Source organism: Petromyzon marinus, chromosome 9 (assembly GCF_048934315.1).
Source record: "Petromyzon marinus isolate PM22_M1 ecotype Great Lakes invasive population chromosome 9, UKy_Petmar_22M1.pri1.0, whole genome shotgun sequence".
NCBI lineage: Eukaryota > Metazoa > Chordata > Hyperoartia > Petromyzontiformes > Petromyzontidae > Petromyzon > Petromyzon marinus.
This window is the reverse complement of record NC_133675.1, coordinates 6807520-6951698: the sequence shown is the minus strand read 5'-3', so window position 1 is coordinate 6951698 and position 144179 is coordinate 6807520. Positions and strand designations below refer to the sequence as shown.

General features: G+C 44.2%; 1 protein-coding gene across 8 annotated transcripts; it reads right to left on the bottom strand.

The window, feature by feature from the left end:
* Positions 1 to 33757: 33757 nt before the first annotated feature.
* Positions 33758 to 132597, bottom strand: LOC116940626 (transcription factor COE3-like). 8 transcript variants are annotated; one of them, XM_032950698.2, is made up of 15 exons: positions 131586 to 132595; positions 127869 to 128025; positions 126507 to 126570; positions 125996 to 126051; positions 121851 to 121924; positions 115584 to 115652; positions 68987 to 69068; positions 63372 to 63519; positions 58997 to 59130; positions 58332 to 58458; positions 50764 to 50852; positions 39418 to 39598; positions 38701 to 38886; positions 37010 to 37099; positions 33758 to 35259 (listed from the first exon to the last, which is right to left on the bottom strand). In XM_032950698.2, the coding sequence occupies exons 1-15, from the start codon at positions 131714 to 131716 to the stop codon at positions 35228 to 35230; spliced, it is 1620 nt and encodes a 539-aa protein (XP_032806589.1). In that variant the 5' UTR covers positions 131717 to 132595; the 3' UTR covers positions 33758 to 35227. The 8 variants fall into 8 exon arrangements, with proteins under 8 accessions (XP_032806589.1, XP_032806591.1, XP_032806588.1 ...); XM_032950700.2 differs by having other exon boundaries at positions 63402 to 63519; positions 131586 to 132594; XM_032950697.2 differs by having other exon boundaries at positions 38671 to 38886; positions 131586 to 132593.
* Positions 132598 to 144179: the final 11582 nt, after the last annotated feature.

Genomic DNA, 144179 nt, shown 5'->3' with positions numbered 1-144179 from the left:
TTGACTTTGTTAACTGCTCTTCTCAAACAACGATTTAACTTTTTATGCTTTAACTCTATAACTTCGCCCTCGTACTTCGCTTAGGCTGAAAAGCATTACACGCTGTCACTAGTCATGAGCTGAACAAATAAATATTGTGTTAAGTTGTGCTAACAGCCCCCTATAGAACTGAAGATGGGGATATTGCTCATGCGAACCAATCAGCACCTCAAATAAGGTGATTTTTCAAAGCAGCGGAGGAAAGAAGGTGCTTATAACAAGGGAGATTTGGCCGCCGGTTGAACAAAAGGAATCTCGCGGTTGGATGGAAACAAAGAGAGCGCACTGAGCGGGTACGCGACCGGGAAAGTGACATGATTAATGTAAGGGCAGGTGAACCACCATGCAACCTCATTTTATCACCGCGTGATAAACGAGCGCTATCCAACGTCGAGCAGCACGGCCTTTTTCCCTCCTTACACGTTTTCAAAAAAAAAAAACCTGGCGCAAATTAAGTTGTATTTCATATGGCATAATAAAAAACGCAGAAAATGATATGCTGTGTAAAAGGAAGTTGCGTTTATTGTTTCTCCATTAATCACATTTGTGATGGAACTTTATTTACGGTTGTTCTGTTTAAAAAGTCGGCACACTGCCGCTGCTGCTGCTGCTGCTGCCGCTCCTGTCAGCTATTTAATGTTTACCTTGAATATTTTGTGCTCAGTCATGTCTTCTATTAAAAAAAGACTGCTTCTATGACTGCCACACACACTGATGTAAATCCTAATAAACTTGTGATTATATGTTTTATATTCATAGATTCCAACAACAATTAAAAATCACGTGTTATCTTGCAATATAAATTGGATAATGGTTGTATATCAAGTACCAAACAAGTATAATCATATTCATGAAACAACAACTTTGACACGAAACCAAATGTGTCGTTCTGGATATATGTCATGACGTGTGTTATTTATACTGGGCATGGAAAGCTTGGACATCACTTTGTGGATCTTCATTTTGACTGACAAGCACGGTGGAAAATGTCTTTTTGCATTTAGAAATTACATGTTCAACTTAGAATTCTTACTTGGTTTCCAAGTGTGATAATAAGAATAATGGTGAAATTTATTTATAATTACAATACCAGGAAAATATATATAGCATTATTGCACTAAAATGTTTATAATATTTTCACGACAGAATGAATACACCTCCAATGGCATGTTGGTCAGTCATAATGGCTATTTGACCATTTTTCACTTCACTGGTGAGCGCAAGTTGGTGGACATGGGGAAGACTCAAGAAATGTTCAGATATCCCTCACTGCTCATGTTAGCCACGGCTGGGAATTAAACTTAGGTCGGCGGCAGTGCATAGGCAGTGCCCTAACCACCATATCACCCCTGCATGATTATTACTTTATGGATATACATTCTACTTTGTCACTTTTTTACTGAGCATCTAGGAGATATAATTGGCGTGATATTTATATTTTCTTAACGATTCACAACCCCCCTATTTCACCTCTTAACATATAACCCTCAGGCCTAAACCTATATGAAATGTTCAACCCTTAACCTTACCCCCACAGTAATGCCAAAAATTAACTCATAACCCTTAATGATAATTGCAACAATCATTTAGCAGTGGGAGATTTTTTTCATATTATGTATAATGGGACATGCATAATTACATTAGGTGCAGCCTTGGTGCAGAAGCTTGCATGCTGGATTAACAATGCAGAGGTAATGAGTGGCCTGTGTGTCTACTCAGCAATAAACATCCTTACACTGCATCAACGCAGCTGTTGAGTGGCTTTTAATGGGCTAAAAAAGTGTGCATCCAATCACCAGTTTCAACACATATGAGCAGCGTAGCAGGGTGGAGCAAATGTCCTTCGTGATGATGGAGGCATTCTATCGGCAGTAGCATGAGTAATGCCTTAGAACATTTACAATAAATTTAATAAACATCATCGTCGCGCAGTAATTACATTGCAGTGCCATTTTTATATAATGTGGATTGGGGTTGGGTGTTCGTGGGGGAGGTGGGGGGGGGGAGTGATGACGCTGCTGTGGCGAGAGCAATGCACTCCAAACCCAGTAACCTAAGTTTTCTTTCCTGGCCATGGCTTACCATCCATGTAAGTGATATCGTTAGCAGGATTGGACCCCATCCTTTTCACTAACCCATGCTCACCAGTGTGGTGGTGTATAACAACGAATCCTCCACAACGCATACAGCGCAGGGAGGCTTCATCCAGCATTGGATTGACAACGGCATGTAAGGAAAACAAGCTGTGAACATTATGGTTGAGACTTGTCACTATTCGTGAATCTACTGCAGTACTTCATTTGGTCATAACCAAAACATGGGATGGAGCTGTGGTGCGGTGGTTCTAGCACCGCGCTACGAATGCGGCGATCTGAGTTTGAATCTTTGACATTGCTAACATCGGTGGTAAGTAATATTTGAACTGGTCCTGGGGATCCTCTTTACCAACCCACATTGGCCAGCATGGCCAAGTATGGTCAAACAATTCCTATGATCAACAAGGCACGGGAAGGCCTTCATTCAACACTGGATTGACCAAGGGCTGATTTTTATTATCCGAGTATTAATAACACAAATGTTCAGGTTGTTTGAGATCATTCGTGTAATGATGAGATAACGAGTGTAATAATGATTAATTTGTTAGCAATTTGTATGAATTCCACTCTCGTACCAAGTATGGTAAGTAGAGTGTTAGTGAGCTACAGTTACCATGTCTGTTACTTCAGAATTTGATCATGCTCCTCAATTAGCGCCTTGTTCTGTAATTTATTTGATCACTTTTGACGACTTTTGGGTATTTACTGAGTAACTAAATAGAGCTGTTTTCAAAATATATGTAGAAATGTCATTCATTTACAGCTTTTAATGCTTACATTAATTCATATAGCTCTGGATGTGGTATTTTTTCTGAGGTCAGATTAGCAATTGGCAGTGCATATAAAATTTGGTTCTTCAATGTCAACACTTAACATACGAGAGACTATTGACTTTATTCATGTTATTATTAATAATCCTCCATTTAAGGAGACAGCTGACTTCGTAAAATAATCATTTCATTATGCTTTGATTTAAGGTGTGTTATACTAAGTAGATATAAAATATGTCTGGTGATATAGATGGTCATATGATTACCATTACAGTACATTATTATTCCTTACACCTATTAATGCCAGTGTCAGTGTTTTATGCTTTGGCAGTAATTTTTTTCTTCCGAAGATAAAGTTTTCAGGCTTTAAATCCAATGGATCCCATAGGTGTTATTCAACACTTCCAAAACCTTACATTGCAACATTGATAACTGTATCTCCTGCTGCATATAGATTTCTCGGATTCAGCAAATGGGTCGTAATGTTTTATTTATAAATCGCAAGAATTAGTGGGTTGCTAAGCGACGTGTGTCAAAGGTCGAACAGAGCCAGAGGCGTCTTGTGTGTGTGTTTTCCCTACTAACTATTGCAGGCTCTCCCTAAAGGAAGTCAGAAATAGGTTTATCTTATTCGCTTTTTAAAGTACATTTTGAAACATATAAAACGTTGTAATGACCATTTAACTGTTGTTAAATTATTAGGGTTTTTTTTTCAATTATTAAACACTTATGAATATGTATCCCGTGTTCTACATTTTTTTACCCCACATTGAGGTATTATACAAAGTAGCAACCGTACATTTTCTAACGTGGCAGGATTTGAAGATGAGATTATGAAATTAAAAGAAACAGATCCGTGAAGATTCGCAATGAAAACACGTAAATAATAGGATTTTTACAGAAGCCTCAGAAATCACGTTTTTCTCTCCAGCTATGCCCATGGCCCTCTGAAATGCGCGTGGTACGAACCGCACAGCCAAAGGCATAGAGCAGGGGCGCCTAGCTGGCATCTGAAGTGACCAGAATGCTTGTCCCTGCCACGCATGTTTTGGGCCGTCAAGCCGAGGCAGGCAAACACTTCATTTATGACGCTAAATTAGGCTAATCATATTCCATCCCTCCCATTGGCGCACCGTGCGAGGCATGGCTGGGGCTGAGCCAGTCATCCATTTGGCAGTGACAGGCGGGCCCGGCCGCCCCCTGACTAGGCCGCCCCGATGCTATCGGCCTGGGCCATGGCGGCGGCTGGTGCGGCGAGATGGAGTGAGTCGCGGGGGCTCGACCATTCATCACGGGCGCGATGAGTAATGAGCGTGCACGCATGCGGGGGAATGGCCCCCACTAGTCAGCACATAAATAGCCGGAGACTTATGACTGTGCCCTAGCCATGGCAATAAATCAGTGGGCCTCGGCTGATTAAAGGCTTTCTTTTTTTCTACTGCAAGATTCTCAACACCCCCAGCTTTTCCCTGATCCTCCCTTACTATTGTAGCTGGTTTTGGCTTGGAGGGTGTTTCCATAATTCTTTTAGATCAAGTTGTCAACTCCAGCAGTTGACTCACTAGGTCGATCATAGAGGCATCAGTTACTGTGAGGGGCGAAAAAACACCAACTTTGGGGCAGTACAGTGCCTTGGTAAGATAACGGCTCCTTTACATAAAATCAATCCGTGTTTTAAAGATTAATAATGAAACATTGGCATGCTGACAGGATTGAAAAGCCTTCCAGGAATTGTTATAAGTTTAAATAAACTTTATCAGAAAACTATTTAGATTTTTTTAAATACCATCGAAACATCTGCTTTTACTAACAGTGTTTATTTTTTAGAAAGCAACTAATTTTGTACATTTGAATATACAGCTTTATAATATCCTTCCGTAGATGTGAAGTTTTGCAGATACGCATGAAATAACATTAATAGAAAAGTAAAAATGTTCACTTCCAATAAAAAAACTAAATTAAGTCCTGGGAAAAGGATACAGAGATTCGGCCAAATTATTCTCAAAATTGCACCTGTCAGTTGATGGCTACTGGCAACGAGACATCAACCTAAACACTTGCTACATGTTTTAAGTGCCATCATTACGATCCCCAGCGTTGGCAAAGTTCCCTGTTTGCGCTGGTAGTGTTGGAGAGTAACTCAGCCAAAGGAAACTGGGGAGCACCTGCTGCTGTTGTTACGCTAAAAAAAACTTGGAAGGAAATTGGAAACTGTTGCGTTATGGCCAGATGGCGAAAACAACAATAGGCACCAGAGCTACGGAGCGTGTGCGCGTGAGTGTGCGTGCGAGCGCGTGCGCGTGAGTGTGCGTGCGTGCGCGCGCGTGCGTGCGCGCGAGTGCGTGGGTGCGCGCGCGTGTGTGTGTGTGCGAGTGCGCGCGCGTGTGTGTGCGTGCGCGCGCCCTTTGCATGTGTTCGGTTGCGCGGGGCCCGCCCAGCCCATAAGCAAAGGAGGGCAATGCATCATTGCGCCGCACGCAGTGGCAAATAAATGAGGCGAGGGGGCAGGCGCGTGCAGGGGCGAAAATTACCAGTGTAAATGTGAAACCTACGGGGACGCTAAACCTTTGACTTGAGTGCAGCAATTAAGGGGACAAGAGAGAGTCCCGCGAGTCTACAAAATAAATTGTGGGCATTTTCTGCTTCATGTTTGCACACCCTAGTTATTTGCTGTGGCTGCAAAAAAAAAACGATATTGCTATCATGCGCTGCTTAATAAAAGAGGCGATGCGTCAGAGTTGTTCTCCAAAACAGTTTCGGTAACCTGCCACTATATTACCGCTGCGCCCCCGTTATGAAGCAGTGTCCACCTTATTGAATGTGAGCCGGCAGATAATATCAGCGCTGTAAGCCTCATAGCACTCCTGATTTGTCACGCATCTCGACATGGCTTTCACCAGAGTTGTTCCGACTTAATTATGCTGACGAATGGTTGACTGTCGTAGAGACAATGGCATTGTTAACCCAACATGCTCTTGGTGTAAATATGTACTTTCTTTACGTTCTAATGTTGTGGTTTTAATCACCTCATTACTCTATAATTTCTGACTGTGCAAAAGGTTTTGCTAGGAATGCATCTTAATTAATGATGCTCCAATAATATCTAATTTTAACTTATTAATCCTTATACAGGAGGCATACTAAACATTTTGTGCTAATTCCGCTTAACTTTAAAAAAATAGTTTTTCCAATTTTATTCAAACATGATTACATTTTTTAAACCCATATAGTGCTTATTTTTGGAGTTCCTTAATCCTGTATGTGCTGCAACTCATACAACTTGAGAATGATTTTTTTTCTTACAGAATGGACCAGACTGGCAAATGTTGTTTTTAAGACAACTCTGCTGTCATGAAAAAAAACTGTACACGCAGTTTTTGTCCACTGCTAGATGAGGACCTCCTCACACCTTTTACATCAGGGCTCTAAGACATATTCGACCACTCTTGAGTCGTGACATAGCCAATACGGTGGCATGTAGCATAGTATCAACAAGGCTCTATTATAGCAACTCACTACTCTACAGGACGTCTGGAAAAAAACATTATCCAGCTGCAGCGTATACAAAATTGTCTGGCACGTGGCGTGAAGGGTATTGCAAGATGCGACCATGTGCGTTCAGTGCTTGTTGAGCTACATTGGCTTTTAGTTGCCGAACGAATACATTCTAAGGTCGCACTCATTACGCACAAAGCGCTTGCCACAAATTAACCACAAGACCTTGCTGATCTCGTAAAGGAGCATAAACCATCACGCAAACTCTGGTTATCCTCGCAGCGGATTTTGGATAAAATCGAACAAAGATGGTTACTGCATCGCGCGCTTTAAGATGCGCTTCTGCGGCCGTCTGGAATGCTGTTCCTTTAGAACAGCGTTTTGTGTTGAGTTTGTTTGACCATACTTCACCGTGCTGATTAGTGAAGAGAGTAGAAGTGTGCAGAACAAGGCAACAGTGCAATAATGCATTTTGCTGCACTGCACTCTACTACCCGTCTTTTGTACACGACGGTGACCCATCCAAGCGCTCTCCAGGCTCAATTCCGCTTAGCTTCTAAGATATGAGCAGATCGGGCGCATTCTGGGTGAACTCTTCACACGTGACTAATCAGTGGAAACCCAAGCATCTGCTCATTTATATGTATGTATAACTTCTTCCGCACCGTGCGTAGCCAACCATGCTAATCGGATGTGGTTTTGAGGTGAAACGTTGACTAATTGTTCGTGATTAGTTGTGGTGCAGGACAACGTCGTCGCCAGAAGGGATAATGGCCACTCGTGGAGACTACCGATGGAGTGGCAGCCAAGGGAGGGAATGTGGCAGATAAAACATTCAAAGCAGAAATTAAAACAATATACGGTATATCAGCTCACGTGCAGGTCAATTATTACATCGCAGAACCCTGAGAGTTGGCTGATGATGGTAATAAATGAACACGTTGATGTTTCTTCCCGATGGATGTATGTAGAATGGCGAAATTTAAAGTACCATATTTCTAAAATGTGTGGCCAGTACCAAGGAAATACGTGTGGAGTAAATTTCCTCAGCATGCATATCCTTTAATATTTAATGCACATTAACATTGTACTGTAAATAACATTGCTAGTCTGCACCGTATCATGCTGTCACATAATTCAAAGCGTTGTGTACAAGTAGAACATTTGAGTGAAATACAAATGTAATGCTTCCCATTTTTCCTGATGACATAATCATCAGTTGACATGCAACGATTCACCACACCAACCCCCCAGCGTTTCAATAAGTTACCACAATACTGGGTCACGATTTGACTGAAGAGTATATATTTTAAATCTTGACTTAAAGCTTTCGTGACTGCAGGAATTAATATTCCTTGGGTATTTCAGTAAAGCCACGTAGATAGATCAAATAATAAAGAATAATTAAAATAATAACAATATCACGACGTTTCGATCGCAACACAAGCAATCGTCATCAAGTGATCTATCTACGTGGCTTTACCGGAAGACCCAAGAATAGTACGTATTTTTCTATTTTTTCCTTTGCGTTTATCATTATTCTTGTTTTTTTTCTTCCTCTCATGTACAGAATTATCCAATCCATTAGCCTAATTGTAACAGTACACATGCAATTTTTCGTAAAAATGTTGCATAAATTGTAAATATATTGTCATGTGCACAGCTTGATTTGTGTATCTAGAGCATAATAATTGATCTTCGTCGAGGAATTTATGCGTGGCCACTTTCCCAATATTTCATCCATAGGCATTCATTCATTTAGGCATATGTCTGTAATTATAATTTTATAGAATTATAATACATATGAAGATTTGTTGAGCTGAAAATGCGATACGTTGAAATATTGAAAACAGAAGCATAGTGTAATGTATGGACCGTATTATACAAAATCAGTGTATTGGATTAATACTGTTGAAAAAATTGCTCTAGCATAGAGCAGTTAACAGGGGTTAAAGATGAATATCAAAATTGCCCTCCCCTTAACTATTTGCCACTGGTGAGCTCAGACAAAAGGTCAGCAATGGAAAGGTTGGGAGGACTGGCCAATCATTTGCCTATACCTTAAAGGCTTTGGCCTTTGCCTTGTAGAGGATGAACATGCCACAGGATGATGATGGGTCCATTGTTTTGGCAGCACAGAAATGACATGGGGAATTGTGTGAATTTAAATATGTTCAGCTAATATTTCTTAACATATATCGTCTGTAATCTTTTCGTATATTTTTTTGATTATACATGAATTCGTTTAAATTAGTCAAACATGTATTGTTATTATCACCACATGCTGATTATGTTACATGGAACCCCACTTTAAGGGTCATATGTAGCATGTAAATGATATTTGTCGATATTGCACCACACACAAATAAAATGTAAAAGAGTCAAAGTTGAAATTAGTTTACCAAGGGACGGGACCATTAGAAGTGTTGTCGATAGAAGTCCGGCTCGCTTCGTTCTTGATGTACACCGGTTAGGTATATATTGTAATCATCGCTATTGTCTAATCATCATTACCAGCGGGCTTTTTTTTTCTTCTTTGTTTCAGCTAAGTATATCTCAAATTTAAACTTTGAAGGTTGTGACCTCTAAGAGACACCGACCGTTTCTTTCTTTGCACCCTTTCATGGCCCAAGTTGAAAGCTGAGCAAGTGTAGATAGGCAACAAGTGCAGGCGACGTTGCTTCCCCCGTAATAAGCTCTGTGACTGTGCGCTGCCATCCAATCTCGGTGCAAAATATGCAGCACTTTGGTGTGCATTATATTTGCATATCATTGCGCCGTCTTGAAATGGAAAACAGGAATAGAAAAAGGCATACATATCCAAACTCCATTTGCATTTGACATTTCCGTGCACTTTGCGATCTCCCATTTGATATTGCCATTTCAAAGTTGGCAAATTAGGTTAAGAACAACAAACGACCGAAAAAATGTGGAGGTTTTAGGTTGTGGCTGAGTTTATGTGTTTTTTTGTTTTGTTTTTTTACGACTGCCAAAATAACATTTTCGTTTTACCGTCACTGATAAATACTGTTATTTTGTATATATATAAAAAAAATTGGTCTGGCACATTATTGAACGTGTGCTTATTTGAAAAAATAATAGACATTTTACATTGTTGGCATTGTAAAAGTACGAAAAATCTCTTTTAAAAACATATTTTTTTTCCTTCATTCCAGCAATTTTGTTCATTATCTGAACATAAACAATGCCAAAAAAGAGCAAGGTATGAGAGTAGTCTGTCCAAGAGTCGTATAATCCTTTTACTTTGGGATGATGAAATGATCACCTGTGTGCTTGCTGGAGGGATTGTTACATAGAAAGATGCGAAAGATGGCGGCAGTGTATAGATCATGGATGATGATGATGATGATACTACTCTACAACAGACGAAACCTAGGTGACTGAAATTGACAATGGTATATAAATACACTGCCCACCACCTTTGTCATAAACATGTCTCATAACGATAGTCTAACACTTTGGGCATTGACTCCTGTTCTGAATATATACATATATTTTGAGCTTACCTATGTATTTGTTTATATATAAACAGAATATATAATTCATTTGTAATGAACTTTACGCGGTATGATGTGTGAATAATTCCATTGCTTTCCAAATAATACCGAGTGTAAATTAGCACGGCGTAGCCCTGGGTAAAAGGCATCAACACAGAAGTAAGTAAGCAGGCACAAGAAAGCGATAAGCCTAAACATGTTTGCTACTGTCAGGCAGATTAGCAGTTTAAACAGCAGGATCAACCAGTCCTTTTTCTCCTTGGAGTCTCGGCTTGCATTTCTTTTTTTGTTCAGAGCCCTGCGTTTATAACATAACAGTGCCGAGCTCCTGGGAAGTGTGAGAACTACTCAAACCGTCTGCGTGATTAAAGCGGCGCTGATTTTTGAATTGGCGCGCTCGCAGGTCCTAGTGAGTTGCGGGGGAGTCATGAAAATGCATTTTGTTCGCGATTCATCATCATTGCCAGAGTGGCGGCAGCTCATCCCGGAGAGTATCTCACATTTCCATGGGCCGTCCCTGCAGACCCGGCCAGCACTGCCGAGATAATTTTCACAAGATGATAATCAGGCGGGCACTTTCTGGGGTGGAGGAGGAGGAGGGGGGGGTGAATAATAGGAGGTGGGGGGCTTGCTGTGAGGTATCGAGGATTGTGATAGGTGTATACACCGGAGAGTGAGCCCGGAGGGGAAAGGAGAAGAGAAGGAGGGTGGGGGTAGAAGGGAACATCTACTCGGTTTGACGGCCCAACACAAAACACATCAAGTCCAATTATCATCGGAACAAGCGGCAAGAATCCCAAACGGCACGTCTCACGTTCGCAGAATTCCAATCATGCACTGGTGCAAATCTTCAGGGTCTCAATTAAACTTAAAAAAATCAGGCTCTGTGTTTTAAAGCCCTCGTCATTAGGGCTAAGCCTAGGGAGGGTGGAATATTGTTTTATTCAGCTCATTTTTGTCCATGCAAGCTTTTGGAAAAGGCACGGAACATGCAAATTTCACCATCCCCCCTCCCATGTGTTAAAGGTCACATTGCATCCATATGGAGCAGAATTCTTTTATAATTATTCAGGTCATCATCTCTATGACTGGCTTCTTGGGTTGAGGGATGGGTGGAGGGTTTGGTGAATCTGATTTATATGTAGAAATAAAATCACCATATTTCCTTTTTTCATATATACATTATATGAAGCCTACCTATGTAGGATGGTGTGAAAAAGGTAAATTTGTTACATATTGTGTTGGACATTTAAGGTGTCATTATTTATATTCAGGAATCTTTGTCTTGAGCAAAGCATGGGAAGATTAGTTTTTGCATTATTGCTAGAAATATATTCACATTACGCTTTTTTAACTTTCCATCATACAAATCTACAGCATTCATTGAAGCGTGCATGTGTTTATTGGTTCATAAAGGATGCGTGTATATTATTTTATTAGAGAGGCCGCTGGATAAAAGCACACACCATTGAGCAAGGCCAGGTGTGCATATCGAGCGTGCTCGTATTAGAAGTTTTCCTTGATTTTCCCTCTTCCAGTGGCATGTGTTGCTTATATTATAACTGTGCTTATATCAGTTGCGTTTATAACCAACTGCTTCGATAGTATCATTATCGCCTCTTCTCCCGTCGCACACTATTTAAAAGCTTACATGAACAAAAGTGCACAGATGTGATGCACATTTCAATAAAACGATGTAAATGTTGATGGTGACTCTGGGGCTTGCAGGCCACGTAGCTAAGCCGTCTTCCCATGATGCAGTTCTGTGGTCTCGAGCTCACTCACATTAATTTAGATACGGTAGCTTATTCGTCTTTGACTGGGTGCGTTTGTTAAGCAACATTTGTGAATGGGAAAAAGTATTCATATATCAATTCAAGCTATTAATTTATCAACGTCAAAACACATAAATGCACCATAGTGTAAAGTGTTATATACAACAGTGAAATCTTGTTCTAATTTCTATCACATGGACATACTTTTTGCATTAATGCATTTAGGTAATTTGTTACAAAATAAATCATGTAACACGTTAAAATGTACTTTGTAATGGTGATGTTCTGGTAAGTCTTTTAAATAACCCCGACAACGTGTATCCTACCTTCGTACCAGCATGACTATTCAGCCAAAGGAACGATTAGCTATGACAACACTGTGCAAACTGCATCAGCAAAGCCAGAATGCATGTCGCTCTGTAATATCTTAGCTAGATAGGCTGTTATGAAAATTAAGTGACCTTTACAGGACATGTCACGATGTATGTATGTTGGACTTCTATAAAGCATGACGGTCAGAAGTTGAGACTAACAACGGAGTAACATATTCTTTGGGTCTTTCGGTAAAGTCACGGAGATAGGTTCAAAGAAAATAACAAAAAACTACGACGTTTCGATAGCAACCCAAGTGTTCTCTTCCTGATGACGAACGCTTGTGTTGCGATCGAAACCTCGTAGTTTTTTGTTATTTTTGTTATTTTCTTTGAACCTATCTACGTGACTTTACCGAAAGACCCAAAGAATATGAATTTCTGCAGTCACGAAAGCTTTAACTCAAGATTTAACAGAGTAACAGTCACATGAGGCAACACACCTGGCAGAACACGTGAATAGAAGGAAGATTGATGATGGTAAAGATTCACAATGGAGTGGCAGCCAAGGAATGGAATGCATTCAAGAGGACATCCAGCATGGAGGTGGAGCGATGAAATCGGCTCGTGTACAGGTGCTGTATGGATTATGCCTTTACTCTGAGAGATGACGACGACTTGATGAGGCCTTAACACAGCAGTGGATGAATCATGGCTGAAGATAATCGTAATGACAATGCGGGCAATTTACATTACGAATGTGATGAGATATTTTTTTGTTTGTGCATGGCCTGTGCCTGGAATTATGGGTGCCCTTGAAAAGCCCTGTATTCTTACGAGATATTGAGTAAGTGTGTGTGCAGCACATGGAGATCTGCTGGCAACACTCAACAAAATGGAGACACTGCCAGTAGTAGTTGATGGATTTGGAGAAGAGCAATATCTAAACTGCATGACAGTCGAATAGGATTTCCAGTTATTTAGTGTGCAATAAAAGCACCTGTGCTAGTATTGTGACGATTCCCTCATCAGACATGATCTAGTCACTGCTGGATGAAGTCTTCCCTCAAATTGTCGCTATCCATTACAGTCCGGCGATTGGAAACGCCACCGAGCTCCTGCCAATGAGATGATTTCTTTAATCCACCTCTCGTGGACGTCTCCTCAGGTGCCTTCCCTCCTTGGCTACCACTCTTGTTTGTCTCGACCACTGACCGTCATCACTTCTGGCGATGTATGCTGCCCAAACCCACATGCGTATCTTCCATCAATCTAATGCGTACAGCCTCTCCAACGTGCAAGTGTTCATTGATCTACGTCTTCGTCTTCGTCTGTTAGTGTCTTGGTGTAAGACCAAGCATGCACCATTCAATGCTTCTTTGTGGGATTTTGAGTTTTTGTTCCATTTTGTGTCAAATGCCCATAATTTTTATCCGTATGTGATAGCTTTGTGATATTTTAGGCAGCATACCTCAAGTGTACTTGTAACCACCCTAAAATAAACGTGGAACAAAACATTCCGTGATTATATTCACGGCTTCATTTCAGATGTGTCTGGGTCGATGACCCAGGAAATGTATCAGCGCACGGCACATCACATTGAGTATACCTATAGCTATGGCTGTGGCTACTTCGGTCTACCAGTACGATGTTCATCACTTCCACACACACACTTAAAATAAAATATGAATGAATAACTCACAGCACTTTGTTAATCCACGCCTGGATAAAAGCCTCCCATGCCATACTTTGTCGTGAGGTGGTTGTTTGACCATACTCTGATTCAGATATCACTTGCATGTAGATTTTTTAAATAACACTTTTTATCTTGATCATCAGTTGGTATTGTGTTGTTTACGTCTTAGAAATATTTTCTTTATTGGAATTTGAGTATACTGGCTTTAAAAAATATATGTATCAATATACTGTGCCTATGTAACTATCGGTACCCGTCTTCAATTTAAAAGCCATTTTTCTTCAGCTGCCCAGTAAAGTGCTACAGAAACCTGATATATGACAGGCAGGCAGATGGTTTTCGTACCACTGGGATGTGGACAATAGAAGTCCCACCGCAAGACCTTAGGCCAAGACGCAGGGCATTGGCCCAACACAAGCCCGTTAATTCCCCAGACGCAGTGCCCCAATTTTCTCATTTATTAACCCCTTCCTTGGTGATGAATGGAGCAATCGACAGTTAAACGGCATTTGCCGCACCCGATTTTGCTCCCCAATCGGCTGCTGAACCCAGCATGGCAAATTGCGCCGTAAATTAATCGGAGTTTTATTGCTCCTGATTGATTTTTTTCCTTCCCGGCGCCACGCTCATTATTTGGGTCTGTGGCCTGAGGGGGGGGGGGGGACGGGTGTTAAGAGGGGTGTCAGGGTTTACGATGAGAGTTTTTTATGCTTCTCATCAGAGTCGGAGCCAAATATCAGAAGCCCACACACTCCACCTGTCTGGCCCATTTCTTTATTTTTTTGTTTATATTCTTGGCACGTCATTTTTTGATGCACCTGTCAATATATGTGCAAATAATTACGGAGTACAGTACTTCCATATGTAAGGGATATCGCATGTGTATGTTATCATATGTAACCTTTGTGGCATTTTTTTTACCGTTGTGTGAGGCCACACTTCTACAGATATAGTTTTCATCGTCGTGTTGTGCTTTTTGGAATTTTATGCGACAGATTTCGCCGCCCATTGACAAAGTAAACGCTTAAGGATATCATTCATTTTGTGTACCTTCAGTCAAGGATATTATGAAATGTTTGCATTGAAATGCGTGTGGCACCTTTATTGATGGCCTATTTAAAAGTTTGCATTCGAACTCGCAGATTAAATGCACATTTGAAAAAAAAATATTGTTGGAATCACACGAGGAGGAACGTGACGCAGGAGTCCTGCAAACACTGGCAAGTACCGTTGTAATGTCTCTGTAGAATATTGATATACACATTATCTAATATAGCAAGGGACTAGATCATGGCACTTTATCTCCAATGTGATTAATAGTGACAAATCATTTTACTGTGCCTTGGGGGCATGTTTTCAAACAAAGGCCAGTAATGCTTAGGCCCGGGCAGGCCTAAATCACTCGTGGGCCCATTTTGGGTCCTGCCAAACTATCCCCTGAAGTGGGCCACAAATTACCACGCTGTGATTGGACGGCCGGGAGAGTCAATAAGGGCAGGTTGGTGCTCCCCCTCCAGCCAGGGCCCTGGGGCCTCCCTGCGTGTGGTCAAGAAGTGAGAGCGGCGCGCGCGCGCTCGCGCTCGCTCGTTCGCTCACCTACGCTGCCTGCTTATTGCCTTGAAGGGCTCAACGCGGGCTTCCTATGCCATTTCTATTTCAGTCTTAACAACGTTCTGAAGAGTGTCCCAAATAAGCAGTCTCTCGTGTTCAATACTTGAAAAAAATATATTTACTGTACATTGCCTCGACAGCTCTCATTAAGAGCGTGAGCCTTCCACTGCGGTAATTTGTTGTTTGTTATTGCGTTATGGAATTTCTCAATATTTTCAATGTTAATGTGCGTCTGAGGTCCAGCTCGCAATATAGCGCTGCAACGGTGTGTTGTTTCGCTTGAATTTCCATGTAACTTTTCAGTGCAATAACTTTTTTCATCCCCATGCCAATAGTGAAATACTGTATTTCATCCTAACAGCAACCATATTGTGTAAGTTGCATAAATTCTGAACTAAAAAGAGGTTTCCTGAAAGCACTGGTCAAATAATCAATAAGTGGATAAATCCGTCACCTTAAGTGTTACTCATTGATTTGTACATCGCCACTTTACTGCTTTGCATATAGCAGTGCATTCGAAATGTCGGATTAAACTTCAACAAAATGTTCTTTACAGTATTACAGTATTTCCATGATAATTAAAAAACTCTAATAATGTACATCCCTTTGTCAATCTACTGCTAGATGAAGACCATACTTCACCACACTCGTCAGTGTCGTTACGTGGAAGGGGGTGTTGGGGATCGGTGGATCCATATATTCAGATAATTCTTGAAAGATGAGTACGTGAATGTTTTTACCACGTTACGATTACACTGTGATGATTAATTCATTAGACGTAAATATCATTTTGATGCAGATTAATCAGCTTAAACACATCCCCATTGTCACGTAACAGGGTTCATGCGGCGCTGAAGGACCTAATTGTTGTAAGAGAGGTATATGTATTACAATTGTTATGATGATAATGATGGTGCTTTGGATTATAATTTACCTGGATATTTTATGAATTTCTGGATATTAACCTATTCTGTGGGTGGGTTGACACCTGCTATTAATGACATTTAATTAAATGGTAATAGTTCACAGATCATTGTCAAGCCATTGCTGCATGAAAGGCTTCTCTACACTGTGTCCACCAGAGGGATTATTTGATCAGATTTTTACCACGCTGGTTAATGTGGAACAGTGAAGCGGGGTGTAGAACCGGTTCAGGTATCACTTTGCCACTGATGTTCGCCGTGGCTGGGAATCAATGAAAGTGCACGAATATCATACTTTGGTGCTCTATGCACTTTCACCACCACTCCCCTCCCCTACCCGTCTAAAACTAATTGGATTCGTTTCTTGTTCTTATTTACCATTTTAAATAAATACTTCTTCCCTCTATATTATGCACCTCTCCTTATCTTGGGTGGTTTCTTTTTTTCCCAAGTCCCCATATGCAATTGCGTTTAGTCAATTAGCGTTCGCTCGATTCAAATCCAACCCTCTCTGTTAATAATGATGAGAAGAACTATCAAAACAGGATAGATGCCTAAAGGGACGGCCACAACCTCAACTTCTTTGAATTGATCGTCGAGACAATAATACGGCCACACTTTCAAATAGTGTTTTAGTTAATCGCCTAGACAAGGCAAAGTGGTGGTCACATGACATGCATGCAAGGCATGATGGGAGTCGTGCCTATCTGATGACTTTCAATAGCACACCATTGCCTGTGGTTGTTTTTCTATGAGCCTTCACTTTGTAATGCATTAATCACTGCATGTGTTTGTATGGAATCCAAGAAGAAAAGACTGGCTCACCACAGATGTTTTCTCTTAATATTGCTTCTTCATTGTAGGACTTAATAGCAAACATACTCTTTACCACCTTTGCCAACATTCATTTAACTTATTCACGGAATTAATAAGTCCCTTAAATGCTTAATCTATTATCCAATTATGTTCACCTTTTCCTTATCTACGGAATTGTACTCCGGTGTCCCATCGGAATGGTTATCGTGGAGCAGTGAATGAGTGTCGCTCCTGTTCATTGTGCTGTGGTCGCGTGTATGCACGTGCGCATATACGCGATATTTAATTTTCCCACCAACCATACAGCAATTGTATTTTAATAAAACGAGGGCTTGGCCCGAACATCACTAGGTCAGGCACTACCAGACACAAGATTGTACCATACCTGGTTGATTTCCGTCTTCCGCAAGCTTTGCCATTTGTCCTGCCACATCCCTGCACGCGAATCATCACTCCAGCACATCGATTGCCTTAAGTGACCGGCTGCCACACGTCACTAATCCGGACCGTGATGTGCTTCCCTCAAACTTGTGAATATTCTCCGAGTGTCCCAGCTTTACTAAACGCATGCGAGCATATACAAGCAATTTGGCCAGTGATCCCAACCAATGGTACTTTTTGAAAACAAGTATTGAGACTCAGTGTGAGGCTTTCCTGGGTAAATAAACTGTTATTATTAGTCAGGAGCCTCGGGGGAGGGAAGAGAGCTTCCTCAGACTTATAATTTGGTTGTTTTGGGTATCTTCAAACTGCTGTAGTATGCCACATAGGAACCGAATGGGGAAATAAACATGGTATGCTATCTCGAATATAATGACTGGGCAGAGCTGTAGTTGTATTCCCACAGCATAACTGTGGGATGAACTTCAAAGACATCAAGTCAGACACCATGGGGCACCTGCATCAAACGAGCTTGAATTGGCGCACCGCCTGAAATTGGAGTGTCCTAATTTGTCTCCTGAGGTTTCATTGAAAAACTTGGCTTTCCAACAAGCAGAGGGTAATAGCAGTTATCAAGACAATGAAATATGCTTGATTATGACGATTCTTGCAAAAAAATTTTTTAGCATTATTTACAAAGCAGGAGTATAATGGGTGCATGATTTCAATTGCCTCTCATTGATCCAGGCTAGTAGCTACTCTGATATCACAAGAACTCCAATTGACTTTTAGTCCTGTGAAATGGCTCAACATTGAGTGAAGCCTAGGCAAAGGGAGAGAGGCTCGAGTAGAGGTCCTTTTAAGGAGCCAGGCTTTACATTGCTTACAGTTGTAACTCAGTTTCTTCAGGTTTAATATCACTGCGTAGGCTTTCGTGGTTGTACTGTTTAACACTCTGATGTGTTTTAGGGTTGTACCTTGTGTTGTTTGGCATGATATCGGACGTTTCACAAGGAATTTTATTTGTAGTCGACCCCGCAAGCACATTGGGAAGAGCATTTAAATAATATTAGAATTTGCCTTGAACTTTCACCAGCTTAGTCCTATAATTTTCAAACCATATGATGTCACACCCTTGAAGGAATAGCATATTCTTTAGGGTAACGGCTCTTGAGTATGATATGAATGCTGCCAAACTGGTGAGAGTAATAAATTCAAGCTTTGAGATATTCAGTTAGAAATTAAGACGAGTAATGGTTACTTGAACATTAAGTTGATAAATTGTTATTGTATTTTTAATTTTTATTATTCTTAATCTGTTTGTAAACCTTATCGCCCCTGAATTAAAAAAAAAATTAGATTTCGCACCAACAGAGGGCAGTGCCACCCAAGGCATTCTTGGGTCACTTGATAAAAAAAATATTCCAGTCCTTTGGAGCCTCGAAGTGATTCATCTCTACAAAAAAAACACATTGTATTTGTTCTTCGTAACACATTTTTGATATCATAAACCTGTAAGTAGATGAAAAAAATCAAGCCTGTAAAATGAGGCTGCTACACCAACCAGAGTGTTTTACAGTTTTTAATAAATGTTAGAATCAGCATGTGTGTGTATATATGTCTAAAAACCCATATGTTTAATAATTTAGAGATATGTATGCAAGCTTTTGAGATATACAGTTTATATATTTAAAAAATCATGTCCAGCCCTTTATCAATCCACTGCTGGATAAAGACCTCCCAATTCCTGGCCGTTCATGGGGGTGGTTTTACCACACAGGCACCTATGTTTATTTGACCCATTGGATAGCGCAGCGCACTAACCACTGCGCCACCGCTCCACCCTTACACACTTTATGAAACGGCGTTAAACTCGTGGAACTTAAATGCACATTGGTACACAGCAACAACCGACATGGCTTAGAACGCAAATGCGCAGGCAATGCGTCCGACCATATGTGCTGCAGTACTTTCACACTTCATTGTGGAGGCGCTTAAGAGGCCCATGCTGAATGAGAAATGGTGCGTGTCCTTGTAAAGTCAATATATAACGAAAGAAGAAACACCCGTTTTGTGCAGCATCAGTGATTTTATGCACTAATAACATGTAGCTAAGTGTCATTGAAGGCTCCGTTGTTATTGCCGTGCATACATCTGGTCGCCCTGTCATTACGTTTGCTCCTGCCATTTCTGCAGCTTGAAAGTAATGTTAACCCATGATGACTACGTGCCATTAAATATGAATGTTGCCATTATTGCTTTATGTGACTATTACGTCGGTGCAGGGTTCAATCTTGCCCTGCCTTTATTGCCGAAACAACGGAAAGGGCACAATGTTTTGGGGTTCACGTGTCGTGATAACATTGCCCCTTCAGCCGGTCAATGTGAACACCAAGTTTTTTTCAATGACAAAAATTGAACAGTCAAACTGATTGACAGCTCACACCATGCTTCGACACCATATGGTGTGCCGTGTATTTTTCGCAATAGCTCGAGGAATAATATAACCGACGACGTTTTAACACATTTTAGGAACATAAAATAATTGGCTAAACTAATCTCACATGTCCTTGTCATAACGTGCAATTGATAGGTTTTTTTGCGGTATTAAAAAACTAAACTTAGAAAGACAAAACCTCTTACTGATATGTGTATTTCTTTAAAATGGCTGTTAGGTGTGCTGTCTAACATTCCTATAACAGAAAGGAAATGACCGTTGAATGTACAGGCTATGGAGAAAAACTGAAAAACGGCAATTAAGTGAAATTACCTCCGTTATTATTTTCTGTGAATTAATCACGTCGTGACTCTTGATTGGAAAATTGGTTTCCTTCCATCGACCACCTTTGCCCCTCTCTGCCTTGCCTTCCGAGAAGCAACTCATTTTTTTCTGTGCGTTCTTATAGCCTGTAATGTTTATTGGTTATGTACATCTAATCAGGGGTTAAATTGAGGGGGGAACCAAGGGAAACAGTGTTTCCATACGTCTTCCACAGACACCGCAGTGTTCTCTCACTCAGGTGGCGTTGGTACCTACTCGCAGGCAAATGCACTCTAGCCTGGGTTGCCACCTTTGAGATACAAATAAAGTGGGACATATCATGGGAAGAAGACGAATATCTGGCACGGCCGGAAGAGGGGATAACTACATGTAACTACGTTGTCTTCAGGGGTGTGTTATTATACAACTGACAAAAAAAAACTTGACTTTTGGGGCCTGTATTCTTAGTCACAACTCGGCTCAGGCTTGGCTTTGGTGCGAGTCGGCTGTCCCAAAGACAAGCTCAACTTGAGCCAGCTCAGAGGATGGTCCCAGCCATGCTCAGGATTTCAATGAGCCGAGTAGGAGCCAAGCCATTGCTGAGCTGCTAATTCCTGCATCTTTTAAAGCAACCGAGCGACTCAAGCGTGAGCTGAGCCGTGTTAGATGCCACACCAGAACTGAGCCACGACTAAGAATATGGCCATTGATGTCCCATGAATACTTAAATATCTCCCAGGACAGGTACCTCAATAGGAGGATGATCCTGAGAAAATCAGGACAGGTGGCAATCCCCCAAAGTGTAGCCCAATGGAGAAAGTCAGGAGTCACACAATAATTCTCACTTAGGGGGTCACGCATGCACACCTTTTCCAACAGATGTTCATACCTGCCCACACAGATCTTCCTTATAGACGTTATAGACTGTTGGGGGCACGTGCTATTAACAAGCAGCTAGTAAGGCCGAGACAACACCTAAGGGGATGGTGTCGTAAGCACTACAGCTGGCCACCTTGGAATCTATAGGGCCGTTTATTCAATGAATCAACTGCTCATTTAAGGCTGAGGCAACCTGGGGAATGTCCAGGACAAGACAATCTGTCAACACACACACATGGAGCACATATGCAAGCATGCATTTCCTCATTGAATGAAAAAAACACAGGTACGCACCCACGCGCACACACACACACATGGCTGGTTGTCCTTAGAATACATCCATCTGTGATAGAGCTTCCACGCTTTCATTTGAGACAATTTCATTTGGTCATCCATAATTTGTCCTTCCCCTGCATCGATGACCCTGTAATTGACTGTTATACGTTTGCTCATTCTAAGTGTGGCAATCGCTCATTTTGGGTGCATCAGAATTGAGCTATAATGTAAAGGGGTGGGCACAGGGATAACGTAGAGACGTGGCTTTCTAATTCCAAAAAAACTTATCTGCTATTGTATTTGCACAAGGTGACTTATCCTTTAGCGAGTTGGGAACTGGCCTTGTATACTTAGGCCAGGCAACGTGGTATTTTATGGATTTGATGGAGCAAGAGAGGGAGGGGACGCTGCTCCCATACCATACTGTATGTATCGTTTTGTGGTTGTGCTGTATGTCGCTCCGAGGTGTATTTAGATTTACCGAATGTTCGTTCGGCATGATGTCCGATATTTTGCTTCACGTGCTGGGAGCTGAGAAGCTCCCAGGATGTGCTGAACGACACGAGGAACAACCCAAAGACACATCGGAGAGCAAGGCATCACGTCACCCACGCTCACATGACCACCTCCCCATATTATTTATTTATTGTCGTTTACATTTTGACTTAATTGCGTTTGTTAACCCAGGAGGCCTCGCCGAGTGCGAAGTTTTTGCAGTAGGGGGCGATGTTGTTGCTGTGTGTAATCCCAATTGAGTAATTTTCAAGTATGTTTTGCGTTGTTATGTTTTGGCCATTATAATTTACATTCTACGCTTTTTTTTACCTCTGGGATTGAACCGGACAACCCAGATGAACCCCATAACAGAACAGTCGGAGAAGATACACACTCCAGGTATAAAGATACAAACTCCACGTTAACCGAGTCGGGAATCACGCCCAGGCACTACCTTTAACACTGTGCCACCCAGCTGCCATATACACCACTGTATGTATGAGTTTGATTCCGGGCATCAGGTAACGTAAGTAGCTCGTTATATCTTAATAAACCCCAACACCTGCCTTTCCCGCCCACTCTTTCGCCAATCTGCAATGGACAGCTTGGCGATGTATGTTCAACAACTCCCGTGATCGATACGACGTGGAGAACCATTCATCCAGCAGTGAACTGAGAAAGGGCAGTAAATTCTCAATTATTATTATGCACGCTTGTGCATGCCCACACGGGTGGATGTGCTGCGTTTAGATTATGTGGCTGCTATACATTTCCACATGATAAGCCACTTCGTTGAGCTATCATTTGTGGCCAGGTCGCTTCTGAAAAAGAGCTATATAGCTCAGTGGGTCTTACCTGGTAAAATAAAAAGTTCAGTTTAGTTTAAATACCCAACTTTATTTTGCCAGCACTGGCCCCTGAGATTTACTTTCCTCTGTAAGGGAGTCGCAGTAATATGGCAGCAATACATCAGATCTCTGCAACAATCACAAGTAAATGATCAAACATACCAAACTGTTTCATTTAAAAAATTGTGATGGAGACGAAATCAACTTAAGTTGTGCACGCTATTACATTATAAGGTAAGCTTAGCAGGTTTGTGTTAGGGTCACTTGAGCGTGGTGACGAATACACGCTTGGCTGGACATTGTATATTTATATTCAATATAAGTCATAGCCGACTAATGCATGTGTTGTTTTTGCAATTTAACCATAGCGTGCAACGGTTGAAACCAGCTCGAGATAGACATGCCATGGATTTTTGTGTAAATAATCATTACGCTTAATTTTTTTTTACATCTGTTCTACAGAACACTATCGCATGCGTGCCCTTTCAATGATGTTTGCGGTACGAGGCCTCTTCCTGGACAAATCCATCAGGGTTTTAGACAACATTACCGCGTGCGTTGGGACCGTGGCACGTGAGACCAGGCATATCGTCTGAGCGTTTAGAATGTTGTGAAATGAGCCCCATTAAGTTTCCGGTGGCACCATATTGTGGCACACGGTCGTTTAAAACTGAGTAAAGAGTTTGATTTGCTCAGCTGTCAGTGTGCGCTGTCACATCTGCCACGTGCACCTAATGAGTGCTTTATCAGATCATTTACCATTAACGGGAATGACAAACGTCACCGCCACAACTGCCTTCCGCACGCCCAAAGCAAACAGTGCTGCCAGTCGCCCGCTCCGTCATTCTGTAATACCTCTTTAATATTAATGAGCCGTGCCAGGTTTGTAGTAATAAACTTGTTACCACGGGCGACGTATTTTAAATTGAATTAACTGCCACGGCATGTCCACGGCTCATGCAAGAACAAGGTAATGCATTTTTTTCAAGCGGTGGAAATTGTTTGATCCTATTTATTTACTTTACCAGTTGATAAGAATAATGTACAATTCAACAGAGTAAATACAGAACGGCGGATATGCAACATATGTTATGCAGCGTCTGCTGCCCTGTACTCTTCCTGTTTTTTTGCAGGGGAATGTAGTTTGGCAACCCTCGTGTCATCTATTGCATTTTTCAGCCGCAGAATAAAAATATCCTCGTGTTTAATTCTGCTTGCAGGATGGAGGCACGTGCTGCTGCCAAGCTGAGTGACGGGATGCAAGTCGGGAATTCTTCCAAGCCTCTGACACATATCTTATTTATTCTTTCGAGAGAGACTCTTTAAGGTTCTTTATCTCATGCACATCTGCTGACCACTGCTGTGCATTGTATAAACTCGTGCACAAATGAAAATTCCAAGGACACACACGATGTGATGATGCTTGTTTCGTTAATGGGACTTTATCAAGTGACGGAACACATTTGTTTAGAGAAATTGACATTTCCTATTGTTTCACTGTGACTTTGCTTCGTAACCTTGCACCCCTTTGAATCATTGTAAACATGTTTTCACCTGTGCGTTGCATCGTTCTCTCCATTATATATTTTGAAAAAATAACAGAGCCGTACTTATAGTTTATTATAAAAAAAATATTGTTTCAAAAAAGTGATACACATGTATCCGGACAATAAAAAAACATGACGCTTTTAGATCGCTATTGCTTATATAATTCTATATTGTATAAATCAATTAAATCATCTTTAAATATAGCCCAGATAATTACGAAAATTTGTGCTTGTGAAATCTAATATATGAAGAGTGTCTTAAAAAGAAATAGTCATACGTTAAATTATGTTGTTTGTGGATAGAACTAGTCCAAAATTGTCAGCATTATTTTTTAGAAAAACTGAAAATAACACATGCTGCAAGTGGAAACGTTTGGGAATAACTTTTGCATGTTATGAATTTAGTAAAAAAAAAAAATAGAACACACTTATATACTACCACCAAGTTTTTTGTAAAAAACATTATGAAAATGTTCATATTTGTATTTACAAATGTAAATATACCATTTAAACAAAATATACAAATATGGATACCCCTATTCTCTTATCTCCTAGCCGTAACCTATACTGGTAACTCTATTGTTCAATCCAACTTATACTAATAATAATTTCAATTTATATGGCATATAAATACCCCCGGTATCTTAAGAGGCTGTACAGGGCAAGCATCAAAACGTAAACCGGGACATTCAGAAAAAAAAGATACGTAATAATAAATAATAAAACTAAAATCTAAACACAAGCAGGATCTGGACAGATTGAGCAGCGGAGCTGCACACCATGCGCATGTCGTCTCAACCACCGTTACCCCACACAGGTGGTGGAATTGTACTGTGATGTGCAATGATTGAGGCAGCAAAATCTATAATTTATGTAATCAGGGGAAGAATGGGAGGGGTGACGATTTGGATGGAAGGCCGAAGGGGCGGGGAAAAAGAGGGAGAGCGTTATTAGTCAACGGGAGGGAGAGAGAGAGAGAAGGTCTGAAGTGTTGACTTAAAAAGGGATAGCGAACGAGCAGCGTGCAGAACTTTAAAAGGTCAAAGAAGGTTAAAGCGCAGAGCTGAAATTTCGTGCTTATGCCACTGCTGGAGCTCTGGAGCCCCTAATCTTCAATGCTGAGCAGACATCTCCGAAGAGGTGTAGTACCCACACTACACCTCACTTGATTTACTTACCGGTGGTGTACACATTAAGAGAAAATTTCCCATTGTTTCAACTGCTGCGCCGGGAGGACCAACCAGGGATCTCAGGATTTCAAGTCATTTATTCTGACCATTACACCAAGGTGGAATCAGTGGACAATGATGGACGGGGGGGGTAATTCCCAACAGCAGAGGCAGCAGAGTAGAGGGAGACATGTCCTACAGTTTTCAGGTTGATTTTGTGTCTCACCAACAGGCCAAGGCTGCAAGTGTGATCCTAGTTACAACCTCTAACCCTAACTTCTAACCCTGACTCGAGGCTAAACTCTACTTCCTAACCCAAACCCATAACCTCAATCAAAGTTGCTATTCCATAAAATCATAGCCCTAACACTACAAACTGTAATCTGTAATACGTTGACATTTTTATTTTGAGCCATTTTTATGATGCTAAATCTAATCAACATTACATAACTCATATTGGGATAAATTTCGAAAAAATATATACTTATACCAAAAATTCATTCATATTGACAAAAAACATCTCTTTTGAGGCTCAAATGTAAAACGAATCTAGCCTCTATTGGCCAAAACCTGCAAGAAAAAATAATATTTCCATTAAAAACTTGGACGAAGAAATGCTAAAAGTAATTACGATTGATTATTTTTTTTATTCCACTATTTTATTTTTAAATAAGGGAAGAAAATGGAAAACTGGATATTGTACATTTTTTATTTGGCCATATATCCCCAGCATGTGCTTGGAGACACACGTGATTTTGGCATGTGTCACGGTGCCACCAATGTAATTTACAATGTGTTGCAACACCTTCCAACTATTAAGATGCTTTCCGCTGTGCGCAGGCAATAACAGAATCTCTTTACCACCTATGTAATTGAATATAACTGCATTAAAATACTGTAGGCTTGGACACTGCCAACACACCTTAAAATGTTAGCACATTTCTTTTTAGCTTTAATGAATCGTAACTCATATATTATTTAGCAATGCCCTACTGTAAACATTTTGTTGCAAACCTTGAAAATCAAATTATATGTTGTGGAGGGGAAATGTATTTAGGCAAAGGTAATTTATTTTAAAGTCGATACGGTGAATGATACATATTAATGGGCTTAAGGGGCCGCATAAAGCATATGTGTAGGTATATCTTACGTGAAATTCATACTGGAATATGGCGAGAGGACCTTTTAAAGTATATGGGCTGAGCAGTTACTGTAATGAGCCCCCTGGTCATGTAATACTGCTGTCACCAATCAGAAGTATTGGATTATTGAATTATTGAAGGCTTGCCGGAAAGAGGGGCATTAAGCCATATTGACAGGCCATGGCCATTAAGAATTGCGTTTTTAAATTGAAGTGCATTTATATACATTAAACATTAAACCACCACCTCAAAAAATTGACGGAACGCAACATTCAAATGCTGGGAGAACATCACAAGATTGAACAAGTTTTGATCCAGGAATACTTTACTGTCGATGCATTACCTTTTTTTCACAAAAGATATTTTAAAGTGCTGAAATTAGGTTTTTTTCTCATATTGATTATATCATTTTTAAAGCGATGTTTTTGTGTGGTTTTTACAGCGAAACATATTCCCCATAATATTTGCTAAAATATATTGTCAGCTTTCCCCTGGTCACGGCAGAATTATGTGGATCAATTGACATTATGTAAGTCCCATTGCTCCCTGGGAGTATTTAATGTGATTTTCCAGAAGTTAACTTGCAGAAAAATTATTCCATTTACACAATGTTTGAAAAGTTGTATGTTATCGACAGTACCTTTTAACACGAAGGGGAATGTTTTCGTCAGTCCTAAAACAAATGCCTCAGTCTCCATTTCAGGCAAGTTAAACATTGTAGATCAATTTGTTCGCATTCATTAATTTCCCCAGGATGTATTATGAGGATTAGTTAAATAAAAGTTGGTTAGCCGACTCTTAGATATGTTTTGTTATGTCAGGTACTGTTTAAAGTCATGTGAACGGGCATTCACAAATTGGCGGTTTACCACGAGCGTTATTAAAACGTATGGCTAATTACGAATTGTACCTCGTAAAATAACTGTGTCCAAACTGTCACAGCGTGCAATGCCGTGCAGCGTTAATTGTGAGGTAAATTGCTGGCACTGGATAATAATATAACGCACACTGTTGTATTTCATGTGCATTAATGTAAGCGTGTGGTAATGAGAATTTACATAGGGACTCAGTGAGGCAATTTGCAATAGCTAGCTGTAGCCAGACCCTTGCCCTTTATTGCACCTTCTTTTTTCTCAGAGAGTGATTGCTTGATCACTTGACCTCAACTTCATTAAGAATTAAGGGGTTATGTGATGTAGGCTCATTACCTTCAGATGTGCGCCCATCGACACCGCATATATACAGGGCATTTCTTGAGAGAAGATTTACATTTAACGTTGTTTGGCATTTCAATGCTAACCCTCGTGAACCCAGTGTCCAGATTTCAAAATCAAGTGACCCAAACTATTGGGAGAGTCAGAATAGGCCCGATCAGGTGACCTACGCTCCATTAACAAGGATTACATGCCTAAATGCCAACATGCTGCTTGTGTTAGTTCTGAGTTATGCTTCACTCAAACTGCCAACAATACGCAGAGATTGATACCATATGGCTGACTGGCAACAGATGAGGCTTGCTCTTTAGCGAGAATCAAACCAACTGTGAAAGCCTTGTCTGTGTTGTGAGTGCTTTGTTCTGAAATGGGAACTTTGTATGAAAGTGTGTAGGACCAGTGGGTGCAGGATATGGGCAATGACATCTAGAGCCTGGCAGCTGGTCCCTGGTACTGCCAAAATGCCTGTAGCATGGGCTTTGACTCTTGCGTGCGTGTGTGTGTGTGAAATGTTAGCGATTCTGTTCATGACTTACAGACCCATGAGGAGGATCTTTAGGAAAATCGTTTCTAAACTAAAGGAGGGAGGTTATTTGAAAAGAGGTTGTGAGACCAGTGCCGTGGCAAGGACAGGGTGGGTGGGTGGGGCGGCACCGCCCGTTTGTGTCGCCGAATCGTTAGATACGAAGCAAGCAGTGGTGGTTGGTAGCGCCAATATTTGGGGGGCTTCGCCAGTGCCACGGTAGCAGGAGGGGTGGAAGAGTGTGAGGATGGCACCTTGCCCCGGGCGCCAAAATTACTAGCTTGAGCTCTGGGTGGGATATGGCTTGGTGTCAAGGCTTGTCGTGTCGACAGGAAGTCAGCGAGTCCTTGCGGCCACGGCACGAGTCCAGAAGGTACGGGTGGCAGGCCGGAAGGAAGGTCCAGGCAGAGTTCCAGGATCTCTGGGCTGGAGTCCGAGACGCGGGGGCAGGAGTGCGGGTGGCCTGAGCTGGAATCTGGGAATCGTGGGTGGCAATCAATTCCAAAACAGACACTTGGAAGTGAAACATGAAACTTATAACTTGATATAATTTTTTTTATAGAATTGTAAAATTAAATGGCGTAGAAATGGTAAAAAAAAATTGGTAGAGGGAGGCGAGTAGGAGGGGGGGGTCAAGCGTTTTGTTAACAAAATAACAGTTCTGAAATTACGAGATTTAAAAATACCCACTTAAGGTTTTTGTTCCATATGTAATGCATTCTGAATTGTTGAATTACACCAACATGGTAAATACACAGCAAGCATGAATAGTAAACACATTAAATACGTGGGTTTCCTCTTTAATGGCTCTATGCACATCCTATACCTGTATATACGTGTTAAAGTAAGCATGCACCCGTATGTAATGTGCTCACAATTACCGATTGATTTATTGGAAGCGGAGCTGCAAGGAACAGGGGTTTATTGAGTTAACGTATCATCTAGGCTGATCAATTATCATGCCTTGTAGTTGCTGAAATGTCCTCTTGTTCATGCTCGCTGTGCTGCACCACACAGAACACTGGTTCTCGGCTCCTGTTGAGTTCCAGTTGCTTAGAACAGTTGCACAATCCAAGTATTGCTTATGGCCTTTTCATTCTGCACAACAGATTGTCACGTTAATGCCTCTGCAATAATCTCCTATGAACGACCAGCTTGCAAATCGGTGTAAGCCGCAGAGGTTAGTAAGGCCCAACGCTGAAGATCGTCGCAATGCCCGATCAGTTGTGAGTTTGAGCCCAGGGGGGAAAGCTGCACCATGACGTGTACACGCAGAGACTCGCTGAGAGAGGGCAGCAGAGAGTGCGCGACACCACCGTGAACAAAAATCTCGGGAGAGGAGGACAGAAGGCTGGAGACCTGTCCATGGTGTCAAAGCAGTCTGAGAACGTGTTACCGCAGTGAATGTCAAAACTGCCGTATATGCCGGATATTCCAAAGAGTATTTAAGGTCATGTTTTGGACAGCAGTGGATTGATCATGGCTGATGACGATTAATGTTTTGGGATGATATTTATAACTATGCTGGGTTTTAAAATGTAAAACAATATATGGTATATCTTATATTTGAGTTCAATGGTAATATTTGTTAATTACAGTGATGGAAAAGCATTTAGAGTGTTATAGAATTTATTTCCATGTAAAAAAAAGATTCCCCACAATATACAAACATTAAAACGGGGACCTATGTGCATTTTACATGGGCGTGGAAACGGATTATGACTTGCCGCCCGCCGCAGCATCTGGTGAGCCAAGCCAGAGCGACGGAGAACATGGCATGATGCCATACATAAATATCTACTCCATCTGTACTGTCTGTGTCAAACTAAACACGACTTTCCATTTAAAACACTGTTCACGTTTCTAGTCCTGCAAGTTATCCTCCTTGGCACTGTCATTGCCATTTAAATCGAGGGTGGTCGCACTAAAAATGCCCCTCATACTTTCGCGTCTGTAGGCGAGACCGGTGGCAAAATGTTTCAGTTTATCCAACTTCGGCTGCGGTTTTATACCGCGATGGGTTGTGCTGCGTTTAGTGGCGTTGTGTAAAGATTTTGAAATAAAAATATTTATAATTAAGAAGAAAAAGAAATTCCCGACGTAACATTTTGCCGTGTTTATTTTTACAGCAGCCCTTACACACTGTACGTTTTAAAAATGTTTGAGTAATTACTGTTTGAAACAAGTGCAAGGGAATTAAAATTGCATTGAAATAAGACACAAATGTTCTACATGCATGCTTATTGGTCTTCATCAGCACCCATTAGTTATGATCAAAGCCATTCACCAGAAACTTCAAGAGACGTTTATTTTATTTCAATCCCTAGGTTATTTTAATATATATGACTGTTAACACCGCAAGCACCCATAAACGTGCACTTAATGCCATTTCAGTCAAAAACTAGACGTATGAAAATATATCTAGGAATTGCAAACAAAAATACGTTATGGAGATTCAGTCCTGGTGTACGTGTAGTATTGTCCCTTCTACATTAAAAAAAATACCTTACAGAATAATTATGATTACAAAAAGCCTAACCCCCATAAACACGTCCAGTGCGTATAAACAGCACATTGTGTGATTCATACAGATATACGCAAAACCTCATTGGCGAAAGTAAGTTAATCGCGATAAGAAACAACACTGCAAATATGATACCCATTGATTGTGTGGGTTTGCCAGCCAATGTGTGTGTGATATATTCAGTTTGGATAATTTTGTGGTTGCACAGGGCTTATGCGAGGCATTGGACCTTCTGGTTCGTCTTGGCATGGAACTTGTGTAGTCGCATGGGTTCAGTGAGTTCAGTGCTGTGGCATGATGTTGGGTGCTGAGAGTGGATACCGTTTGAGTAAATACTTTTAATTTCCTTCTGGAAGGCTGAATCAGCCTCGGAAGTCTTTTATGAAATGCAATACAGGCTCATCGCCAAATAAGTGGAACGACGTAACATTTTATAAACGTGAAATACTTGTTCATGTTGAAGTGTACGCATGAAGATGTGCGATATGCAGAGTTATTGCAACTAAATATTGTGCTTTGCCATATTGTAATTTATTGCGTCATATTTTAGACAAACTGCCGTGGTATTACAGTTAGCGCACCGGACTTGCAATCCAGAGGTCACCGGTTCAATCCCTTAGAAATTGAAACAATGGGCAAGTCTCTTAAACTCTCCCCCCGTCCACCTCCTGTCAACCCAGCAGCATCAATGGATAAACCGCACGTGGTGGCGTAAAGTGTGGCTACTCCCGCCACTTACAAGATGTTTGGTCAGCATAGAATAGTAGGCCAAAATACTCTCTTGAGAGCCTCTCTAAAGGTCTTCCGCCAGCAGTGGCACGAACAAGAAATTGTAGGGCTGCACCTTTACCCTTTGATTTTATATGTTACTCTTAACTGGAGATGGTTGGGAGAGATTAAGAGCTCTTGCCACAACACCACTCTTAATAACTTGAGCATCCTTCATTATTTAGCAACAGCGGGAAAATAGTAGCAGACAAATATTTAAATTGCACCTCAAATGGCATTAGATACATTAAAGTGGCTATCAACCCACATTTATATCTATTCGCGTGGGAATGTACATTATTAAAGGTATGTAAATTGTGTTCTTTGAGTAACCTGATGTGGGGTAATAATCAGGCAAAATAGAAATGGCGTTATAGTTTATATCTGGGATTTCCCACTTCATGGCAACCAATAAATACTTGCAGTCACGAAAGCTTTAAATCAATAAATACTTATTTACGAGTTCTAAGCAAATGCTTTTTTTTAATTAGAATTTCTTCAAAAACATTTGCAGTGCCTTGTCAATCCAATACCATGTCTATCATGCGTCGATGTTAGACAATACTTCACTGCACTGGTCAGTGCAGGTTTATAAAGGGGGTTCTGGTATATTTCGCCACATATTTTTGGCAAGGGAGGGAAACCAACTCAGGTCACTCGGTTCAGGGCACAGAATTTGTTCAGATAACACTCACTACTGATGTTGACTGTGACTGGGAATCAAACTCGGGTCGCTGGGTTTATAATGGAGTGTGCTAAGCGCTTTGCCACTGCTATTCACCCTAAAAATTCCTTAAAATTTGTATTATCCACAATTAAAATATCTAGCCGCTTGCACCGTGTTAAAAGGCTTTGTAGGGGTTTGATTTTGAGATTACAGTGGTGGAAAGTGCTTCCATCGTTTAAGTCATGGGGGAGAAAATCTACACTTTGTAAAGTCAGTCCTTCAAACTCACCAACGGCCCATCTCTGGAAAAGGTCACTGTTTCATCAATATCCAACTATCTTTCACAGATGTCAATATGTGGCAAAAAAAATCCATCAAAACCCACTTGGCCTCCACACGACCTTTAGGATTACCAACTTGTGTACATGCTGGGTTAGCTCCTCTGCAGTGAAACATGATCACGACATGATGAAGAACGTAATGGAGGCAGTGTTTCATGGAACATTACCGTTAATAGAGCTCCTCCGTCATAACGCCATGGTCCCTCATACAGCTTCATCAGAGAAGCAGGACTTGTTGCGAAGCATTTATTCTTGCTCTCTACAGAGTACTATAGCCAGGCATACTGCTCGAGGCTTTTATAGGAGCCCAACTGACACGACATGTTAAATGTAGCATTAGGATATTCTTTTGTATTGCTGTGCTCTTACAGATATTAGGGGTAAAGATTAACATCTCCCTCAATGTTGCAGGTAACGTCATGTTATAGATATATAGATATAAAAGCATGAATGCCTATAATCGCTCTAAATTATGTGGACATCACACAGCTCTTATTTTTACATTATTAATGAAAATGACGAAACAAAAAAACATCTGCCGGTACTTGCTAATTTACAGATGGGCTATCAGCCCTACACTCAGCCCTCGGAAGACCTTGATAACCTCTCTGAATAATCATTAAAAAGCTAATCAAGCGGCACAATGGAGACGCTGGGAAAGCTATCGATGCCCACACTGTCCCTATCCCTATCGAATCGGGGCCATTGCAGGCTATTGACCCAGTGAGAAAATTGACTTTTTAAAATGAGGTCCCCACTTAGCCAGCCGACCCCGCTTTGGGATGCGATGTATGATCGCGCCATTGCACCGTCATCATTTCATTATCGTGCCCAGCTTGATGCAGTATGGATCGCCCGAGTGATGTCGTAAAGATATAGGTCCTCAAATAAAAACAAAACCTGTGATTTGTTGCGCATCGATCGAGTTCATTCAGAACCAAGGGCTCGGGGATGGAAGATCTTTGATGTCTTTGATGCAATTGCTGCACTGATCTTAATCTAAGGACATTGGATTGAATCTGTGGCCAAAGTGACACCATCACGTCGTTTTCACAAAATAAATATATATTCACCACGCATTTTGTATATCCTTTTTTTGTCTAAACTCTAAAAAGTGAATCGTCCTTCCACAGAAGGGCTCAAACCATATTAAGTGAACACAGGCAAAGGACTAATATATATTTTTTAATTCAACCATTTAATTGAACATTTCTAAAACACGTTTAAATCTGTTTCATTAAAGAGAAATGTATGAAAGTAGTAGGTGCATCTCATCGGAATTACAGGCAGTTTTGTTTAATAAGCAGATATGTCTCATGAACAACGTCATCAACACAGGTGATGCCTGGCTTCAAACATTTGAAATGGCTATGACGGAAATGAAGCAACTTTACCTGCAAAGTACCATAGCTTCAAACAGAAGAAAACACGCAAAAATGCGCTCGTACAAAACCAAACAAAAAAAATTAAAAGGCTTTTTTGGCAGATAACTTATACAAAAATATATAAAAAATAAACACTGGTTTGGTTAAGCAACAAATTGAAGCATTAAAAAAAGTGAAATAATATAATAATAATTAATAAAAACACATTTAAAGGTTTGCAGTGCTCACATTGTAGCACTTAATATAAAAAACAAAGTTCCTGCATAAAGCCGTGCCATTTACAAGACACAAATAAACCAATGGCAAAAATAATTACAATATATATAAATGCATTTACAAGCAATAAAAAAATGGTCCATGAAAGTTTTTTCAACATTGAACACTTCATTTTTTTTCTTTTAAAAGTGACTTACCAGTTATTATTTCTAAAAAAATCTGTGTCAAGACATCAACCTTTAATATAAATAGTGTTGGTGAAACCACAATAGAGTCTACACTAATCATGACTACGTATAAACACACTACGGAATGTTTTCCAAAGCTCTAAGGACAGCATACATGTGGGATTTTTTTAAGCGATACGTCACAAAGTTACAGGTATCATATACTTACATAATACAGTACCAATTCTGTACAGCACTACAAACTTCGTATTCCATTCTTTGTTTTGTTTCACAGGAAGCTCTGTTTTATTCACTTTTTATTTCATTTTTTTTAATATGGAAGTTTTTTTGTAAACGAAACTTTATATATCGTGTCTCTTCACCAAAGTTAACTTACATCCCCCCCCCTGCCCCCCCCACCCCTCACCCAACAGCCCTAGCCCTGATCACAAACTAAAGATTTACACATTCGTGGTTCGTACACAACTCTGGCTGAAAAAGGTCAATCTCAACCCAAAAACACCGTGATAAACAATAATCTAAGAATTCACATTCAACTCTAGCTCCAAAGTACCACTTTTTTTTGTTTTCGTACAAAGTCTTTTGAATATCGGTTTCCCAAAACAGATTTCATGTTCATTAGGCCACCGTTGAAGCAATCATCAGGTGAAGTAAACAGTCCTCAGCTCTGATGCTTTTTTGCCAGTAATGCCAAAATTGTAAAATTTGATTTTTAGCATGGTTGTATTTTCAGTATTTTGTTTCCTTTCTTGCATTCAGCCTGAATTGAAGTGTGGTGACTTGACTCTAGTCCTTCGTGTAAGGCCAGCCATCTACAGTGTCATGGCTTGGCGCTGATTGGTTGATATTCAGATCACATGGGAGGGACCACCAGTCCAGACATGACTGTAAAAAATGTGAAAGAGATAAATCAGGCTTGTGTACAATATTTTAATAGAACTATAACATTTACGAGGGTACTTAATCAATTAAGATCTACTAAAACATTTGCGTAATATTTACACATTTAAATCACCACATTTCAATAACACAAAATATACAGGTGACTCGTTTATATAGAATCACACCCAGAGAATCACACGGTTGCATTTTCTTTTACATGTAAATGACTGACTTTACGCAACTCTAGAATACATCGGAAAACAGACGACAAACTTCTGTTTGGGAAATTTCACATTTTTCTTTCCAAATGCAGAAAACACATCACATCGAAAATTTGACAGATAAAATCCTACCAATGTTTGAAAAGTGCACTTACAGAATATAAATTTATCAAGGCAACAAAAAAATATATAAGATGCTTGTTTGCATACGAAATAAAACTTATTGTTGCTACATATATTATAGATAGAGTGTAGCGGGTTTCATTTCTGGGCCATCTTGACAGCAGTAGATGCACTTGTATTTTCGGCCTCCCAGGAGAGCAAGCACAGTTACTCCATTAGACAAAACACGACTGAGCCCGTTAGGTCTTGCGTCGACTGAGACAAAACATCGCCATCTGACAAGGCGAGATTGCCTAGCTTTTAACGAACAGGCACCTCTCAAATTCCTCCCAATAAGCCCTAATGGCAACGTATTAGGCCGACGTGCTTAAAACTGTTTCTTGTTCTGTTACTCATGGGAAAGCATTGCTAGCGCAAATGAAAAATGATGTATCCAACGCAGAGTAAAATATTTTAGCAAAAAAAAAGAGTTTAACATTTAACAAGTAAAAAATACCCCAACATATTTACAACTTTGCTACTCTGAAGCTGGTATTTGAAAAAGAGGCCGGATTCGTTTGCTAATTAATCTACACTTGACGAGTTGCGTCGAGGAGGACATCTAGAGTTTCAGACATTGCAATTTACACTTACGTGGTGCACCGACAAAAAGAAATATACTTCAGTTTAAATTATTTTCATTCACTTAATGAGTCATGTTTATGTATATAATTATTTTAAAATTCTACTAATGTGACGCTTGTTCCAAAACAAATTTTCAGAAATTTATTTCAGGTTGATGAAATGAAAATAAATAAATATAATTAAAAAAATAACAACATGTAAATGGTCATACCTTCACATGTAAAATAATTCCCAACCAATCAGCATGATTGAAACGTTTGGCTACACGTCCATGCTGGTAATCCAACCACTATTTTTCTTTTAAATATTTCGCGAAATATTGTACACATTTTACATCAAGTAACGTTTTTTAATGCAGAAAAAAATGGCAAGTGATCCTCTCGAAGTTAGAAAACGGAGACCGTACGGGCATCAGAAGAAACATAAAATGTCATTATCTTGTAATTCATCATAATTATGATGTATGCCAAAGAGTGCTCGATTTTGATGAAATGCAGTTGTGCAGAAGAGCAAGGAGAGACCCGTCCAGTGTGCACGGTACACAGGGCAGTCGTACGCTAAGTGTTCGGTAAGTTGCCTGTGCGTATTTTTTTGTTATTCCCCCCCCCCCCCCGACAGCGAAATTCTCTCAGTCTTTTGGGGTGGGTCACAATTTTTTGCGCACGAGAATTTGTTTTTTGTTACACTGCGGTTGCCATGGAGGCATTGTCAATTCGTCGAGTGGTTAAAGACAGCGGCAGAGCAGTTGTAATCGCTCTTCAGCTTGTTCTGATAGTACAGCACACCTTGCAGACCGTTGGCGTTGGCACTGGTGCAGGTCGGGGGAGGGGAGGTCTGCGGCCGGACCACTGGGGCGAATGCACTCTTCTGTTTCACTGTTTGTAAGCACAAGGAAGCACATGCGCAGGTGGTCAGTCAGCCCAGCTATGCTTTGCTTAGACCCTGCAGCAGCACTTATGGCGGCCGAGTACCGGAGTCTCGCTATCGGTGCTATTCGGCGCTTATTTGGTGCTGCTCAATGCAAAACAAAGGCAAACTGGGGGGGTAGGAAGAATTGTGGTGTGTGCTTTATTTGGGCAATGGATATGAATGTTTTTTTTTACTGGAGATCGTAACTGATAGTGCATGGGCAGTACAATGTCGCATATCCTACTCGCTGGGGACTGAGGTATTAAGGCGGACGTGTAAAAATATCGGATATGTGAACGTCGATAGAAAATGACTGCTACACCATGCACACGTTGTATTCTGGTTAAATATAGTGCAAACTGGTTTACACATCGAACAAATTATTTGGTGATGCTGCTGCGTTGGCAGCTGGGCACAAGCACAATTGACGAAAAAAACTCAACACATTTGTCAATAACAACACTGTGTCCTTAAAATAAAAATATATAATAGGTGACTTTTTGGGCAATTGACCTTCTTCAATGGCCCCAATGTGCTATGACCATTGCCCAAACCATTGCCGAGTATTATTAATGAATGTTTCGACATGACAAATGCTTCACCGCAAGAGCAAATATAAGCAAAATTAAGAATAAATTCCTCTGTAAAGGGTCATATTTATGTACATCTACACAATATGACAGTCATGGCAAGCACACATTCTGCACTGGGCGTGGATGGTTAATTGGAAATAGCGGGTGATGGTCAGATATGCAATGTTGTGCTGTATTTAATTTCCAGGTGCACGCACGTTGTTTTAAAGAAATGTTAACTAAGATTAAGTATGAGAAGGGATATATATTCTGCTGCAATTCTAAAGTGTGGATGTAGTGACTAACAATGACAATGTAGCTGATTACATTTATAAATACAGCATTATATATTTTGCAGACACGAGACCCCTGCACGGATCACCAGGGAGACCGGATTTAACTGTTATAAACTGCTCAGAAAGGAGATAATTTAGTGGTCATGCCATTAAACATGGTCAAGGCATCCAGCTTGAGTACAAGTTGCGAAAAAGGATACTACTGATCAGTTGCTTGCACATAAATCGAGGCTTTCACCATTATTTAACAAGAACCAATTGGTGAGATGCAGAGTATTCAATTGGTTCTTGGATAATGTTTAAAAAAAAATGTTATTGCTGCACTCATTTGTTACGTATTTAAATAATCTTCACAAATTTGGCTTGGCTCCAAAAGATTTCTATCATATCACTGAGGCAAGTTACATTTAAAATCTCGATAATGTTATGACGTTCAAACTGGCATTCACAAATTCAATCAACAGTAATTGTTTCGAGGGATATTTCTATTTGGAAAATGGACACGCCCGAGGAATTATCATCTCGATTTAAAAAAAAAAAACCTCGCCATCAGTTGTGGTCAAACCCTCTGCGCTGGTCAATGTTCCAGGTGTATCTAGGAATCACTGCACGCATCTACATTTTTGCCCATGTCATGCGCGTGAGGTGCGAATAAAGCGGAAAACAGACCCGATGAAAAGAGGGGCGCAGGACACGTACTGCCGTAGGGAGAGCCGCCGGAGCTGGTCAGGTAGCCGGGCGACGCCCCCATGCCCAGGCCTCCCATGCCCCCGCTCACCCCGTAGCCGTTCATGCTGCTGCTCACCGACGAGTAATGCGACTGCTGCGGGGTGCTGCTCGGCACGTAGCCGTGCGGCGAGACGCTGCTGCTGTTGCGCGTGTACCCTGCAACGGGCACACAGATGGAGCGATGATTATCACGTAATGTACCGTGCATTCATTGTTCTAAATCGCCCACTCGCCTCCCTGAAAATCTTCCACAGATTCGCTGCTGACTACCTCTCTCCCCCCTCTCATCTCACTCTACTCCCTTCAATTCACACTCTTGACTTCCCATCTCATTCTACTCCCCTCTGCACACTCTCCTACCTCTCCCCTCTGATCTCACTCTAATACTTTCCACATGCTCTTCTACCTCTCCCCTGTCATCTCACTGTCCTCCCCTTCATACACTCTCCTCCGGTAACCATGGCCTTCCAATGAAGCCCCCAGTCAATCTTCGTCCATCAGGATTGAGTTCTTAAAAAGCTCCCAGCATGTGGAGTGAAACGTCAGCTGTCATGCTTTACAAAATGCGGCACAACCCAAAAACACATCAGAGAGCTGTACAGCACAACCGATAAAACCAACGTCGTGAGTCACACGGATGCCTAAACTGTGGTGATTCTGGCTGGAGGCGGACGGACAGTGGCTTACCCTGGTCAGCGGCCTGGGAGGCCTCGGACACGCTGATGGCGAGCTGCCCTCCAAAGGAGTTCATGCCCATCATGCCTGGGAGGCCGGGAGGGGAGTTGTTGATGGCCGGCAGCTGGTTGTGGTTGCGTGGAACACTGTACAGAGCCTCGGCGATGTCGGCTGCTCGCTTCAGGATAATTTCCTGGGAAATGAAAAGGACAATCAAAGTTAAAGGAGGTAGCTGAGCTTGTGCGGAAAGATGTTCAATAATAATGCAATAAAATAAATTTAAAGTTCAGATATAAATTCTTAAACGTGGAATGGTGGCGCAATGGTAAGCGCATTAGGTTATAAACCGATTAACTCAGTTTGATTCCTGGCCACAGCTAGCATGAGTGGTGAATGATACGTGAACTGGTTCTGGCTGCATCGTACCCCTCACTTCAGCATCGCACACTGACCAGCGTGGTGAAGTATGATCAAACAACCGTAATGGCAGACACAACATGGGGGGAGCCCCCTTCATCCAGAGGCAAATTGAAAAGGGCTCTGAATTACTTTAATATAGATGACACTAATATCCCATGACTTAATGGTCTCTACGAGCCAGTGCTCAACGAGGGACTATTACAGTCACTCTTACACAGGAAGGGTTAGTGTGGCAAACAGAGTACCTGGTCACCATGGCCTCCTCAATGCTTAGTGTAGTTATATAGCTGAACAGTACACTTAATTACGGCTGAGTTGACCTAAGGGTAGTCCAGACCATATTCGGAAACTAATTGTAACTGGTATTGGCAAAATAACATCAAAATGTAGCCTTGTTATCCTCTCACATGCATATATATAAACACAGACTTATTGATGTATTTATTCTAATCACACATTTTACCACTTTCTATGAAACCACGTAATACTTAAGTGTAAAAGTTGGTTAAAATTATTATTTTTTGGAAATTGCTCGTGGACTGATGACAGCAATCAACAACGAAAATTGCAGTAATTTGACAACTCAATTGCAAGCAGCAAATACATTCACCGTCCAAATGTTTTGTATTCAAGTGGACGCTGTGGTTGGCTTGATGTGCCACTTTGCCACCCACACAGAAATAAGCGAACTGGTCCATTCCTTCTCTTGCCGGTCAAGTGGTTCCCATTAGAGAAAACTGCCGTTGTGCACCTAAAGTTACCTAAATTGAATTCGGTTAGTGTTTTATCTCACTCCCCCCCCCACGCCCCCAAAAGACATTTCATTGAACAGTGAGGTCAGAATACCTATCACTCTGCTTTCCATCAAGTGTCTCACACTTTAATATTGGCTGGGTGTGTTCAGCGCTCCCAAATTATATGCACCTGCAAAAAAACCTTCACCTCATCAAGGGGCTTACAAATGGCACTTTGTTCGAGAAGAACACTGAAATACATTTTATTCTGTGCTTCAGTGTTTTTACATATATATAAACTAGTATTTCAAAAGCTTTGGGAGGAAATAATTATCAGAATACTCTACAGTTGGTTGCACTGAATGGATGTTTTGTAAGAACATCTTTAAATATAATGAACATCCCAATTCAAATAAATAAATGTTAACATTTTATTAGTAAACAAATTTTAGCAATCCATCATGAATTAACAATGTACTCAAATGAACATTTACATGAATAAAAACTTAGCTTAAAATTACTTTTCATGTATTTGCAATGAGCCGTTTCAACAACTTTTTTTTCCAATGTCAACAAATTATATATTTTTTAACGAGCCCGCAGCATTCTACATATTCATCGTGGGAAAGCCGCAAACGTTGCACTCACAAATACGCATTGGGTGTGCAGGCATGCGAGCGAGCCATCTCTGTGCACACGTGTTATTGTTTACGTGAGTGAAAGCCACATGAGCCGTCGGTGGACACTGTTTGGGGTGGCCTGTGAAGAATTAAGAAGGAAAAGCAACACATCGTGCTGCTGAAAAAGAAACTGTGGAGAGAAAAAAGAGGGTTTTTTTTTTAAAACCCGGTCAGTTTAATGAGCTGTTCAAATGAATAAATTGCCCGGCTGTTTGTGCCAATTAATTGAAAACATCAGTCAATTGATTAGTCACTAATATTTATATGCACTAAATGAGAGCTGCATCCATTGCATAGTAAAAATGGCCAGAGGCTGTAATATAAACTGCCTTATCAAAACACAGTTAAAATAGTATTAAAGTATTCTTGGTTCTTTCGGTAAAGGCACGTATAAGGGAAACAATAAAATAATAAAAATATAAAACAATACAATTCTCACGACGTTTCGACTGCAACACAAGCAATCATCATCAGGTGTGAAAACCACAGCAAGAAAATTTGAAAAAAAGAAACGACGTGAGAATTGTATTGCTTTAAATGTTTTATTATTTTATTGTTTCCCTTATACGTGACTTTACCGAAAGAACCAAGAATATGAATCCCTGCAGTCACGAAAGCTTTAAATCAAAATTTAGTATTAAAGTGTTGCTTTTTATAATATAAGCCAATTTTGCTATTGTAATTTAGGTAGGGAGGAGGAGACCGTTTCTGCAACTCCTGACAACAGCAGAAGATTGGGGCACGACCCAGAAGACATCACAGGTCTTTTGTCCCATGTCCTTCAAGCATTTATGTTACCACAGATGTAGACTGCTCAACGGCTGCACAGCTGAGTGAGCAATTTATTTGAGTCTTATTGCCAAGCAAGCCATTCGAGCTGGAAGAGGTTAGATTAAGTAAAAAGAAAAGGTCTGAATTATGTTTTTTCTTGTTTGTACAATCATCGTCTGTGGCCCGATCATCGAGGTATACTGGAGAACATTTTAATCTCAGCTGGGTGCCTGGATTCAGACCTCGGACTTTAGTGATTTTAGCTCAATGCTCTTAAAACATCATCACAAGCCAGAAAGCCCCCGACAGTATTTCTGTTTTTGTCAGTGATATTTTTCAACATCAAATGGATTTGTAAAAAAAATGTACGCACATGAATTTGCTTAATTCGTTTTACAAATAAACTAAGTTCTTAAAGAATATCGGTCTTGCATTATCACTGCTCACACTCAATGGTATAAACAAAACAAGTAGAGCCTGTAAAGAGATAACTCAGGTCGGATGCATTCGTCTTTGGAAAAGATGTAAAGTAAAATAAACTGTGCAAACCCACGAATGACGAAACTGTCCACGGAGTTATCGCCTCAAAAATCTTACGAAGGGGCAACTTTAGTTCAACATGCAGCTGGACTCGCAGGCAGCAATGTAAAATCCACTCGAATTTTCCATTCCAAACAGCACTTGTGCATTTAACGTATTCATTAGATATGATTTAAAATGATATTCTAGTAAATTACAGTATGTGCCAGCAATTGGCTGCATAAAAATTCTGTACCATTAGGCAAGAGGCCCTTCATGAAGGCCATATCCAGATGTTTGTAGTCTGCCATCAATGCTTTAAAAAAATGTATACTCTTGCAATTTATGTGTTTGGGCGTCGATAATTTTTGTAGTACGTCCTGCACTTGGAGTAAACGTAAAACGCTTCGTTGGTACGCCGTACGTAGAACGCGCTTGAAAAAAAAATGAATGCATCACAAAGCGCAACGATCAACCTACACGCAGCCTAACAACGCTGAACTATTAACTTTTCTCTCTCAATACGCGGAGGATTAATTTGTCTCCAAAATAGAGCTTTATAAATTCGAAAGCATTTGTTTACCGCAACCTTTGCCTCACAAGAGGCGATGACATCAGCATTTGCCTCATTCTGCCAAAGTTTTTAAGCCGTTATTTGGATTAATTATCCCGAGGAGGTTATCAGCCCCCTACTAACTCTACGCTAATTTGGCACCCACGGATTGCCCATCTGCTCTGGGTTTTTCTTTTTTTCCTACCCCCCCCCTATTTTTTTTTACCGTGGCGGCCCCCATGAGCGAGAGCCCGGTACCCACAGACTTAATCCGGTAATTACTCCGTCAATTACCGGCACAACGCTGCGCGGCTCACTTTCCGGCTAATTACGCCACCAAATTGAGGCACCAGTACAGATTTTTACGTCAGCCACAATCGGCGTGTGACAAAGCAGGTTAAGAGGAGACAGACACGCGCGTCTGACACGCTTATGTATTTTTACCTTTTTCCTTAACCTTGGCGAGTCCGTCTTAAGTGATTCATATAGTTCATAATGTGTGTGTGAATCACTGCACTCATTTGACCAATGTCAAACAATTATGTCTGAAAAAAAAAGCAATTTCCTTAAGGATTCACACAATAACAAAACGATCGTGTGTGATTTAATGGCAACGTATTTGTCTCGTTTTAGAATCGGAGTAGGTATTGTTAAGCTCGGGGTGGGTTATTAATCAAGTCATCGTATATGTGTAACATATGCATATGTATATACACCACGTGTATGTACATACATACCTGTATATTTCCATGTTCATATTTGTGCTGGCATCTATATATATAATATATATACTTTTCAGCCCTTTGTAATTCACTGCTGGATTAAGGTTTTAGGCCAGGCCAAGATTTTCTTTTTACCATACTTTACCACACCAGTCAGTGGGATTGGTGAAAATGGACCAACCAGGATCAGTTCAGATATCGGCCACCAATGTTATCGATGGCTGGAAACTTGCAAGATTCATAGGTGCGCTAACTGCTGCACCACCACTCTATCCAATCTGCATGTATTCGCAACAATATAAACATAAGTAATTGAATGCAGTACGTGGATTATTATTCCTCTTACTCTAAAAAAGTAATTCGCCGAATTTATGAACACAACATTTAGCAGGTGCATGATACGTTATATTAATACGTACTATCAATACGTGCCTAGACAATAAGGTGCATGTTGTGTTTGGCTGAGAGAGTTTATACACAGAGCAGAAGCACTCAGGGGTGTCATTGCCAGGCACAGCAGGAAAAAGGTGGTCTGGCTTTATTTTTAGTATTGTTATTTTTATCTTCTTCAGGTCCAAACAGCAGGACAAATTTGCTTTTAATCCCAAAAACTAACACGGAGCTCAGCATCGTAAAAGATTTGCATGGTACGATGAAAACGATTCCAGTTCACTACTAGCCTTGCATTAATACATCCAATTGGGCAAAATTGTGCGAGGCTGTCATGTATTGTACGAGCCACAACGTTGCGTTACGAAAACATATTTTGCAATATGATAAATAATAATAATAAAAACTCTGGCGAGCGAATAAAATGCGGTATGAGTGCATGCAATACAGTAAATATATTTTACATGACCATCATCCTTTATTGTCATAATCAGCCATGATCAATCCACTGCTGGTTGAAGGCCTCCCAAAAATAGTTTATTTATTTTGCTCACTGTACTAATGAAAACTCCCTCACTTAAGAGACTGTATAGTTGGCGCAGCAACTGCAGTACAATACTGATGCTTCTGTAACCCATTTCCCCTATTAAATAAATAAACAGTCCTGCCGATAATATCTGGCAATGTAAAGCAACATTCTTAACAGGTCAAACTCTGCTAATGAAACCCAGGAGGTCAACACCAGTCAGGAATTTGCCTGCTTTAACAAATGGTGTTGTTAAACATTCATCTGGGAAGCCAGTAGGCTGATGGGTAGATGCATGACTTAAAGAATACAACAACGTTTTATATTTAGTGATTTATCTGTTAACCGCTGTTGCTTTGGGTCACTTCAGAAAAAAACACCCTTGCCAAACAACTAATACGCAATACCCTCACATTACAGTGGGTATCATAATATGCAATACATCTTTAAAAACTGGATGAATTAATATAATATGTAATACCAAACATCTTAGGGGGGGCGGGGATAAAAATTAATTTAAATTAATTCAAAGACACTACTGTGGACGTATATTCCACGAAATAGCAAAACGCTTGTACAGTGTATCACCATCTCCAAACGTGCGTGAACGACCCTTTCCTGTCGGAGTGTCAAACTTGAAGGCCCAACGCGCAGCATAATTGCCCAAAGAAACATTATACTAATTGGCAATTAGGACAACAATTTTTGTTAGTAGATTCCCTTATCAAAACATTAACTGGCGGTCAGCTCAATGGGCAGCAGTGTCCTCTGGCAGTCAAGCAGGTGGTCAGTGCTGTCTGCGGACAGCGCGTAATGTTGGCAGGGGCAGCAAAATCCAGTCGCAGGTGACTCTCGCGAGCCTAGCTGCACACTTCTCTCTGCACACTTCTCTCGTCCCCAGTTGACCCCGTCAATTTCTCTACAAATGCTTAAAACAAGCCTTCATTAGGGAGGCTTATAGGCTGCAGTCACAGTTTACTGAAATACGTACACATAAATTCTGGTACAACAAGCTTTCATGAGATACATTAGAGTGAGAGAGAGAGAGCAGGAGCACGAATATTGTAATTTATTGGAGGGGAAAATCCTTTTGCATTTGAATTTCTGTTATCATAAATGTCTTCATCGTCATCTTCACCATCATCATCGTTGTGCATTGTATTAATGAAACAAATCTGCAAGTCATTATTATTTATTTATAAACTACGTATTACCCTTCAAGACTGCTTGTCAGCAACAAACATCATTTTTTAAATGTGTGCTAAGTTCATTTCAAAACTCATTATGTGTGATATACAGGTCTTAATGATGTTTTAGCCAAACACAGGCCTGTATTTTAATGAGGTCATTAAAATTAATGATGTCATCAAGCTTTATCCAATAACATGACTACATTTAAATGACAGTAGGGTATCAGCAACATTTTTTTCCTTCTCAATTTGAAATGTTCTTCTACTACGGTAGCATAAAATATATATGCATAGCAACTAGCAAATGCACCTGTAATTTCATGGCATAATTTGAGAAAAATTCTGCCTCTGGCCACATTCAGCTGGGCCTTGTGGCTCAGCTGGTAGCAAAAAAAAGGCAGTGCCCTTTAAATGCTTCCAAGCGCAGCAACAAATTACTGACAGCAGCTATTTGCCAATTAGGCATATTGAGCATGGATGCACAGCGCTAGCCATAATCTTGCACTGAAAAAAAAAGCCAAAGCCCAAGCTTAACTTTTCCCCTGCTCCTAAAACCTGCCTGTTTAGGCCACCTGCACCAATCAGCGCGCCCGGGCGTTCCGAGCGCGGAAAGGCGTTTATCGACTTTCTGTCACGACGGCCCGCCCGTCAAAGCTCATGCATTATTGATGAGTGGCAAAAATCAATATTATGATAATATTATCAACTGCGACGGGCCGGGCCAGTGACTGGAAGGGTCCATCGCTCCGAGCTGCCATCAGTGGCCTGGCCTGTTGACAGAGCAGGCCACGGGATGGCTGGGGTAAGCCAGCATGCTGCGCTGGTCGTAACCCGTCACCCTTTCTGCTGCCGCCCCATTTTTCCGACGCGCTGACCCTGTTTGTGCTGCGTTGCCCTTTTCCTCATTGCCTGTCTCTGCCTTTCTTCAAACCCCCTACATCCCATAACCCATGCAAGCCATTCTCAAATGTAACAAATGCACCCTCATTTCCCCCCCTTTACCATTTATTAAATCAAAATCCACCTTCTCTATTGTGGGTGATTTTTTTTCTCTGCTTGTCCTATGGCCTTTTCAGTAGGTTTTTATGTTATGAATTGAGCCAAACCCTAAAAGAGATGTATACTTTCACTGGTATGGAAGTGAGTCGTGGAAAATAAGATTATCATGATCTAATTTCTCTCCATGTGAGATGTACCAAAACAGAACTAATGACAGCAACAATATAATACGGGATCCATTCTTTTTGCGTGTTGATAAGACGCTGTTGAAACCGTATTTTAGTTAAGATGTTCATCCACAGCAGCAGAGGTTAAATTTGCAGGCCACTTTCACATGTCGCTCAACACATCTATGATGCAGAACTTAAATTTCACCAATGGATGAAAACCACAACTTTACATTAATGCTATCTCTTGCCTGTCTTACTAAGCCTCACGAACAGCCGCTGAATTTAACAAACACTTATAAACCGATGTGCACTGTACATTATTTACCAACATACATAGCTAAATAGCCACGATCTCCAACCCGCAATTGCAACACACGACCTAACTATTCATACAAATCAATCAATATCAAGCACAACTGAATAATTCATTTAAATCAATTAACTCGCTTATTAATGCACTTACTTTCTCAGCAAATAAAACCTTGCGCATTTTAAGAGAATAAGACGGAGAAAAGTAAATCGTAAAAAAAATAATAATCTATCTTAGCCCTGCTTGCGATACACATTATAAATAATAAAGAAGCACGCACAACCATATCCTATCTACCTCACTGTTGCGCATAGCGTATGCAGCATTATCTGTCGTTATGGCCTCGTGGGCTGCATGCATAGAACCTCCAAGCCCACGGATGTCCCGTGATCTCACACAATGGCACACAATGGGCCAAGCACACCTCTGCCTCTAGATCTCTCGCGTCAGCCCGGTCACCCCCCCCCCCCACCTTTTGAATGTAGATATTACCTCTCAATGTAGGCTTGCCTAGGCATGCAAACACACTCCCCAAATAGGAAGGGAGTTCAGTGAATTAAGTGGGGAGTTGTGATCAGCCGGTCCTCGACAGCCGCTCTAACAATGACGGATTGCGGGGCTCCACCTAACAGTGATAAATCACTACGAGCCACATTTCCATGTTCCAAATACGTCGGGTACAACACCGCAGCACTCGCGAATATCCCCAGCTGCATTACCGCCCACAATTGTGTTTCTATAAGCTCGCCCAATTCGCTTCCAAATATGCAGCTCAGATTGTAGTGGCTGCGAGGCTTGCCTTCATCTAGACATCTACGCGCCATGCACTGCATCTTAATATAGCGGGGAAGACGGTGGGATATTCTAAAGTTGCCAAGGCCGTGTAGTGTTCTGAAAATGCAACTTCATATAAATTCGCTTCGTTTAACAGCATTCGGGCTTTTATCGGTAACAAACGGGAGCCCCCTGCCTGTCTGTGTAATGCTATCTGGTGGTACAAAATCTTAAGAATTAAATGTTATAAAATAGAAATGTTAAAACATTTTACGAAATGTAGCTTCAAAGAAATACGTACAATGTAATATTCGTGTAATCTCTGATATTTTAAGCACTTCCACAAATATAAACCAGCCACAAATATAGCCTCGGCCCCACTTGTATGATACTGACATCACTACAATTAAGTGGCGGTCTAAATGTTGCAGATTTCACGCAGTTTTTGAACGCAAAACAACCTAGCCGTTAAGAATTCCTGTATCCACGCAGGCTTCTCACCGGGTGCTTTAATTATCGTGAATGTTTATGATACGTCCCGGAGATCCCCTTTAAAACAAATAAAAGCCCCCAGGCAGCATCGATTTAAAAATCGATGAGGCGTCACGTGAACCTATCAATCTCCGGAGCACTAATGCAGCCAAACTGACACAAGGGCAAGGAGGCAGCGCACCTTACGACGTGCGAACGCGGCCCGCGGAATCAAGTTTGATCCGACCGTTTGCTCCCGCCAGCCTGCCCCGGCGTGCCTCGTGCGTGCGTTCCGGCGCACAGGGGTCATTCGGCGTCTGTTGTCGCCGCTGTTATTTGCGTTTGCGTTCCGCTGCCGGCTCAATACCCTCACGCCAGGGCCCCGAGCCATTTCAATAATCACAACACGTGCTTATCGATTCTCAAAAGATGCCGCACTGCCTTTGTAGTCCCAACCGTTTTGCGAGTCAGCATGAGGCAGATTAGCAAACTAATAATGAATGCGGTATGGTGCAGCTCTCTTACATGGCTCCGACAGTAGAGTGAGCTATCTACGTGCTTCCCCCGATGTGTGATGAGACGTTAACTTTTTAAAATGTAAATTAGGATATTACGATAAATTTAGAAGCTGCCACCGCCACTTGCTTTCATCCTCTGTGCTGATGTAAAGTACTGGACTTCATCTCCCATAATCTCAAGTCTTAAAAAGTGATGCTGCGATTTATTGGCCAAGGCACATTATACTGCAGCAGTTCTTTCTCAAAAATGAAGATAGTTATCGCAGTATGTTGCTTATATTCAAGTGTAAAAGCGCTTTGCAGAATATATGTCCAATGAAATGTTTTTTTTTAATAATCGATTTCAACAATAAAATGTATAGAAATGTATGTGCAAAGTATACTTTTTGAAATTGAATCGATTAAACCTTCTTCCGAGCAGAGTTGTACAGAGACCTCCAACATATCCTTACAATCTCAAAAGCCACCTCAAGTGCCTCTCTTATGAAGCCGCCTTGAGATGCTAACATTATATACATAGGTATAGTCCATGACATACTCTTTCACGCTGTGGAAGAAGGCAGAGAGCCGTCTGACCGCATGGCGCATAGCATCACGCGTTTCCATATACGATGCGCTCAGATTAGTGTGAGATTCTTGGCTTTAAGCAGCGGCACTTTAACATGGCTGAGGATTATTAAATATTTAATGAAGGGAATAAATGTCAGGCAGGGGCGAGTCCTGTGGGGAGGGATCAAAGGGGAAATAGCGGAGATTCCTCTTGCTCCGTCCCTGGCTCTCCGCTTATCCCAGGCTTTTTGAGCGATATGGGATCTTTTGCTTCACTGCTTTCTTCCCCGTGTTCCATGCCGGTTTCAACGAGACGTGCGCATTCAATGTGGAGAGATTAATTTAAATAAAAATGTTTTCTCCGGCATCTAATTATTACGAGAATCATGCTGGAACAAGACATCGGTGCAATGTGTATTCAGCTGCACATTATCATTGACACGCTTGTTTTTAAATTGTAGGGAAAGAATAAAGGACCTCTATTATATCATTTAACAATGAGGATTTTTCCCGCATAGTCTAACTTACCAATATTTGTCATAAACCTTGTGCTCGTTCAAGTAATTTGGATTATGCATTGCGTAAGTTGCCACTAAATTAATGCGAGTGCTTTATTATTCCTTGGAGTAGTGAACATTGCTCAGTAACACCGTGAAAGTCTTATTTAAAATAACTGCGTATCTCTACCCACATCAGTCACATGGGTGGAGTGGTGGCGCAACGGTTTTCACACTTCGCTACAAACCCAGTGACCTGAGTTTGATTCCGGGCTGTGGCAAACATCAGTGGCAAGCGATATCTGAACCAATCGCTGGGAACCCCCAGTACCCACCCCTCTCCACCCCTTCACCAACCCGCACTGACCAGCGTGGTGAAGTATGGTCACACAACCTCCATGACCAATCTGAGAGGTTGGGAAGTCTTCAGCCAACATTGGTTTGATGACCGACTCTACATTTACATTGCTTATTTATCAAAAACAAGTATGTAGAATTGCATGTGTGTGTGTGTGTGTGCTTGTGCGCATGTGGGAGGTGTATACAAATACACAAATGGGCTAACCTTGGGAAGCCTCTCTGGGTCCCCCGGATGTCGAGGGATGAGCTTTTGAAGCCGCTGAAACCCGTAGTCAATTGTTGGCTCATTCAGAGCTGAGGGGAAGACAGAGCAGAAACAGGGGGGAGGTTAGGATAACAAAGACACAACCAAAACCTTCAAGTTTACATATTTCGAAAAAACGCACGTAAATAAAAATGAGTATTTTAAAGCGTGACCGTCCGTACGCATATTCATCATTTAAATAAAGAGGGGGGGGGGGGATGCTTTGCCATCAGTGGCGAATTGTAGGTTATAAGGGTATACATTAAGATGGCAGTTTTATTACAGCTATAAAAACACTCATAAACATTGTGAACCAATTTATACATTAATATCATAATGGGTTTAGAAATGAATTAAAGAAGCGTATATTATTTCTGGAAATGTTTTTTTTTTTATGTACCCGTCTGGCCATTGTATTAATGTGGCATTTTGTTGGGTGGGTTACAAATGTTGTGCACAAATTACTAATGCAGATGTCCTGAGATATCCCCACTGACGTCCAATTGTCATTCAGAGCCAAGGTCATGTGACCAGAGATGTGACCAATGAGGTGGACTGCCCAGTTCCTCCTCTGTCTCGCTTGCTCCGTTAATATGATGTTTGGATCAATATCCTTTTCCTGGGCTAAACCAGAGCGGTTATAACACAGAGTGGAGCCTTAACGTCTTCAATTTATCACGAGCCCTGGGATGGATTTGTGTGGTTGTGGTGTCTGCCTTTTTGTGTCCATATCTGGCTGTGTTTGTCAGTGTTTTCTCTTTATCTGCATGCATCTTGGTTTTATTATATACACACACAATACAGGAGCACTCTCTGAATGTCCAACATGTGCATTGTGCAGGCAAATATTCATCAACATACAATGCTTGAATTTGGTATGAATGTGGAAAAGCTATACACTGCAGCACATCAATACAGATACTACTACCAGTGCGCAGTACAAGCAAAATGCATGCTAATGCGTGTAAGGATGTCATGATATTCCCAAGTCGCACCCCTTTAGCCCGTGCAAGTCTAATTACTTCAATAATGTCACACGTTCAAACAGCACTCCATAACACGGGGGGAGCGAGCTTAAAGGCAGAGAATGGGTGGAGGTCAGTGTGTTTGTTCAAAGTGTGACATTACATGTGTTCTGTAATAGCCCCTTACACTAATGGAAAGAAAACCCTCCACGAGTCACCAAAACTCATCATCATGGTTAAATTGAGTGGGGAAATTACTGGCGGAGCAGGACTAACCAGCCAATATAGGCTATTTTATTCCCATATAAAATGCACACCCATTCCTCGCCTGGCCGCCTTAATGGAACGGCCGATCTTGTTACCACACGAAAACCGAGTTAATTGTGTAAAGAGCCATAAGGCTTTTTCCCCATCTATTCCAAGATCCCATTCTGATATCCTTTTGCAGCGTTTTCTGTCTCTTCGGCTTCAACTATGAAGCCATGTTTAGTTTTATTTATTTATCTATTTCACTGTGACCATACCATTCTCTCATTTACTTTTTATCCCTTAAACCATATCCTGTTTCTCTCAATATCATTCTATCTCTTTGTCTCTCTCCCCCTCCACTTCTGAAGCCCCCCTCCCTCCCTGGACCCCCCCCCCCCCCCCACTGGACCCCCCCCCCCAATGGACCTCCCCCCCTGGACCTCCCCATCCTACTCCCCTCCCCCGCCACACCTTACCATACTCTTCTCTTGCCTCTTGCACGGGCAGTAAGTAAAATCCGAGAAGAAATAACGGCTAATAGGCTGTCACCATCCCTCATCCCGGCCACGAATCCCGGGCTTTAAAAATTAAAATTTCACGAGCCAGGGATCGATCCACTCCGATCGATACTCATAGAAATTTCATGAAGCCCGTCCCGGGCTTGGCCGGAGGGGAGCATTTCGGCCCAACGATCGGCTGGGAAACTGACGAGGCTTGGCCTAGCCCCCATCGACCCTTCTCGCTCTTTCATCAAGCCAAAACATCCCAGCCGCCTTGCTCCCCCTCCTCCCCCACTGCCAAATCCCCACCTCCCCCCACCCCACGCATCCCCCCCCACCACACACCACCCAAAAAACCACCCCCCCATCCAGAACCCCACCACCAGCAGCAGCAGCAGCCCTGACTGCAAACCCATTGGCCTGCTCAAGTGCACTGGATGTCAATCCGTCCTCTTTTCTCAACGCGTCTCTTACAATCAAGGGGAATTAAGCGGCATGCGTACGGCACCGCCAATACCACTGCTGCTGCTGCTGCCGCTGCCATGACGGCGTGATGCATTGCGATGCGTGCACGATTTATTTGCGATGCATTTATTTTTCATTTGCGGGACATGAGCGGCTACAATGTGTCGAGTGTGCGTGGGTTTTATCAGCACAGTCACTCCGAGCAAATGCAATTAGTTACAGCGAGCGAGTGAGATGAGCAGCGGTGGTGGTGCGCGTGTGGAGTGGGGGTGGAGAAAAAAAATCAACGCGCTTGAGTCAACTTCATAAAACTGTAAGCCCGTGATATCAAAGTAATATGTTTCATGGCCATAAAATATTGGTGGGGTCAATACATTTACTGGGGAAGGAGATTAGGAAATTTACTCGCCGAATTGAATCTATTGTGGCGCGATGTTATGGAGTGCCGATCGCAAGATAGGCATCAAACCAAATCGATCGGCGAAAGAAATGGCTGTAATGTGGCGCTGTCGCTTTTTCTATGCGGCACACTCTCTCCACCAATTGGGGTGAACATCACAAGTTTTACGTGTTCTTTTTTTGTGGGGTTTTTTTTTTCAACAGATTTTTTTCCTTGCTAAAAAAAAGTTATTCTCCCTTTTATAATAAATGGAAAGGTGCAGCCCTGCATTCTCTTGTTTATGCCGCTGCAAGGGCCTCAACTAGAAATACCTTCAGTGAGCCCCTCTAGAGGCCCACTCTTATTTTGGCATACTCTTCCCTGCTGGCGAAGTGGTGGGAGTACCCACATTTATACCCACCAGATGAAACCTGCCAATGGACGAACTGTGTTTGGTGTACCCATGTTTACTGCCAGGAGGACAGAAGTGGGGGCGGAATAAATAAACTTGTGCCCTTTGTTTCCACAGCCGTGCCGTCAGATGGAATCGAATTAACGACCTCTGGATTGCAAATCCAGTGTACTCAACTATTATACAATGGCAGCCTCCCCTACGTTTTACATAAGTAAATACATCGACGAAACGAAAAGAAATGTTACATTTCATTGGAGAACGCGACGTCGGTCATGATTGATTGTTCTCTTGCCATAAAACGTAGCGGCCACCTCGGTCGACATTTAGTGCCCACCACGTGGCATTTTAGAGTTCATTTGTCCGCCGGTGGGACGTCACCGTGTGAATTTGGCGCGCGGGCCTGACGGACCGAGTGTCGCGATAATGGGAGTGCTGCCCAAGCGTTGGGTGTAACGCCATGCTGGCTCGCGCTGCATGATGGCAGCACCAGCACATCTGGTACTAATTGAATCAAACTTGTGCGGCTCAAATTATTACACTTTTGCCGCAGAGGGTCACCTACGCTGACCTCGGAATTTTAACAAAAAAAAGACCTGCAAAGTATCCATCATCTGTCAAATAAATTTTAACGCTTGTAATTCATAACAAAAAAGGACTTGTTGCTACGGAATGCGATTCGTTGGCAGTAGGTAAGTTATCAGCCTGGTTGAGAGCTGGCGGTATACGGTATTTAAACCAATTAATGCATTCGTTTGTTCGTGTGTTTATCATGATTGTACGTCTGCAGACGTAAAGGTTGTTGTCCCTTTGAATAATAAGTGGCAATAATAAAGGTGCCCTAACACGGGTTCAATGGAAATAAATAAATAAATGTATAAATAGATGGCAATGAACAAACAGAGTCCAGGGTAAGCAAATATTTAACAGTGGAGACAATTCTACATCCTAGGTTAAGTCCAATAAAATATGGGTTCAAAACTACAGCAAAACAAATATGATCCACCTTTCAAAGGTTATGTAAGATAATGCACAAAATGGGTTCCAGGGTGCAATAAATAAAGCAGAACGTATGAGATAGGTCATTCAGTGACTCGTATACATTTTCACTTTCAAATTTGCCTCGTGCCTATTAATTTCAATAAAACGGTGCCATTTTTATATCAGATTATACACGGGTAATGATTGTGAATTATATGTTAATTCAAGCAGCTATTAGCTGACATTTCTTTGTCTTTAAATCATTATTATATTAGGTATTTTTTCTTAACATTTCGTGCATTTACATGTGTGGAACATTTCGTTTCCTCACGATAAAGTGTAATTTCAAGGCCACTATACAAAGCACTTATATATTTTTATAGTGATGTTTTGAGTCTGGAAATTGTAATATAAATAATAAAAAATGCACTCGTTCCTATGCCGTTTTAAAAAAATAACTAAAACAAAAAGATCTCTGTTCAGAATCGCTCAAGGCAGAAATTGGGTTTACCTCCAACCCCCCTCTCTCTTTGGGAGAGAGACACAGCCCAGAGGATTATGGGTAGACCACCGGGGCTTATTAACTCCTGCCAAGGGTGGCAGCTCATCACATGACCCCGCCTGCCTTCGTTTATCGCCATGACAATGAATCATCGTTTAATTCGCCTCAATCAGACAGTGAAGCCGATGGTAGGCGGCAATTTTTTAAAAGCAAGGTGGCGAGTGGGATTACAAATTGGATTACTGCCGAGGTCAGCTCACGACCACGCTTCTCCAAAGAGCCGTGAAAATTGCCAACGTGTTGAGATGCTTGTGGCAACATTTCAAGAGCATTCTTTGCATACATACATATAACATAAAAAATATGTTGTCTATTATTTTTGCCACTTATTATCATGTCATACGGTTTATATGTGCAATTGTTCAAAAAATACATCACTAAATAAAACCCCACAACGATTTAGTTCAACAACATTCGTTGAAAGAAAGGGTGCATTGAGCGAGTATTATTAGTTATAATTGTATTACAGGGACGTTTGTAACAGTCACAATCTGGCCCTCCTTCAAAAATCCGAAGTTGTATTGGCAGTACACCCCAGATATTAAAATACATTTTTTTTACTTGCCCTCGTTTTAAACACATGCACTTTAAAACGTAACATTTTCAGGCTATTTATTTGTGTACTCGTTCGTCATTATTTTATTATATATATATTTTGCCTGCTGCCCCCTTGACCATTAAGACGGCAGGGATTAGTTTGATCTCGGCAGGCATTGATTGCTGGCTGGGGTGGCGGTGCGAGTAGCTGTCAGGGATCTCTGATCAGAGCCGCCAGAAGCGTTTCATCTTGGGCGCAAGCGTTCCCGTGGATTGCGCATCTATCGATCTGCTTGTTACGCGCACGCTCATATACGAACGGGCGCACAGGCCAGCGCCCCTGCGTGTGTGTGTGTGCGTGTGCACGCTGCTCTGTACAGGGGCTTGTGAAAGCCTGGCAGTAGTGGGTTTGTTGCTCGCTAGGATACGATGGATTATGTGTACGGGGAATTCCCATACAATAAAATGGCACTTAAAAAAAATGCAAGTCTTGACTTTAAAGGGGTTTGTTTATTATGATAAGCTGCATGACTGTCAATTACGTTAAAATGTACTCAGATAAAATTCCATTTTAGCTCCCCTAACTTGTAGTCCAACTTGACAACAATGGACCGTGTCTCACTGCTGACTGTAACTTCAGAAACCTCCGATGTTGTAATATTCACACGTGTCACGTTAACTAGGTTTCCCTTGTAAATAAATTCCATGTTTTTTGTGTACAAGTAAAGAATGCATATTATTAAAGAACACACGTTTTGACTTAATAAAAGCAATGAAACATACTTTTTTTTTTTACAATACAAATTAAATGATGAACATGGTATACCTGCCTGAAATTGTGTGAATAGTAGGTGATATCAGTTTTGATCAATTGTATGAGTATATTACCGGGTTCAGCTTGTTGCAAATATCATGCATTAGCTTTAACACATACAAATGACTCTTCCACATAGGTATTTTACAAAACTATAGCGGAGATAACAGCACATCGATGAAGGTACTTTTCTCAATACTTAAAGGATTTAGCGATATTACTTCAACATGAAAAAATATTGTTGCTTTTCCTGACTTGAACTTTAGAAAACCTCCGTTTTTCAAAACACAAAAGGGCCCATTCATTATAAAGAGGAGGGGGAGAGCAAAAAAACCCACAAGTACAAATAATCTGCCCATGAAATCTGCGCACCAATCATGTACCTTCACCACAATTTAGTGTTTGTACGTTGGCAAGCCAACATTTTTAACTGGCCATGGCCTTTGGAATGGCCTTTAAATCAATCCAACCATCAATAAGTCTCTTGTGAAGACAAACAAAAAGCATGAGTGGCGACAGCCCTTACAAATGTTGATACGAGCAGATCCATATGCAACTGCGGGCCCCACTGCCTCGTCCTCACAGTGGATGCATGCAGATAAAGAGTGGGCCCAGTGAACAATATGCGGAAGTGGTCCTCTTAAATACCACAACACATAGTTAAATTTCTATATAATTAGATATAACAAATAAAACACTCATTTGAGCTATCGCATTTCTATCACGAATACCCAAATATATAAATACACATGCACATAAAATCACACGCATACAAGAACAAAAAGCCCAACACCTTAGCCACATTTGGAAATGAACACGTACGCGCGTACACACACGTGTACACCTTCTGTGCCTGATGGTAATATATCGCGGGAGGCCTGCCAAGCTATTGCACTGTTTACCGCGTCGTGCCGTGGTGCCGCGGGGTCATATGTCATTCCCCGACGAACAAGGCGGTGTTTGTCCGCGTGCAGTTGCAGAGCGGAGGAAATTAACCCCTGTGGCGGGGCCCGCACGCCAGCCTTGCAGAACGGCGTAAGTGCTTAGCGAGCCCCAAGCGTGCTCCCCACGACTTTCCTATGCAGCCGAGAATATTGCAAAGTCAAGGGCTTTGACTTTGAAAACAAATCGCCGCTTTAAGAAGGATGCGTAACTAACTACGCAGGCTAAGCAGGGGTTTTGATGTGTATACTGTACGTATATAAAATAAAAAAATGTAATCTTTACCCCCCGCCCACCCCCATTGCTTTTATTCATCTGTTTTCACCTAAATTATATAGGACAAAATGTTTTCGTGACAAAACTCCACATGGCCGTAGTAGGGTTGCCACCTGGTTTTTCCAGGGCCATCTTTTTGAAGGTAGCTGCTGTCACGGGAAACTTGTAGAGTCTATCTCGGGAACATTAACAGTCCCGTTTGTTGTCAGTTGAAAAATAACGTACCACTCAAGACAATGCATATACATGTTAGCTCCAACCTCTTTTGGTTTCGTGAGATATTCTTCTTCCTATGATATCCCAGTTTGTTTGAGGCGTAAACCCTAAAACTATAGTCGCGAGGAAAAGCCCAAGTCTGTTTGCGTCTGATGATTCAATACGGGGAGTATCAAATCAAGCTGAAAGAATGAAACATAAGGCTCCGAGAATGAATCGTGAAGCTCTTACCAGTGTACACGAAGCGCCCTGGTGCACCCTTGCAGAACTGCTTGGACTTGTAGGAGAGGGTGACTTCCACCACGCCAGGGATGTGCCGGGGTGGCGTCTGCACTCGGATGGCATGGGGCGTGATGAGCTGCCAAAAATAAATGCACAGAGTTGGTTTCAAAACAGTGACGCCTCGGGGCTCGGTCTATGTCAGCATTATTCAATTGTTCTATTAGCGTCAGTGTATTTACACTATTGTCGCTCTGTTTTATTTGGTCGATGGATTTTGGCGACGTGAAACCATGCTGCTGCTGCTGCTGCGGTGTCTATGACCAAATCACCCGGAAAATGCACCCGATCTTGGCAGATTTCAGAAGCTAAGAAAGTTTGAACCTGGCCGTGCTTGCTTGGCCACCCACCATCACAGATGTTATAGGGCTGTGGGGCTACATCATGGAGAGCAGGAAACAGTGCAGTAAAATCAATTGTTGCACTGTACTTCTATGCCTCCGCATATGTGCTCCTCACCTTCACTAACCCGCACTGACCAGCGTGGTCAAGTGCGGTCAATAAACGCCCTACTGACCTGCAACGAATCGGGGATGGGGCAGGGAGGGGGTGGGGGGCTTCATCCAGCTACGGATTGAGAAAGGGGCTGTACATGCACGTGTACAAAATGATCTCACCTCGCTCCACACCAGCATGGTGCCAAAGACGACCTGGAGCCCGTCAAAGAAGTTGTCTCCGATGATGATGACTGTCGCACCGCCGGTCGTCCAGCCCTCACTCGGGCTGATGGCTTTGATGCACGGTGTGGCTGCTTTTGGCGACAAAGTCAGTTGAAGGAGGAAGTTAGAGGGCCCCCTTGACCACACACATGCATGGCCCGTGAGAGCCGGACCTCTGCTCGGAGAACCGAGGTGTGCGTTGGAATTATAATAATGTTATGCTTAAAAATAAATTTAGAGAGCTGCTTGGAATTTATTTTTCCGCATGAATAAATGTTTGGCTTGACTTGAACATTTTCCAATTCCCATGAGCATTTTTTGCAATCAACATGTGTTTATAATTGTGTCCAATTTTAAAGTCAGTCATTCAAGTTTTGCATGGATGTTGACCAATTGAAAATGGTTCTCTGCTCGTGACATGTCTCTTTTTTTTCTGGGTTACCTCAATTTTTGGAATTTGACGAAACTGAGTGATGGTAAATGCACTGCACTGGATGATCAAGTTAACCTGCCGGCTTCAAGCTGCATTCACATTAATAAGATAATCTTACAAAGAATTGCTATTTCCTGCTCAATGCTAATATGATTAAATTTATCAATTTAATAATGCAATAAAATTCACCAGCCAATATACTTAATGCCCATCAAAAGCCACAAGCTCAGACTAATCAAAGGCTTTACTTGATTGTGAAAATAGAATTAACAGAAGTCATTACCGGGGTCAAATATACCCTCAACGCCGGACACGGTTAAACGAAAACCAAATAAATATAAAGACTTGACAGAGCCGTGCATTTCGAGTTGATAACTGTGTCCAGGGATTGCTACGGTGTAGATTAATGCCAGTTCTACAAACCTTTTATAAGCTGTAGGGGTTGGGTCACAAGGGTACAGGTTCTTCATTGGTCTGCAACCTGGTTTAACTATGACTACCAAAAACTTTTCCATGGACAACAAATGCATGTATCACACGTACATTTCTTGTTGAAGAAAAAAAATCAACATGACTTCAAAATGTAAATGAAAACCCATCATAGCAATGACCTCCATGTATGTATGTATGTTGAACTTATTTTGCACCGTACGTAGCCATCTGTGCTAATTACAATTACCATAAAACATCAAGCATTATCAAAAATTAACAAATAATCTCAACTGTTCACACGTACGGACAGCGTGTATGTACGTGCAGAGGCATACACGAAAATGCGCCATTCATGTGGGCAATATGGCCAGTGTAATCATTACTGTTGATTTTAGAATGGACAATCACGTGCCCTCTTCAAACAGTGCGGGCCAGGCCGTTTTTGAGCTGCGTGCCAGCCACACAACATCCACCGTGGTGTCGTGCTCTAATCAACCCGACCTGCCACTGGGTGGTGGGGCTTTGATTGCACATCGCATCAAAGTGAACGAAGGGCACCTGCTGTGCAATCTATTGCCTGCTCCAATGAATATATATTTTGCCTAGTTTTCTTTTAGTACCGTTTTCATAACAGGATCTGGAAATACGACTGCATTGTTGTACGTATATGTATAAGACGGCCAGTTGTAATATGAGAAGGGATGTTGAGAGTGTGCACAAATTCACACCGATTGTTTTGTTTAATTTTGTCAATTTAATGAATGTCACCATATCATATTTGATCCTGCAAGCGTGAAGATAAGTCTATTAAATAAGAATAGCATGATATCCGTTTGACAATTTTGCACAAATTACATTCTCAAACATTTAAACTCACAACTACATGACATATATATAAATCCACACATGCAGATATATACACATGAGCTCATACACACAGCAGAGGCAAGTCAGCCAGTGTGGTGCTAGAGATGGCTTTAATAATTTATACTTTACCTAACCCCCTTTAGTATCTGCTGCATTAACATGTTTTAAGAAACATGACATTTAAAAAGCTACAATTCCACAGTTGTCCTTAGGACTGCCAAATCGAAGTAAAATGTTCAGTTTTGAATCTCTAAATAAATCCTCCATAATGTTACGTCTTAAGGTGATGGTGGGTGGTTTTCACAATGGAAGTTGGCGTGAAATCATAAAATGAGACGTCATTTTTGTAACATCCATCCAATTTAATGCATGAGATCTTTTAAACTTCAATCATAATACTGGCCATGTGAAGACATTAATAAGCCTTATCTCAAAAATTATGTGGCTGTTAAAAAAAATGTTGATGTGCTATGCAAAGGAACCTAAAATGAATTCTGCTGAAGTGCTTTTTGAATGCTTCACACTGTCCTTGCCCACTCAATGTCCATGAATTGTATCAGACTAAAGCAGTGTATGATGAGGCTCTCTCTCGGCGTGTGCAAATGTTACAGTTTGGAAGTGTCGTGGACAGTGATTTAGGCACAGCTTTTGCGGCCCAACCATACGCTTCTCCAAAACTGGCAGGAAAACAAAGCAAATTGGGGCTTAGCCCCCCGTATCACGATCCGCCAGAAGAGAGGATTTCATAAGAGCGTTTGTTCTCATGCAAAGCTACAGCAGATGTCCAGCCTACCCACAATGCACTGTTACGGGAGAGGGTGAGCCACAAAAAAATTAGCATCAAAATGAGCCTCGGTACAGTTCAGTGTCTGTCGGATACATGCTGGGCGCAAACAATAAAAAAATATTTAAAAAAACACAAACCTATATCGTCATACGTTATAAACCACATATACACACACATACACACAGATGTGTCACTGGTTCAATTAAATATGTTGTTGGCCGCGCCAGTTAGGCTTAATCCAGACTCGCCGCAAACAGAAAAGCTGCAATAAAACTTGAAAAAAAATGCAAGCCATGTTAAAGCGACAAACCAAGCTGGCACTGAGAACCGTCATTTCATTGTCAGGGCACCATGATTAGACAGATGCATGACGTGTCAGCTCCTCAGAAGATAAAGTGCAAAACAGCAGTTGTGGTGATGATCAGAGGCCATGCTTTCTAGTTTTAGATGAGGTTTGGTAAAATTGCTCTGCGGACAATATGTAAAAGACTGACGTACATTACTTACGTTGCTCAATATAATCGCCATGAATGTGAATCTTATTGCAAACGTACAGCCATTTTGGTTGAGGGCCTCCCCTTGACATGCACGTCATCAGGGTTACTTGACCATACTTCACCACTGGTTGATAAAGAATGTATTTTTAGGTCGGTGGTATTTTTCTTGAGCATGTTCTCAAAATCGTAACCATCCTTTTTACAAATATATAAAGCACAAACCATTTTCCAATCTTGTATCAAAAATCAGTTTCTGAAATTTACAATTGCGTTAAACGCAACGTGTTATGGGATATAATTGCGTGAAACGTGAGTGTCTATTCTTAAAAACAAAGTTGTGAATGTCATTTAACTATTGATTTTCTGAGGAGCTGGCACGCACATAACTCACTGCATTTTCAAAAAAGCCATTTCCTATTTCTGACATCAAATTGGATTTCTGATCCGTCTCTTTGTTAAAGTGCTGGTAATATCCACGTGTTCTTAATAAAACAATTAATTTTTATTTTATAATGTTGAAACAGTGAGTACGTTTCCAGTAATTAAATGGGCCTGAAATGACTCGAGTCAATTGGAAAATCCATTCAGCCTTCATGAAAAATGGTAAAGTTTGAATGCCGTTAAAGTTCTATGTAAAGTATTTTATTTCATTACCATGCTTGCACGTGTGTGTGTGTGAGTGGATGCGTGTGTGCATCATCTGTGTGTTTGTATGTATGCGTTTTTCAGACTGATGGATTTTCCATACATTTTGCGAAAATGTAATGCACAGTTTGATTTGGGGAAGATAAAAACCATTGCATTGTTAGGCACAGGTAAGCACATTGCATCCAGCATTAACATATTACTGTATAAGCAAATTCCCATGTAAAATCAAATCCACTCAAGACATAAATTAAAACGTGAACGTATGTTTTTGTTAAAGTCTTACGGTGTTCTGCAAAGTGTTTAAACTGTTTCCTTTTTTGGATCAAATAACAACAGAGCTTCTTTTATTTTATTTTCATTGCAACATACGGCAATTTGAACTTCAAATCATTTTGATACGTTCATAACAACGCGTAAATTTTTATTAACTTCTGGATTTCTGAAGATATGACGGCACATAACCACAATCGGGATAATGTTGCCGTATCAGAACAAGCTTTGGCTATACAGTAATATCGTAACTGCGACTCCGGAGAACTGCAAAGAAATGCGGTGTGTTACGGGCAAAAAAAGCAAAAAACGCATTCACAAGCAAGCGCGGCGCGACAAACATGAAAATGAAAAAAATAATCATGGGAAAAAATGAAAAAGAAAGTTTGCGGTCCCTACCATTGTCGAGATAAGACGGTGGAGGCGTACCTTCGGAGGGGTCGATTCTGCGGGCTCGCCGCCCGTGCTTGGAGTTATTGTGCACAAACATGTTGTCTGACACAGCGAGGACATGGCCGTCCACGTGGACTGTCGTCGAGACAACCACCTGCCAGCGGCACACGGTCACACACGCAAGCATGCAGACGCGTGCACGGACGCACGGACGCACGCACGCACGCGGACAAAACCCCACAAAACACACACGCATGCACACACAAGAGCACAGAAGGTGAACATCGTCGCGCGCACTCGCAGGAGCGACGCTCTGGCTGAGGCTGCTGAATGAGATAGTGGCTCATATTTACCTCATCTAACACATACACTCCAGTAACTGCCTCTGACATATTTTGCTTGTTATGTCTGTGTTATGCATGACCCCTGCTGACATGTGTTTATTTAATCATGAATCCAGCTAACAGCATGCTTTGACTTTTTTTTTCTCACACATTTTGCATTTGCTGATATGCCTCTGTGAGCACCCGGTTCTGCTTTAAATTGGGTTTCAGGACGCAGTGGTCTTGAACCGTGTCCCAGGAAGCCTGTGCATTTTGATCTTCGATATCAAACGTGAGGTTTTGGACTAAGGATCGCAGCTTCACAAATCCACTCAACAGCTTATAAAAAGGGAGCTGCGCCCAAAAAATATTGAACGCTAAAAGGCGATGAAGTCATATTCAATGCTCCGTTATCTGATTTACGAGTGTTAGTGTTACTCTCAGCAACAGCGTGGCCCGAAATTCGCTCTTGCTCCGAGGCACTAAATCTCAGATGCCCATTAATCCACGCGTACGGAACCAGAAGTATCGGGCCCAGCTCCCCATTCGTCTTCCTAAAGCATAACACGGCAATATTTCTCCCACTTCTCGATATTGACTACTGCAAGAAGGGTTTAATATTGTTTCAGGGGTTCCTTTTTAAGAGGGTGCCTTTGATGCTTTTGATCTATGCTGAGGACTTTGATACAGTGTGTAAATTATTAAATGTTCTATTTTTCCTTGGTGAAGCCAGGGTGCATGTGTGGGGAAAATAATTGCAGGGACCTCTTTCATATTCGGAAAGAAATTAAAACACTCTGCAAAGTGTTTCTGTATATTCCAGCTGCACTTGAGCATGAAAGTTGTAAATAGGTAATTTTTTTGTATATTTTACATGGGACTACAAAGCCTGGCTTGTAAGTTGATAATAAGGTTACATTTCAAACTTGAAGTACCGTATTTGTGTTGGCATTGTACTTATCATAAACAAAGGAATGGCTGAACATTAATCCACACCTGCAAGTCCGTGATAATAACACCCAAGTTTGTTACGTTCGCAGCCGCTCCTGATTAAGACTCGGCGTTTAAAACAGCGACCCGACTAACGCTGTCGCTTCTCGACATTCTTTCAGAATCCTTTCCTTTGTTGCCTCATTGCCAAAGGGCAAGAATACGCTGCATACAAGCGAAACATACACAGAGCCACATCGTTTGCACCCGCGAGTTGCTCCCGTTTAATTGCATTGAAAATGCAGCCGTATTGCTTACCAACAAATAGCTGAGTGGGGGAGGAGGAAGCAGTATCGGTGCCTCTAGCCATTGCCTTTGTATTTATATGTTAACTCTTTGCTGCTATAAGCCTTTGACAGAGATGGATCCATTGTGCACAGCTCCCTTTACAAGCCATCTCTCCATGCGGCCACCGCCACACATAGGGCCGGGGATAAGTACATTAGCCCCGCGATACATTTCAATGCCAGCATTCTCACACTTTATAACAATTGGGTTAATAGGACATTAACGACCCGGGATTAAAGTGGCATTTTGTGTTTTAAAGAGAAAAGAGTGTGGGAGGGGGGGGGGGTGAAGAGAGAGAGAGAGAGAGAAATTGAAGGCAACTCTCTCAGCATGCCGGCGATGAGATAATGGATTGTGATTAGCACGTGAGTGAGCTGCCTCCTCTCCACCTTCCAAAAGCACGAAAGAGAGAGTGGTGGTTGGTGGGGTACTTGAATAAAGAGGCCCGCTTTCTCAAGGGCCTCTTTGATTAATTGGCTTTTGAGTGTGTGCTCAGGCTACGTCTATTATTGTGCAGGCTGTTTTGACACTGGTGAGCTTGGCGGGCAGTGTCAAAATCCCCTCAAGAGCCCCGGCGCGCTTGGCCAGACGTCGTGCGCGCATCTCGCCGGCCATCCCAGCCACTCGATCCAACGGAAGCAGATTTCGATGCGCCGCTCTGGTAATTTGCCACAGATGCTTACTGCATTTTTTTCATGCTCCCTTAAAACATTACGCCGACATCAGCAACGTATGAAAACTTTACGTTTTCTCAATTAATAAAAGGCAGCCAGGGGTTATGAATGCAGTCACACCTGCATGATAAATCTTTTTCGGCCGCTTGATTTTTGTTGATCGTTCTGGCAGACTTTGAGGTGAACTCCCCGCCAAACGCATCATGCCAGTGCTTAAAAAATTACGGCCGCTTGAAAATAATTGTGCGCATCAGCAGCAATAACTGCAGAAATTACGTTAGCATAATACATTATTTTCTAGCAATAATAAGAGCAACAACATTTTTAAGGCTGTTTAGATTTTTTTTTTAAGTCTACAACCTACAGATGGAGGCCTTTTAACTGGTGTCAATACACCAGAGACAGAAAACATTCTTTATGCCGTGTATGTACTCATTATATTCCATGTACACATAACAATTCCCTAGGTGCCCTGTTAGACTCACCATGACAGAGAATTGTGTATGCTTGAGGGGATTCCAAACAACTTCTTCATAATGCTGATTATTAGCATTGCTCTTTTTGCTCTAGGATTGAAATGGTTAAGGAGGAAGCCGCCTGTGAGGAGATAAAGTTGTGGGGCGTGCATGGTGCAGACGCACTCTGAACACGCGTACACGCGCATGCACTCACTGGTGTGTGCCGCGCGTGTGCGCGTGCTACAAATCCTTGGAAGCAAAGGGGAGGAGATGGCGGGCGGGCGGGCGGGCGGCCGACCGGGCGGGTCGTACGACAGTAGGTGGCTTAGGCCGCCTGCCATTGCCGGCACAGGGCCGCAGGGGAGGCATTGGTGCGCACGGCGCCACACAGGGAGCCTCGGGATGCAAATCCGCTAAGGAGATTATGTTACCCGGCGAATCCATCAAAGAAGGAGGGGGATTCGGGGAGGGGGGAGCCAGAGTGGGCACGGAAAAGGGGCCGCGTTGGTCCAGATAGCGGCACCGACAACAATGCGCCGGGGAGATTTGGAAACGGTCGAGCCGTTGTTATGCATGAGTGGAAAGTCATGCCTCTCGCACCGCTTTCACGGGGCTAAAGTGGTTCTCGCGAGCGTCATTGTCCACGCCGATGACAATTTCAGAGACACCGCGCTCGGAGTGTGATGTGAAACCGACTTGGCTGGCCGGAAGATGTCGGGGACATAGGGATGAAAATTGTGTCGGTATCATTGAAGCAAATTAGACGGAAGATAAAAAAAAGCGAGGGTCTTACACAAATTCTGTGCCGGTGAGAATATGCAAAATGTCTAAAAAGAGAAAATATTCATTGAACATATTTATTTTGTCGTTTAAAAAGTATGGCTCTAGTTGAAGGAGACACACGAGTGGAAATAAATTGTCATTAATTAAAAACACAGCTTCATTTTTTTAAAGCTGCTGTTATTTTAATGAGCCTGTTATTTTACGTATAAGCCTACTGAAGCATACAACTTGATAATGCATATAAATTAATGTATACCGTACGTAAAAAAATATATTACGCAACAAATACTTGAGAGCATATTTTACCGGACGTGTTCGTAGGTTTTTGTTTTTTTTACTACAGGGAGGCCGGGAATGGGACGGGTGAGATGGAGGCTTCTGCTTTTGGCAGAAGTTACATGCACTCTTTCTAAACGATGCGGGGGTTTGGGCATGTGCGTGTAAATGCTGGGAATTGCACTGAGTGGGGTTGAGCACTGGTACCAAACAGGGTCAGGCATTGGAGCTCAGGAAGCCATTGCTCATCATCAGCAGGACAAATAGCCGCTTACCCTCATTACAGGCCTGACCCCACCCTCGGTTCCACTCTACCCTTAAGAGACACGGCGCCTCTGCTCCTCTGCTGCCTCCAGTGCCATAGTTTTATGACCCTATATTGTGCTGAAGACACACTTTCAATCCCTGATGGGCAGTTCATGTGTGACAGCAATATAAATACAAATTGAGTCAAATCATGCCATTTTCAATGGCCAGCTGAAATTTGTTCGTGTAGGTCAACCGGATCAATTGCCATCATTTGTGAGTCCCGAACAGCTATGCGAGTTTCAGCAAATCATTGCTAATTGTAATTTGAATCAATGTTCATGTCAGCAGCTGCCAACAACGTATATTACTGCTTCAAATTGACAAAATACACAGCAATTATTACCTACGCAAACAGTTGTGGGTTCATGAGCGCCGTTTGGCCTGTTGAAAGCCGTTAAACAATTCAAAACATTCCATTCTGGGAATTGAACTTTTCAATTGAATGGCATATAATGCATTTTTAAAAAATATATATACAGAAAATGATGTTGAGCTTTTTAAAAAATTTTCGGCTACTTTGCCACGCTAACCATACACATTCTCGAGTCACCGAGAAGATTTTTTTATATTTTTTTTATATTTCTGCCACTTTTTTTCTCTCTGGTTGTATCGCAACTTCCTGACGGCGCACATTAAACCAATTACGGATGTCACCGATAATCTGGCTCTTGCGGTGAGAGCGTATGTTAGCGTTTAGTCTGGGGTTAGTCTGTGCGACCCCACACAAATAACTTTCAATTGCGCCAGTCATGAAAATAATGCGCCCGAGCTAAGCCCACTTGATTTAAACCACATGCGTTCACACGAACATTAGGGCTAATTGCCGTAATCGCAGAAACTCGGCGACCTAGTAGCCACTTCTGTATGTTTCTGGCACATTTAGCACCGTAATAGCTGGCGTTCAATCAGTTTTGTTTTAAATCAAAACAACGGCTTTTGTTTTCGCTCCTCTATCATTAGTGTAAACCCAAACAGACTTCAAACAATTAAACATTTAATAGCAAAATTGCGGACTTTACAAATTATTCCTAGCCTTTAAGTTTGGTGCTGTTTACTCTACTAATAGTAAATAATTAGGGAAATGTTGTGTTTTTTCAGCCTATAGCTTAAACACAATTAAACTTCTAAGACGTAATCACACACAAGGGGTTTGTTCCGGCTCTATCCTATTTGCGTAGCACCAGGACATTCATCACTGATACAGTCATTTGGCTTCATTTCTGCAGGAAAAAAAAAGAAATTTGTACTTGCTTTGATTTTATTACCGGTGTTTAACTAAAGATGTACAATCCCTGCATTTGACGCAGCGTGATTAATGTGGAGCCTGTCCCCAGGAGCTAACGGCTAATGTGTGATGCGTTTCCTGTAAAGACAGAATGGGAATTTGCTCACTGTCAGCGGAGTGTGTGCATGGAGGAGCTGTCATTGCTATACGCTTCCAGTCTCTGCGTTCATTTTTTTTTTATATTCACACTCAAAGCACCGCCATCAACATATCAGTCAAGGAATTGATGTCACACCTGAAATCGGCGCATGTCCCGCGGGTTTCCGGCATTTTTCAGACAGTTCTGATTGCACTTCAGAAAGAACTTCAGAAAGAATCTGCAAGTACACACAAAGGAGAGTGCAAAACATAAACGTCATTACGATTTCACCAAAAGCTATTACACAAGCGTTTGCTTATTTCACTTTAATGCAAGTGATTATCAAACGCAACATTCATAATGGAATAAAAAAATAAATACAATTTTACAGAGGGATGATGATTATTATAATTATTATTGTCAATGAAAACACGCGCAAAACTAAACGAATATACATGTGGTTGCGGCCTTTTCAAGAGGTAACATTGTAATTTTTTTACAATTTTTGTTTGCGGAGTCGGCTACTGAGCAATGCCCTCTCCCACCGCCCCACCCCCACCCCTACCCCCACCCCTACCCCCAGGCAGCCGCGCGTTATAGCGAAACGGAGCTCCACGCAAGGACGGCGAGGCCTCCGCACGCGAGAGAGATGCACTTGCATTGCAGTTCAAAAAGAAGAAGCAAAGGCCACGGCACCATTAGCCCCGCGCTCAGCATCGCTAATACTGCGAGCACACCCCGTCACTTCAGCCTGCCCCGCGCCACCTGATACAACCCCCGCCGCCTCCACGGACGCCCCAACTCTCTCTCTCTCTACCTTGCCGCTGCTCACCCACCACTACGTGGCCTGCCCCTACGTCCATCACCCACCCAACACCCCCCCCCCTTCGTCTGCATGCCTAATTTTTTTTCTCCGGTGGTGACACAGCCGCCGAGCCTCACCCGCCCACCCACAATGGCAGGGAGAGCAAAGAACAGAGACGGTGGGGGGAGAGGGATGGAGAAGAGTCAAGGGAGGTGGAGGGAAGGAGGCGAAAGCTGGGCGAGCGACCAGCTGGTGTCACGCAATTACAGCCGTCGTCCGGGCAACGGCCTGGCTTGGTGTCGCCAATTACGCGCGCCGTGGCCATTAGCCCATCCAAGGGAGCAGATGGGAGCCCTGGGCTGGTTAGCCGGGGGGGGGGGAGGGGGTGGATGGGGGTGGCCGGGGTGGGAGGGCAACCGAGGGGCGCTGCAAAATGTTTGGGGTAAAATTAATCCTTTAAAATTAAGTAACGAGTGGGCGTGTTACCCTCTGAGTGCCTGGCCTGTGGCGCGCCATCCTTGAAGTCGCAGTGCCTTCTGCAAATTGTTGGTCGAGAGTGAAAAATAATATTTCAGGGGAGGCTTACGATGACCTAGTTTTTTTTGCCGAAAGTTTTTTTTTTTGGGGGGGGGGGGGGGGTTGTGTTTGTGTGGAGCTATATTCAGCAGTCGTGAACGATACGCAGATTAGATAAATGCATACCAGCTGTGCTAAAATTGTGCTTTTAACTACACATCACAGGGATATTTTGTTTAGTTTCCTGATCATCGTCCTGTGATTTAAGGTGTTTGCTTAATAGTTGGGCAAGAGGCAGTGAGTGCATGGGTGTAAAGCGGCAAAATTCAACCGCATTACTTGTTCCTTTCACGCACCGGTTGACCGACACATCACTTATCAAGAAAACCCGCGCGGTTCACGGGCCAGTTAGTTGCGTTGCTACGATAAGCCGAGCAAAATTAACAGCACATGAAGCTGAAAATAAGACGATTGTCCTGACTCACAAGAACAACAATAATACATGTTACATGGCACGGACACACACACTCGTGTGCGCACAAGCGTGAGCCTTTACATTAAAAGAAACATTTCAATGATCTATTAAATATTCATTAAGGCTATTTAACAGGGTGGCCATAATTGTACCATCATTAATGGCAATTGACGTTGTTTTCTGGCAATGAATTCATTCTTTGGCCTCATTTGTACTGGGACACACACAACCACACAGAACATGGGGCCTTTGAAGCTGTATGACTTCTTCCCATTGTCTGGATTTAAAAATGAGGAAAACGAGTGTTCTAGTAAATGTGTCTTTTCGTGGGTTTCGAGTGAGTAATTATCCCTGCGAGAGCGCTCAGCAGTCTTCTAATCCGGGAGGGCAAGATGATAAATTTGGGTTGTTTCGCCTGTGTAGCTCTCCAGCCAATTAAATCGCTGTTTATTGAAACGTTAGCGTTAATAATGTCAGTGCTGGAGTCTCTGGAAAAAGGGTGGGGACCAGGCTGATTAAAACGATCCTTCTTTGTAATGAGCGCTTGCAAAAGGAAGCAGCGTTTGTACGCAGCCCGATGACAAAACGTGATAAATAACGTTACGAGGAACAACACGCATTAGTGCAGTTAATTACGACGGCAATAAACCCTCTCGCTGTCTAATAGATTGCCGCGCTTCCATTACGCTAAAACATTTCACCGGAGCTTCTAAGGAAATGTATTAAAAAGCTACTGTTTATACGTCCCTAATTAAAGAGTTTACTATGCAAAAAAGAAGTCAAAGGTCCGATTTTTAATGTTTTTTTTACATTTGATTTAGGTTGTCAGCACCAAATAATTAACCGGCAAAAAAAATTCAAAGCACTTTATTATTTTGACATTTCATTGTTGCTTATGTGGAAATATGTTAGGATTGCATTTTTTTATTTTTTACTTCGTTAAATCCATAATTACAAAACCAAAGCCTGCACACGTATTTGGAAAACTTAACAAACCGTTAAATTGGGGTCTTATTAACATTTCTTTATGTAGATGGAAATATGCATTGCACACCCTCCAAGATGTTGATGATAGGGGTCGAAGTCTCTTATTTAAGTTCGACTGAAGGTTGTGCAACTTTTTTATACTCAATTTGAAAATCAGACTTTTGCAACAATAAAAAAGTCTAACACTGCTATGTTTGTGACATTGGCAACACTGGCAGATAATGCTGTTCTGCTGTAACAAGTTCCGTTCGAGCTGATCTTTGCAATAGATTTGACAGTTCCACACAAATTAATAACGACAAACGTATTTACTGACCGAGGCGCTTTGAAGGTCAAAATCATTTGTTGCCTATTGATAAAAAGAAATATCCCTTTTAAAATGTTAATCGGGATAAAGATGAAAATGGATCACGTTGACTTAAAAAAGGCATATTTTTTTTCTGATAGGTGCTCGTGTGATTAGTCCATAACAGTGATGGCCTTTTGTGCTTCTGCTGATTCAGACAAATTGCATAAACCTGCCCACCTTCCGACCCATGCCGCTTATCGACCCCCCCACTCCTCGGCTAAGCCCACCCCTCCTCCTTTTCTTTCTCTCGGGTTTTTTTTCTCTCTCTCTCTCTCAAACCAGTGTACGCTTTTCGCTGACATCATCGGCTGCACCGAAATAGTACACAAGTCAATAAGCGCTACATTTTTAACGAGGCCCGCGTGGCGGGGTTGTGGATGTGGACGGGCCGGCCTCGAGCCATTGCGGAAAAAAACGGGGACATTCAGCGGCCGCAGCGACTCATTTCTCGCCGTAAATCACGCCATTAGGCCTGACCCAGCGCACCGCTAATGCGCTGGAAATGTGCATCTGGCGTGACACCAAATTCATATCGCCTTCATTATATCTCCGGTTAGCGGGGTAATTGAATATTTTTCGACAGTACTGTACTGCAAAAAAAAGTAAAGTCGGACTACGCCAACGTGTCCTTCTAGATAAATATGGGGTACTTCAAGAGGACTACTTAAATTGCTGATATCAACGATCTGGGATGGCAAAACTCCCTGCACTTCTAGATTTAAAGCTTTCGTGACTGCTAGGATCCATATTCTTTGGTTCTATTGGGTAAAGTCACGTAGGTGAAAATAAAATAATAAAAAATCACGGCCGAAACGTCGTGATTTTTTGTTATTTTATTTTCACCTACGTGACTTTACCCAATAGAACCAAAGAGTATACTCCCTGCACTTGTGGAGTGAGTTAAATTATGATCGCTATTCTTAACAAGGTACTGTATACAGCTCTGGGTGGAGTGGTTACGCAGCATTTGGCACAACTGCACTGTGATTCTAGCGATCTGAGTTTCATTCATGGCCATGCCAAACACCGGTGGAAAGTGACATCTGCGTGACTGCGTCGGTTAAAGGCTCACCCTTAACGAATCCGCACTGACCAGCTTGTTGAAGTATAATTTAAAAAATATAAGTAATACAATTTCAGGACACCATCCAACGGTGGATTGATGAAGGGCAATAAACTCTTACTCTATTACACTACCCATCCAACAATTATATGCAATTGATATATTTGAGTCTTTAGATTGAGTGAAATTTCTCCATGAAGCACATAAAATTAGCAAGGATTCAGAGCACATTTTTTTATTGCTGTGAAAAGGATATCAATTAGCTCTGCATTAATGCAAGCCCAGGGTGCATGTGGTATATGGAGGAGGCTTTTATGCAGGGCACTCTGAGATATACAGTTAGCCCCATAAAACCCTTGCACATTTGCTGAGAAGCATTTTAATTAAGTAGATTACTAGGCCTCTGAAGGTCTAGTATTAATGTCATCAGAGGTGCAATTGACATACTAATTAGGCACAATCCATGTCACTTCTAATCAGTAACTGATACATGTGCAGGAACAAGGTTAGCCTCCTGCCGCCCCTTTTGTCAATAGCACTGTATGTTACCTTATTTCATAAATGCTATTGTTCTGATGAAACCACAATGTCACAATTCGGGCTTAGGCATGTGGTGGGCTCAGAACTGATTTTTGAAAGTACCAAATGATCAAAAACTGGCTTACACAAAATGTAACTGATATAAACAAAACACGATTTGCTTACTAATTAAAAGTGATGGGCACATTAAACAAATGTATTTGCAAGTAAATAGGCTTCATAAAAACTGTAGTAACACAAAGGCACCAACACACACGCGTGCGCATGCACGCACTTAACAATGATGCAAATGCAAAAAACCAGCACAGATGCAAAAACCGGAAACACGCACACCATAAACTGGCAAGCAGAGCATGTTATATTTTTGTTGCACGCTCGCCAACACCACCAATGGGCAGGCAGTCTTTGCGATTGAGATCCCAGCAGATTGACACGTGTACGGATGCGGTACGGTGATTGCATCCCGTGCGCCCATCGATCGTTGACGCAGCGATCGCCGCTGTTTGTCAATAACACGGTGGAGCGGCGCAGGGGTCACTGGGCGGGCCACATTGTAAAGCGCACAATCCTACAGAGTGAGCCAGATCGCGCGACGACGCTCACCAGCCGGTCCGGCCCCCTGCGTCTGCGCTGCTAGCGCGCACGTTACTCGCTTGTGCCACTCCAGTGCTGTATTTGTTTTATGTACATAACTACACCTGCGCAAAGTGGGTGCGGAGGGAGGGAGGGGGGGGAGGTAAGTTGCTGAAATTATTAGTTTGGAAAATTGCATTTTGGGTTCGCGTTACTCTCGCGAGAGCGCTGGCCTCAAACGCCACGCGCTTTGGCATTGGATGTCCATCCAAGTTGATGCTGAAAAATAATTCGGTGTGCTGGAGAGCCCCCCAGTTAAAGTGGCATTCTCCAGCCATAATCCCTCCACCTCCGATAAGCACAGTTGGCTACGTACTGTGGGGAAAGAAGTTCAACAAACATACAATAGTCCATTATCATTACATGCACAACAGATGTGTGGTATTTAAAGGGTTTTACTAATATAAATTATGACTTAATATTTGTTTTATTTTAGGACATCACGACAGAGAACTCGTTTTCATTGGTGTTAGATTCATACTTTTTTTTAGAATTTCCACCAACCTTAATGCTAATGTCAAACCATGCAAATTTGTTCTAATGATACAACAAAAAAAATCTCAAGCGCACTTTAGGACAGGAACCACAATATCCCCCGCCTCCCCCCCCCCCTTAGATTTCCAGCTACCAAGCTCTGCCACCATCGTGCTCCTATTTAAAATGCTAATTCAGTAACGTATTACCAGGCACCTTCTGTTCTTTGCGCACGCACCGGAACCGTAATTAGTGCGATTTTGTATAATTAATGAAAGTGACAACCTGTCGTTGAAAATCCGGTTTGGTCAAAAGTGTGAGCAAAACAAGGCGCCTTAATGTGACGGGCATTTTAGTCTGATGGGATTTTTTTTGGGGGGGGGGTAAAATTTACACGAGGCCCAGGGGTCATTTGTTTTTTATTATTATTTTGTATATTTTAAGCGATAGCTGTTTGTTAAAGCAGAAGATTGCATGTGATGTGAATGCGAAAAAACAACTACAGTATGAACTGTAATACTATATTATCAATTATAAAGTAAACCAAATCTGTGTTATAATTGAAAATAATAAAAATAATAATTTTGGCACAATGTAAATCAACTGCTCTCTATGTCCTGTCGGCAACGAGAGGGTGATGGCCATACTTTACAACCCCAGATCAGTGTGGATTGGAAAATGGAGGAACTCAATGACCATTTGAGACATCACTCACCACTGATGTTGGCCGTGGCTGAGAATCGAACTCAGGTCGCCAAGTTCATAGCGTAATGCCCTAGCCAATGTGCCACCGTTCAACCCAATGTCATAATATATTTACTAAAATTTACCAGAAAAGTGAATGACTTCAAACTATGGTTTGTTTGGCACTATAGCATATGTTACAAAGAGGATGTTAAAAGGCATCCATGCAAACATTTTGGCACATTAATGCAATGTTCCAAACTGAAACTGGGTAGTTGTTTTACTGTGATGTCTTCGTCTGTTCGTGTGTTGGGAGTCGTGGTACAGGGGTCAGTGCATTGTGCTATGAACCCTCTGACCCCAGTTGAATTCTCTGCTACATCTAGCACTAGGGGCGAGTGATATCTGATCCGGTCCTGGGCCTCCCCTAGGGCGAATTAGTCTTAAATAACTACCTGATGTGGTGGGTAAACCTCCATCGTGGGGATCCATAGGAGACGGTATGGTGCTGGCCATACCCTGTCCTCATCCACTGTGTCAGCCTTATTAGGTGCTGGCTAAAATACACAGTCCCAAAAGTCCATGGAGGTAATGCACTGAGCAAAAGATGATCTCCCGAGAACATTTCTGAGATATGAAGGCAATTATGTTCAGGCTGCCTTACAACTTCCACCGCTGGTTAGGTTCTTGAGGATTGGAAGGATGCACTGGTGCCCCCCCCCCCCCCCCTTTATAAAAGGAGCAATGCACTGATTGCAACAACTCTGTGAGTAATGGAGTGGTTTCAGAGAGTGTACAGGAGTTCATGTAGCTGGGCAGTGTGCGTATGACCTATTCTGATTTGACAGCAGAGGTCCCACGCCAAATCAGTCGAACAGTATTCACTTTTCATCAGCTGAAAAATGCTGCGAAGAAGCTGCCTGGTCCTTCGTGCCACAAGAAGGCTCCAGTTCTTCTCGGCAACAATTATTTCCTCACTGTACACTTTGAAACCTGGAACTCTTAACAGGAACTTTTTGCTGGCTTGAAACATTCAGGATAGTCTGCCTATGATCCATCCTGGGTTTGTCCTCCCTGGACTGTGTAAGAAAACTAAGATGACTTTTAAAGCTCTGGACATTGTCCCATTGGTGAGCTCCTCTGGCAGTGGAGAATACATTTGGCTGGGTGATGTAGTGTGCATGCCCAGCCACCACATGCCTAAGCAGCTTCTGTTTGGCTGGATAAAGGGAGCTAAATGAGCATGGTACAGCTTAGAGAAGAGATGAGTTGACGTGATACAGGAGGATCTGGAATTGAGTAAACTTTTAGATGATTGGTACCAGTGGTGTCAAGATTGGCCTTTGTGGAGGAGGTACATGAAAGCCTTTACTGGGCAGTAGGAGGCAGCCGCCCTCTAATAACAACGGAGAGTGGAAGAGCGACGCTCACAACAATGGGCAGAGCCCAAGGCAGCTAAAACACAGAAATATAGCAAGGCCGGTAAAATGTTATCCTGCCTTCGACACTTCACATGGCTTAAAAGTGAACCTAGCCTGGCACAAGTGCAGTGGTGACACTGGCAAATGTAAGTTGTTGTGTATGTATGTTTTTGGTGTGCGTGTGCATGTGTATGTATTTATGTGTGTCAATTTGTTTCTATGTTCATGTGTGTGTGTGGAGCGGTATTTTAGTGGTGAGCGCTGTAATATTTCCCGACTCCGGCTCACATCAGTGGTGAGTGATATCAGCATTGATCCTGGACCTCGTCTAGGTTGACCCAGCCTTTAAATGAGTCCCTAGTGTGGTGTATAAATATCACTACTGGGTAGACAAAAGCAGCTGAGTATGGTGCTGGAGATATCACCTTCTCTTGAATCATGCCAGTCTTTATAGGTGATTTCTAATCGTACTTGCCCCATGTATGTATGTGCATATATATGTGTGGGATTCGATGTGTCTTTGTATGTAATGGTTAGCGACCTGGGCTAGAAACCCGGCAACTCGAGTTTGCTTCCTGCTCACGGCCAACACCAGTGACGATTATTTTAACCAGTTCTGAGCCTCCCCTAGGTCGACTCAACCTTAAATGAGTACCTGGTGTGGTGTGTAATCACCACTAGGTGCTGGTCACCCACCCGCTCGTGTGCAGTGCCGGCCTTCATAGGTGCTCGCTAACGGAACGTGCCACGATAGCCTGTTAAGACTATACGGGGTATCTTTGTGTGTATTTGTATGTATGTGCGTATGTATGGGCGCGCGTGTGTGCGTGTGTGCACGTATGTGTATGCGTGTGTGTACGTGTTGATGTTTGGAATTGCAAGTGTACATTAGGCACAGCCTGAACCTGAGTTTCTTGCTTGAGGGTCATGTGACAGCCCGTCCAGCTGTCAGGTCAGTGACTTATCGACCCTCGGAAGGCTTTCCCATCTGTCTGTCTGTCTGTCCCGTGGCCCCATCTCCCTCCCTCTCCCTCCTCATCTCTCTCGCTTTCACTTGGCCAGCTGGGGAGCCACCCACCACCCACAGCACACAAAACCACTGCTTTCTTGTTATGATAATCTGTTAATCTGCTCTCATTAGAATAAGCTCTCTTTTTTTCTGTCTTCTTCTGTCTCTTTTTCTATTTCTATGTCTTTTTTTCTTCCCTTGTATGGTCTCTTTAACTCTGTAACTCTTTTCTTCTTAACCCCAATGCTTGCTCTTTCTCGCTATGTAAGCCTTGATATGTGGCCCTCTCTCGATACCTCTATATTAAAAAAACACACCGCTTTTGCTCTATGTGTACGTGTGCGCGCATGTTTGAACACACACACACAGGAGCATGCATGCATACATCCATAAGTACATTTACATAAATTTACATATATTTACAGATATGTTGCGTATACGTCGTTTATTTGAACGTCCAATATTTTTGTATGCCCGTTGAAAGCAATTCTGCCCATTGATGCTACATGTTTATTTCGCTAATTTTTAATTGCGAGCCTCTGTCCTGAGCGCGCACTCTGCCTCCTGACACCACTAATGTGCGGGAGGGCCACGCAGATTACACGGGGTTTTTTGGGGGGAAATGCAATAACCGCAGAGACAAACGCACACAATCGGCAGGCGAAGACAATGGTGTGTGAGAAAGGAGGAAAGGGAGTGGGCTAGATTAGGATGATTATATCGTGGCAAAATCACAGCAAACGGACAGATGGCCACACCCGCCACTCCCCATATGTCATGGGCACAGCCATCTCTTTCCACTACCTTCCTGCTTATTTACTCCTGGCGGGGGGGGGGAGCTCGTTTCACACGTAACACGCCACGTGTCCATCAACTGTGATCAACACAAAGGCACGGTTTTTTTGTTGCCGAAACTCGCAACGACAGCGCCGTTTGTTTGTGCAGCGCCAACCAAGTTGCTGTTATTTATTCCACAAATTTAAGTCGCCCGCCCGCCCGCATATCTGAAAATCGGAAACCTTGTCCCGCTTGTTCCCCATTCGATCGGGAAAACGCTCCGAAATCCAACGTCCGCCTGCCATGAAGAAACGGCTATGAAATATAACCCACGAGAGAGTATATAAGTACTTATTTTATTTACCAACGTGTAAAGCACTACACACGCATGCTGGAGTGGAAATATGCCTGCCATTTTCCACTCCATAAAATCCATGCTGAGCAGGGCAATGGTCAGGCTGAACAGTATAACCCTAACCTCCAAGTCACAACATCATCGTTTTAACCCCGCCCGTGCCCCGTGAGATATTCTGGTAGAGGGGGCATGATGAAGGGTGCCGTCTATCCGAGGGGATGTTAAGCGAGGCTCATGCCCCATCTGCTTGTTGACTCATCCAGAGAGCAGACCACTCACTGTGCGTGTGTGTGCTGGTGGCATAGCTGCATTATAATTCAAAATAATTGACTGACAAACAAATGCGAACTGTAAAACGTTACCTGCAGAGTAATTAAAAAAAACAATTACTGCAATTGTTAATAAATAATGGGGGAGTAGTGCCACAGTGGTTTGTATTCTGTACAATGGACTAGACAACCTCAGTAAGATTTCCAGACACAGCTAACATCAGTGGTATCTGAACCTGTCATGCCCCCACCTCACCCCTCCTTCACTTCACCAACCCACACTCACCAGCATGGTGAAGTATAGTCAAACAACCCCCACAACCGACACAACTCGGGGGGGGGGGGGGAGGAAGCCTCCATCATGGCAGTGCACTGAATAATAATAATTCACAATATGCTACAATTTCCACCCCAAAAATGGACAAAGCTTGAAATGTGTCCCATCACATCGTGAGCAGCGAATGGAGGAGATTCGTGGAAATGCTGCGTTCATGTTGACCGGTTCTACAAGTAAACCGTTTAAATAGCGGAGGAGTTGGGACGATGGTCTTCACAGCTGACAGTGGCGCGTACAGGGTGCACCACCCCCCTCCGCGCCCCTGCCCACGAGTTCACGCCGCTCCCTGTAGCCCAGGCTTCTCAGCCACAACCAGAGCCCACGCTTCATTTGGCCCCAACTTTGGGGATCTGCGCAAATACCGGCTAATTAGCCTGATGCAATTTTCGTCATAATTTACTAATTAGCAGCGAAACCTGTGCAGGGTTTCTCGTCCTAATTACAGTGAAGGCATCTGTGCCAGTGCATGGAATTACACCATTAGAATGATCCGCTCTTAGGCAGGTTTGATGAGATGTCCTGCTGGTCTGTTGTACCGCCTTCAAATTACAGATGAGCATTGGGGAAAAATAAAAAAAAACCCACACCGTGTTGTTTAATATATATTTAAGCCTACGTGTCATTGAAACGAGAGTAATTTATTCAACCTCTAAATAGAGGCTCCATCACATTCCAAGTGTACACATTGTGTTATTGGTTTTAAAAGCACTGAAGGTTATACTGTTGAGACAGTAAACAAAAGGTGGTGTAACATTTAACCAACTTTTGTACATACATTAATGTGATTTTCATGTATATCTAAATAACCTATGACCACATCAATCGTAACGTGCCCAATCTTGGTAGATCTCAAAGATAAGCAGGATTTTGGGATCCGGATAGCACCAAGATGGGCGACTTCCATGCGCAAAAGACGGGGCAATGGGAATTTCGGAAAGTAGAGGGCATTGCAAAAACATCCATGGGGAGGTCCTCATCTATGTGTTGAACTTCTATCGCACCTTATGCAGCGAACCATGCTAATCGGAGGAGAATATCGCAGTGGATTGACAAAAACGTGACGCACATGTACGATTGTACACGCACATTTATGTACGTAATTAACGGAAATAAAGTCCCACACTTGAACATTACCGTGGTTCTTCGGCTCTTTTGATTACTTTGCAAAAGACACCGGAGCCGGCCAGAACACAGCCAGCGATATCATGTCAACGTCTGTATGCTGCGCTTAATAATGCAAAGGAACAGCCAAAATTGGACGACTGAAAGCATTAAGAGGCACAAAAATAAAATAAAGTGACATTAACAGTTGGCGAGTGAGAGCGCTTCCCCTGTCGTGTCGCTGCGACGTTGATGTCTAAGCAAGAGAGACGGTAGTGACGAGGGGGGATGGGGGGTGTGGGTGGAGACAGGGAGGGGGATGAGTGAGGGGGGGACCCCAGGCCGTTGGGAAGCCCAGCTGGTGAGATGGCATGCACTTATTCCGCTCGAGCGAGTGCTTAAACACCTCCCCTATCTCTCCTCCCTCTCTCCCTCTCTCTGGCTGTCTGTCGCGCGAAGCCATGCAAGCAAAAAAAAACGCACGACACGCGACCGATGTAAATTTATCCACGGCATGGCGCACGGCGAGTATAGGGGGAGGGGATGGAGGACGTGGGGGGGGGGGGCAGGCATAGGGAGTGCGGGAGGGACATACACGTATGGTAAGGGTGGCGGCCTAGGAGAGACAATTGGGCACACAAGTGCACGCTCTGAAATAAAGGGACAGAAAGAAAATGACATTTCATATATAAAAGTGATATGTCACATACAGATGCTCACTCCGCGTGAGGGGCAGTGTAACATACACATTAAAACAGTAAAACACTGCGAGCAGTCGGGCTCAAAAGAATTGCTGTTGCAAACCAAATGAAAGGTTTGTAAGATAAAATAAAAAAATATATAAAACGACGTGACGGCTTATGCGTGAGCGCAAAACGAGGCGCGCAGTCGGACTGCTCTTGCAAATCGTCAATAATAACTACAAACAAAACTAAAAAATGTATGCCCACGAAAATGGGGAAAAAAAAGCCTTGAAAATAAATCTAAAGCTAAAATACAAAGGCAGGGGGGTGGGTGAGTCTACACAAAGCACAATACATTGTCAAAATAATTCACACGGTGCTAAATTTTGGGCGGATTTGAATCTAAAAATGAAAGTCACCTGCGTCTTCGGCCAACCTTGAGTGATATATTTGCAACCACAGCAGGAAGACGCAGCTTCGAAACAATGCAGCCGCCTTTTATCTTTGCCCCCAAGTGCAGCTATTGTCTTTCAATTCAGTTGGCGAACCCCAAGTGCAGCTATTGTCTTTCAATTCAGTTGGCGACCCTCGTGTTTATTCTAAAGCGTCTCCCCCCCCCCTGTGCTGTCTGTTCTTCCTGACCTCAAGGCCAGCGAAGGAACCAAGTGGCGTGTAACCTCACCACCTTCCCTCCTCCGCACATTTACACGCGCACGCACACACGTGCACATAAGGGGGATGGGGGGTGGCCAGCACCACGCCCAATCGCCTTTGTCTCCCTCGTGCTGATGTTTACACACCGCACGGGTACTCATTTAAAGCTGAGTCGAGCTAGGAGAGACCCAGGACGAGTTCAAATGTTTGCAACTGTGATTGGTCGTGAGCGAGAATTGAAGTCGAGTCGCCAACCAGTGCGCCACAAAGACAAAGATCCCCCGTATAGCCTTAACAGACTTTAGGGGCAGGTGCTGTTAGCGAGCACCTATGAAGGCCGAAACGGTAAACGAGGGGGTGGGTGGCCAGCACCACGCACGACCGCCTTTGTCTCCCCAGTGGCAATGTTTACACACCGCACCGGTTAACCATTTGAGGCTGAGTCGACCTAGGGGAGGCCCAGGACCTGTTCAGATAATCGTCGCTGGGTGTTGGCCGTAAGCGGGAATCGAACCCGGGTCGCCGGGTTCATAGCGCACCGCTACATTACCGTTCCCCACAGTGCGCCACACATACATACATACACACATACATACACACGTACACACACACATACACACGCACACACAAAGCAACTGTCAAGGCCAGTGCTGTTGGTGAACACCTATTACGAAACAAGCAAAGACACACACATAAATGCGTGCACACATGAGAATGTGTGCACGCAGCACAAGTTCAAGTAAAAAACACATACGTCCATGCACGTGCAAGTCTGCTTTGCACTCACACGCTTTTGAGGAACAGAGACCTTCTTTTTGTGAACGCACATCTGTTAGAATCCACGGGCATTGACACGTGCCAAGATAAATGTGCATTAAAATCATAATCCTGTATTCTAATTCCAACGTTTAAAATTACTCTTTCAAGATGCAACCGCACTCAGAGTGAAGTGAACACAATGTTCGCGTAATGACGCTATTTACAAGTTGCTTCACTACAAGGGGAGACCCCCCCCCCCCGACGGGGAGAGCGGGGCTGACGCAGCACGTTCCAAGGTGCGTGAGGACACGTCCCTCGCGGCGCTGCTGGGAATGCCCGGATTGGGAACGTCACCGCGGCACTCGGTGTGATGAGGTCGTGACCTAAGCATTGTCACATTGGCTTGGTGCTCTGCCCACCTTACATTATTAATGAGTTCATTAGTGGCACTTCGGAAGGAAACGAAATGTGACGAGCGGACACAAAATGCAGACGACGTGTTGGTGACGTCAAGTTTCAAATGTGAATGGCTGGACGAGAATATTTTTGAAATGCCTACATTTTAACCACGGCGCAGCGGCGTGGCACAGCGATTAGCACGCTGCACTATGAACCCTGGCGACCTAATATTGATTCGCAGCCACAGCTACCATCGGTGGTGAGTAATAACTGAACCGGTCCTGGGCTTCCCTGCCTTCACGAACCGGCGCGGACCAGTGCGGTGAAGTATGGTCCAACAACATGGTGTGGGGAAGCCTTCACCCAGCAGTGGATTGACTCTATTTGTATACAGCACCGGTGTCAATCTACTATTGGATGAAAGCCTTCCAAATTCCATGTCAGTCATGTTGGATGTGTTCACCCTAGTTTATCATGCTGATCACTGCAGGTCGGTGAAGAAGTGGGGGGTATCCAGGACTGGCTCAGACGTCACTTGCCACTGATCTTAGCCATGGTCGGGAGTCGAACTCGCTCACAGTGGCAGTGCATCAGCCACTGCACCACCGCTCCACCCAGTGGATTGACAAGGGGCTGTACATGATTACTATTTATTACATGTTAAGCATTCAGGACGATACAATAATGCTGCATGCACTAGAAACACTGGTTGGTGAGTGGTTAACCGGCTAGCTTAATTCAGGGTTTGCACTTCAACTTGAGAGTAGTTTTGATTTACACATGTTTTAGCCAAATGAGCTCACACACCCATACGCCTACATAGATTGAATATGCATCTAAGGGTGCAGGAATATGTATGCGTTTGAAACAAAACGTGCATTCATGGGGGCTTTTTTTTTCATTTCCTTTAACGGCGAACAAATATTGAACGCTTTTTTTGTTGCTGGCGAGTCAATTCAGCAGCAACGTTTGGATGCTGTCGTCATGCATCCAGTGCTCTTTTGGTTAATCAAGTGCCATGGACTTCTGTAAGCACCACGGCTTTCTGCAAAACAATAAATGGCACGACAATAGCGACACATTCATAAAAAATGTCAATCTCTTAACTGCAGCCATTCGGGTTCTCATAAAGGGGGTTTGTGTTTGATTTTGGATCTAACTTTTCCTTTTCAACGCAATCGTGCGCTTCAGTAAAAAAAAAAATGAATGCAGCTGGCATGAATTTAATGAGTTCAATTAGAAAGCACATATTGCAAGGCTGCGCAGGGGCAGAGGTGAGGGGTGGAGTGAAAGATGAGGAACACGGGAGGTTTAAACACAGCACCGATAGGGGATGGGAGCATCGACACCAAAAAAAATGGTCCCCATTAAGCTACATCGGAGTAAGGTAGAGTGATATTTTCTCCACAGTGGTAAAAGTAATGTCTTGATTATGGATAAAAAAAAAATAGTTCATGTAGATACATCAACTTCTCAATAAAAACAGGGCAAGAGTTAGCCGGCGTAGGATTGTAAGAGTCAGGAATGGCAAGGAGGGCATTTGCCATTAAAAAGGAGGAATCCCCCATTTCATTACTGGACTCGTGCTGTCTTGTAGCATTTAATTATCCTGCTCATTTATCACTGGCATCAGTGCAGTGGAAACTGACAGTCAAATGTCGAATAGGTGAACTTTCTTTCTGACATTTGTACAGAGCTACAAGTTAATTCCAAAAACAGTTTATAGCACCTATTGATGTAAAATGACCGTTCTGTGGGCTATTATATATTAATCGTAAAAAGTGCCCATTGTTACCCTCACAGGCAGAGTGGCTGCTGCGTCAGACACTCACGAAAGTCTGCCTATATCACAACCATCATGTGCCTACGCTAAATCTGGATACAAACCCTGTTTTCATCTTGGGGCCACTTCTAATAATTTGCTTAAATTAAAGTGGCGCACGCCCCCGGCTCAGGCTACCAAATCTCAACTCGTCAAGTAAGGCCTTTGTGAAACAATAGATCCCATGATCCCTGACCACGGGATATTTAGGTTCATGTATATGGCCATAACCACGTGGTTGGGACCAGATGTCAAAGGTGTATAGGTAACAGCAGGGAATGACACACACACTGCTGCTGATGACCATGTTAACGGTGATGTTGAGACATGATATCAACATATAAGCATGAGCATTTGCATGCAGCAGTGTGAACGCATTTGAACATGTCCAGGTAAAGTCCTTATGTCCCCCCCCCCCCAATTAGGCAAGGGTCAAAGCATTGCCCTAATGAGCAGATAAATCTGGCCAATCGGCAATAACGATCGGTCGCGTCGCTCCCAAAAACACAATATTTTATGACTGCTTGGCTACGCTGTGTTTCTCTACGTTCACAAACAGGCAATCACCCGTGGCCTTCTAATAAGCACTCGGGGTTTCATAAAATGCATCAAATGTGCAGCTGCCTCACTCACGATGCAAGTGCCAAGTGCATTACTGCACGAGCAAAACCCATTCCAATAAATGTCCAGCGTCACATGGATCCGGGCTACGAACAATCATGACACGGAACACATGCAGACTTCGACACTGTTCAGAGTTTTCCAAGCATAGCAAGAGCACGGTTCTTTGTTGTGGTTGGTTTTTTTTTGCATGTTAATGTTCTTCCCAAAAAGGCGATTTAAATTGGATGATGGTGAGTGACGTGCCAGCACCACCACTGTGACATCACCACTGACCACTGCTGCATGTACAAAGTCAGCGGTGTCAGGCAATGAGCAAAACAAACGCCACTTTCTAACCATTTCGTTATTTTGTTTGCAACCATGTGCCTTAAAATTGCACATTCAAATCGCCACATTTAAACGAGTGCACTGTGTACAATATTCTCCTTTGCCATTGATGAATCAAAGCACAACAAACAAACAAACACAAAAACCGCCATAGCCGAGCCACTGTTTCCACTGTCTTTTCCAGTAATAGTTATTATGCTAAATCTGCAAGCAAAGTGCTGGGCACATGATGGCACCCTATTAACGCAGCCCTCAATCTGATAAACTAATAAGCCGCCTCGACGGTAATTGCTATGAGGAAAAAGTTTATAATCACGACTGACACAAAACATTTGTCTTCCTGCGTGAAAATTGAATCAAACCGATTTAATGTTATTTAAATAATGAGCCTGCGGGCTTAATGGCCGTGATTGCCTGGGCAGCTCGCACATACTAATGCGTCAAAACCACCGTGAGGTCCTCTCCACTCTGCGCATCGGTCTCTCTCTCCCCTTACCGGACGGAGTGCCTTTGAGACGGCGCGCGCGAAGTTCGTCAAATTGGTTTAGTCAGCGATACCTAAAACCGTTTTCGCTCGGCTTTCGTACACTTAGCTGTTAACTTCATACGCTTTGAGATTCAATTAACGGTTAGCAGCTCAGGACTAAACATTTACGAGCCGGGCGAGCTTAACTTTCACACGGCGCCGCGGCAATAATAATTATTATCGAGCGCAGTGGTAACTTCAGCAGAGAGATCTTCTCTGGGCGTCATTCCCGGGGTCGCGACGCTGATGAAGCCCCCACCCCACACACCTGCCGAAAAACTTTCCATTATTTGAACTAATGAGTTTTCGTGGTGAAACTCGGTGCGCGGTGCACGGCGGTGAGCAGGACCCCAAACGCGTAATGGATTTCACAGCGCCGTGGCAGCGCACGTCCAGATTCTCCCTGCACAGTGACCTGCAAAAAGCGTGGCATTCGCACCAAGAGCCAGGATTGTGTCAACTGTGGGCAATTACGCTACGGGCTCTGCCTTTGAGTAAATATTTAAGAGACGTTCGCTCTGTGGCACATGCTGACAATGCAGCCCGGCTCGCAACGAGCAGCATTTTGCTGAGAGTTTGAAGTGTCAGTCAGTGCCACCAGCGCTGGCAGCCAGAATAACACTCTTATATACATTGCACCCACACACACACACGTGTATATGTGTGTGTGAACAGTGGTTAGTACACTGCACTATGAACCAGGCAACCTGAGTCCGATTCCCCCAACCATGACCAACATCAGTGGTGACTATCTGAGCCAGTCCCACGGACTTCCTTTAGTGAACTCGAGATTAAAAATGAGTACCTGGTGCCCTGTGTAAACATCAGCATTGGGGAGAAACTGTGATCAGGCATGGTGCTGTGGCCACACCACGCGTGTGCGTGTGTGCATGTGTAACTGCACGCATGTGTAACTGCATGCATAACAGTAGTGCAGTTGTGTGTGTGTGTTTCAAGTAGCTGAATTTACACAATTGTGAAGCCATGTATACAGTGGCAGATGCAAGATGAAGCAATTGATGAAGTCGACAATCAAATGAAGGGGAAAAGACGATCTCAATAGTTGCAGTGGGAAAGGAGGAACACATTGAAAAGAGACCAAAAATGATTTACTTGTGCACAGCTTAGTCCGGGACGATGAAAGCGCAACAACACTGATAACAACCTTAACAATTACTGCGGCAGAAAGTTTTACATTTTTATCCACCTCAAACATTTTGTGCCTTTTTCAAACGGAAGTGAGGGAATATTAACCACCGTTTGTAGAAAGAAAGTGAGGAAAGGTTTACATCATTAGACCTCCTTTGCCAGTACCAAAATGTAATAATAGGGTTTTTCCCCTTTTTTCAATCAGTTTCAAGGACAATGCATATATTATCATAGTGTGTTTTTTGTTTGCATTTTTGACTGCAGGTATTGTGGTTAATGCAGACATAAATCCTTGCAAAAAGGTTTCAGTTTTGTTGCCAGAAAAAAGGTGGAAAACCCTATTATTACATGAAGGAAGGTTCATAACACATTAAGACTACGACGAAAAGTAACGCTGCTAATGAAATTATAGTTTGGTTCCTTGCAGCAGATTGCAGCTGATTAATTTCCCGTGCGGGAGAGTCTTTCAGTGGGAGACTGCGTGTTGGACTTGACATCGGTGTGTTCTACCATCCTCCCACTGTTGACCTCTGACCCCAGCAGCCATTACTCTTGCTGCCCCTAGCCCACCTTCAGCAATCTCAGCCCTCCTTTTTTTTCCACTTTCATCACGTCCCCTCATTACGATGATGCTTAGGGCTGTGCAAATAATGTACAGTAGCGCAGACGCTCGCTACCTGTGCGTGCGTACGAGTGCTTAGGAAATCAACCCTTCCGTTTATTGATTAGGCCTCAAAAAAGGAACAATCAATTTGAATAATTGCCTCCGTGCCCGCTTCCGATCCTTTTACATTCACTGGATTTAATTTTAAGAATTGCAAGCGTATATAAAGTACATATCCCAGTATGAACGCCTCTCATTTTTCACAGCCATGTACACTCGCTGCGTGAAAGCTGGCTGATTGGATACACAAGCCAATTACATGGTTTCAATAATAAAGCTTAGCCGGACTATTATTAATATTGTTACAATGGAATATTGTGATCTATCCAAATGAACAAATCATTCATATAACTCCAAGGGCGTTGAGAATAAGTTTCCCCCTTTTTCTGGCAACAAAACAGGTGTTAAGATGTTAAAACACCAAACTGAAACCTTGTACAAGGAATCATGTCTGCATTAACCACAATACTTGTGGTCAGAATGCAAACAAAAAACATACTCTGATAATATATGCATTGTCTTTGAAACTGATTGGTCCACACCAGAGACAGCTTTCTTTGGAGCCGAGTCTCAAAATGGTGTTAGACCAGAGGACGCCAAAAGGCGATTAAATAATTTGTTGCCAGAAAAAAGGGGAAAACCTATTATCATATTTTGGTACTGGCAAAGGAGATCCCATGATCCAAGTGTGTTATTTTAGTGTGGCTGCCTAGACATTCAAGGCTCTACAAAGCAAATGTATGAAGTGGGCACAAATGTGCTTAGACAAAGGGAAAAATTGTAATTTTGGCATCGGAGTGAGAAATGAAAAGATACTTTATTAGAGTTCGCAGCCAGCAGGGACATCATATATTTAATATATATACGAATCTAGGATCTGGAACATGAAAGAGCCAAAATGGAGACATTAGAAATCACATTGACTTGAATATAATGGACGAAACCTCGATTTTTATAGATGTCTCTGTCCTAAACAACTTAATTACGGGAAGTGATAAAAAGCTGGGGAATGCAGGCAATACTTCAACATAGCTAACTACAGGCACGATCAGGAGGAATACATATATATAAAAAAAAACTATCCCAGATAAAAGTGGTAGCAAATTTCAAACTAACTCTACCTGATAAAAATTAATGACCAAATTGGAGAAAGAAAGGCATAAACATAAAAGAAGAGTATATTAACCATTTCAGATGTTCCGATAGGAATCATGACATCAACCAAGTGGGCATAGACTACAGGAAACTACTGGAGAACATTACAACTATGGCTAAAAATCTGGACCAATGACTGAATCAAACGATGTGCAAACCAATTCCCTCAACAAAAATAAATATTTCTTGGATGGGCAAATCTGGACAAATATGACAAAGTACGCATGCAGATGACAATTGTTGAAGGCAGATCAGGATCAAAAGGATGAAATAATGAGGGGGGGGGATAGTGAATGCAGGTTGGAGTGCTTTTTTTTTATAAAACTGAACTAGATAATCCAAAGCCAAGCAGCAATGGGCCTCAATTTGTGCAATATTACCTGCAAAGAGATACGGACATGGAAACATGGACACTGACAGCACGTATGAACATGAGCTGAAGGGTACACAAAAAAGCATGTAGAGATACATGCTTGGAATTACACTAAGAGGCAGAGGAGACATGTCTCTGTTGTGGACCAATCAGTTTCAAAGACAATGCATATACTATCAGAGTATGTTTTTTTTTGGTTTGCATTCTGACCACAAGTATTGTGGTTAATGCAGACATGACTCCTTGTAAAAGGTTTCAGTTTGGTGTTTTAACATTTTAAGACGTGTTTTGTTGCCAGCAAAAAGGTGAAAACCTATTCTCCTTCAATGAACACAAGTTAGGGACGTTGTATTTGCTATTGGGAAAAGTACAGCGAGTGGACCTGGGCAGGACGCATCACTATGATGGCGAGAAATGGCATGGCAGCCGAAGCAGTGGCTGCCATGTGAAGAGACGAGATCGGCATGTGTGCAGGAGCAAGATGGATCATGGGAGGACTTCATCCAAAAGTGAATAAATCATGGATGATGATGCTGATGATGAGGATAGTCAGACATTCATCACGTTTTAACCTGAGAGTGAAGTCTCAAGCTCACCAAAGTGCTACCAAGGTAAGACGTTGCAAACAATGTTCAGCGATGGAAACGTTCTTTATGCGAAATCTGAATACGATGATGTGTTCAGTTATTTCACTCGAAACCCTTCAAATTGTCCAAAAAATAGTTTTCAGCAGCATACAAAAACTAGTCCCAAAAACTACTAGTATCCCAGTAGTAAATTTTCACGGACAAAATATTAACTGAATGTCTCAGAAGATACAGAAAGTAGTTTGATTGTAAGATTTCATACTGCAAACAAAATAATAGCATGGTAACTTTAGTTTCTCACGCATTCATTTATTTTCATTTCAGCATGAGAAAGCGGCTTAGATTTGTTTTTATCTGACACGTTATACATAGAATGCTTTGAAAGGCACATGTCCAACACTCAATGGGTATGCTGTGATCAACAATCTTCTGTTTATTGTTGGTCAGCTAAAATTGCTGTAATACTGTGCACAAATAGTGAATATATTAGAGGTATAACAATGCATAGAATCATTCGTAATTAATATTCTTAAGCACACGACACATGCATCGAACAGTGTTTGTAAGAATCAATGTTTTTTTCCGATTTGTATATTTTGTATGCCTTGTGTTCCGCATGACCCCTGCACCCACAAGTGGCCACTATATTGCATGTATGTTGAACTTCTTTCACACTGTACATAGCCAAACGTGCTGATCGAAGATGCGGGGGAAGGACAATACACTAAGCACAAAAATCAGTTCTGAAGAAATTATTAACCACGGTATAAATACAATTAATCGCAACTTAAACAGAATCGTGATCCTGAATCGTGGCAATTATTCGAACAGTCGGGGAGGGAAGGGGTGCATCATTAGGCCTCTCGCTCGTGGCCAGATCGCGTTGTTAAGAATGTGCAGTACATATCCTCTGGTGGGGTCTGCCAGGAATTGAGGATGTTTGCCACGATGTTGTGCAACATAAATGTCTTTCAGCACAGCGTGCAACATGCGATATGATCTACAATCCTTAGAAGTCATAGCAGCATGGTCAACAACTTTGATGCTAGAAAGAAGTCAAATATTTCCAGATATATATTTTCTTTAAAAACAAGTGAAGCAACAACATTTATATTTTTAGTTTTATGTTCCAAAACAATTACATATGCGAATAACATAATATCTCATGATAATAAAAATAGTTTCCTACATGGCAGAGATGTTTAAATTTGTTTGGAAAAAGCAGTACATGAACAGATTTATATAAACTCATGTCTATGCATGATTATTAACACCATTTTTTTGTGTTTAGCTTCACTCACACAAAGGTGATCTTATGTCGTCGCATGTGCCTCGTAAAAAAAGGCATCCTCTAAACATCTCCTTTACTCACTGTCTGCGGTTTTACAGCACCACATGTGTGGAGGTGACAGATTTAACAAATGGCCCTTGACACAGTATCCACCTCAAAAAATTTGCCAGGTCACAGGGTTCAGAGTAACAAATCACTGCCTGACCTGGAGAGACATTCAAATGCAGGGACAAAACTGGCACGCCGGGGCCAAATTTAGCCCCCTTTTTAGCGATAATTGATGTTACTTTTGAAATATTTGGAGGCACGCGACAACAAAACCAAGTGTACCTGGCGTCGACGGAGGCGCTGAACACCCAAACCCACCCCCCGCCTGTCCGTACGTCACACTCGGCTCCAGATGGCAGAGGCTGTCCCTGTGTCTCCACTCGGCAGCATTGAAAATCTCCACATTCACGAACGTTCTGAATGAGCCGCGCATCTGACCAGCTGCACGCTGTTCCTTCGATGTGTCACGACTCTACGTCTGCACCAGTTAGGCTGGCCATAGCATGCGACCATCCTTACTCGGAGTAAATAATGTATGAGAAATTGGATGAAGTACATTTTACACGATATGTAAAATTTCACGTTAAATCCCATTATGATAGTACGGTATGGGGGGGGGATACACGAAGCAGCTGATTATTTTAAAGGCACACGCCATGGCAAATGCCATTTCATTACATTACCATAACCGCTCGTGTGCCACCACGACGATAATAATAATACACGCCTGCACATCTCGCCACAGTGGCTACATCCACTTACAAGAGTACATGGAGAGATGCAGGGGGTTAGCGAGCCGTGGCCACAGATAACGGCCGCTGTTAGGCCAACCATCCTACAGGTCTCCGGCCGTAAGTGGAACCACATGAGCTAATAAGCTGGCTGCTGGCCTAGGTAAACAACGCATTAGCAACAGGCTGTGAGTTCCAGCCCTTCGCAATTACCCACACCCCAGGGGTTGATGGTGGGAGGGAATGAAAGGAGAGGAGGGGGAAGTCTGCGTAGCGTTGTAAGCAACGGACTATGAGGACCAACAATAAAAAATATAGGGGGCCGCCTATCCACCCGACAGGAATGTCGCAGTTGTAAAATAGACACCCATCCAGAAGCGAAGGAGTCTTTATTTAACCCAGTGATGAGACCAAGTGGGTAATTTGATGGACCCTGGCTCGGCAGGAGGCCACAGACTACGCCGCGTCATATTTAGCTAAGGTTTTCCGCTGATATCCCTGGTATTTTCTGCAGTTTCAGCACCGTGGTGTACCAGGGTATTTGCATTCTGACCGTTGGATGCGTTGCATACGCTTTGCAATGTTACTGCTAACTGGCAATAACCGACTATATTTATATCTTACCCGAACGTGTTTTTTTTAATCATTAACGTGCTTTAATTACTCAACAACAACAAAACAGCACGATTTCATTTTTTTTAAAAGCCAACCTCGTTTTATCTTTGTGTTCTCTTTTTATGGAGCCGGGATTTTGTGCTTCAATTATATATATAAAGCTTTATTATTCAATGTACTTGAATGGAGAAGTATTTTTTTCTGGTATCAAAGCCATAATTGCCTTTAAGGGTTGCTTTGAACTATTTAATTTAGATTTCCCAGAACCCCCTTATTCATCAGGTGACACATAACATGCTTTGCAAACAGAGGCCACTTCAGCTCGAGTGTAGCTACACAAACACAGCGGCGAGCCGCGTGCACCAGTCGAGAGCGTTTTAGGCACTTCAAACGGGTGAAAGTGAAGCATGGATGTGTAAACAGCCGCCCGCTTCACACAAAGCCTTCTTGGATTTTCTCCGCAGGTATGACCTGCGTGCCAATCAATTTGAAAGTGTTGCTTTCTAATGTACTTTTACGCGCTGTGTCACACGAGCGCACAAGTATGCATTTGTACCCAACAAATACACGTGGGCCGCACGTATTGGACAAATGATTTGGTGATGCTGCTGTGTTGGCAGTAAGTAGTGCACAATCATATTCTGTGAAGAAGGGCCATTGCCCGAAACGTCGCCTATTATATGTTTTCACGTTTAACCTCGCGGTGTTATTGACGAACGTGTTGAATTGTTTGTTATTTAATGCTGGTAACCGTTAGATGAAGTGATGTCATGGTGGTCAGCGAACTGTGCTATGAATCCCACTGACCCGAGTTCGATTCCCCCGGCTAACATCAGTGGCAAGTGATGTCCAAACCGGTCCTGGGGTCGTCTTGAGCAACCCAAACCGATAAGCGTGATGAACCATGGTTAAACAAACCCCATGACCAACACGACATTGGGAGGCTTGACTCTATAGTAGATTAACAAAGAGGTTATCATTATGTAATCATTACTACTATTATTATTAGATACATTGTGAACATCTAGGCGACAAGTAAACACAAATAATAAAATACACCTATTGAGAGTGTTCTGTATTTTTAGGGTTAGCAAAGCTCAATGGACTGAACCTTTATATTTGAATCATTTTAATGCTCTACTTGATGGAAGAACAGTGGTGAACCATGTACTTTTCTTCTGAGGGTATCCCCTTCCCAATGACATTCTCTGGGTGTTTTCAAATGTGGACTTAAAACTCATTTTGTTTAAATTAGCTGTTTTATATACTTTTTTTCTTTTTATATATATAATACTGGCCTTTTGATTTTGTACCGCTTACTTTTACGTGTTTTTATGTACAGCGCTTTGAGCTGACATATCAAGAATGGAGCTTTATAAAATCAAGACTATTGATTATTTTATTTTTTAATCAAACACCTAAAGACCAAAATAAGTGCCGATACAGTAATGCGAATTACTAAGCTAACCGTACAAACTACACAAGATAAACCTCTGCAGAGGTTTCAAATTTTTGCTGTGGTAATAACGAGGCTACGGGATGATTAGGCTCGACTTGGAGTGACAGAGAGAATATTTGAATAAAAACAGCATACGGAGATTAAATTTTGATTTAATAATGGCCGCAAGTGTTTGCCCGTGTGTGTAAGCACAGCCCTGAACTTAATTTGACTTACTACAGTAATACTTTATAACCAAAAAATAAGTGATTGTACGTATTGAACACTACATAATTTTATACCATTTATTTTGAAAGAGCCGATTGTTTGCTTTGGACATTCCACATTTGAATATGATTTTCGAATATCATGCGAATGCGTGAAATTGTGCGACAATAGATGCTGCTTACTTGCAGTTCTAACCAGGCATGTCTTTTATTTATTTTTCAGCCGAACATCTGTTTCTGCTGCCCATACAGCGTTCAGACAAACCCCACCTCACCACTCCCACCCACCCACCCCTTGCCCGGCACGGTCCCAGACTCTCTGACTCCAGCCTTTAACAACCGTGCAAAACAAACAGGGCCAAAAAAATAACAAGCGGCAGTGCGGGGGTGTCAGGATTTACGCAGCCAATGCGGTGTGACGTCTCAAACCAAACCAGCCTTCTGGCAGGTCCTCTCCGAGCTCGAGAACAATGCAGAGTGATCTCCTCTGCCGCAATTGCAGGCGCGTGCATACAACACAACACAAAAGTCACAGATCGCAGGATAGCCCTTTACAGACTGTTAGGGCAAGTGATGTTAGCGAGCGTAAAAGGCGTGGAGGTGTGGCCAGCACCACCCCGGACCGCCTTTGTCTCCCAACTGCTGACGTTTACCGCACCGATGGTACTAAGTTAAGGGTGAGTCAACCCTCGGGTAGGCTCAGAACAAGTTCTGATACCACTTGCCACTGATGTTAGCCATGGCCGTGAATAAAACTCAAGTGGTGGGGTTTTCAGTGCAGTGCCCTAACCGGCGCGCTTCTGCTACCCACAACACGTGCATAAACACGGAGAGAGACACAAATACCAGCTCTCATGTACGCTGTTTCCTGCTCGCTTTGAAAAGTAACAAACACGTCAAGTTTGAGTTGGAGGAGTTATTTTTAAGAGTTGTTGCGCCAGTGTTCGTAATATGTCAGAGTTGGGGCATGGAATTGTCATTAAAGGCTAACATATTGTACTTTTTACAAACCTCCTCTGCCCGGTCACGTCCCTTTTTGTCCACCCCTTATCTAATATCCAAACGTCCCATTCTAAGTCGCGTCTGCAGAGCATGTCACCGAAAGAGTTCAATACGTGCAAGCCAAACAGGAAGAGCTAGCAAAGCACCGAAACAAAAAATATTATTAGACTTTATGTTTCGGAGAGACAAAAACATACAAAGATGAAACATGCAATGGAAATGTTTGATGACAACAAACACCAGAACTCAAATATACATCAAGAGCAATAACAAATAGTAAAGGAGGAGGCTGGGAGGGGGGAAGCTGCCTGCTCATCGCTTATGATGATGATGACAAGAGCCAAACGTCTCCTCTAAAACAGCTGGGAGGCCTCAGTGTGACTCCAGTAACACTGACATGCATATTTCCTGTACTTCACCCTTATCGGGGCAAATGTCCTGCGCCTGCACAACGCAGGGATATGATACGACACGCCACGGCCAAGCTAACACACGGCGGTTCGAATCCAGGAAGTGTTTTGTTCGACCAAAAGCGCCGTGTCCTTCTTTTGGTTTGAAAGGGACTCTAAGTTAGACGAAAGAAAGAGGCCCTGAAGGCGGATGTGTGCGTCTAAAGCAGAGGATGGCTTTTGATGACAGCTCAAATCATTGCAGAAAGTTTATTGTGTGTTTTAGACCGGGGAAAATAAACGGTCATTCAATACATGTAAAAAAAACCTGCCTTCCTAAACTATAAACACGAGCTCAAGTGGGCAAAATGTATTGGTTCCCAGGCAGTCCTGCGTGATTTAACCCTTCACGAGACAGGCTTACGATAAAACCGCACTGCCACCATTTTTTAGGATATGCTATTTTAATTAGCTACTTTAATAATTGTAGGAGGCATTAAAATGCACACGTAACTTTTATTTCGTGAACACAATACCACTTGTATTTGAGCATTTTCGTATATAAATACGGACGTATTGGTTACCGCGTTTACGACAACAAACAGTTCAACCTGAAATCATCGTACCACTGACGACTGTTTACCGGGCAATAATATTGCACGCCAGATTTTCCTAAAAGACAAAAATAGTAACAGATTAAATGAACGCGAAAATCATCTATCCACCAACACCAACAGAAGAAGAAAAAAACCCACCACGCCGAATGTTTATGTGGTCAGGAAAAGTGATTGTGCTCAAAAAATAAAATAAAGTATAAGGGAAAGGAAAGATTACTTTGTGCCAAGTTTTGTCTCCCACACCCCCGCATGCTTCGCCATGCGCCCTCCTCCTCAGCAGCAGCAGCTCACGGCCCACAGCCTGCCATCCACTTCATCCTCAGCCTCGACTGCAAAGTAAATTACTCGGCACTGGAAACTCATTCATAACTCGTGCGGCAGCAGACCATCTGGGATCCATTGGCCGCTTGATGGGCCCCAAAAAAGTCGCACCCTCCCACCCCTCCACCCCTTCTCCTCTTCCTCCTCCTCTCTCCTCGCTTCTCCCCCCCCTCCCCACCACAAGCCTGCCCCACAATCCTCCCCTCGAGCCCAAAAACTTCTGCCGCACATTACGTGCCCAGAAACCTGATCGCCTTCTGCCATCATTGCTCAGGGCCCTGCTGGTTACAGGGCCTGTAACGGACAATTCTTCAACCTGCTATCCTTCCCACGTGAAAATAAATAAATAGATAACTCTATGCGTTCAGTTGTGCAGCTTTCAACAAGGAATTTTTTGTTCTTTTTTATATATTAATATGGAAAATTTTTACATCCACTATGTGAAAGGAATGCTGTTGGGAAAAAAAACAATTTCAGTGACTAAACTGTTCTGTTTTGGATTTTTTTTTATATTGTCCTGTTATATGTAACACAGGGAGATAGAAATGTACATTTGTTATGGTATGGAAAACTAGATTTTTGAGAATGTATAGCATCAGCAGGTTTTTAAAATATCATTATAGGTTGGATACAATGTTAATTTGATAGATCATTACAGTGATTACCCCACTCAAACTCTCTTGCATATGTTCCCTGTAATAAACCTTGTCAGTCACAAAGCAGCAGTCTCACAGTTTAAAATATGAAAAATGTCACTTTCATTAAGAACAATACTTCAATTAATAGAGCGTGATATTCTTTGCTCAATAAATATTGCTGTATAGTGCAATAAATGTTAAATATTTTCTCGTAATTTTTTTTATTCTGTTTGCCGATTTCCGGCTGTGGATTGCGTTACGGTTAAACAGTCATGGTGGGTTCTCACAGTTAGCCCCTCGTTCATTTCACATGATGTCATTCAAATCGTTTGCGTTTATTTTCGGGTCTCTTTTTTGGCGTCAGCGAAAAAACTACCGCCACCACGACTAATCACTTCCAGCTGGGGGACGCGCAACGCGGGCCAAACTTGTGTTCCTCTCCTCGCCCTGCGCCAGCGTTCCATCGGCGTTCTATCTCCACAGTCAGACCCCATCCACCCCGCGCCTGCCCGCCCAGCTATCACCCAGAGAAAACATCACCAACAGATTTTCCTCCAGATAGACACTGGAAGTGATCCGATTGTAAGCAGATGCTGGCCCACAGCGGAACCACACACTCGAGTTTTAAAGCTATGCCCTACACGTTCTAGACAAGGATAAATAACAACTGCATCCATCGACGTGAACACCATCACGTCCTTTAAAAAGAAAATTCCTGGAAATACGGGCCTCAAAAAACGCTGCCAGGAAATTAGGTTGACATTAAATAACTCGTTTTGTGTAAATGTAACCAGGTTTAATAACTCGACCATAATTTCCAAATTACTTCCAATATTATTTTTTACGACAGTCCGTGTGTTTTTCACTTAAGATTCGTCATTTTGATGACACTGCAATTCATCGGCGACCACATAAACACGTGGTATTCTGCACAAAATTGAAGTTAACATTGTCAAAGAACATGACATGTAAGTGGTAAATGTAAGACTCGGATATTTTATCTGAATTATGCCTTCATTACTCATTCCATACTTTCTCGTGAGTCATTTTGAGTCATGTAGTTGAATCCTTGCTTCATCTTTCCCCGAAATCACTGACTCAGTTTTCCTCCGAACACATGAGAAGTACAGTAGTTGTGGTGCCAAATATTAAAAGAGAGACGAAGCCACAACTATAATTTGCAAGCCAACGTAATCCTGACTCTCAAATAATGTTTAAATAACTGTCTGACGCACACAGGATCAAAACATTCAACCAAGTAACAAGTAGATACAATGTACATTAACAATCTAGAACTTACAGCGACGAGACATTTTATGTAAAGAGAATGCTCACAAAGCGCACTCAACTCCATTATATCCAGCAAGAATTTCGAAGAATTGGTCGTAAAAAAATATGAAAACAGGAAATGGAGAAGATGTGCAGATTGTGTTCATGCAGCTGTTTGACATGTTTGCTAACGGAAAAGCTTCAATAACATATCTATTTCTGCTGATTTTCATTTAAATCGAGTGTAATGAAGAACGTTCATGGTGGATTGGCATTGATATCTTAGACACAGAAAGCAATGTTGTATTTGTGCAAATATGGCAAAATAAACACATCCTTTAGACAGCGTATGCTGTATACAAAATATAGTACATATTGCCTTCTATTTTTTACTTTTGGCTGAAATGTTTAAATGTTGACATTAAACGTGACCGCAATGTCATAAATATTTGTTTCACATGAGAGCACTGGATAAGGTATGTGAAATTGTCTAAATAAACAACGTAAGCTAATACGGGGGTGTGGCCTTCTTTAGTTTTGCTGTAGAATCCAAACTGTGAATCCCTCCGCTTGGATAATTATGTTTACTGCATGCTGCAATCACTCAATCAATCCAATTACCGCTGCTGTTATCTGCAGCCGAGGCAGGAAGAAGCAGGGTGAAGGGGGTTAGTGGTGGTGGCGGTGGAGAGGGAAGAGGTGGGGGAGGTGGTGCAGGATGGGTAGACAGAAAATTATAGGCCACGAAAAGCAGCTGTGACCAAGGAAACCTTGATGACGGCGGATGGACAGACAGGGCAAGCCCAACTGCCGCCTGCTCTGTCTCACGGAGAGAGAGAGAGGGAAAACAACAACAAAAATCCATCGAGTTAACGCTAGCGAGGCGCGTTGCCGTACGTTGATCGAGACCCGCAATAAAAAAAAAACTTCTGTCAACAAATGCTTGGTGCTGGAATCAACTGTGGCGAGCCACCTCCACCCCCAGTGTTTATGAAACCATCGTGGCCAAAGGCGGTCGGGCGTGTCCAGACGCGCACTACCCACAAGGCCATTTCAAACCCTGCGATTGCTTTTGCACAAAACATCCCTTTGGATTCTACAGCAAAAATAAACGCGTGCGCAGTGTCCGTCCGGCTGAGCTTCATACGGAGCTAGCTTCGTCTATATTCTTGGTTCTTTCGGTAAATTCACGTAGAAGGGAAACAATAAAATAATAATAAAATATATAAAACAATAAAATTATCACGACGTTTCGACCTCAACACAAGCAATCATCATCAGGTGTGAAAACCACAACAAGAAATTTTGAAAAAGTGGCGGTTATTTTTAACGTTAGCACCACGGAGAGAGATTTGACAGTTTGTTCAGATGGACGAGTCCATCTATGTTCGGAAAAGAGGAGGGGGGAGACGAAAAATAATGGATGCGGTCTGAAAGACACCTTAAGCGTGATCAATCAATTAAGACCCTAAATGGTTTATGAAATCCTTCCAATGATTGCTAAGCCAGAATCCATCTTAAATTTCGATTTAAAGCTTTCGTGACTGCAAGGATTCATCTTCTTTGGTTCTTTCGGTAAAGTCACGTAGAATGAGAATAAAATAATAAAATAACACAATAAAATCCTCACGACGTTTCGGCCACAACGTGAATACGGCCGCTTGCGTTGTGGCCGAAACGTCGTGAGAATTTTATTGTGTTATTTTATTATATTATTCTGATTCTACGTGACTTTACCGAAAGAACCAAAGAAGAAGAATCCATCTTCTTGGTTGAAATTGTCTCTGTGTTTGTATATGTGGATAGCCTCATGAACGAATCTCTCATGGTAGCCAAATGGTTTGCAAAGAACCTGTCTTGGAGAAGTCAATGTCATGTGAACCTACTGAATTATAACAGTGATCTGCCACGGCTGAGGTGTTGGTCCTACCGTGTTTAAGGTCTGCTTTGTGTTCACGAATGCGGTCCGAGACATGTCGTTTGGTTTCTCCAATGTAACTACTACCACAGAGGCAACTTAGTTTATAGACGCCAGGGTACTGTATGTCCGGAATCACATATTTTACAGACGGAACCAGATCACGGATTTTATGTAATGTGTTGAATCGGACCTGGATATTGTGTTTATTGAAGATTTTGGAGATCTTTTTTGTGATCCCTGCAATGTAGGGTAATGTGATGGTTTTGAAAGGCTCCTCAAGAGGGTCCTTCTTCATGGTTGGAGTGATAGCTTTGCGGATTGTGTAGTCGAATGACCATTAGCCTTAAGAGCTTGGTGTACGTGCTTAGTTCACTGTCTATATGTTCCTGGTCGGATATGCATTGGGCTCTATGGTGCAGAGTCTTGATGAGGGAATTCTTCTGGGATGAATGGTGGTGGGAATCCGGTTTCAGGTAAGCATCCGTATGTGTAGCTTTCCTGTAGACAGAGTGGCTCATTGAACCATCAGGTCTCTTTTTTATTAGGACATCCAAAAAAGGTAGCTTGCCATCTTTTTCGACTTCCATGGTAAATCTTATTTCATTGTTTCCCTTCTACGTGACTTTACCGAAAGAACCAAGAATATGAATCCCTGCAGTCACGAAAGCTTTAAATCAAAATCTAGCTTTCGTCTGTTAAACTTCTCCTCTGCAGTACCGCTAACAATTACTACATTTCACTGCGGCTGCTGTTGAATAAACAAATGTTTGACAGTAACCACTATACAGTTAATGTCAACGTGTACACCATCAACTCATTTAGGAATGTACTATCCATCCGATACTGTCAAGATCTAGGAAGCTAAGCAGTGCTTAATACTGGATTGTGCTTGGATGGGCAATCACCAACGTCGACGGCAGGTGGTATATGCTGTGGTGGGCCTAAGCGATGAGCAGCAAATGACAATGCAGCAAAATACATTATTCTACAGTACTTCTATGCTCCCCATTTTCACCAAATGAACAGATTGCTGAAGTATGGTCAAAAAGTTCCCATGACCCCAACACAGCGTGGTGATGCCATCATCCAGCAGTGGATTGGCAAATAGACTGTACGTGTGTATGTACTGTTATATGCAATAGAGAAATTTACTGGGTGTACTGAAATCATAAAAAAACACACGTTATCCAAAATGTGAAAGTGCACAATGAACTAAATTGACTTCATGTTTAGGCATGAGAGAAGCATATCAAGTTGAATCCAGCCACAGACATTGACTTTTTTTAATTTGTATCTTGTTTTTACATATCTCAGTAAGCCAGTTCCATCATTAAATTGCCAACCATTCCCCATTATGAAAGAAAAGTATGCAGCTCTTCCAAACTTCACTCAGTCCAAATGCATTGAAAACACTGGAACGAAGGTCTGTGTGTTTAGACTGTTTAAAAAAAAAATTCCTGAGGTGGGGTAGCCCAATTTCCATTTCCGCTGCAAATTTAAAGAAATCTGAGCAACCACGGGCTTGGGAAATTCGAGCAACCCACTGTACACGTAGCAATGCGGAAACTATCGCAGGGTATACCAAATACACGCACCCACAACATCGGATAGCGCCAGGCTTGGCAGTAGGTAGACCTAAAACCTGCCGCTGCTCTGGCGTGGGAAGCACCACCCTCGCACAATCCGGTTCTCTTAAGGTCACGATCTATTCTCAGCATCAACGTAAAACCGAAAATATTACACGAACTAAAATGGGGTCGAACAAAGGAAGAATAATCAGGAAACCGAAAAGTGAAAGAAAATGACGCACAATTACTTTGGTATTTAAAGAAACAAAGGGCAGCTTCCGTTGCTCGTAAACACAAAGCGCAACACCCTCAGAAGCCACCATGTGCTTCTGGTCAGGAAATCAAGCATCAGATAAGGCCGAATTGTCAGGGGACTGATAATAGAGAAGTGTGTGTGTGGGGGGGTGGGCGTGAACATTAGGAATATCTCTGTCGGGAAGGCCGCAACCTAAACCCAAGCCCTCCTGGCAGAGTGGAATAGAGGCCCTTGAGCTCATATCTCATTTCAATTCGTTTTCAGCTTTGGGGCAGATGCCTCGACTTGGCAGACAATGGCAGAGCCCACACGAAACCTTCTGAAGCTACTTAATTTCGCACATTAGTGATGATTCCCCTGCAATATTTCGCATGCAAATTAGAACTGTTATTCCATTTGAAATTAGCCTCGTAATGACGGGTTCAAATTAACGTTTCACGTTTCCACGTAGATTTGAGCGATGAATATTAAATGTCATCTTTAGCGGCTTCGTTCAATATTAGTTGGCGAAAGAGAAACGTGTAAATTATGCGAAGATGAGATCAAATGGATGCACTCTATATGAATTGGTTTTCTTTTTATTCCAGCCCATCTGTGCGCTTTCTGAGCACGTCCAGATTGCACATCTGCACACCCCTGTCCAGTCAATGCATTGTCTGTCTTTCCGCTCCCCTTTGTTTATCTGTCCCTGCGTCCTTTTACGAGGAGTAGGAGAGACGAGTGATTGATGACCAAATTTCATTTAGTGGCCAGTGCCCACATCTGCTGTCTTAATTATCGGTAGCCCATCCCAATGACTACTTCCTGGCTTAAAGGTATGCACTGTTTTAGATATACATCTAGAAAACCCCTCAGTATATTTTATTTGAAAACATTAGATGCTGTCTATTAGAGCTGGCAGATTCTCACTATTTGAAATCTGGCATTGTGAAGACATTCTTGAAATCCAATACAATTCCTAACATAATCATCAAATCATAAGGGAGCATAGAATATACAAGGGGTAGCTATGTGCATATGTGATCTTGGCTATAGCCTAGCTGTACACGGGGCAGCTATTATATATACATAGCTTTGGCTATGGCCTAGCATATACAAAGGGCAGTAAAGTGCGTATGTAGCATTGGCTATAGCCTAGCATGTACACAGGACAGCTATGTGTATAGCCGTAGCTAGCACACGTAGATGATTCACGCATCCCAGCAGCGCATATGTGTTAGGAAGAACCGTGTTCAGGTCGTCCTCTACGAGGCCATGGAGGCACAATGGGCCTTCCCTTTTGGTTTGAATACCGTGTTGGCATCACTATGGTATTGGGCCAATTCCACGCACTCAGCACCAGAAATGCCGGGTATACAGGAGGTTGTGGCTTCCATCCCGACCCTGACGCCTGTACATTTGGAGTTTTCATGTTCTCCCCGTGGTCACATGGATTTTTTTCCGGGTCCTCCGGTTTTTCCTCCACATTTAGAAACATGCGTTTGAAATATTTGGCTGCTATACATTTCCACACGATAAGCCGCTTCGTTGAGTTATCAATTGTAGCCAGGTGGCTTCTGAAAAAGAGCTATATAGCTCAGTGCGCCTTACCTGGTAAGATAAAAATTGTTTAGTTTACTTTATTTCAATAGTGATACTGACTGTCTGCAATTGGCCAGAACTGACATTTTGGCTGACTGGAATGAACAATGCTTCACTAAGCTCTGCAATAGCCAAAGCTTAGCTGAGCACTTTGAGATGCTGTTTCAGTATCAAATCGCTCAATAAATGCGAATAATTATCAATAAATGCAAATGTTCAGTTAGATTCGCTAAATAATTGCAATTACATTTCATTACGCTGCACGAATTTTCTATGGCAGAACCCTTGTTCCAATCAGAGATGTTTTACCATGATTGTTGGTCCACAAAAGAATCATGAATTCTGCCATGGATTTTCCATGGTGGAATTGTATACGTCCACTATTATTCTTGCAGGAATCAATCTCCTTGCTCTGTTGTATACTACACACACATGCAGGTGTGCAGTGTGCTGTTTATGCGTGTTTCAAAAATCTCAGACATGTACATGATTGATTCTCTCATTCAAACTTTATGAGACTATGAAAAAAATAGAACATGCGCTACTGTGTTTGCAAAGGTATTGGAAGTCCAAATACAAAAAAAATATTGCCACTGAATAAAAGCTGTCACACAAATTTAATGTATTCAGATGCAATTGTATATGGCTCTCATGCGATTAGCACCAATTCATAGGTAGGCATTATTCGCCACATTTGAAGGTCAATAGACATCTGTCAGTCACTCAATCGCATGCGCGTATGAATGCCCAGATAAGCCCGTGTGCCGCTACCGTTTGGACAATCTCCAGTCCACCGCTTGAGCAGAAAAGAGCAACAACGCCTGATCAAAGTGTCGGAAATGCTCCTTAGCCGACTCCCTTATCACGTCTTGCTCAAAAGCACCCCCCCCCCCCCCACCGTTAGTCACCCAACCACCCTGCCCCCTTCCTCTCCTCCGTTCCTCCACAGCCCCCTCCGCTGCCCGAAACCCCACCTTCTCATCCAACCCAAAACATCCCAGGCAAACTGTGCTCAGGGGAAACGCAGATTCCCAAGGTGGGAGGAGCAGTGTGCTGTAAATAAATAGCCGGCCAACGGGACAGGGCGCTCACTTGTGATTTTGGATCCTCGGGCGGCTGCGTCCATTTGTGCTGTCAATCATTCTCCGTGTATGAACGTGGCATGAAGGTGTGTGTGTGTGTGTGGAAAGTCCACCCGTGCCACCAGCACCTCAAATTATTAATGGCTCCATGCCCATTTCAGTGAATTTCCTCCCCCAAAAAACATGTAAAACAGCCTACTACTTTTGTAAGTGCATGTCAACTGTACCATATTGTTCCATGACGGTGACATGAAATATGATGACTGATGGAAAGAAATGTAGAATAGAGTTTAGCAGCTATTGTTTTGGCTCGTTGATGTAATTAATGTTATTACGCATTATATCAGCTCAAACAAAGAAAAAATACTGAATCTCATTCCAATTTGGTAGCATTTTGGAGGTCCTTAGTGTGTGGATTACAGTATATTAAATATTTGAAGCGAGAGCCAATCCACAGCATTTTCCCATAGCACTGAGGTAAGTGGGGTCAGACCCCTTCAGTCCCAACAACAGCCTGGAGGCTACCAGCCCCATAAGTAACCTCACCACCAACAAGCCTCTAGTGTCTGCTGCTCATTAGATCAGAATGGCCTCACGCTAACTCAGATCTGTGGGTCGCAGAGATAAATAAACAGGCATGGCTGGAGTGAGCGGCTTGGGAATTCTCTCATGAGGGATTAAGTAATGCCAGGACTCAACGAAGACACACACAAGGAGCTAGACCACAACTTCTGTCTACAGTTACCATTATTTTCTGCGCAGCACACCTTTGCAACTCGCTCTACGATCGCACGCAAGCACTGTCGTCAAGTTTAACCAAACTGCAAGAATATAGTACGCTCGGTGAGCGTTTCACGAAACGGGGAAGACGACGGATAAAATTCGAAATGGTTTGTGCGCGTATTTTATTTTACTGCATTTTGCATCCTCTTTTTTTTGGTTTTCGAATTAAAAACGGACGGAGAGTTTATTTCTGATCGAGCCTAGTTGAGGACTAAGAGTCTCGTTGTCTTTGGAGATCTGGGTTACAAAAGGCACGCAAATATAAAATGCGGCGGAAGAATAAATAGGTGGAAATGTTGAAAGGGCAATTCCAGAACAATCAGAATTAAACATAGTAACGAAAAAACGAACCTTTAAATCCATACGCAAATTTAAAACAATTCATCATCAGCAACGGCCATGATCGATCTACTGCTGCATGAAGGCCTTCCCAAACCGTTACCATCTCGCCCGATCCTGCAATAGGTGAAAAGTAGGACGATGTTAATAGTATAAACTGACAAGGTGAGGGTACACACACCTGCATGTTTCCATAAGCTCTATCGCCGTCAAAGTGACCGCGGGCACTGCTATCCACGTTCCGGAGCTCATTGCGCCTGATGCGCACACACGCGCACACGCACGCGCGCACACACACCGACCTCCACGTGCGCGCGTGAACGCGCGTGCTGTGTGCGTGTGGCACTGTCCAGAAGGCACCCTCGGCCTGCCACTAAATGCTAGGTGTTAACTTTTGACCCGAGACCCGCGGGAGAGCGTAATGGGGTCGAGCGCTCGCCTACAAGCGACAATAAAAGCATTTCCACGGTCGCGGCGCACCTACCGAGGACCCTGCCACCTCGCGGCTGTGTGATTGATGGAGGTGGAGGCTCAGCCTAATGAGTTTACAAAACAACTGGGATTCCCACTAATCAAGTCAGCGGCATGCAAGAGAGCGCGAGCGTGAGAGAGGGAGAGAGCGAGAGAGACACGCACACACACAGTGAGCACGGGCGAACGGGCGAGCGAGCAAGATACAGAGGGGAAACGAGTGAGCGAGCAAGGCTAAATGTGCAAGCGCTGTTGCATGTATTTGGATGCACACCTACAATAGAGGGCTGGCCTAACAAAGCGTGGAGCACAATGGAGAAAAGTGATGTAAGGGCATTGTGACCACGGTTTAAGCAAATGAGTTCTCTAATCAAAGCCGGAGAGAAATAGAGGAGAAAGAATTGATGGTGAGGGAATTGTATGGTAATTTGGCTTTCAGCTTAATAAGTTGGCAATCGACTGGGACTCACACCACTATAACATCTCGTTGGTGTGTGTGTGTGTTTGTACGAGCAAGCCTCTGCATGTTTGTGGGAGGGATAAATATAGACATCTAATGAGACCTGGGATTGAGATTTGAAAACAAAGGTTTGATCGGCTGGACGGAGTATGTTTACTAAACAACTGGCATTTGTGCATCTATCAGGCCACCTTAATGTGTACAAAAGCAGTGTGCTATATGCAATGGTAAAAGCAGAGATCAAAAGCCTACAGGGGAATGGAAATATATCTTAGATGTTATTATTACATTGATCAAACTACAAATGAATGACAATAAAAATCAAAGAAAATATAGTTAGAAGCATGTGGTGTTTTTCATTTTCGGCTTTTTAATAAATCTGTAAATGACCCTATTTAAACACAAAAAAACGAGATAACACGAAAAAGCAACAAAATAAACACGCACGAATTTTAATGGAGTGCCCAATTATATCCGCCGACTTTGGCGGAGTGTCATCATTACGGCAGGGGAGGCCACCGCCGGCCCCGACAGGTGAAATACACACCCCGGGACTCGCTCGTAATTTTACGTGACCGTCGCTGCCCCGGGACCCTGCCACCGACGCGACAGAGTTGTCGCGTGAGCAAGCACATCGCCACCACCACCACCACCAACAGCCGCCGCCGCCACCACCGCGTTGTGTGTGTGCTCACTCCGCCCTCGCTCGCTCTCTCGCTCGCTCTCTCTCTCTCGCTCGCTCTCACGCGCACACACGCTCGTGAACTGCACCGATTATTTATGAGGGTAATTCCCGTCTAAACAAGCACTTACCGCGCGACGGATCGTGGGTCCGCACGCTCACTCACCGCGCCTCTCGCTACAGCTTACTCTGGGCACAAGCAGGCAGGCCGGTGGCAAAACTTATTAGGTCGCTTTGCCGGCCGCTCCCGTGTTGATAAAATATCTTTCACGTCACCTGCAGAGAGTGTCTACATCAATAGACCAAAGGCACTTATTGTACGTGTGGCAATCTCGATAAGAAATTAATTTTAAAAGATTAATGTTTTTTTAAAAGAAATAAAAAGTGCAAAATGCTGCGTATTGTTGAATTTCATTTGGAAATGCATCTTTATTACAGTATTTGTTCAGTAAATGACTTTAAAATGTTTTATTAATTCCACAGCTTAAAATAACATGTACATATTGAGACCCTCTTAAGCATGGTCCATTGCTACGTATTTGGCAAAGCACCGTTAAATGGCACTGGATTCCGTGCACATATGGCCCGCACACATAATTGTAAACATGCTCATACCAACACAAAACACACACAAGATATCCGGCAAGAGGAACAGCAGTGCCTGGGCCACTCTGGGGGGGCAGAGGATCTGAACTGAGACATATTGATCCCATTTAGAGGCGGGGGTGCATAATTCTCTAATATGAAACAAGTGTAGCTACAACAATAAATCTCAGTCGCACAGAAAATGGGTGGAGGAAAGAACGACGCGCACAGATTTTTTTTTTGGCCAAGCCGAAACGGCGAAATCCCACCGCATGTGTTTTTTATATTTTATTGCTGGATCTGGCTCCCAGAGAGGAGAAGAAGAAGAAGAGAAAAAAACACAACGAAAAAAATCTCAAATTAAAACTGCATGTAGTGGTTGGAAAAAGGCGGTAAAACATTATGAGGAAAGAGTGCGGGAGGGGGGGTGCAGTGGGGGGGGGCACGGAGGAAACAGGGAGGTGGGGGGGGGGAGTTGGGGCTGTTAGGGGGGGCGGGAAGGATCTTGAGAACAACTGTTTCGGTGACACTCCAATCATTTATCTTAATAATAACAAAGTACCCTTGTCAGGGTTCTGCACGTTTGCGCTAAAATTATTGCACACTGTAATGAAGTAAATTTATAATGGGCAATCCGAGCCAAAAAGACAAAGCCATTGTAATAATACCAGAATTCACAGCGAAAGCTTACAATTTCTACAGCGCCAAGTGCTGAGAGACGCAAACGTGCCAAAACAACAAATTGTTACGTGTCCTTTGAAAAATAATGATTTTTGTGTTGTGTGCCAGTGCACCGGCGCTATGGAAACAGGCATGCAGTGGACCTTGAATTTGGTTGAGAGGGCCTCGGCAAAAGCAAATTAAATAAATAAAGCGGCAACACACCGCCAATAATAAAATAACGCGGGTTAATTTGGCCATTCGGGTAAATGGCAGGCGGAGCTGAGTCCACGGATTTTGTTGGGGGGCAGGAGTGCTGGGGGGGGGGGGGGGTAATTACGTGAAGGGAGCAGGTGGCGTCGAGCCCGGAGAAGTGGCCAATCTAACGAGCGACCACCTCGCCCAACTGTGGCCCACACGAGCGCAGGGTGGTGCATTGTAAACCAACCCTACGTGACAGCACTCACACGCACACCACGGCGCCACCAAACGCACCGCACTGCCAACGCCTAGGACCAACGCGTGCGGCGCCACGATCACACGCGCGCGCGCGCGCATCACGGCTCCACTAAAGGCACCGCACCATCAACAAATGTGGCACCATGCTTCCACGCACACCATATGGCTTCACCAAACCCCCCAGCACTCCCAATGCATAGCCAAGAGACGTGGCACCACTCCCGTACCAAGACGCCTCCGAATATACCCCACCCAGTGATGTAGCTATTGAGTGTGCAGGCCACGCAGCTGCATTGGGACTCCCAAGCTAGAGGGGCCCGGCGCCAGGCAACAGAGGTGGAAATACGGACAGGGGGTCCCATTTCATTCCTTGCACAAGGGCACATTCCAACCACGCTACGGCACTAAACCCAACCGGCACAGAGACATCTCCAAATACACCACACCACCTCTCTACATATGCCACAGCAGCACCAAAACATCTCAAAATACACAAAACCACCACCAAAACATCTACAAATACACACCACCACCACCACCACCAAAAACATCTCGACAGGCAGCACAGCAGCACCAAAACATCTCCAAATACACATCACCACCACAAAAAAAACATCTCGACAGGCACCACTGCAGCACCCACACATTTCCAGTTGCATCGCCAGGACGAGCGACAAGAGGCTATCCTTGCCGCAAGAGCGACACTCATCAAGGAATTGGCTGCACTTCCCAAAGCAGGGGCCTCATATGAAGCCCATTAGAATGCATTTCTTACACTTTTAATAATAGGAAGGGAAAAAAGGTGATCTCTAATGCATATTTATGCAACACCCACGTAACGTTACACATATATTGCACGTGAATGTAGTCAAAATTATTCAATATTTTTTTCCACCTAGATGTTTTATGCCTAGTGTGCATACAATGCTTAATTTGGTACGGAATCTTGTAGGTATGAGTTTGATTTAAAAATAACTAAATAACACAATTCCACTACAACATATTTTTTAGATAATATTGTTTTCATATGCATAGTATATTTACATTAGGAAAGACCACTATTGCTAAGTGTTTTGTATGCTTGCATTAGCCTGATGCATTGCCTATCGAGATGCGTGTAATTTCACACTGGATTTCAAAAGAACCATTAAACAGGGCAATTTTTTATTTCTTTTTAAATAACTACATTCGGCAAAGGAGAGATCCCTTAATAATTGATACTGTGTATGTAAATTAAATAATACATGGCACCGTTGTTTTGCTCTAAATGTTTAAAACATAGTTTTATGTGATTTAATTTAATTGATTTTAAATAAATGAAATCTCCTTTCGGAGGGAAACGGTTTCATTTAATTTTATTTCTTTGCGATCATCGCATTCCCCGCATAAAAATGCTGTCCGCTTGAAGCCTATATTACGCATATTTAATGCACAATGTGCTTCAGCAGCAGAAATACGTTGCCTTTTCCATTTTTCTTATCATTCCATGTTAAAATGAAAAAAACAGATGCCCCCCCCGCCCCCCGCACAAAAGCAACGGAAGTTCTGCAGAATTTTCCATGACTTTTTTCCCCCCGCTTCTTCCATGTGCTGCTATAAAGGAAGCCCTCCTTGTCTGCCGAACGTCTGATGCTCTCTGTAAATCACCAAATGAATCAATAGCCTCTGCCTGCCGTCAAGAAAAAAAACATCCGTTTAAGGGTCCTCACGCCACAGGAGGCAACTGGGATGTCAAAAGAAGGCAGAAATGCTTGTTCAGGCAGACCACAACTTAAAAAAATGGAGACAGAGGGATGACGTGATGAAAAAGAAGGTCACGCAGGCAAAATGCAAAGATCAAAACAAATAAAGTAATGAATCGACACATTCTAAATATCAGAGTTAGCTATGGGGGTCCACGTCGCGAGTGTCAATGCCCCCTCCACTGAGTTTAAATGCAAATTACCGTTCACCCAAATTGGACAGGGGAGGAAAATTTTACAATTTTAAAATTGGCATCCACACTGTATATTGCAAAGAGGCATTCATGATGTCCCACTGTCCCTCCTCACCCGTGTTGCCGTAACCACACGCGGCGTCGCCACACGCGGCGTGCAAAGGTTCCAAGTGCACGCGTTGGCGCAGCCGTGCACGTCGGGGCGCGTGACAGTCGTGCCAAACGCGGATTTCACAGATGTACAGAGAAGCGCATGTGCCCGTACTGTACACGTGCAATGTGTCGCGGGTCTTACCACGCTATCATGTGCCGCTGAAACCCAATCCCTTACTATCGGCGCTGGACAGAACAAATCAGCTCCGCTCGCCCCACACGCGTACGTGCCAGATCACGTCATCCACCGTGGCGTAAACCCTGCCTGCTGGCCACCTTCCTTCTAGGCCAAACTACAATCCACCTATTCAACACGGGCCCCACACACCCCACCCCTGCACCCAAGAGACATGGAAGAAAAAAGAAAGTTGGTTAGTGGGGGGTAAAAACTAAAGATTAATTTCCAAGGCTCGGTGAAAAATCGCTTCCTAGCAGACGCCTTTGGTCACGCTCCAATTGCGAGCCTTAAGGAGATACTTTATATAGTGGGCACGTGGAATTTTTTTCTGGGGAGCACCAGACATTGTGGCCCACCAACCCCCCTGACAGTGATGTCACGAGGGGCCAATCACGGCGCTTGTTGTTTTTCCGTTTACCTTTTATTTATGGCAACCTCTCTCTTGACCCCCCCTCGCAGACTATTTTCTCAACTTGAGAAAAAAATATAACGTGACAATAATATTTCGTGTCTCTGTTTCTCAAAGCTGAGATAATATTGCAATTACGAGAAGTCGATTTTCACGAAGTTAAATGTAAAATTAAAAATATATATTTAAAATGTAGGATTGAAAGTTAGCTTTTTCGGTTAATACATTCACTCTTTTTTATCTCTCCTTACGGATAAGAATACCATCCAATCATCGTGCACGCGAGTGCATTTAAGCCAAGAGCGAAACAATACAATTCAAACAAAATAGTAAAGTGCTAAGCAATGCAGCTATGGCCTTCACTGGTCAGCTCTGCAAAGCGTCCAGTCAATTTCAACTGACACACCGAGGCAGGCAGCTCTGGCTAGAGTGCATGCAGTATCCCTTTAGCCCGGAAATGAGTTTAGCATGTGGTGAGGTGCGGTGTAGGTGGCACCGCTTGACATGGACATCAATCAACACTGGTGCGTGCATGTGTGAGTGTGTGCGTGCGCGTGTCAGCAGTTGGGGATGGAGGAGGGCAGGGCGCGGCAGGGGTTGACCGTTTAACCATCCCCTGCCGAGACTCCCGTCACAAGGAATCTTTTGTTACTCTTTGGAAGTCCTGATTTTCCCAATTAGGAGTTGTTCATTCTTAATTAGGCGATTTCAGATACCGCTGACCAATCCAACGATGGGCAACCGCCGTTCCCCAAGTGTCCTCAAGAGTCTGAGTTTTACTGCGATGATGATAACGTAGTATGTGTTTGTTTCATGCGAACTCTGGCAATGGAAGTAAAGAACACACTTGGCAAAAAGGCAAAAGGGCCTCGCACGGAACAGTCACAGACTCACAGAGATTTGATTTTAAAGCTCTAGTATTCGCCCCGTCTCAAAAAACTACAGAAGCTTTTACGTGAAAATATTTGCCATGGACTAAGCAAATCCTGCTGAGAGCATGCCGGCCAATGTTTTGCCAAATCGTTGATGCATCCTTACCCCAGCCTTTTGCTATTTTATAACGTGGAGAAAGATTTGTTTAGCTTTTGACAAATTTTGTTCACCTGTGTCTCTATCGATTAGTAGAAATGGGTTCCTTCTAACCTGGAAAAGTAAGCTGTACCTGCCATCAAGAGTAACTTGTGCAAATAGTTTAGAATAAATGGTGTATTACCTTACATACAATTGAAAACGCACACATCCACAGCGTTGTTTCGTGTATTCTATGCAAAGTTTGGTTAAAGCCAACAACAACCGCGTACACACGCACAAAGACTCCCCTTTATAGTGTAAGCATACTTTTAGGACAAGTGCTGTTAGCGAGCACGGATGAAGGCTCTGCGCACACACAAGAAGGTGGGTGACCAACATCACGCCCGGCCACCGTTTCTCTCCCGAGTGGCGATGATTACACATCATTTGAGGTTGAGACGACAGAGGGGAGGCCCATGACCGATTCAGGTAAATCGTCACTCTGTGTTGGCCGTGAGCGTGAATCGAACTCGGGTGGCCGTGTTTGTAGCGCAGCGCGCCAACCACTGCGACCGCCGCTACGCCACAACGCGCGCGAGCGCACAGAAGCGCCGCTTCTCAAGCGCGGCACAGACACACGGCAGCTGGAAGCCCCCCCCCTTCCCTCCCCCAAGCAAGTGCCGGGGCTCTTCCGATCGACCACACCCACCACCGAATTCAACTCCGCCCGACTCCAGGAGCCGCTATTGTCTAAAGGGTGTTGTCACTAACGCCAGTCGTATCCCTCCCCTCCAGGCATGGCACGGGCAAGGGAGAGAGGGGTGGGTGGGTGGGGGGGTGAGATTCGGCTGCATCGTTGGACCGTTGGAATTGATACTGAGCTGTACTCACACCCTAACACGCCCCCCCCCCACTACGGCCCCTGGCTACAAAATCCAGGCTTATTGTATGACCATCACCATCTGTGAATTCTGACATCACTGCGTGCTCCCAGCTGGACTGCAGCAGAGAGCATTTTTAAAGGAGCAACATCTGTTATTAGGACTGGCCGTATTCACAATGATGAAAACGCAGGAGGCATTCTTGATCTTACGCGAATAGCGAGTTTGAAAATAATTGCCCGTAACCTTCATCTTCTTGCGTTTTGTAAGCGTATGGCGCAATTATAACATGGGGGGGGGGGGTCCGCTCAGTGATTCTATACAGCAACAAAGATCATTTTTAAAACAAGGTGAAGGTAACTGCTTTGTGGTAGATAGCGACATGTCCAGTCATCTCTCTCTCTCTCTCTTTCCGTCTTGGTTATGTGTCCAGCGATCACTGAAGGGGGGAGTGCTGCGGTGGTGCGTGTGGATTTCTCCACGCGCACGCACACAGAGGACCCGGAGTGTCCATTTGAATCGCAAGGGTTCCGAATGTCCGGTCTGTACAGTGCACGGAATTTAACGCCCATCCCTTGCTCATATGTGGAACTTTTTTTGCTCTTCGTACTCGCGGTACAAATAGTTCACGACAACAACAATCATAATAAAGACAACACGAATAGTAGTGGGGGGGAAAAAAAAGTCCTACCATCAACGACCTCACAATCAAACGCCGTGCGATACATAACACATGACACAGTTGGGTGACCGGCATAATCGTGCGTGAACATCGCTTAATATTGACAAAACGAGTGCGTAAAAAGCACGCGCGCGCAAAAAGGGTGAATGCGCGCGCGTGCACGCGCCCCCACCTCAACCCCGTGATTGCTAAATGACACCCCTCGCTCTCTCAACGACGGCAAGTGGCGAGACGGCTGCCTCCGAGATAAACCAGCAATTATCCCATCCCTAATTACGGGCGACCTCGCTCTGCACATAGGAAGTCAACTGGGGGCCGCATGCGACCAGGAGCCCAGGGGGGTTGGGGGGGTGGTGGTGATGGGGCAGGGAGGGTCGGGACTAGGGGACTGCATGAGAGGTTCACGGGGGCCAGGGACGCCCCCCATCACTACCCCTAAACTCCCGACACAACGTGACTCCCTTGGGGGGGGGGGGGAGGTTGGGGGGAGAGGCGGGCAAAGGCAGAGATTTGTGGTTAGTGTTGACGGAGCAGGTGGTGGCGACCCGCTTACCTGTCTATTATCACCGGATCTGACGGCGTCTCGTTTCGGTTTCCGCAGCTCTTCTTGTCGCAGCAGCGGCTGGTGGTGCAAGAGAAGGGGGACACCGCGTGAGACATCGAAACGAGAAAGGGGACACCGCGTGAGACATCGAAGCGAGGACGACGACGTGCAGCATGTAGGTTATTTTTTTTTAATTTTTTCTCACTCGGTGCTCGACAAAAAAGAAACCGGGACGTCCGTGTCAAATGGCCACGAGCGCACAGATACACACCAGGGCACGCGTACCGTCAGAGCGTTGTACGCGAGTCGGCATTGCAGCCCCCCCCCCCACCTCCACCGGCGTAACGCACTTATTCACGCTTTCCTCGCAAAACTCCACCCTGCAACTCACCTTTTTATTTCTCGTGCTGTTGCTGTTATGTATTTTCTTTACCGTTCGCGCTTAAACAAAACAAAAATAAGAGAGCAATGTTTCTCTTTTTTTGTTCCTTGCCCCGATAGTTTGCCACGCCACTGCCGATTGATATCGCGAAACGCGCCCCGCGGGTGCATGGCCAGTGACTGGGGCATTCCGGTGTGCCCCAGTGCACCTCTACGAGACAGAGAATAACGCGTGGCTTTAAGCGCCCCATAAACCCGCGTGCAGTCGCGGAAGAAGAGCGGGAGAGAGAGAGAGAGAGGAAAAAAAGAGGCAATAGCTGAGAACAGGATTTTGACCGTGTCCGCCGTGGCTGCCCTGTGTGAGCCGTACGGCGCTGTGTTCGCGTGTTCATGCGTTCTGCTTCATGAGGCAGAGCGCGGACGCCGGCTGGGTCGATTTTCCTCGGCCGCGCGGCTGAACTCTGGTGCGCGCAATTTTACAAAAAGGCACAGAGGCCCCCCCCCCCGTTCGGAGCTTTGAGCTGCTCGCTCCTGCTGCCCCTGCGCCGACAGCTCCATCCGCACGCGTTGCCATTCGGTGCATGCGCTGCAATTCGTCACACCGAGAGCCCCCTTTCTCTCCACGCGCCTCTAAACTATGTCATTCACTTCCCGTGCAGCCAGGTCTTACTGGAAGTCGCAAATGTGTATAAGCGATTAAAATGAAACGTATGATTTTAAAGTAATAAAGTAGCAACAAAGAAGCGGTGGATTTCTTTGTGTTCCTCTGTTGCCGTGATAACAATGTGCTGAGTCAGACCTGCTGGATCTACTCAGCAATGTCACCCCTGATAGAAATGTGTGTTTTTGTTGCTGCGCACGTCCAAGAGCGTGTGCCTAACCTTCCGGATGATGCGGAAATTATTCAGAGTAATGTACTACTGTACCTTGCCAGAGACCAATGATTATAAAAAAAAACTAGCTAAACGATTTTTTTTAAAGAAATATAATTGAATACCGTATCACCAATATATTGTTTCAATCTTTTTTTTCACTTCTGTACTAAAATACAATGACAAAGATACTCGCTATAGCATTAACAGACTCTTGCGGCAAGAATCCTCGCTGTAGCCTCAACACAAGGTGGCCAGCATCACACCGGGGGAAACAACGCAAAGACAAAACCGCACCAGGTTACTCATTTGAAACCGAGTCGACTAAGAGAAGGCCCAGAACCGGTCCAGATAATCGTTCACTGCTGTTGGCCGTGAGCGAGAATCGAACTCGTCTCGCCGGATTCTTAGCGCAGCGCGCAAACCACTGCGCCACCGCTCCCCAACCCCAAATTTAAGAGGCGCATACACACGCGCGTGCACACGCGTGTACACGTGACGCGGCCAGCGTCCATCGGTGCGGCCCTGCGCACGTCCACAGACGCCTCGTGGTTTAACTCCACGCGATAGTAAACATCGAGCGTCATTTTAAGGTTTAGAAATTCCCCGCAGCGAAATGCGCCGTCTAAATATTTGATGAGTCTCCACTCGAATTAGGTGGAATGGACGCGCGTGCACAAACGAAGGGCGGCGTTTGGAAGATGCCGCGACTGGATCGGCATGCCCGCCGTCGCCAGTCGCTCCATTACCACGGGGCCTTCGACGCAAACGTGCGTGGTATTTTGGCTGGGGGGAGGGGGGGTGTTGCCTTTTCTGTGTTTGTTGCGACGATTATTGGACACGCTTCCGCACGGTCGAGGCGTCGAGCAACAATTAAACAATTGAGGAGCAAACCCCCATTGCTGCCTGAGACGTGTAACGAGTCGCACGTGTGACGCGAAACTCTGCACCCCACGGCATGTGCATGGCCACGGTGCCCTGATGGATCTATGTGGCGTGTGACTCTTCATTTTGGAACAAACTGTTCTCAACGGTGTGTGCACGTTGCGTAAATAATAAGCACATGTTACATTTTTGCTGCGTCTACGTGTGCTTCCATGCAAATGGCTTTTGTTTAAATGTTTGTTTGTTTTAAAATCGTGGTTGGTCTTCCTGCCCCCCCCACCGCCCCACACGTAAAGCGAGGCGAGTTACGCTCAAGTGGCCTATGTATTCATTGCAGTCGCCGCAGATATCTCCTGCAAGCCTATATACCCGTCGGCGTGGGCCCGTTATGCAATAAAAGGAAAAAGTTTCGCGGCAATTAAGATAACCGCTTTATGCCCATTTTTACGACTCCGGGTTTACAGGAGCCATCGCGAAAAACCCCGAGACCCCGGGCCGCAGTGGCTCGCACTGCATTAGCGCTCCTATCTGATAAGATAAATTACAACTCGCGTTACCGGTGCTACATCATCCAATTTCACGCCTATCACCCTCATTATCATTCAATTCAGCCCATTATACCAGCGCTGAACTGGAGAGGCGGGCGCATTAGTACTATCCAACTCATTTCTTTCAACACTCCGTTTATGCGGCGACGCGCAATTGCTGCGCGAATTGCTTTTACATAATCTCCGCGCCACGGCTGTTATTGCGCGCGTTGTCTTCGGTGCGAATTAAGTTTTAACCAGGCCCGTGCCCAACGACTCGTATTGTACGAAGGACGCACGCGCGTGTATTTACATGCGATTGAGAGAGAGAGGTGTGAGCGGTGTACTCTGTTTTGTTTAATATCACCAACCCCCTCCAAAAATATATAAAAAAAACATTTGAATATCACTTGGAGCAGATTGCGCGTGAATGTCGCAACTAAAATGAAAACCCCCGTCCTTTGTTGTGCCCTTAGTGGTTAACATATCCACGGACGCGAGAAGGAGTGTCTAATTTTACCGATATTAAAGAGATGTCCCCAATAGAACCTATAACCGCGTGCCCCCATGACAGAAAATCTTAAGGAGAACGCGCTTCTTGGTTGTTGGGGAGGGGGGGGGGGGGCTGACACGATCGTCAACCTAATGAGTTGTGAGATTGTAATTCGTAATGTGCGCGTCTACTTTGTCTTTTGATCATAGCGACACGTTCCCTCGACGTCTCTGAAAGCTCGCATTTAAAAATCAACAAAGCTTACACAAACGCGCGATAAGACTGCCACGTTGCGCCATCATCAACAACTATCAAACGGAATATGTTGGTTTGTTAATGCGCATTTCGGCGCGTCAACGGATCGCGAAATGTAATCGCTAATGCTACCTCACTTTTTAAGAAATATATTTTTTAATGACTAATGACCGGCTCAAATAGAAAATGAAGCGCTGAAACGAAACGCTAGGTGTGTAATGAGCACGAGCTTCAATCAGTCGAGAGACCGAGTTAATCAGAAACTACGAGATGCATACCTTTTTGCACTAGCCTCTACGTCTTTCACTGTCTAAGATTAAAAAAAAAATTGCTCCCTCCTCTCCCCTCCCTTTTCTTCGGTCGTGTTAAATTAATTAACGCTCGCAGATGGACACCACGCACGCCCGGCCGCATTCATCTCCCCCAGTTGCGATGTTTACTGCACACCGCAGCAGGTATACATTTTGCGGCTCAGTCGACCTAGTGGATGCCCTATCACTCACACTAGCTCTTTATGTTTAGTTTGTTGTCCTTCTCCTCGCACCCCCGATTAGGATGGTTGGCTCAGTACGGTGCGAAAGAAGTTCAACATACATACATACGAACTCCGACGTGGGTGACTTGCCCTGCAGCTCTGAAGCTGGAGCTCATTGGCACCTTCCGCGCGTGTGCGAGTGGCTGGGATGACGGTGTCGCTTCTTGAAGTTCACCCGCTCGTGATCGTGTCTCAGCAGAAGAGCTGTGCTCATGTATGCGTGCACCTTGTTTGTTCTCACCCGCGCTGGGGATAGGGGGCACTCACCGGTGGCGATCGAAACGGAAATGCCACAATTTCTGTTGCTATTGGTGCAGCAATATACTTCTATAAATATACTTCGGCCATGCTCTAAATCTGATTATAGCACATTTGTATTCCACCCACCCACGTGTCTAAACAGTCCTCCACCCAAAGCGCCACTTGGAAAAGTCAACGTACACAATTTGTGCGAATTGGCCGCGTTTCCAAATGAACTTGAATTTTTTTTTACATTGCCTCCTGAAATAACCACGCGAGCGAAAATTCACCTGGCACGAGATCTGGAAACATTTGCCATAATTAAAGCGCATCGAGTTGAATAATTTATTTATTTTTGCTCATAAGTTTCGCTGGAAACTTTCTGAAGTCTCGCGCGCAGGCGCAATCTTATAACGCGTGACGGCAACAGCGAGGTGTGAGCGCTCACGCCGTTGCGTGTGCACTAACTCACCCAGGTGCAAACACGGTGGATGTAGCAGGGTCATTATGCTCTGTGTGCGTACGTGAAGAAGCGTCGCGTGTATGTACGGCAGTGTGCCTTGTGCCCGTGTGCATCGTGTAAGTAATTTGGGCGAAAGAATGCACCGATGGATCGATTACATTCCATCATTGCGCTCACGACGCATGCACGCATCGATTGATGCGAGTTGAAATCTATTGTATACAAATTCGGATAGATATGTGTGCAAGGGGTAATGACCCATGACGTCACTTGTGACCACAAGATATATATTTTTAAAAAATCATCGATTACTGAAATCGATTTGCGCACCCGAATCGTGATAAGACATAATACGAAGCGAGGGGAGCATCAAATCACAGCCGAATTACAGATTTTAGTACTCAGCTTAGCTCACATCGACTCGCTCCTATTTGGGACATTCTCCAAACACACCCGTGCGTGCCACTTGTGTTTTGGAATTGTGTGGTCGGCATTACGCTTGGTGAAACGCCTTTGAAGTGTCCGAATGTGCGTCGTGAGTCGGGTAAGACACGACTGAAACAGACGTGCAATGCCCAAGCCGTGCGTGGACCAGTGAGAAAACGACGGAGTCAGGGACTTAGAGAATCATAGAGAGAGAGAGAGAGAGGTGGGGGGGAGGGAAAGTTGGGCCGCATGGGCAGAAAGGAGGGAGCTGCTGTGTGGGGCTGTCTCTCGCGGCGAGGCGGCTCCAAGCGGCCGCTCTGGTATTTCCGGAGCCAACAAACGGGCGTTTTAAGCGGCCACGTATCACGCGTCTCAGGCCTCCTCGGACGCCACTTCCAAACCCCGGTGTCAAAAGGCCTCCTGACCCGCCCCAACTTCACCCCCTGCCCCCACCCCCACCACTTCCACCCCTCCTCCTTCTCGTAACTCTCTGCTGTATTTATTTATACAAAAACGAGGTCTCCGAGAAACCTCATTCCCGGGTAATGTGTTAAAAAAGGGGCCGCTCTTAAGCAGCCATCGTGGGCAGGAGCCACACGTGCTCACAACTTTGCGTTGAGGCTCGCAGTTATCAGCAAAGCATCGCGTGGGTGGTGGAATAATGATGATGATAAAACTGTAATTGTGCTCGTGATTTGTAACCAATTGTTCAACCATAACGGGGCTTTTTCATTGCTTTAAAAAAAAAATCCAGCTCCCACTCAAATGTGGGCACGTGTTGCAAATCTTCTTTCTGATTATCCGCTATAGAAGCTAACGTGTTACATCACATCCCATAAAAAAACAATACATAGCAAGATAACAGTTTACGTGCCCGTATGAAATGGCACGTGTGCAAAGGTGCAATGAGGAAAATCAAAGCACGTGTGCGTGCTCTCTGCAGCAGCGAAGAATATACGAGGCATCGTCGCAATAGGCGGAGAATGTGGTAGTGGTCGTGAGTTAATGGAGCCTCGCTGCTGCAGTATTGTTATTGTATTCTCATGTAACTAAATACTCCGAGGGATTTGCCTCGTGCCAATCGAAGCGCTCGCTTTGAAGTGGCTGGCGATGCCCCCGGCTGCCCGGAACCCTGCGTGTTGTCATCGCGGCGCGAGTGAGAGAGTGAGCGAGTGATCACCACCACCACCACCACGTACCTGCACATGATCTCGTGCGTGAGCAGTACCCTGCACATTTCGGGGTTCTTGTCTTGCCCTTCATAGACAATGGCCTGGACAGACAAGATGAACACCGCCACCAAATATTACCCGACAGTTTTAGCATGACACAAGCGAACACTTTAATGTACTTCGTTTACCATCAGCTACCATTGGCGGCCAATTGAAGCCAAAAGCGCGCAGTGGCCGCGTGTGTTTGCTTTGGATAGCGCGGTGGTAAATTAAAATCAGCAAAAACCGCTAGGCCCGGCGAGCATGGCTTTTGGGTGGGGGGCAGGACAAAACTATGCAGACTGACGCTTGTGGTTTGTTAAAGCGCAACAGTGGTGCAGAAGGACGACATATCTGGCAGTTAAACGCCTTAAATGAATGCCTAAATATTGCAATATGTCGTGGCCGCGGGAAAAGCGCGCACGCACACCGTGCGTATTAACTGCCTCTTTAAATATTCTTTGGGTCTTTCGGTAAAGTCACGTTGATGGTTCAAGAGGACTCTCTCCTCCTGATGACGATCGCTTGTGCTGTGATCTGAACGTCCTCCTCGTGACGATCGGTTGCATTGTGATCGAAACGTCGTAGTTTTTTTTTGTTATTTTCTTTGAACCATCCACGTGACTTTACCGAAAGACCCTAAGAATATGAATTCCTGCAGTCACGAAAGCTTTAAGTCAAGATTTGCCTCTTTAAAATTACGCCTGCAGAAATACCAAACGTGCCCCCATTTTTTGTAGCCCCCTCCCTCCCATCCCCCGCTCACTACCCTCCCTCCCACCCCCCACTGATCCCTCCCCTCCACTCCTTTACCCAAACCTCCTCCCTCCAACTGCGACCGACCACCCCATATCGGTTAATGTGAATAAGGGTGTTCTGCATCACGACCTCACATGGTAATTCCACTTATTAAAATATTTCTGCGTTAATTAATGGTGTTCCACACTGGTGCACCACGCACTCCTGCACCACGAGCGAGCGAGCGAGCGCGAGAGAGAGAGAGGAGAGAAACGCATTGTAAATGCAAATGCCATCCATCCCTCGCCCGTTCACACGCCCTCGCCGCTCCCTACCTCTAAACAACTGTTTTTAAAGAACGAAAATATTAATTAATTGTCATGCCAAATCGCTTCTCTGTTGACGCCTTCCGAATATGCGCATCTTTCTTTTTTTAAGCCATGCTTATTTTCTTTATTGTTGTTGGGGGTTTGTTGTTGTTGTTGTTTGGTTTAACAGCGGCGCGTTTCGTTAATCGCTGGACTAATGGTGGACATCTCAAACAGAACACACGTCGCCAGGGATGCAACACAGGCTTGGCTCGCGCGGACGGAACGCGTAACCTCATCCTGCAGAAGAGATCTTAGCACAGGCTGCGAGCCCGTGTGGTTCGCTGTATCTCTCTCACTCTGAGCGAGCGCGCTCCGCTTCGTGCGCGTGTCCGTGTCCGACAGTTTTGCTCGATAATGAGTGCGCGTTAGGCTCTATCCGCGGCACGAGGAGTGGAGAAGGATGGGGGGGGGAGGGGTGTCCAGTCACCGTACATGAAACACCGCCGCTATCACCGTCACCATGTCCGTACCCCAACCACCATCGTCTACCACGACCATCTCAACAAACACCATTGAGTAGCACGACCACAACCACCGCCACACCCGCAAACACCATCGGCATCACCATCACCACTACCGATATCACACTCGCTACCAAATGATGAATACCATCATTTACATTATCATCACCATCACCACAACCACTGACCAGAACAAGCGCCACATTCACTATCGCAAACACCATCAGCCCCACAATCACCACCATAACAGCCACCGCCACCATCACTGCCGCTAAAACCACGACCGCCAGGACCAACCCCAGCAGGAAGCAGCACCACCAGCACTATCATTACCACCACGACCACGAACTACCGAGACGCAGACGTCCACTCAAGCGAGAGAGCGAAAGTTCCCCGTTTGCGTCGTTTGTCGAGCGATTTTGCCACGTAAACGGAAGCAATGGATGCCTCGCCTGGCGATCGCACGACCGCCCGTGTCGACAGAGTCAACTCGACGTGAAGCGGGGAGCATTGAACCCCAGCGGACTGCGCTCGCGGGTCAATGTTTTCACATTGATTTCACATCCTTGTTGATTGTTTACACACGCACACACACATCGCTCGGATATTTGTATCGGACGTGCAAGGCCCAGACGACAAGTTGAACGTTGATTTCATGACCGGCGACGCCGAGGTGGTTCAGTGTGCTTCCTTTCGACTACGAGTGGGACGAACGCATTTATCCTTTCAACCGAGAACACTATGTACGTAATGATCACCATCATCAGTATTGGCAGCAGCAACAACAGCATCCATAGTTGCACCTCCAATCATCACGGTTGGCTACGTACGGTGCGAAAAAAATGCAACATACATAGTAGTTAATCCACTGCTGGATGAAGGACTGCCCCGAGCCGCCGCCATCTATTACGATTTGGCGATGTAAGAATAATTTTAATGGAGTGGGTAGCCAAGGAACGGAATTAGTCAGGGAGGAAGATGCCCACTGCAGGAGATGGAGCAATGAAATCAGCTCACATCCACGTGCTATATATGCGTATTAATGTTATATGGAATGATATTAAATAGAAAGACAAAGATCCCCCGTTCAAGTCTTAAACAGACTGTTGGGGCAAGTGCTGTTAGTGAGGACCGGTGAAAACCCGCAGGGCACACGAGGGGGTCGGTGGCCACCACCACGCCCAGTCGCTTTTGTCTCCCCAGTGCTGGAGCTGTACACACCGCACCAGGTACGCATATAAAGCAGAGTCGACCTAGGTGAGACCCATAACAGATTGTGATACCAACTTAACATTCAAGATGTTAGCCGTGGCTGGGTATTAAACTCGTGTAGCCGAGTTCACACATGCACATAAACAAACGTGGATACCTAGGCACAAGAGAAAAGAACCCCGTATAGCCTTAACAAACTTTTGTGGCAAGTGCTGTTAGTGAGGACCTATTAAGGCCGGCACGGAACACGAGGAGGTGGGTGGCCACCACCACCAACTTCGGCCGTGTTCGTCTCCCCAGTGGCGGTGTTTACGCACCATACCAGATACAGTACTAATTTTAGGCTGAGTCGACCTAGGAGAGGCCCATAACTGGTTCAGATAATTGTAACTGGCGTTGGCCGTGAGCGCGAATCGATCTCGGGTAGCCGGGTTCATAGCGATATACACCGTACAGGTAAATAGACTGTTGGGGCAAGTGCCTATAAAGACCGGAACGGCACTCGAGTTTGTTGATGTGGCCTACACTATGCCCAGCCGCCTTTGTCTCGCCAGTACTAATGCTCACACACAGCACCAAGTACTCATTTAAGGCTGAATCGGCCTAGGAAAGGCGCAGGACAGGTTCAAATAGTCGCCACCGTTATTGCAAATCGTAAGTGGGAATCGAACTCAGGTTGCCGTGTTAATCACGCAGTTGCGCTAACCACTGCGCCACCGCTCCCATTATAACGCAACACGTGAAACAAATACGTACACGCGAAAGCGTCCACCGAAAGACGACGAAGAAAACAAAGATCTCCCTAGAGCTTTAACGAACTATTGGGGCAAGTTCTGTTAGCGAGCAGCACCTATGAATGACGACAAGGAGCACGAGGCCGCGGTGTGGTCAGAACCGCGCCCGACCGCCTTTGCCTCCCCAGTGGCGATGTTTACGCATCACATCAGGTACTCATTTAATGCTGAATCAACCTTGGGGAGGCGCAGGACGGTTCCATATAATTGTCACTTGGTGTTGGTGGCCGTGAGCGGGAATCGAACTCGGGACGCCAGGTTCATAGCGCTATCGCGCGACCGCTCCGCACCACTCACGATTACAGCCACGTTTAAATCGAACAAAAGGTTTAATCACGCGCGGCCCTGTGATTGAATAATCGACGGCAACACAAGTCGTGGCTGGGCCCCGCCGCGAACACGTTGCGACGACAGCGCCCTGGAGCAAAAGCCACCGTGAAATAGCGTGTCACGCTTTTGCGCAGTTTACAAAGAGGATTTATCTGCATAGAAAGAGCGGAGCGACGCGAGCGAGGGTAGGAGGGCCGCCGAGGTGCGCACATGTTCGCCACGCTCACCTGTTTGTTCATGGAGTCGATGAGTCGGACGTACAGATCTTGCTCCGTCCGCACACCTGTACAAGCAAGTAACAAAAGTCGCTTTATTTTAGTCTTGATAATGTCCCGTTTCATTCTCCTCTCTGTGGGATAGAGTGTGTGTCCCTCGCATGCGTGGTGCTCCGGTTTCCACCCACATGTAAACACTCATGAATTGGCCGATAACGCCATAATATAAAGAGGACCGCAGATCTTTGGCAATTATTGGCGCCGGCTCATTGCGTGGCTGTCCCCCCCCTCTCCACTTTGTCTGCGGTTCCTCCTCGCGCCTCTGAGGCGACGGCGCGTTATAAGTTTAAATTATTATCATCATCATTATTATTCTAGTTGAATGGACTCGCATTTCGGAATGACACCGACAGGGCCACATTTAGGAATATTATAAACAAATGTAATATGATACAAATGGAATTGAGTGAGCTCGTGTCAATCATAACATTGCATGCTTTAAAAAGATCCGTGCCATCCTTACCATTACTGTACAACAGCTGTAGCCGGTAATGAATTCCATTGTTTGTCTTTTCACTGTTGGGTTCCTTTGGCAGTAGATAGAAGATAAGAAAGTGTAAAAAAATCATTCGTAAACAAAAGTGTACACAGCTTGAAAAACTCGATGTTCTAAAACAGCGCGGATAATTAATGTATTCGTGACGGTTGTTTAAAGTTGCGTACAAATGCTTCTTATAACGAAAGTAGAAACGACTATTAATACTTTTTTTCATAGCAGCGCGTATCCTGATTAAATATTTACACAAGTTCATCAAATGGATTTGTTACTAAACATTAGACAATTACTATTACTTTTTCAGAAAATCTTAGAACACATACGCATGTTCTTAGTTATAAGCATACACGTATTACAAATAATCCACATGTCGAATATCACAATAGCGTGAAGCCTTGTGAATGAATCAGTTCAAACGTTACGCGTAGGTGTATACAAATGTACTTTGTCATTTCCAAATACTGGCTCTACGGAATTATATATATACAGTATATACATATAGCGTGCACGTATATATGTGGTCTTATCCGAGGGGATATTATTTTCTCAGCCAGTGTACCTACTACAGAGTTTATAGATTGAGTGCAGGCAGTAAAAACATCAAGTAAAATAAACCTGTAATATCCTATTTATAAGCAAAAAAAACAGTCAAGACATTCGCATTTGTGTTGTTTTTACTCGTCTTGAGCGTTGCGATTTTCACGAAACCCCACTGCATTCACCGCGGACGACACGGTGAAATTATTTGGGAAGACTCTATACATATATCGGGCGAGCTTAGTTTCAGCCGCAATCTGTCCGCTTTCGGCGATCCGGAGAAATATTTCCGCACTCCCGGCACACCACATCGGGTATAGTCCACCGCTCTTGATAATAGTCACGTGCTTACTGCATTCTATCGGCGACCCGGATTATATGCGGTGTGAAATTAATTCAACCCTGAGTATATCTCTCAATATACAGTATACACACACGTGCAGTTGCGCCAGATATTTCCGTTACCACATTCATAATAGGCCTCTATGCTACTTGTCACGTGCATACTCCAGTCTACCAGCTACCCACACAAATACTCTGAGAGAATTAAGCTTCCGTAAATGTCTATGTATACATATATAAGTCAATGAATCCAAAAGCACGGTTAGTGATTAGCGGGGCCCATATTTCAAGCGCTTTAACTCGGGCGCAACAGGAAAACGCGAGAGCAGCAGCATCAGAGAAGAACGAAGAGTGTTTCACTACCGTGGACTCGCACGTGAGAGGGACTGAACGGGGGGAGGGGGGGGGGAGAATTGGGGTCGGGTGGCTGTAATGTCACGACGACCTCACCCGATCCTTCTCCACGAAGTCCACGAAAGCCGTGCGCTCTATCTCCACGGGCTGGCCCTGGCGGTCGTAGAGCGCCAAGACGAAGTGGAAGAAGTTGGACTTGCGCAGATTGGAGGGCGGCTGCTTCTCGAAGTGGGCCCGCGCTAGCGCAATGCCACTGCGCGATGAAACGCCGGGCCACGAGGCGCCCACCACGGCGGGTGGTGGTGGTGATAGGAGACAGGGGAGAATGTGGAGGAGGGAAGAGCAGTGTGTGAGCTTGATAGATGCACTTCTCGCGAGGCGCCACCGACTTATCAAACTTAATTAGAAGCCTCGGGGTAAATGCATCACCAGAAGCAGCAGCAGCGGCGGCAACCCGCAAAAAATACTTTTTTTTCTACCCGCGTTCTCCTCTTGGCTCAGTGGCACCACCAGAACATAACCCTCTTTCTCCTTTCCCAGTGGCACAACAAACGCACGTGCACGCTCGAACAAAAAAGTCGAGCTACTCATTTATTTAGCTCGGTTTTGTGTGCGATTTTTTTTGTATCGGTATTTTGGTAATGTCAGCAGAGTATTTAATAAAGGATGGCTTCGTGCTGAGGCTGAATGCAATGAGGTGAGCGTCAAATCGCACGCGCCCTGCTGCACGTGACCTCCCAGCATCTGTTGAGAGTATAAGTTCAAGTCGGAACGAGCATCATTTATCCATCAGGGTTATGTTCGTGCAGTGGTGTTTATGACTCTTTAATTGTGCATGGAAGGTCGTAATATGAGATTAAATGAGCGTTGTTTTAAAACATTACTTTAATTACAATTGTCCTGGTGCAATAATATTCTTGACTATTTTACTTGCGCGGCGTGTATTCATACCTTGCACGTATAGGTATGAACACACACGCGCTGGTATTTATCATGCGTAACTACACGTCGTTTGTGTACGTATATCATTCACCAACCCGCACTGACCACCGTGGTGAAGTATGGTCAAACAAATCCTCCGTAATTGACACGGTGTGGGGGGAGGTTTGACAAATGGCTGTCAAATTTGTATATACTTACGTGCGTGTATCCTACATGCAATGCATACGTGCGCATTCAGATAAATCATCCATTATTTATTCAAATATATCGGCGCGATAAACGAGGCGGCGGGATTGTTTTTGTCCTTCTTGAAAATATTTACGTCCGGTGTTAATCTTTCCTATTTTTGTTCCACTGCAACAACAACAACAGAGCGCCGTGTTGACAACTCGACTGATGCCGCGTGCCTTTCCAATTTCTACGGCCCTGAGGCTGCAAGCAGAAGGACGTGGGGACGCAGCGGCTATACGGGGGCCGGCACTTGCCGCGGGGAGACAGGGAGACACGCTGGGACGGACGGACGGACGAGATCCGCTCGGTGGGACTGAGACAACACGAGGAGACGCAGGGGCACGCGGTGGCGTTGCGTCGCCGGAAGGTGGTGGGGGGAGGACACGCGGACTACACGGGGAGATATCCAGCAAACGGAGGGGTGGCCGCACGACGGCTTCAATGGACACGATGAAGACACGGAGATTGTGGATGGGACGAGGCTTGGGACACGGGGTGACACGCGTCTGGACGAAGGTAACAACAGGCAGCAGAAGCCACGCGCAGTCAGCGCGGCTGCTGTGTTAATTCCGAATGCAGCGACCGCAGTGACAGCAACTGAAACGTTACTACGTAAACAAATGACTCATTATTAACATTGGCATTATCATGCACGCTTAAATCATGTCGTGCGCGGACAGGCAGCGCGTGTGCCACAGCCGCTGCAACGAGAGACACCATCAATAAATCCCCACGTTGTTTCAACAGGATATGTTTTAACTCTGCGTAGAAAATAAATGTATTGACATTGTTATGCACATTTTCATCGTACGCTTCTCTGCACCGCTCATAATTATTTTCGCTTCGCTACAATTACAGCTACAAGACGAGAACGTTTCGGGCATGCGATCGTGTTACGGTGAGCACGTGCTTGCAGGTAGCGATTCACAATATGAAAAGGCCATGAGAGTGCCGTGTTTTTCTAACAACCAAGAGCTCAAATGCACACCTATTACTCGTTACGCATTGATTAAAATACCGCACGCAAATGAATACAGAAATACGGCACTATTCTTCAAAAGTTAATTTACGATAGACAACAACACAAGATCGAGCGCGCTGCGACGCGTGAAAAGCGTGGCGTGTACCTACTACGGCTGTGCAATTACCCAGAGTGCTTAAACCTCGAAAGTTTGAGAAATTTCGCTCAATATTTAAAATACAGAAATAAATGCTGCGACTAACGAGGGGGGCGGTGAGCACTTTTGAGAAGCAACAGTCGAGTTCGAACACAGGTCGCGGCAGTTGTAGCGATGTTGTGGAGTGCGCGGTCCTACTTTGAGTAGCAGTGTAAACGCTCACTATTACATCGCACATGGTACGAGTGAGTGACTGCTAATGTTTAATCTCCATTTAGCCGGAAAAAAAATCGCACCATGATTTAGGAGAGGGGGGGGGAGGATATGCCAAATTAGTAAAGGTGGAAACTTTAAATGTGTCGATGGCGCAATGACATTTGCCTCGTTGTGCTGCTCGGTAAACATTGCGTTGCAATTGACACAACAAACCATCTTATTTGAAAAAAAACCGATGTCACCTAGATATTACGAAGTTGTAAGACATTAAAAGCCTCGCAGTCAGTTTATTTTTAAACATTCAGTACATTTTGCTTTTTCTTTGCTTTGACGCATTCATTATTAATACACAAACAACCCTGCACTATGCCGATACAAGGACGGCGGCGGGGTACATGCGTTTTATTTTTTTATGAAGTATCTGTTTGTGTCGACGTTTGCATTTATTGTTTTGTTCGCCTTTGAGGTTAACATGAAGGCACAGTTTGCCTTGTCTGCGGGCAGTGTCGACGTTGTTTCCTCGAGAATATGACTTCAAATAGGAATTCGTAGAAATTCATCAGCGTGATGAAACTGTATTGTTGATTTAACGCCGTGAGCGATACGTTTTTTATTTGTTCGTGAAATTTTAACCAAAACAGTACCAAATGTGGAAGAGAGAAAGTGTTTTAACATTTACTGCAGCAGCGATAAAGGAAATGTGTCCTGCATTCAAATAATAATTTTCAAACTAACATATCCCTTGCGACAGCCATGGAGTGCCCTGGTTTGAGAAGAAAGTCATTCATTTAAATATAGGTGCCACGCGGGGTTCACGATACCTGCACGTACGCGTAATACCTCTCGCATGCATCGCTAAATTATTAACAGTGGACATTTAGCGTGTCGCATATATTGGCAGTCCTACGAGAGAAAGAGAGAGAAATCACGCAGGAATATCGGAAGAAATGTAATAAAAGTACGAGCGTGGGATTTAAAAATTACCCGCAGTCGAAGGAGCTGTTCGAACGCAGAAGGCGCACTTACTCCAAAAAGGGACAGGCGTAAATAAAATCCTCCAAAACCCTTTCAAGCGTAAATGGGGATGAGTGGGCTACTGTTGGATTCGACATCACTCACATGTAGCGGCGCAAGACAACTCAAGCACGTGCTGATGTCTATTTAAAAAAAAACGTTAAGATGATGAAAAATATTTTTTTTAAACCCTGCTTGTGGGAGATGATGAAAAATAAAATTTAAAAAAAAACCCCGCTTGTGGGAGATGCCGAGTGCCGTGCGTCGGTGGGCGGATTGGAGAACGTCTCACCTCTGCGCCGCGGTGCTGGCATCCACCACGCCGGAATGCATCCAGGAGCGCACGGTGGGCATGCCGCCTCCCAGCGGCTCCTCTTTGAGCCCCGAGCCGCCCCTCGGTAGACTCTCTTGGATGCCGAACATGGAGTAGCTGAGCTGGCTGGGCTGTTCTTGCTGGCTCACTCCCGCTAGCTGGCTGCGCTTTGGGCAACAAAAAGCTGTGGGATCTGGCTGGCTGGTTAGAGAGAGAGAGAGAGGCGAGTGGTATGGCAAAGGACGGCGGGAGCGGTGGAAGGGGGACCCGGAGAGACGCGCGATGATGGAGTAAAAAAGCTTCAGCTGGGGCAATGCTCCCTTCTTACAAGCACCCCGGACGCACGCTGGCTGGCAGGGCAGGCGGGCGGACGGACGGGCGGGCTGGCTGGCTGTCTCGCCGGCTGGAACACCGCGCAAGGAGGGGACTCCCGTTGACTTGCGCCAGTAAGCGTTTCCCTTCCCCTCGAGACGGGTCACCTTGTTTCTCTCGCTGTAAATTATTATTATTAAAAATTATTAATACCACGTCTCCGAAGCGTCGCAGGCACCGGCGGCTATATAATATTATAATCAGGAATGTTGTGATCCAATTCCGCGCCGCCTGCTTCAGTCACTCGGAATAATATAGTAATCCAGCGGGCGAGCGGTCGGGGAATTGGAGTTCTTCTTAAGGGCTGCTTTGGCTTCGCTCTGCCGGCTGCAGCGTCATTGGTCCCCGCTGAGCGATTCTGTGCGGGCGCGCAGTTCCTTCCGCGGGGTTCGGGCCGCGGGAAAGGGGAGGAGGAGGAGGAGGGGAGGGGAAAAAGGGGGGGGTACTATAAAATTGCAGTGAGGGGGGGGGGTTAATAATAATAAAAAAAGAAATAGGGGGAGAAAAAAAAGAAGACTCGTTCTCTTTGCTTGACGCCGAGTTAGAGCGGGAGCACGTTCCAGCCGGAGCTGCTCCCGGGCGCTAAAACTCAGGACTGAGTGAGGCCCCGGGGCCGCGGCTGCCTTAAGGAAAAGGGACGCGGGCCCGGAGCGCCTTGCCCCGATAGCCCCTCCCCCCCTTCTCCCCCCCCCCCCCATCCGCTCCTCTCCCAGGCTCCAGCTTCTCGCCCTGCAGGAGCGGCGAATCCCCGCGCTGGGCGGGAGGGGCCTGGCGGCTGATGGACACGGAGACCCCGCGCGCGGGGGTGCTACAGAAGGGGAGGTGGGCGGGCGGGAAAAGGAGGGGGGGGTGCGCGGTGATGCGGGGGTGGGGGGTGATGTTGGGGGGGTGGGGGGGGTGATGTTGGGGGGTGGTGTGAGGGGGGGGGCAGGGCAGGGTGTTCAGTTAGAGGCAGAAGGGGAGAAAATAAAAAAAGAATGGAGGGTGTAAAAGGTGCCTTAGCCTCGAGCTGTATGCTTCACCCCTCTCTATAGAACGCGGCGCTACCGAGAGGCGCCCTGTTAAGAGTTGCTCCCCCCCCCCTCTCTCTTTTGTTTAAAGGAACGGGGCTGGACGGTCGGCGAGCCCCGTTTTGTCGGCTCCGAAAGTGAAACGCGCGGCGTCGCGTGCCGCCCATTCAAAGCGCCTTGTGCTCAAACACGCGTCTTTCGCCTCTTCATGCACATCGTGAATTACGACAACAGCCGCGAGATAAAGCGCTTTGTGTTCATTAGCCCGGCGCCTTCTCGTTATCAACAGGGACGCTACTCGCCGCGCGAACGCTCATGTCAAACGAAAGTAACGATTTGTAAGTGCTAATGTCCGATAGCTCGTCGTGTGGAACGACGACCGATGCGAATGCTAACCACCACCACCAACAACAACAACAACAACAAAAAGCACCCCCCACCAACAACTTCGAGTGCCGAGTCACGCATCGCGTCGCGCGCGCGATCACCGGTTGTAATTGTTCGCAGTAGTGGTTAGTCGTAGACGCTACCGGATTGCCACCAGACGAACTTCAAACCCGCGCAACCCTAACCTCTTCTCTGTCCGTTGTATGACCACGTGTCCGCGGCGCGTGTCGTTTCATGCAATTTCACACAAAGTGAGTCGGTGAACGTTTTTTGGGTCGCAAGTGAGCTGTCACGCGCGACATTCGAGCCCCGTGCCCAGCTGCCGCTGTTGTAGCGAACGTCGCGCTGTTTAATTTCTCTTTTATTTGTGAGAAAGAAACGCACGAGGTGATTGCCAGTCGATGTGAAGAAGTATCCGCAGCAGCATCAAAGCCGATTTTGATGTGCGCCGTGTGATGATGCCAGTCGTACAACTCGGGGCTAAATAAAGTTGTACACGTCCCCCCTGGTTATTCATGTAAGAAACACAGCAACATAAAAAATACTATTAAAATACTATCAAAAATACTATTAAAAAATACTATAAAATACTATAAAAATACTATAAAAATACTATAAAAATAGGCAAGTGCGTCGGAAGAAAGATTCTGCAAAAAAAACCTACCGATCAGTATGTATTATTTTTCCCATTGATTCATATTAAAACATTGCTCCATATTCACCGTATTATCATAATATATTTAATGCGTTATTATACACTGCGTATGCTTAATAACACATCCTTACAATAATGCTACTTATTTACAGCTATATGATGTGATATAATAGTTAATAAATGTATCTCCGTCGACACTGTGAGACATGTTCAAATTGCCTTTTTCTATTATCATCCTACAGGCTGCTTATATCACAAAAGTGAAATCTACAGGAGCCGATCGCCTGAACTCACTTCAGGCCCAATCAATGTAAGACCATAAATGTGTTACAACAACTTATTTCACGCGTCTTAAAGCCCGACAACACAGGCGCGCAAAGAATAAACTTAAATCGCGACTTTATTACTGCTCTTATTTAACGTAGCATTCCATAATGTCGGAGATAACTTCAACATGCGTTGCGTTATTGCGGCAGCTTTGCGGTTACGCGTACGTGTGCATGTGTGTCGAAGTGTGTACGTGAACGCGTTCCTGTGTTTTTGCAATAGTGAGTTTTCCGGACACAACTACAATAAAAATACTAATAATAACAAGATTGATAACAATACGAAATAAGTGCATCCTTTGGTCCTTCCGCTGCTGGATGAAGGCCACCCTTTTACGCAGTGTATGGCGTATCGGTTGCTTGACCATACTTCACCACTCCGGTTAATGCGGGTTAGTGGTGGTGGGAGGTCGGAATGGGGGTGCGTGGCCGGTTCAGATATTAGTCGCCCTGATGTTTGCTCGTCGCTATCGGGAATCGAACTCAAGCCCCCGGGTATATAGGGCCCTGTGCTTGCGGCTGAGCGATCACTCCTCCCCTGGACATTGTACATCGGGCTACAAGCGATTGTTTGATTTGGTTCAATAAAAATAAACAATTGATTTTAAAAGCGGTTATCGACAGATCGGGGGATTTTAAAAAAACTATCACTTTACTTTAATGTCCTTTACTTAACCTGGTTACATCACTTTGACGTTGCTTATTATTTTATTTTTGCAAATTAACGATTGCATGAGACCGGAGCAAAGTTCATGATCGCGAATCGTTCTAAAACTTGGTATCAGGGCTGGCGGCAATGACACTTAGAAGTGACACTGCTCATGCCCACTTTAACGTCTATGCCCGCTGGAGCGGACCGGCCGCTTTGTTTACGATATGAACGCGGCCTTAGCACGGAAGCGAGAACTCGGGTTAACGCTCGCTCGCTCGCTCAAGTAGCGAACGACCCCGAAGTTGTTTTTGTTGAATACGACAGAGGATTGGCAAACTGCGGTCATCGCTACCGGTGCATTTCCCTTCAAATGCATTATACACCGCGAACGGCAGAGCAGTGAGACGTTATACAAACGGCGAACTAATCAGACTTTCAGCCACCAAGTTCGTTTTTGCGTGTGTTTGTGCCACTGTTATACTAAAATACAGAGCTTACGTGCACCGAAATTTTCACGTAACACTTGCACTGCTCTTGGCCCAAGTGTGTTTCGTTTGCGGCCGTCTATTAACCTCGCTTTGTTAGTTGTACAATATTCCTTACGGAACCTGTACTCGTTGTCTGCAATGTTGATGACGTTTTTGTTGTGTTGTTGCTGCTGTGCTCACGCACCACGTAACATCCTTGTAAAATAGCCGGGCAACTGGCTAAACGTGATCATCCGCGTAACAAATCGAAACAAACTTAAACTTATCAAGCACGCGCGTGTGTACTGTATGTGTACGTATGTGTATACCACTGCGGGGAGCCGTGGTTTAGCGGTTAGCGAGCTGCGCTACGAACCCAGCGACCCGAGTTCTCGTCTCTCACGGCCACCAACACCGGTGATGATTATTTGAACCGGTCCTGTGCCTCCCCTAGGTCGACTCAGCCTAAACGTGAGTACCTGGTGCGTTGTGTTAACGTCGCCACTCGGGAGACAAAGGCGGCCGGGCGTGGTGTTGGACAATCACCCCCTCTGCATAGGTGCTCGCTATCAGCACTTGCCCCCAGACTCTGTTCAGACTATACGGGGTTGCTTTGTCTTTGTCTGAACTCTAGAGCGTAAAGTAACTTTCACTGAAGCATATTTTTTTCTGTACTATTTCGGAAAATCCGAGCGCGTGAAATGCCACTGCGTGATTAATGATAACAAACACATACATTGGGCAGAACGTGCGCATATGGTGCATAGTTTTCGCGTGCACGTGTTATTTGAGTTCACAGGATTCGCGCCCGAACAGTTATGTATCCGAGCCATACAACTGACGACAGGCGAGTTCAGGCTCCCGTGTATCGCTCTTTCTCGGGCGCTTTCCAACTAACATCTTTAACGAAATCGATGGGTTGGCGCGCGCGTTTATGCGAACACAACATTGAGTATTAATTTGTAATCCTCGTCTCTGGTCACCACACATCGTATCGCTCCGTTTTGACACCGTTACGGCACTCGGCACCACCGAGGAAGAGGACGCGCAAGAGGTGTCTGGGTGCCGCATGAATCACCACGGCGTAGGGCTCGGGGCAGTACAAACAGCGGCCGCGTCGAATTAATCTCTCAGGAAATGAATAATGAAACGCGCTGGCGAGCAGACTTCAGCCGCATCGCGAATGTTATCATCCCGAAAATCATCTACTCTCGCGATGATAAGTGACGGGCACGTGTTGATAAGCGACGAGTTGCGTTCGCGCGTTTGGTGCGCTTTGTGCGTGCGGGGGCATGGCTGGTGGTTTCGTGGTCATCCAATCGGGGTGTGCGCAAAACTCTTCTTGAAGGTGTGCGGCGGTGAACTTGGGTCTCCGGCGGAGCGCTCACGTGCGCGGTCGTGAACTGGGGCGTCCCGTGAGTCGCGGTAACGCGTTGGAGGTGTGCGGTGACACGGGAGTGCGCAGCCGTGCGCTGGGGTGTGCGGCGGTGCAAATTTTGGTGATGCGTTGGCTTTGTGCGGGCGCGGAGTACGCGCTGGGGGCTGCGTTGATGTTTTGGGGGCAGTCCGCTGAGGTGTGCGGTGGCGCTGGGAGGTTGCGGTGAAGCTTTGGCGGTATGTCCGTCATTGGTTGGGGGGGGGGGTTGTGCCGGTTATGCGCTAGTGGTGCGTGGTGCTGAACTTTGTGTGTGTGTACGTTGATGCGATGAGGTGGGCGGTAATGTTTTGGGAGTGTGCGGCGGTGTGATGTGGCGGGGTTTGGCGATTTACTGGATTTTGTGGTGATGTTCTGGGGATTGTATACGGTGATGAAATGCGGTTGTGTGGTGAATCGCTGGAGGTGAACGATAGCTTCTATGTGTGCGTGTGTGCGCGCCGATAGGAACAGTTGGATGTGCGCATCCGTTGTGTGTAGCGATGCGCTTTAGTGTGCGGTCGCGTGTTGGCCCTTTGGGGTGGCACGCGTTCCGCTGCGTGTGGGTTATGGAGATTTGCTGGGGTGTGCATGGGTCGCGAATACATCGCAAAGTGCTGGAAAGAGGAGGGTGAGGAGGAGGAGGTGGCGTTACGCCGGCACTGCCATCAAGGATAACACAGAGAAGATACATTTGAGCGGAGGCGGTGTGCACATCACACACAGTAAACGTATCCACTTTTCGGAGCCGTCGCCGCAATATGCTAAACACATATTCCAGATCGTCGTCCCATTTCAACTAATTGTTCAAATTCCCATAATGTAATATCGCACGCATGGTTTGCGCTGTTATTTCAGTGATATAGCCTCCGGTTGTGTGCCTCTGAGTGTGACTCCCTCTCGCCTCACATCCTCCCTCCCCCACCACCTCCCACCCTCCTCCACATCCTCTCCCTCCCCTCCCACCCAACTCGAGACCGACCGCACTCGCAACACAAAACGTGGATGTCAGCGCTTGTGTTCGACGTTGGCCGTGGTGGTGGTGGCGATGCTCGCTCGTTCGCCGGCGCTCCCGGCCGTTCGCGACGAGATTTTGCGGCACGCGGGGACGCGCCGCGTGCCCTCGACGCGTCCCGGTAATGCGCCGGGGCCGGGGAAACCGAGTCGAAGGCGAAATTAATGCAAATCTTTTTTTCGCTCCGTGGAGCCATCTGCGCGGCGAACAGGGCGCCACATGTTACCCTCTTCTCTCTCTCTCTCTCCCCACGCCCTCCACCACCAACCCCCTACCGCCCACGCTCCCACCTCGACCCCCTCTCACCACCACCATCGCCCACCCCCCACCAAGTCCTCCACACCCCCCCCCCTCCTCAACCTTTTTTTTACCCAAGCCCACAGCCTCGACCCCGCGACCTAGGGCGCTCCAAGTTGCGGCAACTCGCGGAGATTCACAGCACGGGGCGCGTTTATCGTGCGGTCGTGTTAAGGGAGGAGTGAGGGGGGTTCATAAATGAGTTGTCAGATTCAGGTCTTGACAAAACGTCCGAAGAGCATCGTCCAGGCGATTTGCCCCATGATTGGTGATGATGACATCGGCGCGGAGTTCGCCCAAAAAAATCGGCCGAAAAGAGACGCCGGCCAACGAGACTGGAAGCGGGCCCTCGATGACCCACAGAACAGAGCCTAGCGCTGAACACGATAGCCGACTGCTTTGTTTCACACCAGACAGAGTACGTTGGTAATTTGAATCGGTTTTTTTCGTGGAACAACACATGCGGATCTTGCGATAGTTATAATTGTTAATTTGGCCGTATCCGCCGGTTTGAATGTTATTTTGTTCACGTGGTCGGCAGTTTCCTGTTTGTGTATTCCGCTGGACCCTGAGGTGTGGCGCCATCGTAGGAAGAATTCCATCCAGCAGTGGATAGCCGATGGATAATGATGACGACGAGAACAACAAATCGTTCATTGACTTTTCATAGTTAACATTTATACCAATAATCAATCATATAGAAATGCATCCAAGCTGCTTTTCGGTTTCATTTTTATACAAACCTTTACTCGTGACGGTTTCTCTTTGCACTTGTCCATAATCTCGCACCAAATATTACAACTATTAGACAAGTACGTCCTGAATTCGCGTAAAAAAGTCAATTTGACCCGGCTCAAACTGCTGTCTAATTATTATTCAATCGGAATTTAAATAACTCAATTGCCACGCACGTATAGTCATAATTTCCCAAAAAGTGTATGCTGTTGTTACATCTTAAACTTCATGCCAACGTCTCAGTAATCCTCAATATATCCGTCGCGTGTTCGATGATGAAAACGCAACTGTGGCCCTATTTAGGATACGACCGAGATTCTCTGTAACAAGCTATCAAACAATTTACGGATTTCACTCGCGACATCACACACTTATGAAGACTAAACGATCCCCCGTGTAGCCGCTGATTTTATGGCAGACTGTTGGGGCACGGGCTATTGGCGAGCATGCCCTAGCTGCAGAGGTTCATGGTTGGAATCCAGGGGCTGTCCTGGTTAATACTGCGGGTGTAATTACCACGATATTATCATATTAGCGCGATATCACTACGAGTTTACCACATTACCAACCGCTTGCTTCACGGTGGACGTCAAAAACATTCCCTGACATTGTTAGCAAAAGTGGGCAATTGTGTGCCGGAATCGTGCTCCAAACTTGCAAAATATGAAAAAAGTACGCTTAATTGGCATTATACATACCAAACCAGCACACCCCCGACTGAGAAAACTTGATAGAGCCATCCGCAGAAAGAGTCACGAGACTCATAGCGCCTGCAATTAGCACGGTTGGCTACGTACGGTGCGAAATAAATTCAACTTTGCTGCACACAGAGCGAGGCTTTCCTGGGTAAACAAGCACAATAATGATAATCACCCAATGAAGAGCGGCAAGGCGCACGTGGTGGTGGCGTGACCACTGCCAACGAGTGGAGGCCTTTGTTTCCCCGCGTGCTGATGTTCGCACATCGCAGCGGCTAACTCGTTTAAAACGCTTGAGTCGACCGAGGCGAGGCCCAGAGCCCGTCCTGATATTACCCGGCACTGATGTTAGTAGCCGTGACTGGAAATCAAACTCGGCTCTTGCGTTTGTGTAAGCTCAGTGCACTGTCAACGACGCCTCCGCTCTCTAACCCCAGGCGCTGACAAGCACGCGCACGCGTATTGCAGGATCACACCGCCGAATGAATTAATGAATCATTGCACCCGCCCCGCTGTGCGGATGGCCACGATGGGCATTAAGCACTAAGTCCAGTGCTGGCTGCATTGTGGACACTTACGTTTGACGACGTTGGGAACCCAGTGACGATGCTGCTTGTGCTCTTCGACCAGCCGGGTAGCAACAACTCGACTGACAGACGGCGTGTCGAGTTATAAGCTTTCATTGTTCCAGTGGATTCGTTGGTAGAATTAAGCGTAGTGCGTTCTACTTGATGTGGAGCGGTGGCGCAGCGGTTAACACACTGGGCTATGATCCCGCCCACCTGAGTTAGAATCCCGACCACGGCTAACATCGAGGGCGAGTTATACCTGAACCGGTTCTGGTTCCTCCCTTCGCCGACCCGCGATGCCCATCGTGGTGAAGTATAATCGACAGACCTCTAAGCCACCAGCGGTTTCACAAAGGGTCGTACAATTTTTTTTTAAAGATATAAACATTTCAACATATATATTGTGTATTGTATTGCGCTTGTGTGGAAAGCAGTAATTAGCACGTTGCGCTATAAACCCGACCTCCCGAGTTCGAATACGGGCCACGGCTAACATCAGTGGCGTGTGATGACTGAAGAATTCCCCCCACCCCACCCCCCACCAACCAACCGACCTCTTCTTCCCCACCCTGCAATGGCCATCGTGGTGAAGTATGGCCACACGAACCCCCACGAGCGACGCAGCGTGAATTATCCCTCCATCCACCAGTGGATTCACAAACGGCGATAAACTTTGCAGTATCATTATTTATATCAGCACCAGCCATAATCAATACAATTCTGGACGAAGGTCTCTGCAACGTCGACTTATTTCATTCTGCTTCGACGGAGAGGCACGCATGCATCGAGACCCAGAGTAACCACTGCATAGTCGCATGCGTGCGACTGTACAGTTACTATGCAGGTGATGATCAAGCATCAGTTATCACGAGAGCGTCTCTTTCACGCCAACGCGAACCGAGTTCGTGTGTAACTACATCTGGTGCAAATAGTTGCCAGTTATTATTAAGTCGCACTCCGCTGTGTGTCGCCGGTAAACTCTTCTCGACCCCAGTTCAATTTAGATCCGCGCGTTAAAGTCACACACGGCGCATGCATGGAGTTAGTTGCTCCCGTGTCACAATATTACGTAGCCCATGTATCAGCAAAGGAAAGCGGTATCACTACTTAAAGTCCAACGATACAACAGCATATCAAAACGCCGTTACAAAAACAGTAGAGAATTTTTTTTAATGAGAAAGAAAGGCAGTCCTAGGCAGCGGTAAAACAAATGACGTGGTTTGAGACCTAGATTTTAACAGGGGCAGGGAGTCGAAAACACGCACAGCGGAAGGCGGCGGGGAGTTTCAGAGAAGAGTATGAGCGACCTCCCACTGATAGCTCTACAGAAAGCCTTGGTTGCTAGCGGAGAGAGTTTGTGCAAAGTATATAAGTGATTTAAGAAATGTTAAATCAGCTAAGAGCAAATCTAATGCGTGGTGCCTTGTCGTGGCTCTGTGGACATTAAATGTGCTTTCAGGTCTCGCTTGAAGAGGTTGAACTCGAGGTCTTACACGGAGTCGACTGCGATCAGAGGGGATAAGTGGGAGAGCGCGTGGAGGGGAGTAGAGTGAGATGAGACGGAGAGGTAGGAGAGTGCGTGGAGTAGAGTGAGTTGAGAGGGGAGAGGTAGGAAAGTGCGTGGAGGAGAGTAGAGTGAGATGAGAGGGGAGAGGTAGGAGAGTGCGTGGAGGGGAGTAGAGTGAGTTGAGAGTGGAGAGGTAGGAGAGTGAGTGGAGGGGAGTAGAGTGAGTTGAGAGTGGAGAGGTAGGAGAGAGCGTGGAGGAGAGTAGAGTGAGTTGAGAGGGGAGAGGTAGGAGAGTGTGTGGAGGGCAGTGGGGCAAGAGGGAAGAGGTAGGCAGGGGCTTGTAAAGGGCAAGTGCTTTAAATAACCCTATTTAAATCCATTAAAACTGGCACAGTTTGGAGCGCGTACTAATTGTATGTCATACTGTTTGCATGTCATGCTACGAGTGTCCAGGCGGCACACATGGATCCTACAGCCGTGTGCGTGGTGGGGGGGGGGGGGGTGGCTCGTGCCGCTAGCCCCGTCTCAGCTGTGCCTTCCCTGGCTGCGAACGCAAACGTTTACTGTTTAGACTCCAGATCGGGTCTCACATCGACGGCTGCCGCGGCCACAGAGAGCGGAGTGTTGGGAGTAACTCAATCTGCTGCACCTCAAGCTATAAGGTGGTGCCCCTATTATTGTGCCCCCCCCCTACTCTCCTCCATCTCCTCCCCCCACCACAATCTTGCTTTGCGCTACACCCCCCCCCCCACACACTGCCGAACACCCATCGCACTCGCAATCCCAGTGGGAAAGGAGCCGGGTCCGCTTCTTATCAGGGCACTGAGCTAGAACCTCTGAGATGCTCGCAGTGAACTCGGAGAAGGAGCGAATTAAACAAAACAAAAAGTGAAACTTATCCCCGCAACATTCAAGACGAGGGTCTCGCGTGCCTGCGTAAAGTTAGCTTTTAACGCTTTGCCAATAATGTTGAAAGCGTTGATGTATTGACTCTGCCCGTCTGTCCGTCTCCTATTTGTATTGTCTGTCCCTGATAGGGGGTCACGATAACGCTCGTAATGATGATTCAATCTGAAGGAAATGTTCGTATGAAACTGTGTTGCTATAAGGCAGTTACCGTAAGAGAACACCGGACAAAATTGATCGAAGGATCGCCCAAAAAATGCTGTACAACTTCAAACGTAACGTGATTATTTATAATTAAACTGTTACGTGGATACAAACGCATGTTGAAAATCTGCTATGAGAATCTACGCGTGAGCACGATTTTTCTTACTCGATTCGTTATTCATTATAAAATGGTTCTGTCAAATGTTGTGTAAACTGTCTGAAAAGTTTCTGACTTCCTGCACGCGTGAGAACGCGCGTCAACTCGAGAGAGAGAAAAAGAGGGAGGGAGAGAACCTGGAAGTTTGGGGAGGGAAGGTCAGAATCATAAGATATGTTTACACTGGAGGAATCCGATGAGATATGAAGCTCTTCTTCACAAATATCCAGTAGACGATTTTTTGACAGCGCGAAATAATTTATGTGTTGGGTCCGGAGAGAGCAAGCTTTTTTTTATCTCGACGCCAGCATTTTAGTGAATTAACGAGGAGGCTCGGTTAATTGATTGCTCCTGGTTGTACAAATCACAGAGTAAAGAAATGCATTAGCGACTAAATCGGAGTCGAACCGTTTTACAGATGTACATATCTACACGTGTTATTCATCGCTGGCAGAGAAGGGGGGTGGCGTGGGAGGGAGGGAGGGGAGGAGATTCTTTAGTGCTGAAAAAAATAGTCGCCTGAGATATGTGTGAACGTATATTAAACGTGCTCTTATTATTTGTAGTGTATATGGAGTGCTATTGCAAATAACATCTGATAACCCTGCAACAGCATTTGTTTAACAAGCCCGACTCTGCTTATGCGACTCGGGAGGTTGAAATCGGTCGAGAGTTGTCTTATCACCACCAGGCAGTGGTGGCTAAGCACGTGGTCTATAATCCAGCACCGTGGAGGCTGCGAAGGGTTGGTGGATCGCACAAATGTTGGGAAACTCCTGTCCCGTGGGCGTCGAAGAGGTGTCCTACCCTAGTTGGCCAGGAGAAGGCGGTACTGAAAAAAATGTGAACTCCACCTGTTCCATCTGTAAGGGGATAGAATGTTGCCCCCTCGCATGCGTGAATTTTCTGAGTGCTCCGGTTTTCTACCGCACGCAAACACTCATTAATTGACCGATAACGGATTAATATATAGAGAGGACTGCAGAGCTCTGGCAATTGCTGTCGCCGGCTCACTGTGTGGCTGCTGCCTTCCCGCTCATCTGTGGTTCCTCCTCGTGCCTCTGAGTTGTTCTCTCTCTGGTTTGACAGTGAGTGAATCCAGTGCAGCGCGTTACAAGTTGAAATTGTTATTGTTATAAATGCCGTTGGATAATAATAGTCTCGATAGTCAAACATGCCGATGGACTATCACATGTTTTATT

Coding starts and splice junctions, on each gene's coding strand:
- LOC116940626 (XM_032950694.2), bottom strand. CDS start 131,716: ATGTTCGGCATCCAAGAGAGTCTACCGAGGGGCGGCTCGGGGCTCAAA. Junction 69,069..115,583: donor GATCCGGTGATAATAGACAG/GTAAGCGGGTCG, acceptor GTGTACTTGCAG/ATTCTTTCTGAAGTTCTTTC. Junction 38,887..39,417: donor CTCCCAGGCCGCTGACCAGG/GTAAGCCACTGT, acceptor TGCCCGTTGCAG/GGTACACGCGCAACAGCAGC.